The following is a 138481-nucleotide window of genomic DNA, read 5'->3' on the forward strand; positions in this document are numbered from 1 at the left end:
GACCCTCAGCTGTCACTCCCGTCTTGCTGGTGTCCTGCTGTCCCTCCTTCCCCCGGGCCTTTGAATCCCCCATCCCGATCCGGACAAACCCTAACCCCACTCCCACTGCAGGGCCCAGTGGGGGTGTTTCCTCCCCCAGGAAGCCTCCTGGCCTAGTCCCAGGAGAGACTGCCCTCCGGCCTTCCGCAGGTACTGTACCCCCGTCTCCTGGGTGCAAGCTTCTGTGAGGGGTGCAATGACCCTTTTGGTGCCCGCCGAGGCCCCCTGACCGTGGACTGCACCCGGGAGGGCTCCCAGCTTTATCTGCTCTGGGCCTCGGTTGCTGAAGGGGGCAATGCACTGAAACAAGCTCTCTTCATGGTGTCGGGGTGAAAGGACAGACCCTCTTGGGCTGACTTCTGGGGCTTTGTGTGGCAGGGGTTCTGACACTCAGAAGCCTCGCCCTGGACCACAGTCTCGGTGGGTGGAAGTGCCAGGATGGCTGCAGGTGGTTCCGTGAGAACCTGAGCCTCCTGCTTCCCCTTTTGGGCACCCCCGGCCCTGGAGCCACAAGACCCTGCTCCTGGGGCACAGTTTTGGCCCCTGTCCCCAATGCCTATACCAGGCTCTTGCCGGCCCCTGGGGTGCAGAGAGGAGACCGAGCAGGAGGGACCCTGTCCTCCATGGGCCCACAGGAGGTGGGGACAGACTCAGATACATTGGGGACCCCAGAGGGCTGAGATAAGAGACCTACCCCAGAGCTGTGCAGAAGCTTAGTGGGGCTGCCAGCGGGCTCTGGCGGTGGTGGCACGCCCTGCTCTTCCCGTCTCAGTCCCTTCCTTTCTCCCTTCCCCAGGGTGGTCCCTGGAGGGGTTAGGAGCCAGCCCCTGGGTGTGTGGCTTGGCCCCTCTGCGCCTCATTCTGAACTGAGTGGCGGGGCTCGTGCTCCCACACTTCCCTGTTGCCATCTCCCTGGCAACCTAGGTCACTGGGGCTGGGTGGAGGGCCAGGCAGGACCGGCTACGTAATTCCTGGGCTCAGTGTGAAATGAAATTGTGGGCCACCTGTTTCATAAGCGCTGCCCGATGGGGACACTAGAGCATCACACCCGTGGCTGAGCTCAGGCCTGTGGCCGCCCAGGTCTCGCTCCCGAGCAGCTGGCCCTTCTCACAGTCACCACGAGGGGGCGCTCGCGAGGCGTGCCCGATGCCTGTTCCGGGCTGGGGCCTGGAGGTGTCCACCTCAAGCCTTCTGGTCCTAACCATCCCAGGAGGTGTTGGGAATGCAGGCTGCGTCGGTGTCCAGGCCTCCTCACTGGTGGGAGCCCTAGTCGACTGGGTCCTCTGGCTGCTAGTTCTCTGCTGCAGCATCCCGGGTGGACGGCACAGCTTGTGCAAAGGCCAGGAGGTGGGCTTGATCTGGTGCCCTGGGGGCTCCAGGGATGGAGCTGGAGGTCGCCAAGAGCAGCAGTGGGTGTAGATGGATCCAGGGGTCAGCAGGGCTGGGTGGGGGACACAGCCGGCCATGGCTGTCCTCAGGGAGGCCTTGGCACACACTGGAGCACTCTTCCTGGCCTGCTTGCCTAATGGCTGCTTGGCCTGCAGGCCCCCCTCATGTGCTGATGCCTGGAACGCACCCTCCCAATTCCCAGGCCCAGCGGCCTCCCCAGGTGCTCCTGACCACCGTAACTGGGGAGCTGCCTGGGTGGGCTCCCCCACTCCAGTCTGAAGCATCCCCAGGACAGCCTGGCATAGCACTTAACATGTGGTTGTCAGAGCCAGAAATCGGTGAAAGGGCTGGAACTTCCAGGCTTAGCTGGGGACCCTGGTGGGTCCCTACCCACACCCTGGTGGTGTAGTGGTTAAGAATCTGCCTGCCAATGCAGGGGACACGGGTTCGAGCCCTGGTCCGGGAAGATCCCACATGCCGCGGAGCAGCTAAGCCCGTGCGCCACAACTACTGAGCCTGCGCTCTAGAGCCCGTGAAGCACAACTACTGAGCCCGCATGCCACAACTACTGAAGCCTGCGTGCCTAGAGCCCGTGCTCCACGACGAGAGAAGCCAATGCAATGAGAAGCCTGCGCACCACAACGAAGAGTAGCCCCTGCTCGCCACAACTAGAGAAAGCCCGCGCGCAGCAACAAAGACCCAATGCAGCCAAATATATAAATAAAATAAGTAAATAAATTAAAAAAAAAAAAAAAGAACTGCCCCTCCTCCACCCTGGCACTGGGAGGGAGGACTCCCGCCTCCCCTGCGGGGACCAGAGCTCATCCTGCTGCTGCCTTTGCCTCCTGATCAGATTGCAGGCCCATGAAGGGGCCCTGTCCTTCCCACACTGGCTGCAGGGCTGGCCTGTGACGGATGCACAACGGTGGGGAGGGGCATGAGCGACTCCTGAGGCTGGGTTACAAATGCATGGAAGCTTCTCTCTGCGGTCGCTGACTTGGGGGACACCAGCTGCTGTCTGGTGAGGACACCCCCCTGGGAGACCTGCTCTCAAGAGGAGGGATGGGCCGCAGCCAACAGCCTGCACAGCTGGCCAGCTGGGGCGGTGAGCCGGCTTGGAGCAGGTCCTCCCGCCCCAGGTGGGCCTTCAGATGATGCAGCCAGGCCACCACTGCAGCTGCCATGAGAGCCTGAGCCAGAACTGCCCAGCTGAGCATCGGAACTCCTGCCCCACAGGTGCCCAGAGAGGACAGACGGTCATTGCTGTTTCAAGCTACTAGTTGGAGGTGACTGTTTCGCAGCATAGCGAGCGCACATAGTCATCTTTTAAGCAACTTGACTGTGTTATTGGAAATTTGGGAATGAGAGTGATGAACCCCCAAGGCCTTGTTCTCCAAGTCCAGTTTCCTCCTCATATTTGGAACACAGTTGTGTGTTCGGCTCCCCTGACAGCAGAGCCTGAGGTCGGGACTTGGGTGCAGGGGGTTTACTTGGGTGATCCCAGGGGAGGGTGGGAAAGCCAACACACGGGGGCATTGTGGAGATCTCTCGATGCTTCCAGGGCCTCTGGAGGTGTTCCAGACACCCTCTGTCTGCAGGAGGGAGGCTGGGTGAGTACACAGGTGAGGGCTGTCCTGGTTCACACCTTCGGGGCCCGGTGCACCCTGTGGGTGGGGCACTGTCAGGGGGAGGAGGGTCCCACTGGGCTCAGGATGGGCCTTTGCTTCTGCGGCTGAAATGGGTGTGACGTGGCCACCAGGAGTCAGTCCCCAAGGTTCCTCTTCTCGTCCTGTACCTCGCACCCAGCTTTTGCGTTTACCTGACTTAACGTTCAACCAGAAGCTCTTTGGGAATTCACTGGTGGTCCAGTGGTTGGGACTCTGAACTTCCACTGCAGGGGGCACGGGTTTGACCCCTGGTCAGGGAACTAAGATCCCACATGCTGCGCGACACAGCCAAAAAAAAACCCCCCAAAAACCCAGAAGTTCTTTTTCCCTTTGCTCATGTTTGACGCTGGGACCTGAGGATGATTCTGGAAGGACAGTCCTAAGAACGTTTACTGGGCACCTGTTCAGCGACAGGTGGAACCAAGCCGGTGTCAAGTCTCATCCCCCAAGGCTGGAGCTGTCGCTCTGACCCCGTCATGGATGAGGAGACTGAGGCAGGGAGAGGTTAAGGCGTGCAGCCCGGTGTTGGGGGCTCAAAAGCAGCTGCCCGCTGCCCACGGCTGGCTCCGGGTCCCTCCTTGTGGCCCTGCCGCCGCTGGGGCCAGGCCTGCTGGGCCCAGGCCACTTTCTGGAAATCCACTTAGCACTGACCTCGCCTTTGTCCTTCTTGGAGCTAATCTGCTAATCCTGTCACCCCAGCAGGCCCTCCCCAGTCCGATCCTCCTAACCCACCTCCCCCTGCAGGCCCTCTTCCCCAGCTGCGGGCCTCCTCTCAGCCATGCTGGGGGGTGGTGGGCAGGTCCAGTGACTGGGGGTAGATGGGGTGGGGCCCTCAATCCCAGGGAGGATTTGGGCATCTGGAATTCAGGTCTGGATTCTGACTCTGTCCTTCCCTCACTCAGCCATCAGCTCTGTGGCCCCGTTTCCCGTGTAAAGGAGATCAGTTCTGAGCCAACCCTTCCTGCTATGAGATCACCACTCAGCCTGCGCGCAGTAACAAAGACCCAACAGGGCCAAAACTAACTAACTAAATAAATGTATATATATAAAAAAAAAGTAAAAAAAAAAACGGACCTGGAAATGGGCTGCCTCAGTGGGTGCCCAGCTCCCATTTCAGTGGAGGCGTCCTAGGCCCTCAAAGCTGGAATGCATGCCAGATGTTGCCTCTTCCAACAGCACAGCCTTCCCACTCTTCCCTGCTTGAAGGCACGAAGGACAAGGAAGCCCAGCTTTGTGGTTCAACGAGGGAGGCCTGGACCAGCTCTACTCCCGACTTGCTGTGTGATCTCTGGAAGTTGCTTAACCTCTCTGTGTCTTCATCTACAAGATAGAGAGAACAATTGTCCTTACGTCATGGGGCTGTGCAGGGATTAAATGAGCTGGTGAACTGAGATTTGAACCCAGATCGGCAAGGCTCTGCGCTCTGAGCCCCTGATGCCTCTCAGGGAGGAATCGGGGGCCTCTGGGGAGCATCCGACCATCCCCCCATCCATGACTGAGTGTACTTCTGGTGTGCCAGATGTAGTTCTGTGCGCCGGAGACACAGATGGGGATACGGGTGAGGTCCTCACCCAGACCACGATCAGTGTTATGTGTAACTGCCTGTGACTTTCTGGCAGAGCTTGGTGCACAGCTCTGGGGCTGAGTGAGGGGATGGTCAGCGGAGACTGAGTTCTCAGAGGAGACAACAGCTGAGAGGGACCACACGTGAAGGACGGCACCACAGGGATAGTCTGGGGCAAGACTTTCCAGGCAGAAGGAACAGTAAGTGCAAAGGCCCTTAGGTGGGACGGACCCTGACTATTGGAGGAACTGCACGCAGGTGCACGAGACTGTGGCAGTGAGGTGGCAGGTGGAGGGCACCTGGAGGAGCGAGCCTGGGCCTGCTCAGGTGGCCTGGGGACAGTGAGGTGGGGCCCTGCAGGATTCCGCACAGAGGAGGACGGGCTCACTCTTGCCTTCCAGGGGTCCAGGTGGGTGGGTGGTCGGAGGGCATCCTCTCCGAGAAATGGAAGCAGGACCAGCGTCTGGAAGGAGAGGCTGGGCACTTGGCTGGGCTGGGGGTCCATGGACTGGTGTGGGGGACAGGGTTGGGTGAGTGAGGCGCCCGGGAGGCCCCGGCCAGCCTCCATGCGCCCTCTGTCCTGGGTTTCCTCCATACGTCACCACTGGCCGAGCCATGAGCTCCCTAGGAACGGCTGATCCATAAGGGGACCTCCTCACCAGTCCCCAAGGGGGCACCTTAAGATCTCCCAGGGCCCCAGCACCGTCCCCCCCGAAAGCCACCTCCCGTCCCATGTATCATGGGCGGCCTGGGGGCCTCGAGGCCCAGTCTGACCCCAAGCCCCGGGACATGTGACTGCTTTCCGTAACCCATCCTCACGGCAACCCGCCGTGCGCGTGGGGCTCAGCCCCAGTCGACACAAGAGGAAGTCCAGGACTCCAGAAGTTTCGTGAAACCCCTGGACCCCGGACTCCATCCCTCAGCCTCGGCGCACCCTGCCCTCTTCACCCTCACTCGGGGTCAAGCCGCTCCCCAACCGCCCCGGCGTCCGGCAGCAGCCGCCTTGCGAGAGATACTGGACCACAGTCAGAGCCCACGGACACGCCCCTTCCCACCTGGGCGGGGCTCCGGGGCGCGCCCGCGCGCCCGCGTCTCCCCGGTGTGGGGAGAGCTCCCATTGGGCCGAGCCGCCCACGTGATGCGGCGGGCCCTGCCCGCGCGCCCGGAGCGGGGCCGCGCACGCGCCCCGGACCCGCGTGCACGCGCACGCGCCCCGAGCCCTCCGCCCGTGGAGCCGGCGCCCGGACCGCCAGGTCAGTTTCCTCGCGCCCGCTCGGGCGGGGGCGCGCGCGTGGTGCGGGCGCGTGGCGGGGCGCGCGCCGCCCGAGGGCGGGCCGACTCCCCAAGTCCAGGGACCCTGCTCCCGGCGGCCGCTGCGGCGCGAGCGCGGGCCTGGAGGCTGCCACGTGCAACTCTCAGCCCGGGGGCCGGCTCGGGACTCCGCCCGCCGCTTTCCCCCAGCGGCAACGGGACGCCCGAGCTGGGAGGCGTGACCCCCTTCCCCCGCCCCCGATTCTGGGGGCGGGAGACACCCCCACCCCGAGTACCTCTTCCCCAAGGGCCGGCAGGGTGTCGGGTGCTGCCCCCCATCCCCTGGCTCAGTTTCCTCCTCCGCACAGTTTGGGGGGACTTGGTCTCTAGCGCTCCTGCCCGCCACAACCCCACCGGATTCCCTGCGTCGTGACGGCGGGGGGTGCCGGCGAACGTCGCCGAGGCTGAGCTCCAGGTCCCCGTACAGGTCCGCGCCCCGGCTTTCAGGCCACTCTGGGGCTGGTAGCCCGGCGGTGCCTCATCTGTCCAAGCAGTCCTCCAGCTTAGAGCAGGTCTCAGCCTTGTCCCAGGCGGCTCGTGATGCGCTCCTGTGTTCTCCCGGGCAGCTAGCTGGTGGCCGGTTGAGTTGGGGTGGGTGGCGTGTCAGCTCCAGGCCAGTAGAGCAGCTGTCGCCCTGGTCTGGCCTTCCTGGGTGGAGCATGGTGACCCCACAGGCCGGACCCTGATAGCGGGTCTGAGGGTGGGTAGAGTCCAGGCCAGCTGGTCACAGTGTGCCGGGCACTCCGGCCCTGGCAGGTGGGCGTGCGCTGTGCCTCCTCTCCTGGCTGGCCGGCTCTGTGGTCAGCCCTGCATGTGATGGTGGGTGCCTGGGTGCTGGGCATCAGTGGTGTGTGGACTCCAGGGGGGCCTGCTCCTAGGCTGGAGCAGTGTGGGGCTGTGGACCAGAGAGGGTCAGCGGACACAGGGTGCCTGTGGCCTTGCCCAAATGGAGACCCCTTTGCAGCTCTGTGCAGGCGCCTTACCTCCCTGACCTCAAATCCTCCCATGAAGTTCTTAACCCCACTTCTCAGATGAGGAGACTGAGGCCCAGAGAGGTGGAGTCATGTCCAGCCCCTCAGCCTGCAGACCTCACCAGAGCCTTGGTTTTCCCACCTGTGAAGTGGGTGCTGGTTGACCTTCCCGGCAGGCTGCTGTGAGGAGTAAATGGGCCCTGAGGCAGGCGTGGGGGGTCTCGCCACGGCCACCCAGGCCTCCCTTGCTGCAGGTATTCAGGAGAACAGGCTGTCCCCCAAATGTCCCCCTGGGGAGCTGGCCACCCCCCAACACCCCCATAGTGCTTGCCACGCACTGTGTGCCAGGCCGGGTGCTGGACTGACGGGTGGACGATGGCAGGTCCCGCCTCAAGCCGTGGCGCTGTGCCTCCTCGTGTCCTTGTCGTCCGGGTGGTGGTCCTCCGTGGGGTCACAAGGTGGTTTGGAGTCTGGCTCTGAGCAGCCCGTCAGGCATTCCTTTCTCACTGAGTCACGAAAACTTGAGCACCTACTGTGTGCCAGGCCCCGGTAAGCTGTTATCAAGACTGACCTGGGCCCTGGCCCCGTGGAGCTGGCAGTCAAGTGGAGGCGCCCACACACACAGGTGGCTGTGCCGTCTTGGGCGTGTCCCCGCCGAACCTCACAATACCCTTCTCTCACTTGGGACAGTGACGCCGTGTGACGGGTGGGGCTGTGTGTGCCCACTGACGCATGTGGCCAGGGTCCACTCTGCCAGGTGGGGCTCCGGGCACTGAGGACCAGGGAACAGAACAGGTGTGACCCTGCTCTCCTGGACCCTGCCTTCAGTGCTGGGGGTTCTGGCGGGTGGGTGGGTGGGCTGCCGGGCTGGCTGGAGGGCCCAGGGCTTGGCCAATGCACCCTGCCATTTTCCTGGCCAGGAAGCCGGGCCTGGAGGGACTCTGAAGGCTGGAGGGAATGAAGGCAGGTCCGTTTGTGTGGAGCAGGGCTCTGTCCACGTCCCCAGGGTCACAGCGTCTCCTGCCGCCGGGAGTCTGGGAGAGGGGTGGTGGCTCCCCTTCCGGGTGGGGAAGCCGAAGCGCAGAGAAGGTAGTCACCAGGTGTGTTGGGTGCCTGCTGTGGGCCGGGCCCCTCCCCCATCCTGGTCTGTCCGCCAGCAACTGGAGTCGTTGTCTACCTGTCCTGCAGCGAGAGGCCAAAGTTCAGCGAGGCTCCTCACTTCCCGAGGTCACAGGGGCTCTGGGCGGTGATGGCTCAGGGAGGAGGCCCCTCTGTCTGACCCCACCTCTGGCCCAGTGCCCCGAGTCCCCCGGGCGGGCTGGGAATTGTTCCTGTCGGGACTCTGGAAGGCCGCCCAGGTCAGGGGTGTGTGGAAGCCCCAGCCAGGCCCAGTTCCCGCCACAGTGACCGTTCTGCTGCCTGGGGTCTGTCCCCTCCTCCGCCCAGGCCTCAGTTGGGAGTGTGTGTCCTCTGCGAGCCCTTGCAAGGCAGGTGGTGTGTACATTTGATTTTTTGTTTTTTTTTTGATATTTGTTTATTTATTTGGCTGTTCTGGGTCTTAGTTGTGGCATGCAGGATCTTCGTTGCTGCGTCCAGGATCTTTTAGTTGCGGCATGGGGGCTCTTAGTTGCGGCATGCGGGATCTAGTTCCCCCACCAGCGATTGAACCCGGGCCCCCTGCATTGGGAGTGTGGAGTCTTAACTGCTGGACCACCAGTGAAGTCCCTGGTGTGTACATTTGGATGTGAGGACCTAAGCCTCAGTGCCCGAGGGTCTCAGCGGGCAAGGAGGTGGCTTGAGCCTTGTGGAGACAAGCGTTCTCATCTCTAGAAGGTGACGATCCCCCAGGATGGCTGGAGTGGGGTTCCGCTGTCCTCGGCCATCGCAGCCAGAAGGGAGCTGAGGAGAAACTGGTCCGGCAATCAGACCTGAGCCCTGCGCGGCTCCTCCCGCTGCCCCAGCTTCTCAGGCCTCTGTGCCACGAACCCCTCTCTATCCTGGATCTTCCCGGCCACCACCTTTATTGTGCACCTACTGTGTGCCTGGCTGGAGCTTGGCTGAGTCCTGGATGAGTCCAGGGGAGGGTGTCACCACCCTGGGTCTCCATTCTGCACCAGCAAATGAGGGGCTGGATCAGATCCAAGGTTGTCAATGGGGGAGGTGCTCCCAGATGCTTGGTGCTCTCTGAGGTGCGCCCACACGTCCCCCAGGAGATTCTGATGCCCCCGGGAAGGAAGCACCCATGGCTGATGTGGGCAGGTGGAAGGCTGGGAGCCCCCGGACTGTGTCGTGCTGTGGTTCTATTTCCTGACTCAGATTCTGAGGGAAGGGGCGGGAGGAGCCATGGAGTGTTCTAGAGCAGGGTGGAGGGATGGTCTCTGGTGAGTGGCTGGGGGCTGATGTGCTGGAATAGGACTCAGCCAGGATGTCCATGGGTGCTGCTGTGGGTCTCCCCAGCATCCCGGCCTGGCTGCCCAGAGCCCCCTTAGTCAATGAAAGGTCATTAGCTGTCTGGCTTTGGGCCAACTTTTCTCCTCTGGGGTCTCAGTTTCCCCTTCTGCAGAAGGGGGGCTCTGACCTGCTGTCACCAGCTCCTCCATCCCCCCAGCTCCTCCTGGGAGCTGCAGGAGCCTGTTCCCATGGCCTCACTCGCCACAAAGACCCCGAAGCAAGAGCTGGCCCAGCTGGAGGAGGCGGGCGGGCAGGCAGCCCTGCCCTGTCCCCTTCCCATGGGATTGGTGCTCCCGGCCCCTCTCCTGGCCCCGGGGCCCCTCTTGTGACTCAGGCTTCCTGGAAGAGGCGCGGGAGAGCGACGAGGATTCCCCGCCACCCCACCCAGAGTTCCCGCAGTGACCGCCTGCATGTCCTGTCACCGCCCCACCGCTACCTACGGTGGGCTTCACCTGCTGTCTGCTCTGCGCCTGCCCCCAGCGGGCGCCCCTTCCTGCTGCTTCCGCTGCCACCCTCTGGGCATCGTCTGTTGGTGCTGGGACAGGCCCCTCCTCCTCCCTTGCCTGGACCAGGCCCTGCCAAGCCAAACATTTCCTCCCCTTTCATCTCCCCATGGGCTCAGCTGCTGAGCCTTCTCCTGGCCTTCACTTCTCTCTGGCTGGCTGCCCAGTGGCCCATCTGCTGGGAATTGCCATGCGGAGCTGAGGGGGTGCCCGAGGGTGCCCGGGGCTCCCCATGGTGACCTCGCAGTCCCCTCTGCATAGCCCTAGGGAACCCAGAGCCGTGGCCCCATCTCTGCCAGGCCTCTCTGGGTGACCCTGGGCCAGCCCCTGCTCTTCCTGGGCCTCAGTTTTCTTGTCTAGAGAATGGAGAGCTTGGAGCAGACCTTGGACGCCACAGCAGACTGGGTGGGGGGTCAGGACAAAGCTGGTAGTCTTGGCGGTTAAGCCCAAGCCACCTGGGCCAGGCGACCTGCTTGCAGCCCTGCGTCTGCCCTTTGTGACCGGCCCGGCAGACTTGCCGTTTACAGTCTCTGAAGCCTGCAACCTCGGGAAGGGCCGTCCGTGGGTGTCTCAGTTCCCCTGTCTGTCAAGTTGCGCTCTTGGGCCAGACCCTGTGCAGGGAGTGGGCAGAGAGGGCCTGGGGCCCTGCCGTGACGGTACCTCCTGGGCCCAGGAGCTCGTGTTGGGGGCGGGGACCATCCAAACAGCGCTCCATGTCGTTCCGTACAGATTCGGTGATGCTCCTTAGGAACAGCCACACAGCCCAGGAAAGTCACAGCTGCTCTGGGCTCTGGGCTGCGGGGCATATACTGCATCTCACAGGGACAGGCCGCCCACGTGCAGCGTGATGTATCTCACGTGAAATTTCCCTCCCCACTGACTGTGGGCCTCTCTCCTGATGGCACCTGGGGGCCCGGGTCCCGGGTCTGGATGGACCCTGTTTATGAATCAGTACCCTCGTGACGGCCTCTTCTAAACAGGGCCCTGCATCCCTCTTGCCCCCGTCACCACCAGCTTGGTTGCTGTGTAGTGGTGTTGGGGAGGCAGCCTACTGGCTTGGCCTGGCTCCTGCCTTCCTGTGCCTCTTGAGGGGCCGCCAGGCCTGCACTGGCCCCTGTGGGGGATGGGAGAGGGTGGAGAAAGGTGGTCCTGACCCCGGGTGGGACCATGGGTGAACAGGACCTGCAGGAGACGACTGTCACCTTCCTGGAGCGTGTGTCCCCAAGATTTTGAGGTCGTGTTGGCGCAGGAAGTCAAGGTAGCCTTCTGAGAGGAGGTGGTGTCTGTCTGGGGCTTGAAGGATGTGGGCATCACAGTCGCTGGTGGGAGGGGCTCCAGGAAGGGAGAGCTGGGCGAAGGCAGCTCCTGGGAGCTCGGGGCCTGAGTTAAGAGCACCCCTCAGGGGCCCTGTCGTGGTCTCGCTCTAGGCCGGAGTGGAGCTGGTCCAGGGCACGGCCTTCATCCTCACGGCCAGCTGTGTGGCAGTGGCTGTCACTGCCCCGTCTCCCAGGCCACGTACCCTGCCCAGGGTGGCAGGCGTGTCTGGCTGGTGCCCCTCAAGTCGGGGCTGTGCGGTCCTTGTAGAACGGCCTGGAGCCAGACTGTCGTCCCCTCGTTTACAGATGAGGGGCCTCCAGGTGTGTGTGGGACCAGTGGGGAGTGGACCTCACCCCAGTACAGCCACCAGCTCATCTGGCCCGGGAGACCCTCCCCTCTCTGGCCTCAGTTTTCCCTGTTTCTCAAATGGGGCTGGGAGGACCTGCCTCCACGGGTGGGTGACAGTCTGATAAGGGAGGGGCATCTGGTGAGCAGGAAGCCCTGCTTCTGGCCTCTGGTGTTAACGTGCCGGTCTGTGCCTCAGTTTCCCCCTCTGTAAATGGAGGTGTGCACCCCTTTTGTGGGCGTATTGGGAGGTGTAAAAGGGGGCCTCCCGGGGTGAGCAGAAGGTGCCCTGCTGAGGGTGCAGCCCTTCCCTGCTCCTGTCCCATCCGCCGTGGCCTCGAGGGCTGGGCCGTTCCCACGGTCGCCGGGCAGCCGCAGGAAGCCATCTGGAGGCCTTGTTTACCCCTCCTCCCAGCTTCCCTGGCAGGAAGTCACCGGAAGGGCCGTCCCGAGGGGCCCCCAGGCCTGTGAGGACAGCCAGAGGCTGGGGGTCCCTGGGTGGAGCGTGGGGGGCAGGGAACACGGAGGACAGAGCCAGGCAGAGGCCGCTGTGCGTGTGGGCTGGAGTGCAGATTGAACCATTCATCAAGGGTGTTCCTCTGTCCGTCCACCTCGTCAGCTGCCCCTGCCCCCCACAGGCTCCCGATGAGGCCCAGCATGGCCACAGCCCACGAAGTCACGGTCTGCAGACAGCAGTGAGGCCACCGCAGCCTCGGCCCTGGGTGGACTGTGTGACATTAGGGGAGGTGTGGGGTCCAGGGAGCCGGGGGAGGAGCCCCTAACGCCGGGGAGGGGTCAGAGGAAGGGACTTTGGTGCCTGCTGAGGGTCAAGGAGGCGGCGTCTAGGGGAAGGGCTGGGGGGAGAGAGCTGCAAGTGGAAGGGGGCAGCTTCTGGGGCGTTAGAGGTGGGCGGGGTCTGGGGGCATGGATGGTGACGGTAGGGATGGTCGTGCCCCACAGACCTCTTTCTTTCCTCCCCTCCCCCAGCCCTCCCGCCCCTCCCCCAGGACCCCCAGGAGACCCCCAGATCAGCCTGCAGGTCTGGACGTGGTTGGAGCAGGGTCGGGGCCTGGGCTTCCACCCCTCGGGACGTGCCCAGCTGCCCCGGCATTTGCTGCAGCCCCGATGCCCACTGACTGGCCTGAGTGTGGCCGGCCGGGCCTGGGGACTGTTCCCACAGACACTGCCAGCTGGGCCTGCCCGGCGCTAGGAGGGACGCTGACCCCTCAGGGCCTCACGTCCTGTCTGCTTGGCTGCCTTGTGCCTGCCTGGGCCTCCTGTCTTCAGAAGGAGACTGGTGGGCTCAGGGGTCAGACAGCCCTGCCCGGCCAGCCCTGGGGAGGCCAAGGAGCGCCCCACCTTGGTTTCCTCCCCTTCCTCCCCCCTCCCCCCTCCTCCCCTCCGTCCCCCTCCTCCCTCCTCCCTCCGTCCCCCTCCTCCCTCCTCCCCTCCGTCCCCCTCCCCCTCCTCCCCTCCCTCCCCCTCCCCCTCCTCCCCTCCCTCCCTTTGGAAGGCTCTGGCGCAGGTTCTTATGGGCAAAGCCTCCCAGAGAGTGTGCTGGGGTTTCGGGGCCAGGGTGAGTTTATGGTACCCCACCCCGGGGAAGTGAGCGTGAGAACCAGGGCTTCGGGCGGATCGGGGATTCAGGAGCATGCTGCCGGGAAGCGTGTCCACCGGCCAGTCCTGGGTGAGACTGGATGGTCCAGGGGCATCCATGGGCATCCATGGGCCGAGGACAGACACCCGTGAGCCTGTCCCAGGAGGGTCAGTGACCGTTCCCAAGCCTGCTGCTTGTGCTGCTTGCACTGACCCAGCCTCACGGCCGCCGTGGGGTGTGGGTACCCCATTTGTGGAGGATCAGCTACCTCCCGGCAGTAGAGGGCCGCTGACCCCAGGTCTGAGCAGTGTCGGCCTCGCTCCGCTGCCTTGTAATGAAATGCTACGTCCAGCGGAACGTGGAAGCAGAGGGAAGGGTGCTCTCTTAAGAGACGTTGGCTGCGTGCGTGAGCAGGAGTGGGGGAGGCAGCAGGAGGCTGAGGCTGGGCTCCCTGGCGCTTGTTGGGATGCTGCTGAAATGGGAGAAGCCTTGAGGGGTGTTGGGGGAGCCCTGCGCCGAGAGCCCGGAACCTGGGGAGGCTGGGGAGGAGGCTGGCCGAGGGACGGTGGCTAGCCTCAGCCCCCAGACCATTTCTTCCTGGGTGCCGTGTGCTCTGTTGATGGTACGTGACAAGATAGTGCTCTCCACGCCCCTCCCCTTCTGCCAGGGCGTCTGGGTAGAAAGTAGGTTGAGATGGGAGCTTCTCAGTGCGTCCGGAGTCCAGCTGGGGCAGGGGCTCCTCCTCAGCTGAGGGCCTCTCTTCTTCTCTTGCTGCTGCTGGGGCCATGGTCTGGGAGCGCCTGGCCCTCAGGGTCACCACCTGGTTGCCGTGGCCAAATTGTCTGTCATACTAGGAACTGAGCTTTTCTTCCGGAGAGCTCCTTTGGACCCAGAGCGTAGCCAGGGCATCCAGTAGGTGCTCAGTAAGTGTTTGTGAGCTGGTGAGCCGGCCTCCAAGGAGGTGGGGTCTGGACGGGCACAGGAGAGCCAGGAGGGAGTCCTGGGTAGGTGGCACCCATAGGCAAAGGCCTGGTGGCAGTGTGGGATGGTGCAGGGGCAGAGAGCTGGCAGAGGGCACAGTAAGTGCAAAGGGCCGGAGGCGGGATCTCAGAGGCAAGTTTCAGGAACAGTAGGAGGGCAGGTGAGGCTGGAGCCGAGGAAGGGAGTGGGGGGAGGAGGTCAGTGGGGTGGGGCCTTCTTTCAGGCCTAAGGACGAACATAGGCTTTCCTTCTTCGCGATGTGGGTGCCATGGGAGGGTTTCAGCTGAGGAGGAGAGGATTGACTCAGCTGTCACCACGTAGGGAGTGGGGGGCAGGGTTGGGGGGACCTGCGATGCCAGCGGGGGTCTGGTTCTGGGCAGATGCTCGTCAGATTCCTGGTCACCCCAGGTGGCTTCAGGCACCTGGGCCCAGGTGTTGCCATCTCACCACCCATGGCAGCCCTCTTGCCCCCGGCTGAGGATTCTGGGGAGTTTCCATTTCCTTACCTTGAGCTTGATTCTGTGACACGCCTGGATATGGGATTCTGAGGACCAGTGCCCACCGCAAGCCCGCCTGCCCTAGGGACCAGCTCCCTGTGGTTCCCCTGAAGGCTGGGTCACCTTTCTGCTCCCTGCCCTTTCCTGCCTCGTGGCCTTTGTTCAGGCCATGCCATCCGCCCAGACACCTACCCCATTCACCCAGTTGGATCTTTTAAGGCAAAAGGGGGATGGCGTGTCCTTCTGTGACTATTGGGTGCTGTCCAGCAGGCCGCCTGGGGCAGTCCAGCTCTCGAGGGATGTCCGTACCTGCTTCTGATTGAGTGGGGCCTGGATTCGGGGGAGTTGCATGAATGTGCAGTTTTGTCTGGTGGAGGAGGTTGCCTCCCTGGGGCCCCGTCGAACACCGCCGGTCTCTTCTCCCCTCTCCCATCTTAGCGCTCAGAATCCGCAGTCTGAAAGCACTCAGTGCCGTGAATTCTCGAACCAGCATTGCCCCCTGCCAGCTCCGTCACAGATGATTGACTAGATCTCAGACTCGTACTCACTTTATGTGTGATAGTTGTGTTTTTAACTTCTAAAAAGGCTGTGACAAACCTTTCCCATCCTTGAAGGCCAGCACTGTCCCGCCTGGAACCCTGGAGGGCCCCTCCCCATCCGTCTGGCTGCTGGGGCCTCTGTCCCTCCCAGACAGGCCCAGTGCCCTCGGCAGCCTGGTGCAGCCCTGACGAGCCGGGAAGGGGCTGACCAGGTGCCCCCAGGTGTGGACCTGGATCCTCTCTGCCCACCCACCCTGTGTCACCTGGATCCCCCTGTCCAGCATCGCTCCCCTGGTACGTGCTGCTGCCCAGTCCCTGTGGGTGAAATAAAGACAGACCTGGAAATGACCCAAATGTCTGTCAGCTGAAGAGCAGGTAACGCAAAACGTGGTCTCTCCACACAGTGGCCTAGTACTCAGCATCCTGATCTACCCTGCAGCCTGGGTGACGCTTGGAAGTATCATCCTGAATGAAGGGGGCCAGACGCAAAGGACCACACAGCAATGATTCCATTTGTGTAAAGTGTCCAGAACAGGCAAATCCAGAGAGAGAGAGAGCAGATTCCCGGTTGCCAGGGGCTGGGGCGGGGGGATGGGGAGTGACTGCTAACAGTTGTGGGTGTCTTTAGGGGGTGATGGAAGTGTTCTGGAATTGGTGGTGGTGGTGATTACACGACACTGTGAATGTACTAAAAAAACACCGAAGTGCACACTTTCAAATAGTAAAATGGCGAACGTCACGTTAGGTGAATTTTATCTCCATTTAAAAAAAATGTAAACGGCTCCCCTGCCCCACACAGCCTGGCTTGAGCAGGCTCACCGTTAGTCTGCAAAATAGGATTAACCCAGCTCTGTCCCAGGGTTCGAGCAGGCAGGGCTTGATTCGCTTGCAGGAGAAAGTGAAGCAGCCCCTGTTCGCTGCTTGGGACGTGGGCTGCTCAGCGGGTGCGGGAGAACAGGTGGGCCATCCTTCCTCCCTGGCCTGAGTTTTGTTGAGTGAATGGAGAAGTGAGGCTTAGGGGCAGGTAGACGTCTGTGTGCAAAGTCCCCGCCCTCCCCTGCCCTGTGACCCTCATCACCCTGATGCGTGGGGCCTGTCTTCTTCTTTGTCTGGGATCTGTCTCCGGTCTCTCCCCTGCTTCAGTCCCCTGAGCCCGGGCAGCAGGGTGCACCAGGGGGTGCGGGCACAGAGCAGCCCCTGCCCTGCTCTGCACCCCGGGTCCCTGCCCCGTGCGGAGCTCACAGAATCGCCGAGGGGTCAGATGGAGCCAAGAGGGCACCCGCTTGGTCACACTCTGAAGTGTGCCCCCCTACCCATTCTGTCCCTGCATACGTTTCTTTTTATGTTGGCCTTGCTGGGCCTGGCGAGTAGGGCTACCGGGCCCATGCACCCACCTGGCTCTGAGCATTTTTTTTTTTTTTTTCTATTGAAGTATAGTTGATTTACAGTGTTAATTTCTGCTGTACAGCAAAGTGATTCATATATATATGTGTGTGTGTATATATATATATGTGTATATATACACACAGACATTGCTTTTTATATTCTTTTCCATTATGGTTTATCACAGGATGTTGACTATGTCAGTAGTTCCCTGTGCTCTGCAGTAGGACCTTGTTGTTTGGCTCTGGGCGTTTCTGCCCAGTGTGAAGGTGCAGCCCAGGGGCCTCCTGGTCCCCAAGGGGCTGACCCGCGGCTGCCCCCCGGAGTCCTGGCCCGGCTCTGCTGGAGGAGGCCTGCGAGCCGCTGTGTCCTTCTGACCGTGGGAATGGCCTGCACGATGCTGCCAGGTGGAGCCTTTCCTGCGCCCTGGGGGCCACCCTCAGGCCAGCTCGTCCAGCCCTCAGCCCGCAGCCCCTCCCGGGAGGCTGTTGTGCTGTGCTGTGCAGCCCAGGGAAAGGGGCTGAAGTTGGCCCCTGGTCAGGGAGGGGTGGAGGGGCTGGAGCAGCCCGCGGTGCCTGGCGCAGGTCTGCCCTCTGGCCCGCAGCAATGCCCAGAGCCTCCCAGGGAGCCAGGGCCCAGTGCAGACCCCAGGCTGGAAGGCGCCTCAGCCCCTCAAAAAGCTCAGGCCCGGGAGAGGAGGGGGTTTCCCTCGGGTCATCCGTTATGATGGTTCCCTGCTTCCTCCCCTGGGAGCTGGGCAGGTGCTTAAGGCGGGTGGTGTAGGCAGCCCGGGTCCTGATGCCCAGCTCCCCAGGACGCGCTGTGCCCGGCCCTCTGCTGCCTTCTGTCTGGGAAGGCAGCTCTGCTGGCACCGGTGGGGCTGCCGAGGGGGCGGCAGGGGCCGCGGGGAGGGTGGCACGGCTGGGCGCTTGGCGGGCACTGTGCTCCCTGTGGCTGGGGTCTTCCCACTGCCCGCTTGGGCTGGGCATCCAGCCTCGGCCGTTCTCAGGGCAGGGGATGCCTGCATCCAGGAGCTAATCCTGCCACCCTCAGGTCATTGTCGCCACGGCATGGCCAAGGTGGGGACACAGGGGAAGCAGGGAGGGGTGTGTGCTCTGCCCCCACCCCTGCTGTGACGTTCACACAGTGACCGCCAGTGTGGCCCGCCTGCAACACTCCTCAGAGCCGCGAGTCTTCACGGTCCCTCTTCACAGATGGCGCCCAGGCTCAGAGAGATGGTCCCAGACACACAGACGAGCAGGAGTCGGGGGGCCAGGCCAGGAGGCTCTCCGACCCTCACAGCTGGGAGGCTGGGGCCCAGGGTGCCCTAGCCTGGCGTTGCCGAAGTGGGGTTCTGTGAGGTGCCTCATTGCTAGGGCCTGGCTTCAAAAACATTCTGGAGGGACTTCCCTGGCGGTCCAGTGGTTAGGACTCCGCGCTTCCACCGCAGGGGGCACGGGTTCGATCCCTGGTCAGGGAACTAAGATCCCACATGCCGTGTGGTGCAGCCAAAAAAAAAAAACCGCATTCTGGAAATGCGCCGCTGGCTGCCCTTCAGATCTTCAGGTCCCCATGTCTGTAGAGACATCCTGCGGGCAAGAGGTCCCCTTGAGTGTCCCAAGGAACCCACTGGGAGAATCATGAACCTGAACGTGGACCCTCCTGGGGGTCCCAGAGTCCTGTCAGAGCCCCCGTGGGTGTCCAGCGCGGTGGGAGCATTCGGGGGACGCAGGCAAGGCTGCTTGGGAGGGGAGTGTCCTTCTAGACCCGGGAGAAGAGCCAACGGCAGCTCCGTGAAGGATGAGCTTCCAGTGAACCTGTTCTACCGATGAGTAAACTGAGGCACAGGGAGGTTGAGGGGTGTTCCCAGGGTCACACGGCTTGCAGGGGGAGCCAGGACGGGAAGCACGCCAGGCTCCCGAGCTCAGGATCTGCTGGGAAGGGCAGACTCTGTGGGCAGGAGCAGCTTGAACAAGGCTGTGGGGCAGAAGCCTGGGCCTGGGGTGATAAGAGGGAACTGTCCCCTCCCCCTCGGCCCCCAGAGAACCTGCCTGGCCTGGCGGTTTGAGTGAGGCTGCACCTCAGGGTCTTCTGCCCTCTCTGGGCCTCAATGGCCCAGAGGCCAGAGGTTCCCATGGGCCAGATGGTCATTGGTGCCCACAAAGTTATGGGGGTGGTGGGGACCCACATGGGGCAGGTGGAGCCCCAGGCTGGAGGCTGTGTGTGGTAGGGTGCAGTGCTGGCATCTCCGGGGGTGTGGCCCGGCAGGGCACGGGGTGCCCGTGTGGGCACGGGGGAGTCCCTGCCACGGTCAAAGCCTCCTGCGGCCCTGTGCGCTTAGGGTCGGAGCCACTGGAGAGCGGAGAGCAGAGCCCCCGCTTGTTTCAGGGGTCGGATGTGGTTCTTTGTCCGGCCAAGGGCCCAGCACAGAGCTTGGTGGCCGAGAAGGCCCTTAACTGCCAATGGGACCAACGTGACCCTGACACACTAATGGTGCCGATGGGCTTTTTGAAAGGAAGCCAGCTCAGAGAGGACAGACAGCGGCGCGGGGTGCCCCAGCAGGCCCTCGGCCACAGGTAGAGACCCCGCGTCCTGGGGCTGGGGCCTGCCTCGACCGCCCCTCTTGCGCCGGCTCTTTGGGGGCGCTGGGGGGGCTGCGTCTTGCTGCCAGGCTGGCCCAGAAATAGCTGTGACCTTCCGCACCCAGCTTGGCAGTGTCTGGGGCTGAGAGTCCTACGTGCGCCCGGCTGAGTCCTTGCAGGGCGGTGGGGCTGGTTATTTTGGACGTGGCCTGCCGAGGCCAGGTCAGAGCTCTTTCCCGCGGCTCCTGCAGGCCCCTCTGACGTGCATCCACCGGGGCCTTGGCCAGCGGCCCCGGCCACCTCTGTGATCTCGTGCCCCCTTCCTGCCCGCCTGACCATCAGTGGCCCTGTGCTCCGGACGCAGCAGGGGAGGGGGGGCCCCGGGGACTGGGGCAGGCGCCGGGTGATAGGGCCGCCTCCTGGAGCCCTGACATCTGTTGGAGGCTGGGCCTCAGTTTCCCTCCAGGGGCTGTTTGAAGGAGAATGTACACAGAAAGTGCCCACCCTGGGCTGGCTGGGAATCCTGGCTTGGAGCCTCAGGCAAGTCACTGATTGCATGGTCTGAGCCTTGGTTTCCTCATCCGTAAAATGGGGTGGTGGGTGTCTTCCAGTGTGGCTTTGGGGACAGATGTGGGGAGCGGCCTGTGACGAGGGCACGGTGCGGGGCCGTTACATGGAGGGGTCCTTGGGCCTTCTCCCACTTCATGGGGCTGGACGCTGGGCCCAGGGACGGGACATACGTGGGAGGTGAGAGGAGGGCTGAGCTGGGTAGTGGCTGAGTGTGTCCTGAGGCTGCTGGGTGGCCCGTGGACCTGGGTTCAGCTGGGCTGCAGTCTCCTCTCTTGTGACCTGGGCAGAGTGTGCTTCTCTCCCGCTCCGGCCAGGCTCCTGGGTGTGGTGGTGAGCAGAAGTGGCCACCACATGCTGCCGCTCCAAGGTCCACTCACCCCTGGGGCCCACAAGCTCCCCGGGCACCGTGCTAACAGGGTCCAGCCGTGGAGGACAGGCCAGTTCTGCTCCCCACCTCCCTGGTGGGTGCAGAGTGTTTGGGTGGGCACAGGGGACTGGCTGCCCTGTCTGAGGGCAGAACCTCCCTGCCGAGGGTGCTGGGGTGGGAGCCGACCCTGCTCCCCGTTGGGATTGGGGTGCCCAGGAGCGGCGGGGAGGGGCCGCATCACTTGCGGGGTGCTGGCTGCAGCTCACAGCCCTTCTCCTCCTCTCAGTCCCTCCTCACCCTCGGGGAACCGTCCCTGCACTGTCCAGGGGCCCCAAGGAGTTAGCCATAGCCACTACTCCACGAAGAGGGGTTCGGGGCCGTGACCCAGTTTGATCAGGCTTCATTCTGCAGAGTGGGCTTCGCTGGAACCTGCGTGTGCACGCCACCTCCTGCCCTGCAGGCCACGTGAAAACTCCGCGGGCACCTACGGGGTACAGTTCTGTTTTCTTATCTTTCAATGGGCCTGTTACTCCCGCTTTGTGCTGGTGACTCAGAAGGCCCAGAGAGGTGAGGAGATGGGCCCAGGGCACACAGCAGCCAGGGGAGGACTTTCTCAGCCGCCGTGGGCATCCCAGTGGGTGCTCCTTGCGGGCCTTGTCCCCTTGCCAGCTGAGGACCCTGTGGGGTCTCCAGCCGATCCTGGTGGGTGAGGATTTGGTGGGCAGCCTCCTCCCGGCCAGTGAGAAGGCCTGTTAGGCCACATGGACCCTCTGTGAGGGCCCCGGCACCCACCCCTGTTCTCTGAGGCCCCAGCCCGGGAGCCCAGTTTAAGCCCGGGGTTCCCTCTGCTTGTTGAGGGTCCCGCGTATGCGCTCGTGGAACAGGACGGGTCGGGGCTCTGCCTGGGGAGCACTTAGCTCTCGGGGAGGCCAGGATCGGGGGCCTCCTCTGGGCCTCCTGGGGGCCTTCACTTGAGCAGGGGGGCCTGGGGGGTGCGAGCACCTCACAGGGGCCATTAGCTTCAAGTGGATCCGTGAAACTCCATGCCCTGCTGGGACGCCACGCCCGTTCTGGACAGCGGCCTTTAGGGGCCTTGGAGACGGGGTGGCATGGTGCCAGGAGTTGGTGCCAGCCCCACGGGGCCCAGGAGGAACACGCCAGGGACTGTGGGTGCAGGTCCAAGTCCGAGGGTGGGGCAGGCTTTGAAGCTCTGCTCCTCCTGGCTAAAATCCCAACCCAGCGCCCCATACTCCGGAGTGATGGGCGCTGCATCTCAGATAACCAGACCCCTGGGACTGGGGGCTCTACAAGCAGGGAGCCGGGGGCGCGGCAGGGCCTACAGAACACTGCTGCCAGCTGCCCGGGTCAGCCCAGCTGCGCGTGTGAATACAGATGCCGGGGCCCCGAAGGGGGTGGTGAGACCTGGGCCTCAGAAAGGTGGGCTACCCATCTGTGTGTGGAGGTCCCTGGCGGTGTGAGGCTGGAGGGCTGGGTGGCTGGGGAGGGCTTTGGGGACTGGCCGAGGCACCGGGTAGCCATGACGGGCTGAGCCTGGGTGACGGGCCCTTAGGAGGGGCCTCCGTCTGGGGGTGGCAGCCGGTGGGAACCAGTGGGGACTTGTGGATGTGGCAGGGGGTGGGGAGGTTATGGGGTAGCCGTCTGGGTGGCATGGGGTAGAGGCCCCTCCTACAGCTAGGAACTGACCCCATTGCTCACCTGGCAGGGAGCAGGCATAGCGTGGACTTCTTGGTGGCCTCCCTCTGCCCCCAAGAAGTACAGTCCTGGGGGCTGGGTGGGCCTGAGATACCCCCCCCCCCACCATGGGCTCCAGCCCTCCTGATGTCACCATGACTGGGGCAGCATCCTGGTGGGGGAGGGGCAAGTGACCCTGACTCTGGGAAGCAGGAACAGTCCCTCCCCCACGGTGGGGCTCCCACTTCCTCAGAGCTTTTGTAGGGCCGAGGATCCCAGGCCTGGGCCGGGTGGGCTAACCCGCCTCTTCGCTGGAGGAAACAGGAGGAATTGAGCGCCGGGCTCAGTGGGGCTCTGGGCAAACCTGGCTGCCCCCTGAGCAGGCTGGGGAGGGCACCAGGGGGCTGCTTAGGTTGGGGGCAGGCTGCAGAGGGCTGGGCTCTTTCTCTGGGGGTGGATGGGGGTGCGGTGGGCTCCCCACCCCAGCGAGGGAAGGGCCCTGGGACCCCCTTTCCAGCCCACAGCAGGCAGTGGGGAGACACGCCAGAGACCCGGGAAGCCTCCAGGCTGTCGCTCCGGTCCCCCACCCTCCCAGCTGCAGGGCCTGGGCTCTGGTGCCTCTGACCCCTCCCCGCTGTCTCTGAGCTGGCCCCGCCTGCCCCTCCTGCCCCCGTCAGCTCTGGCTGCCAGCAGTTACAGGGCTCTGGGGACTGTCCTGCCCCCTGCAGGCCCCAGAGCCCGGCCCAGCAAGGGAGGGGGGCTCTCCTGCCCTCTTCCCGGGACCAGGGTGCCCGCCGTGACCTCAGACTTGTGCCCCAGCCCCCCTGCTCGGCTGCCGGGGCTGCCCTGGGAGACGGGATCCTTCCGGGGCTGCCCCTGCCTGAGCCCCCGCCTCCCGCGCAGGCGGGTGGTTCCAGGGCCTTTGACGTGGGGAGGGCGGGAGGCCAGGAGGCTGGGAGGGAGGCCAGGCCGGGGATAAAGCTGGGCTGGGGGCCGGCCTCTGCGGACTCCAGGACTGAGGACGGAGGGTGAGTGTCTGCGGGCTCGTGGCAGGCTCAGGTGGGGTGGGGACCGGGAAGTGGGCAGACCGCAAGAGAGGGCGGGGCCCGGGGGTCCCCAGGCCTTTCTGTTCATGCTCGCAGCTCAGCTGGGAGCCTCAGTGGTTTCCTCCGTCAAATGGGGCGAGGGGTCCTTTTCCTTCCAGAGCCCAAACTGGACCACGTGGGAACGTACACCCTCCTCCCAGGCTCTGTGATGTTGTGCAGCCCGGGCCTCCGGGTTGTGGTACCCCCTGCCTCGGTGGTACAGGGGGAGGGTGACCAGCGGTCCTGGTCACACGGTCAGAGGTGGAACAGGGTCACAGTGCAGAGAAAGGACTCAGGGCACGCCGGGGTCCAGCCTGGTTCTTCTGCCCCTTGGGTAGTGACCGAGCCCCCTCTGCACCCGTGTCCTCGTGTTAAATGAGGATCACGATGCAGTGACCACACGGGTGATCACGTACCATCACGTTGGGGAGTGAAAGGAGGAGGTGCTGTGAATAACCACTCCTCGCCAGCTGGCGTGAAGGGAGCCGTCCGGGGCCACCTGGTCAGCAGGTGCCCTTGGAGGTGCTGCGGGGGCTGGAGAGAGCCCAGCCCCCATGCAGTCTGTGGTTGGTTTGGCCATCAATGCAGATTCAGAGTTTGAGCCTCATAGCAACCAGTTGGGCCGCGTTAAGTCCCCTCGTACAAAATGAATCAGTGGAGCTTTCATGGATGCAGAACCCCCAGCCGATAAACAGAGGACCTCACGATCTGTTTGACCCTAACAGTCTTTAGGCTCTGTCAGAAAGCAGGTTCTAGACAAGTGGTAACTGCCGTTATTAATATTTATTGTTAATAAGTGGTAGCTTAGATTGTCATCCATTGTTATCTTGGGTTTTAATAACCCCTGAGGGGGTTGGAAGTATCCCGCTTTCTAGGTCGGTCATAATTGTGTGCAAAGCGAGAGTTGCTGGGCTCTGAGTTGAGGACCGGGAGCTCGGTGGCTCATGCTTGTGGCTGGGCCTCTGGCATCTGTTCCAGCTGCTCTGAAGGCCTTGTCTGTATTAACACTCCCCCGGGCTGGGCTCTGAATGGATGACGTTTGCATTGACTCATTGGGGTGAAGAGGAGGAACCCTGGGCTTAGAACCAGAAAACCGGGTTTCGGGTGGCTCTGCTCCGCCTCTCTGTCTGGCCTCCGTGTGGAATGGGGCTCATAAGTCTTCGGCCTCTGATGGGGGTGCGTGTAGCAGTGAGGGTGACAGAGACAGCGGGGGTGGAAGGGGTCCTGCGCTGGCGAGCAGTGCTAGACGGGGCACGCTGTTCTCACGGAGCTCACGGGGAGTCTGATGTGTCCCCGCTCGGGGGCCCCTGCCATGGGTGTGGGTCCTGAGTCTCTGCCCAGAGGCCACCTCCTCAGAGAGGCCTCCATGTCTACCCCCTTACCCCCCAGTCAATGTCCTTTCTGTCGACCTCAATCCATCGCTTGGTTGTGTGTCCCCCCCACCGACCCCCGCCCTGCCCTGAGGGTAGGGCCGTGAGGGTTCGCTTACCCCTGACCCCCAGTGCCCACATGGATGCTGGGTAGGTACACATAGGAATGAAAACCCAGGCCTGGAGGGCACCGAGGGCTTCCTGGAGGAGGAGGGCACCTTCACCTGGTCTTGTGGGTGAGGAGTGTCTGGGGGCATTTTGGGCCCCAGAAAGAAAAGGGAGATTGGAGGCATGAATCCTACAGCCTCCTCCTTCCCTCCCCCTACTGAGGGTAGAGGGGCAGGGCTGAAAATTCAGAACTTAGTTTCCTAGGCTATAGGGAGCCATGGATGCTGTGTGGGCAGTAGCAGGGTGGGCGCCACCATACCATCTCCAGCCCCAGGCCAGGCCTCGCTGTGGTGACCACTCACTGGGGGGGGGGGGTGGGTGAATGACATGGGACCTTGATCCCGGGTCTAGTCTGGGGCTGGAGGTGGGATGAGCCCCATCAAACCTGTGTTGAGCCTGCCTCTGAGATAAGAACACACATGTCTCTTGCTACCCACCCTGGTGGGGAGGGTGGGCCAGCTGGTTGGGTGGAGGTGGAAGAGAGAGAAGGGAGGGGTGGGGGGCTGGAGGTCCCTGCGATTCCCCTCCCCTGATGGGGGCAGGGTGGGCGGGCCTCCTTTGAGGACAGCTCTGTGTCCCGAGTTTGGGTCTCGGGTGGGGTCCTGAGCTGCCTGGGGGGCTGGGGTGGAAGGGGCATAGCAGCACGGGGGAGGGACCCGGGGAGGCAAGGCCCCGACACGGGGGATGGGGGTCGAGGGCTCCGCGTCCAGCCTCGGAGGAGGCCGAGGCGGGTGGCCACGCTGAGACTGGAGGAGGGGGCGGCGTCTGCGCTCCGGGGTGAGGGTACCACAGGCAGTGCCGACGGCCGGGCTGTGGTGGTGCTCCGTGCCAGGCCTTGTCAGGCAGCTGCTGTCGTTTCCCTCTTTGCAGATGAGGAAACTGAGGCACAGAGAGTAACCGCGGAGGTCACCTGGTCAGTACAGATTCTTGGAGGAGATGGTGTTTGATCTGGAGCTGGGGAAGGTGGGCTCCAGGGGAACACGGGGTGGTCCCGGGGAAAGAGGCTCGCGGTCAAGTGCCTGGAATTCCATGGGGGCGATGCTCCCCTGGCAGGAGCCAGGGGAGGGGAGGCTGGGCCGGTGGCAGGTGTGGCCCAGGTGGGACCTGGGTAGCCCAGCGACAGGTGGCGCTGCGAAAATCCTACGTTCTAACCCTATAAGTGACAGCGCGGGAAGCTGAGGCACAGGGTGGAGGGAGGTCTCTGCGAGGAACCCAAGGGGCTTGGCTCCAGGGGCGAGGTGACCCCAGGCTCAGTAGTGCCTGAGGGGGGCACTGCCTGCATGGGGGGCACTTCCACCCCCTCCTGGGGCAGACGCAGTATTGTAATTAGCCGGCCCGCCCGTGCCCATGGGAGGTGGCTTCTCAGGGTAGGGGTGGGGTGGAAGGCGGTCAGCAGTCCCATTTGGGGGTGGGGCGGGAGAGGGTTGGGCAGGCTTTATGCCTATTCTGGTGACTTCTTCCCCTGTGTCCCCCAAGCTTAGCCCAGCACCCGGCACTGGAAGATGCTCGATGAACATTCGTAAGTTGGATGAATGAATGAATGAACGAACGGATGCTGGCTCCTCTGTCCCCCTTGGAGGGAGTCATGAGCTCTGGGCCGGGAGCAGGGGAGGCCGCGGGCAGGACCCTGGTGGCAGAATGAGCTCAGAGCCAGTGCTGAGGCCTCGGTAGGTGGGCAGCGTGGGAGTGGGGCGTCCTGGGCAATGATGGGTGAACAGTGGAGCTTCAAGCAGAGGCAGGCAGCCCCAGGGGTGCAGTCCCCCATGTACCTGGACACCTGCGTGAGCTGCGGCCAGTGTGTCCCCATGTGATGTCACAGGCGGCCTGGCCAGCAGTAGCCACACCTTCCAAGCTATCTGTGCCCCCAGCTGTAAGCCCCCAGCAGGAAGCTGGGTCTGGGAGGGAGGGGTGCTGTCTCTGGCACCCAGGCAGGGGACCTCCCCCCAGAGGGGTGGCGGAAGGGGCACCTGCAGGGCACCTGGCAGTCCTGCTTTCCCTGTTGCACCTCAGTTTCCTCGTCTGAGCTGCTGTATGGTGGCCACAGAGGCCCTGTTTTCCAGCCGTCAATGCCTGTCCCTTTGTCCCCTCGACACCCCGGCAAGGCAGGGCTTGTCATACCTTTTGGTGAGGAGCCGGGGCTCCGAGGGGCAGGTGGTCACAGGCAGCTTTGGGTTCAACCCCAGACCCGCGAGCCCCAAGCTCTGCAGGCAGATCGGCCCTTGTCCTCCTGTCACTCCTCTGCTCAGCCCCCTTCCTCCGGCCCTACTCCTTTCCTCTCGTGCCAGGTCCCTTCAGGGGAGTGTCCAGGCCCAGCAGGGTGTGGCCAGGCCAGCTGAGGCCAAGGCGGGGAGGGCCAGGGGCCTGGGAGCCCAGCTGTGGGGAGGCCCAAGCCCTTGCCAGGACTGGGGCAAGGGCAGCCTGCAGAGTGGTAGCAGGCACCCTTCACCACGTGGGTGCCTGCCAGGTGGGTGCCATCGAGGCCAGGGATATGCTTAGTGTGGGCCTGGCGGGCTTGGCGTGCCCATGGGGTTCAGGAGACCCAGGGTGCCTGGTCTGGCTCTGCTCTGTGCCTGCCACTGATGACAGCCAGGGTGGAGCACAGCGGCCTTGCCCACACTCACACCAGTGCCCACCTGCCTGACCACGGAGGTGGCAGTTATGGCTCCTGGGTCTGCAGTGGAGCTGCGGCCGGCCCGGGCAGTGCTGGCGGCTGATGGCATGTGAGGGCGGGCCACTTGGGTTGGCAAGTGGGTACCACGCCCCACGAGGCACCATTAAAGCCACGGTGTGGTGAGGGCGGCCCATGCAGCGCCCAGGGGCAGTGGTGGAGCTGCGGGGAGTGTGCTCGCAGCCCTCCTCCCCATCTCCAGATCCTGGAGGGTAGAACAGGTGCCTTCCCCAGCTGGAAACTCAAGCCTGCTCCCAACAGCTCTACTTCCAGGTCACAGCCTGGGCGCCCCATGACCGGCTTGGAGCCGGCCCCATTGGAAGGTGCCTTCCCTTCCTGGCAGTGTCACCATTTGTACAGGAGGCCTCAAGCCCCAGAGAGAGCAAGCATTGGCCCCGGGCTACACAGGGAGTCAGGGCAGCTGGTCAAGCCCTGATGATGAGGTTCCAGACACGAGGAGCATGCCTGTTCCCCTCGCCGGCCAGCTCCTCCAGGAAGCCTTCCCTGACCACCTGATCCTCCAGTTCTGCCCTTCACAGTGCCTGCTGTGCTGGCTTATTCTGCCCCAAAACTTTCCTGCCGCTGGTCCTCATCCCAGTAGGGGGCACTGAGGAGGCCCTAGAGGGAGGGATTCATAACTTGGGGAGCTGCCCGAGGGTGGAAGGTACTGCCCAGGAGCAGTGAGCCCCCTGTCACCGGAGGTGTGCAGGCTGGCGATCAGATGGCCTAGTGACCTTTGAGTTTCCTCTGGACTTCAGGGGCTGGGATCCTGTGATGGGTTCTGGATGGTTCCCGGATCTGGACCTCTGCCCAGAACGTTGGGTCACTTGTTCCTTCCACAACAAGTGGGGAGCCCTCCTGGTGCCAGGCCCTGTGCTGGAGGTGGGTGGAGTCGACAGCCTCTGAGCCCCTCCTTCAGGACACACCTACCCTGGGGCCAGGACTCTCTGCTCTGAAGGGCATGTGGCTGCAGGGAGGGGGGGGTGGTGGGAGGGGAGGCGGTGGAGCTTGGTCAGCGATCGGGGCTGGACCCTCGGTGCCACGGGTCCAGAGGCAGGAGGGTTCTGGGAAGGTTTCCTGGGGGATCAGCGTGGACTTGGCCTGTGGGGTCTCCCCTCCCGGCCCCCGAGCAGAGTGTGGACTTGGGCTCGTCTGGGAGGGTTCCAGGAACGGCTCCTGCCTTGATAAAAATAGACTTCTCTGAAGGGCTTGGGACTGTGCCAGCTGCAGCAGGTGCCCCCCAGGCCTGGCCAGAGCGGGTGCCCCAGGCGAGGGTGGACAGGGGTGCCAGGGCCCAGGTTTGCAGCCTCAGCAGCATGGTGGGCTCTGGGTCCTGGGTGCAGTGTCACAGAGCTTGATGGGACCTTTCACCTTGTACGGATGAGGATGCAATGTGGGGTGGTAGAAGCAGCTTGCCCAGGGCTCCTCTCTCCCAGAGGGCCAGGGTCAGGATGAGCAGGGTCTCTGGGGCCCAGTAAAACTCAGCCCAACTTTGGTTCTTCTGTTTCCTTGGGCAAGTCCCTCGACCCCTCTGAGCTGCTGTTTTATTAATACAGTGTGGCCGACGTGTCTTGTTCATGGGACACAGTGTCCAGCATGGTGTCTGAGGGGACAGACTCTCAGAAAGTGGTCAAGGTGGGAGAGTGGTGGGGCCCTGAGCGCCCAGAGCTGGCCTTTAGGAAGAGGCTGCCGGAAGTGGGGACCCAAGAGCACTGGAGTGGGAGTCCTGGCCCGAGCCCACCTTGGTTCTGGGTGGAGGAGCCCTTGCTGTGAGCCGGTGGGCAGGCCACCTGGCTTGGCTGGGAGGGGGCTCCGGCGGGCCTTTCTGCCCTGTGCACAGCTGTCCTGTCCTCACCTCCTCTGCCTGCTTGCCCAGCTGAGGGTGGGAAGAGTGCGGGTCCCGGCATGGCTGACACTCTGGGTATGTGTGTGGGGAGAGCCTGGGAGGGGGCCGTGCTCTGGGCTGGGCCCCTGGCCAGTTCCTCCCACCCCGCCCCTGCGGCGCTGACCGATGATTGCAGGGGCCAGGCTGGCTGTCTGGGAGCTGGGCTCAGAGCCGGGTTCCCAGCGAGGCAAGGCCTCTGGGGACCCTGTGTGCTGGGGGCTCTCCCCACCCTGCTCCACCCCCTTCCGAGGGCCTCCGCATGGGCCGGGGCAGGTACAGGGTTGACTGCGGCGCCAGGCTGCACTCTCGGGGCTCACAGGCTGGGGAACACTCGTGTTCCTGACATGGTGCTTCCAGGAGGTGAAGCCAGGACCCTGCTGGTGGGGGCAGGCCCGGACCCAGGGAGGGCTTCCCATCACAGAGGGCCTTGTGGGGAGAGGGCGTCTGCACTGAGCATTGGAGGATGAGCGGGATGTGGAGACCGCTCCCTGTGTGTCCGGGTGCTTCGGTTTCCTCACCTGCATGGGGCGGGGGGGGGGGGGGGGGGGAAGTGGAGGGAGGGGGGAGGGGCGGGATGACAGCACCGGCCCAGGGGTGTGGCGAGGATTCAGTGAGGGACAGCAGCGTCTGGCAAGAGCTGCCTGGGCCACGAAGGGGGCACACAGTGGAGGGGTCTGGAGAGCTGGGCGGGGCTCTGAGCAGGAGGGCTTCAGGGCCAGACCAGGTGGTCGGCCACCATCCTGTGGGTGTCACTCTCGGGAACCCACCTGGGCCACAGGCACCCTCCTTCCCATTTGCAACATAGGGAGCTCGCCCTCTGGGCCTTGGCTTGTGCTGAGGTCCCCGCCAGGAGCCTGGCTCCACGCTGAGCTCCTCGCGACCTGGCGCCGCCCCCTCTCCGCAGAGCGAATCCTTCCTTGGAGAAGGAAGGCCATGGGGAGCCCCAGAGGGTTCAAGAGGGCGCCGGAGCACGGCGGGAGGAAGGCGGGGTGCGCGAACAGCGCCCCCGCCCTTGCGTTTCCCCTTCCTCCGCGGCGTTTCCTCTCCCGGCTCGGCCCTCCGCCGCCCCTTTGTTTGCCCCTGCGCGCGGGCCGGGTCGTGGTTATATTTAGGCGGCAGGTGTGGGAGCCACTACAAGCCGGGTCGCTCGCCGGTCACCGGCCACGCCGCCCACGTGATGCCCGGGCGCTATAAATAGCCCCCGGCAGCCTGGCCGCGGAGCATCCGTGGGGAGGCCGGCGCGCCCCGCGCACTGGGTCTCGGCCGCCGCGTCCCGGCCCTGCCCGGCCCCGCGCGAATGGAGGCGGTGGAGGCGGGACGCCTGCGCGCCGGTGAGCCGGGCCGCGTGAGGGCGGGGGGCGTGCCGGGAGGACCCCAGCCCCGCCCCGGGGAGGGGGCCGCATCCCTCGGAACCAGCCCCCCACGCCCGTTCCCCCCCCCAACCCCCCCGCGCCCTGCTGCTCGAGCACCGCGGGGCAGGATGCCCGCGCCCACGGCGCCACCCGAGCCCACTGGTCCCAGCCCCGCCCACGGTGCTCCCATGCCCCCCCCCCATGAGCTCTCCTGGGACCCCACTGAGCCGTGGTCCTTCAGCCTCCCCCCATATCATACAGGGTCCCGGGTGCAGAGAGGCTGGCGCTCTCCGAAGCCCTCTGCAAGCTCCAGCTTCTCAACCAGCTGTGCCCAGGAGTGAGCCTCCTGGACTTGAGATTGAGAACGCCCGCGGGGAGCACTTCCCGGGGCCTGGCTTGGTCAGGGCCCAGAGAAGGCCCTCCAGCTCTCCCTGGCTGGTTTATTCATCGGCAAACGGGGGCCAGGATGGGGCCTCCCCTAACGGGTCTGGAAAGGAGGACTGTTCCGGACATAGAGGGCTCAGAGCCGGCCCGGGTGGAGGCCGCTGGGGTCCCAGCCCAGCAGTGACGTGGGGCCGGTGGTAGGAAGGCCAGAGGGAGGGGCCTTGGGCTCCCAGAAGGGCTCCCGCATCATGGGGGGTGGCGGCCAGAAGCAGTGGCTGGTGGACTTGGGTCAGCCCTGGCTGGGGGCCTGCTCAGTGACCTCACCGAGGGGGTGTGGTTAGGAGGGAGGGCCCCTCCCTGGGGCCCTCCCTGTGGTTGAGCCACAGGCCTGGCTGCCTGGGGCAGGAAAGGGGGCTTTCACTGCTTTGCTCTCACCTGGGGGTGTGGGCCCTAGACATCGAGGAGACAAGTGGGGTGTGTGGCTAGACCCCGACCCGGCCTGGGCAGTGATCTTGGTCCAACCTCGGCCCAGACCCTGACCCCATTCTATCTAGGGCCGGGCCCCCTGACCGCAGCCAGTCTGACCCCTGACCCCTGCCAACAGGTGACCCCTGAGGCTCACGTGGGCAGCAGTGTGGGGTGGCTCTGGGCCCTCAGCTCTGAGGGCCGTCCAGGGACACTGGCAGAAGAGCCAGGCCATATGCCCTTGCCCCCGGGGTCTCCCCAGGTGCCCAGCAGCTATGGGCGGTGAGGTGGCGGGTCAGGCCCTTGGAGAGGCCTGTAGTCCTGTGGCTTCCTTGGGCCTTTGCCCTCCTTTCCTTCTGGTAAACACACACGCACACAGGAACAGCCCTCAGCCCCAGGAGGGGCAGGTGTTCGTGTGCTGCTCAGGGCGCCCGCGGCTGGCTCTTTCCTTGCCTGCACTGGGAGCCGAAGCTCGCTCTGGGATGGTGCGGGATCCCTTCTCCCTGTCTTTTGCCCCCTCCCCGGGGACGCCCGCGTAACCCTCCTAGACAAGGCACGGAGCAGAGTGTGAGCCTGGGAGCAGCGCTGGAGGCCCTCCACCACGTCCGGGTCCCAGCTGCGGGTTGAGCTGTCTGCACCCAGGTTGAGGCTCCAGGGGCCCAGCCGGCCTGGTGGGCAGCTGGGGAAGGGGGTGCTGGGCGGGGCAGAGGTAAGAGTTGTCTGCCGCGGGGGATGGAGGACCTGCCGGGTGAGCAGGTGGGATTGGGCCAAGCCCCGTGGCCAGGGGGGGTCTGCTGACCACTGGGTTGTGCCGGAGGGACCTTGGCAGCATCTCGTTTGGCCCCTCACTGTACAGATGGGGAAACTGAGGCCGGTGACGTGTCCAAGTCCTCCCAGCCTGTCTGTGCGGGTGGGAGTGAGGCTGGCTGGGTGCTCCTGCTGGGGCCCCTGGCCCTGGCCCTTTGGGGCCTAGAGAGTGAGAGACAGGCATGAGGTGCTTGATGGCTGTCTCTGTGGCCCAGCAGCGTCCCTCCTTGAGGCCCTGTCACAGCGGGACCCCACTCCTGGCCACCTGCACTGTTACCATCTTGGCAAGCACCTGGTGGCCGGCCCTGGCCCTTTGGCCCCTGTGGTCTGTCCCCGCTTCTCCGAGCTACTGGAGGGCAGAGCCGCTTGTTTACCTCTGGTGCGTGGCCAGCCCTGTGGGCGAGTGGTGGACGGTGGCCCAGGGCAGAGGCTGACTAGAGCCGGAGGTTTCCCCGGGGAGCCCTTGAGAGATGCGTAAGGTGGCGCATGGCTGTGAGTGAGGCTGCCACACCCTCACCCCGCTGTGCTCTGGTGCCTTGGCCTCCGCGCCTGAGCCCCTTTCCCGGAGGACCGGCTGGCCCAGAGCAGTGTGGGCTTGGAAATGCCACAGAGGCCGGTGTTCTGCAGAGGAGGGGGTGACTGTCCCGGGGTGGGGGTGGGCATCCTGGGGTGCCCGGGCTCAGGGGATGGGGGCTGGGCCTCTGTTACCACAGACTGCCCTGAAATCCGTGTGTCGGGGTTCAGCACGCTCCCGGGGGAGGGGTGTGTCCCTCCCTCCGTCCCTCTCTGCCCTGTCCTGGTGGCTGTCCTGTCACCTCAGGGCTCTGGGTCAGCCCTGGCAGGAGCCGTCCTTCTTTGTGCTCCCAGATGGGGAAACCAAGGCCCAGGGAGGGTGGCTCGCTCAGCGTGGCCTTGCAGCAGGGCCCGGGAGAAGCATCGGCCGGGACCCCGGCCGGGACCCCTCCTGGGAGTTGGGGCGCCCAGGGACCCCTTTCCTTTTCATTTCTTTTTCTCCCCTCCTCCCCAGACGCTGCCTGCCGCTGACCAGCCCGGGATTTATGGAGAGGGCCTCAGAGGGCCACTCTGAGTGTTGCTGCGGCCAGCATCGCCGCCGCGCCTGCTGCTGAGGCACCGCGCCTCCGGCCCTCACCATTGCCCTCGCCCGCCCATGGCCCCCGCCGCCCGGCCCGGGGCCGGCTCTGCCGCCTGAGCCCCCTGCCCCCTTCCAGGACTCGCCGTACCCCGATGGGGTAACGTGACGGAGGCCCCGTGTCCCAGCCGCCTGTACCCACCCCAAGGCCGCCCCGTTGGTTCAGTTCGAGTTCATTCTTCCTTTGGTCCTTGGGGGTTTGGGGCCTTTGAGTGAAGGCGGCCGTTGACCTGTCCACGGATGCAGACGGGGCGTCCCCAGCGACAGGACAGCGCTGGCCACGGCCACAGCGGCCGGACTCACTTTGGGCTTTTTCGAGTTTTCTTTGCTGACTGTTTTTGGTTGTCATTATTTTTGCTTTTGCCCCCTTGTAATTATCCAGCTCCGAGAGACAGGAGCTTGGGCTGGTCCATTTTACTTCCAGGGGGCTCTTTCGTTCCTTTCGTTTTTTAAAGAGTTGGGTTTTCTTTTTTAATTATCCACCCGTTAATCCGGGCAGCATCCTCCCCCCTCCCAAGTATTTGCACAATATTTGTGCGCGGTGTGGGGGGCAGGTTTTTAAAGAAGCGTTTTCTCTCTCTTGGACGGGCACAGGGATCTCGTTGTCCTTGGGTTCTGGGGCGTTGCCGGGGCCTCCTCCCACCCGCGTCCCCGGCCCCGCCTGCAGCGCCTTCCCCGGCGCCGCCCCGCCTTTGGGGCGCAGCCATGGCGCGGATGAACCGGCCGGCCCCCGTGGAGGTCAGCTACAAGAACATGCGCTTCCTCATCACGCACAACCCCACCAACGCCACCCTCAGCAGCTTCATCGCGGTGAGTGTCCAGCACGTCCGGCCGCGCGGCCGGGGGCCTCCCGAGGGCCGCAAAGCTGTCGGCCCAAGGACCGCGCTCGGGAGCGGAGCTGCCAGCCTGGTCACAAGGTCCCCGGGGGGCACCCGAGGGTGTCCTTCCTGCAGAGCTGGTGTGAGGACTGCGGGGGCATCAGCTGGGCCCGCTGGGGCCTGCAGGGTGGGCAGCGGGAGTCCACGCTGCACGAACAGAGGCAGGTTCAGAGGTAGGAGGAGAAACGGGCCTCGCCTCCTCAGGACGTCACCTGTGGCCGGGGCAGTCCCGAGCCCTTTGCTGGCCGTTCGGCCTCTGTGCAGAGGCTGAGCGAAGGAGGAGGGAGGGTCCCCCAGGTGAGGAGTGGCTGCTTAAACAGCCTGGACACAGGCGGTTGCAGGCGGCTGGGGCACGAAGGCCAGCTCCATGGCCAGCCCAGGCGGCAGGAAGCCCACCGGCGGTGGGGGAATCCTTGGGTTGGAACAGGCCAGCTGGGGGCTTCAGGCCACAGATATCTGTGTGATGAGGGGCTGGGCGGGAGTCCGAGGCGGCCACGGGAGAGAGTGACCACTGTACCCTGAGAGCCAGCAGGTTGAGGTGTGTGCTGCTCATGGCCCAGCGGATGGGGCCAGATGTGTCTGCGGAGCCTGCGGTTCTCCACGTGGCCCCTGCAGGAGACTGGCCTCTGTAGTGCTCCTTGCTGTTTGCAGAGCCTGTGGCTGTGTGCAGGGCCATTTGTGGGCTCAGACCTCCAGCCATTCCCACTGCAACATGAGAAAAGCTCCCTTGAGCGCTTGTCATGGTTGAACAGGGGCCTGGGCACGAGAGGACTTCAGCAACTCCATAGAAAGAGGCAGTGCGCGCCCTGCCATTGGGGGACCTGGACCCTGGACATCGAGCTGGGACCCTGTAGGGGAGGGCTGGCCCCCTGTATAGCCTGTGATTAGGGTCAGGGCTGAGTGTGACCAGGATCAGTGCTCAGTGTGTGATGAGGGTCAGGACTCAGTGTGGGACCAGGGTCAGAGCTCAGTCTGTCACTAGGGGCAGGGCTGAGTGTGTGACCAGGGTCAAGGCTTAGAGTGTGACCAGGGTCAGGGCTCAGTGTGTGACCGGGGGCAGCGCTCAGTCTGTGATGAGGGTCAGGGCCCAGCCCTGGGCTGGGTGGAAGCACCCTCGGCTGCAGGCACAGAGGGATCTGAGGTACCCCTTCGGCCTCAGAGCCCTGCACCACCGCCCCCTGCTCCCCGCATTCTCAGAATAGCTCTGTGCTGTCCTCACTGTGTCCAGTGTCCCCGTCACATGATGAGCAAGGTCCAGCAGCTGATTCCTCACTGCTCCTAAAATAGCTGCTGGGAGCAGGTCGGGGTGGGTGCAGCCCCGGCACGTGGACCCCATGGAGTGGAGCCCTCCACCCCAGCGTATAAATATCCCTACGCCTGGCTGTGAACTGCCTTGACCTTCTCCCTGGTAGCCCGGGGCTTCCCCGCTGGTGTGCAGGGCCTGGCTCCCTCCTGGGTGCCATCTGGGCAGGTGCCTGCCCTCCCCGCCCCGAGGCCTGCCCCGCCGAGACTCTGAAGGCCCCTGATTGGGGTCTGGCTATGTCCCTTGACTGGACTTGTCCCTGCAACCTTGGCTGGGAGGGCTGCCCAGAGCAGGGACCATGCAGGGGCTCACGTGTGGGCTGATGGTGTCTTATCCCTGCCTGGGGAGCCAGGATCTTTGCCTGGAAATTGCTGATGTGATCTGGGGTCCTGAGCACCCGAGAGGAGGGAGGTCGTGCTAGGAAGCTGGCTCCCGGCTGAGTAGCCACGATGGCAAGGAGGGTCGGTGGGGACACCCTCCCTGCTGCTGGTTGGGCCCAGGGACAGTTGCCCCAGGAGCATCAGGAAAGACTGTCCCACCCTCGGCAAGTCACTGAGCCTGAAAGTCAGTGAGCCACTGGGGATTCACGCTGGGCATCAGCCTTTCTGTCTGGTCAAGGGGGGCATGGCCTGGTCAGGGGGTCCGCAGCCCTGAGCCCCGCAGCCCCGGCTCAGCCCTGCCTTCCTCCCCCTGCCAGGACCTGAAGAAGTACGGGGCCACCACCGTGGTGCGTGTGTGCGAAGTGACCTACGACAAGGCCCCGCTGGAGAAGGACGGCATCACCGTCGTGGTGAGGGCTGCGTGCTGCCGCGCGGGGTCGGGCGGTGGAGGTGGCTGGGGCCCCTCACTGGGAAGCAGGCACGCGTGGCCTGTCTGCGTGCCCCCTGCCGCGCCCCCCTCGCCGTGTTCGTGCCCAGGCCTCATCTCTAAGGGTCTGGGCTGCCTCAGGGGCGCATCTCTGTCTCCCTGCCTGGCGTTCGGGGCCCTGTCGCCGGGCAGCAGGTGCCTCCGGGAGGGTGGGCTGGGGGCACCTGGCGGGCCCCTGGGGAGGCTCTACCGAGGCCGTGGGGAGGGACCCTGGGGGCTGTTTCCTGGGTCCCCGGTGCTGGGGACCGATGTCTAGGCGGCAGGCCCTGTGGGATGGGCCACGGGTTTCCCGGTGCCTCGACCAGAGCCCTGGGGCCAGCCCTCTGGGGAGGACGCCGAGCCAGGCGACCGTGGTGAGAGTGGTGGAAGGGTCGGAGCCTCGGGGTCAGACGGGCCTGCCTGAGTCCCGCCTCTGCCCCTTCCCCGCTGAGTGACCCCACGTTCCTCACCTGTAGAGCGTGGGTGCTTGAAAGGCACCAGGTGAACGCTGTAAAGCGGCCCGTAGCACAGGGAGTCCGCAGCCTTTCCCACCCCTCCCACTGCAGCAGGAAGGATTTGGGTTAGACTTACAGCAGCCAGGCAGACCGGTTTCCTCCAGGGGTTGCTGAATCCGGAGTCCGGCAACAGGATTAGATGACCCGGGGGCCTAGCCTTGGTGGGCACATGTGGATGCACTAAACGGCACTAAGTCTGCTCCACTGGACTTAAGTGTCTCCATCCTCACTGGGCCCGGCCTGCTCTGTGCAGCTGTGCTGGGGGCTGGGGACACAGACAGGCACATGTCAGCCACGTTTGTGGGCCAGACCCCTTGGGCCTCCTGACCCAGAACCTCTGAGGCTGGGTGAGGGTCAGGCTTTGACCCCAGAATCGCAGTGTGGGCTCATGGGGAGGGGAGTAGGGCTCCCGGGGCTCCTCAAAGAAAAGAGCAGGGTGTTCCGGGGAGGCTTCCTGGAGGAGAGGACGGCTGAGGGAGCGGAGAGGATGAGGAGGAGCCTTGCAGCGGGGAGCTCCCTGGCCCTGTGCCCTGACCCTCACCCTCGTGGGCTCCCGACATCCTCTGCGCTTCTCAGAGTGCCCGTGGGCAGGCCGGCCTGTGCCCCTCACCCCACCTTCCGGTGTGGAGGGCCCTCACGGGCTGCTTCCTTCTGCAGGACTGGCCGTTTGACGACGGGGCGCCTCCACCCGGCAGAGTGGTGGAGGACTGGCTGAGCCTGCTGAAGACCAAGTTCTGTGACGACCCCGGCAGCTGCGTGGCTGTGCACTGCGTGGCCGGCCTGGGACGGTGAGCTGGCCGGGCAGGGCAGCTGGCTTGAATTTGGGGACCCTGTGGCCTGGCTCACTCTCGGATGTGGGTGCTGAACCCACATCACACATGACCTCCTTCCTTGGAAGTTCCCAGACCTGGGCGGGGAGGAAGTCCTTCCCAAAGTCTGACCCTGCTCCCTCCTGCTGTGGTTGGGACTGTGCACTTGAGCAGGAAGGAACTGCCAGCTCCGCCCCTCTCCAGGCACAAAGGCCCTGCCCCCAGCAAATAGCCTGGGTTTCACTGAAGGACCCAGGCGGTGGAATCCCCATTTGCAGAGGGACTGGCTGAGTGGGGTTGATAGCCAAGAGGCAATCTCTTATCCACAACCAGACCTAAGCCCAGCGCTTCGCTCTTCCTCCTTCAACCCTCCCACCAACATATTTACACACAAGGAGCCTGAGGCACAGAGAGGTTGCCTGGCTCACCTGAGGTCACACAGCAGGGTCGGGAGGAGCAGGGCACTGGGGGAGTCTGGGCAGCCCTCAGGCCCCGAGGGGGAAGGCATTGCTCTGTGTCTTCAGTAGGCGGCCTGTCAGGGGACGGGTTGGGAGCAGAGGCTCGGCTGATCTGGTTCTGCTGTCCGCTCTAGGGCTCCGGTCCTCGTGGCTCTGGCCCTCATCGAGAGCGGGATGAAGTACGAGGACGCCATCCAGTTCATCCGACAGTGAGTGGCCCGTGGGGGAGGGCGGTGGTGAGTGCTCAGGGGTCCGGGTTGAGGGAGCCCTTATCCTGTGCTCCCCACCCCGCAGGGGCCCAGTGCCCTGCCAGTGGGCACTCCTGACCCCTGGCCCTGGGGTGTCCTCTGAGGCATCCCCCAGTCCAGTGCAGCCTCCTATTGTGGTACCAACGCACCGCTCAGGCCGCCTGGCCCTGACTGAGGACTGGTCCCTGAGTGCGGCCTTCTCCCCTGGCTGGGAGGTATGAGTGAGGAGAGGCTACAGTGAGGGCCTGGCTGGTCCCATCTCTGTGGCCCGCGGCTCCTTCGGCCTGGGGCGCGGCAGTCAAGACAGGCTGGGCTGCGTTGAGTAACGAGCAGGCTCACGTAGGGAGGTGAGGCAAACAACTCTTTAAGCCTCCAGCACTCCTGATGTGGGGTGGCATTCTCCTTACCTGGGAGAGGAAGGACCCCCCAGAAGCCATCCAGCCCAGCCCCTCTGTGAAAGGAACCTCCTGTGGCACCCTGCCCACCTTCCCTAACACCCCAGGGACGACTGACACATGGGGGTCTTTCAGAGCCGCCCTTCCGAAGCCCTGGCCCCTGGGGCCTCTGCCCCAGCTTCTCAGCCCCCACGGGGGTCTCCCCCCCTCCCCCTCCTCGGGTGGGGGGCTCCTGTCTCTCCCACTGCTCCCGGGAAAAGAGCCCTGGTGGTGCAGGGTCCTGGGGTGTCAGCAGGGACAGTGGGGTGGATGGCAGAGGACCTGGGCCTGCGCTGGGCCCGAGCCCGCCCCCAGCCCAGCCACCGTGTGCGTGCATGCGTGCGTGTGTGTGCGTGTGTGTGTGTGCGTGTGTGTGTGAGAGAGAGACACGCACGCGCTCTGTGCCTGGGTGTGTTCTTGTGCTGCCTCCCCAGTGGCGGCTCCCAGGGCACAGCCGCCTCTTTCTCCCAGAGGCAGGCTTGTTTACCAGCCAGGCAGCCAGCCCTGCGTGCACCCATGGGAGCTCAGGCCTCCTCAGGAGCCCGGCACTCCTTCATACACGCGCACACACTTGCACACACAGACACACGCTGTTTCTCTCTGTGAGCCTGTGTGCAGCTCTGCGCCTTGGCGCAGATCCAAGGGGCACCAGGGCGAGGGCCAGGCCTTCACCAGAGCCCTTCTCGCACTCACCGCGGTGGCGGCTCCCCAGCTTGAGGCCCGAGGCCCGTGATGGGGGGCTGGGCCCAACCCGGCGACTCAGAGAAGCACAGGCTTGCTCCTCCCCCGCTCACGTTTCCTTGGCCAGAGCAAGTCTGGGGCCACGTCTGAGGTCACGGGCGGGTGGGGACAGATGACCTCCAGAAGCGCCCGGTGGGCAGCCCTAGGTGCCCTCACACCTGGGCACCTGAGGTCCACCTCCCCCCTCCTCTACTCCCCCTCCCAGCCAGCCGGGATGCCCAGGCTCCAGCCCTGCGGCCTCTGGGGTCCCAGGGCCTGGGGGTGAGGTGGTACCCAGGTAGACATGGGGGCCTTGGAGGGTGGGGGTCAGGGAGCCAGCCTTGGAGGAGGTGATAGCCAGGTGAGTCGAAGGCCAGCAGCGGTGACTGCAGGTGATGGGGGAAGGGTGATTCTGGCAGCAGGAGCAGCCTGGGCAAAGGCCTAGAGGTGGGACGGGCTCTGCTGGCTACGAGGACCCGCTCCAGCCCCACTGGAGTCTGGTGCCTCGAGGCCCTGCGGCAGGGCAGGCGGCCGAGCCGGGTCCCGCCTGATCCCCACCCCTGTTCCGTCTGCCCAGGAAGCGGCGTGGAGCCATCAACAGCAAACAGCTTACCTATCTGGAAAAATACCGGCCTAAGCAGAGACTGCGGTTCAAGGACCCACACGCGCACAAGACCAAGTGCTGTGTCATGTAGCTCAGGACCTTGGCGCCCTGGCCTCGGGCTCAGCGGTGCTCCATCTCCCTCCTCTCCAGACGCCTTGGCACACCCGCCACCAACGATCTGGCCCGCCCCACGCGCCCTTTGCTGTCTCCTGTCACCGTCCCCCTGCGTCTCTGTCCACACGCACGTGCAAGTGTGTGTGTGTGTGTGCTCGCACCACTGTCTGGTCCATCCTTCCTTTTGTCTACATGCCCCGCGTCTCTGTCTCTTCCTCAGTGCCCTATGTGTCTCCGTCTGCGCCCTCGGCTCCTTCTGTCCCTCTGAGGCTTAATTCCCCCCTAATCTCCCCCTCACCCCGCGTCCCTGGCTCTCCTGCCAGTGCCCTGCCCCTGGGCAGCTCTCCTCTTTGGCCCGTTTGTTTGGGGGCTGGTGTATTTTTTAACCACTGGGCCCGGCCCCTCCTCTGCAGCCCCTCACCCTGACCTGTTCTTGGCACCTTAAATTATTTGGTCTGGGGCGGTCAGATGTTCTGGACACTCGAAGGCAATAAAACCGGACCCTGTGGCTGTGTGTGCTTGGAGAGTGGGGTCGGGGGCCAGGCGGCCTCGAGGGGGCAGGCGGGGCCCTGGGAGGCCCCTGAGCAGGACGGGGCCGGCAGCCCCTCCGGCCGGCTGTGCTGGGGTGCCCCCTGGTGTCTACGCCGGGTCGCTGCGCTCCCTGGCTCAGGGGCAGGGGCCATCCCAGATAGAGCAAGGGCTGTGGCCTGAGCCGGCTCCGCCCAGTTGCCATGGTGCTGTTTCAGGGCCGGGTCACCAGCGTTGCTCCTATGCAGGACAGGGTGAGTCGCTTGGTAATTCCTTGGGGCTTGTGTCCAGTGGGGTGGCTGCCCTGCCCTGCCCCCACCAGGTGCCCTTAGAGGCCCAGAGCAGGGAGCGGGTGATGGTGGCCGACTGGGCCTGCCGTGATAGGTCAGAGTGTGTGTGGGAGGGGCAGGGTCTGCCTGGGGGCATGGGTTGCCCTGCTCCCAGCCTCCCCGTGTGCAGCTCTCAGCTCTGCACCTTCCCCAGGTGGGAGGGTGGCCCACCCACCAGCTCACAGGCCCTGTCTCCCCACCCCTGGTCTGCTGTGGCCGGCCTGGCAGTGAACTGTTGCCACTGGTACGGTTAATGGGGCACCTCCCGTGAGCCCGGGTCTAGAGCCCGCCGCCCTGCTGGCAAGGACTGGGCTCCCTCCACTTCAGACTTCTCCTGTCTCGGTTCCCCTGGGGGCTTGCCCAGTCACCCTCGGCTCCAGGAACCTGTTGGGTCCAGGCCCACCCAGCTCTAAGCTTTTACTAAACCAGACTTCCCAGAGGGAGGGTGAACTGGGGCCAGGTGGAGGGATGTGCGGGAGGCCTGCCTGCCCACTGCCTGGAGGTGGCCAGGGGGCAAGTGCTGGGTGAAACCAGGAAGACCCCCCCGTTTCAGGAGAGATGGCACTCCCACCCACCAGCTGGACTGAGGGGATCCTCCCCCTCAGGCCTCTTGGTCCTGAAGGAGTGCACCCCTCCCACCCAGGCAGGGGGTTGCAGCGGAGGAGAGATGGGGGGGGCACCCACGGAGGTCCGTGGACAAGATGGAGAGTCGTGAAAGGGCAAACCCACCCAGAGCTCCTCCTCAGGTGCCCTGTTCAGAGATGCACAGACGGGGAGACGGGGCTCCCAGGTGGAGAGGGGCCGCCAGCCCTACCGAGAGTTATTTCCTCCTTTCCCCAAACACACCCAAGAACACAAGTGAATCTGGGGCGTGTCCATGAAGTTGCTGTATTTTTTCAACCCACCATCCAAGTTTTGGGGTCTCCTGGGTGCCGGCCCTGTGCAGCCCCATCCCTGCCCCGAGGGGCTCACAGTCTAAGAGGGGTGGTGAGCCGGGTACGGGGGTGCCCGGCCTCAGGAGGGGCTGACGAGGGGCAGGGAGCCTTGTTTGGCAGGCCCTCGAGGGATGGGGCTTGTGGAGGTGCCGAGGCTGGGGATGTGGGCAAGGCACTCCGGGTGGAAGCTCTGCCTGGGCGGAGTGGGGAGGGTCAGGGAGGGCACGGGGCGGGGTGGGGGGGAAGGCGGGGGGCAGGCTGGGCTGGGCAGGACCTCCTGTTGGAGGGCGGCCGGCTGGGGTCCCGAGAGACACCCTGGGGGAGGCCCTAGGGAGGCCCTGTTTCACAGGCAGGGAAAGGGCCCACCTGCCCATAGCACAAGTGGAAAAACCAAGGCTGGGAGGGGAAGGACCTCCTGAAGGTCAGGTGGGTCTCCAGGGGCTCCCTGGGAGTCGGGGGACCCCTTCTACACTCAGCCCTCCAAGGGGTCTTGGAGGAAGGTCTTACTACCCATTTTACAGGTGGGACAGCTGAGGCTCAGAGAGCTGAGACCCTCGCCTCAGGCCACACAGCTCATCCAGGATGGGCCAGGCCCACAAGGAAGGTCTGACTCTGGGCCAGGCTGGTTCCACTGCCAACCCCAGTTGCCAGCCCTGACTGGACTCAGGAGGCTAGAGGTGGGGGTGGAGGGAGACATTGAGTCCCCTGGGCTGAGGGAGACCAGCCAAGGGGCCTCTTGCCCACCGTCAGCACCCCCGTGACTACGGAGCTCTAAGCTGGAGACAAACTGAATGCCGTCGGAGTGCCTTGGTGAATGGCTCCACTCAGCCGTGAGCCCCAAGGGCCAAGGCTGCCCTGGGAGTGCCCTCCCAGCGCCCAGGACACTGGCAGGCCATGGCTTGGGCTCTGGCCAAGGGGAGCCCACCTGATCTCCATGAGGGGAGGGGCTGTCATTTGCAGGGCGCTGCACAGACTTCCCAGTTTGTCTCGGGGGGGCATGGTCTCCCCGCCCTCCCCTAGGTCTGCCAGTGTCTCCTGGGGCTTGCCTGGTTCCCCTGGGGACCCACGGAATGGTGGGCAGGGAGCGTACAGGTGTGACGCATCTTTGTTGAATCTAGATCTTTCTTTCAAATGGAAAAATGTTATGCAACCAAGCTCTGTGTGGACAGGGCAGGGCTGCCTGACACGGTGAGCATGGGGCTGGGGGTGGGTGAGGAGGAAGGTGAGGGAGGACATCTGGAAGTCACCGCAGTCTGGCTGCCATCTGCTGAAGGAAGGAGGACTGCCTGGTGGCAAGTTCTTGGATGCCGGGCTCTGGGTCATTCTTAAGATCCTCAAAAGCTCCAGGAGAGGAGGGACAAGTCAGAGGTCCCCCCTGCGGTCCCGTCTGCCCACAGCCCCGCCCTGACAGGGCAGTGCCCTCATTCCCACCTGGGGTGCGGGGGGGGGCAGGTTGGCACCCAGACCCCACCTCCTGGACCTTCCAGGCCTGGGTCCTCCCCTTCCCCACTCCTACCCCCTCTCAGCCCCGCGTGTTTGGGGGTCCACCCTCCCTGCGACATGGGTGTGGGTGTGGACGGGCTGGGGCCACTTACTGCAGAACAGCAGCTTCGTGTCCATGTCCTTGACCATCTGGGACACGGCCTGGGGGTGGTGGCAGATGGTATAACCTGCGTGACAACGAGGAGCACGCTGGCCGGTGGATGAGGGCTCGGACCTGCTCCTGACCCTCCGAGGCGCCCCCCCCCCCGCCACCTTTCCTCTTGCCAGTGGCCCTCGAGCTCCAGCTGCAGTGGCGTGGCAGGCGCTGGGCGGGTGAGGCTCAGGGTGCTCAGGCGGGGCAGGCCCGGGGGTCCCTGAGCCCGGCCCCCACTCACCCATGAAGAGCGCTGCCCGGGTTTTGATGTGACGACGGTGGCTGTGCAGGTAGCTGAGGGCCTGTGCCAAGTGGATGCTGAGACCCTCCTGGCTGTGGCTCATCTGGGGAGCACGCCTGTCACTCGCCGGGCCCAGAGGGCTGGCCCCGCACAGAGCACGGACCGGAGCCCCAGCCCCGGGGATCCCGGCTCCTGGCCCCCCTCCCCTCCCGTCCCCCGCTGCGGCCCCTAACCAGGCAGCTCCAGAGGAAGTGGCGGGCGCTGAGGCTCGCCTCCCAGGTCGGCGTGCAGGAGAGGGTGTGCCGCAGCCGCCATCGGAGTAGCACTGAGCCGCGGTGGAAGGCGAGCTTGGCCTGCTGTGGGGACCGCAGGGGAGGGCCCGGGCTGGGGTGGGGTCTGAGGAAGCTGCAGCGCAGGCGCGGCCCCTCCTGGGCTCCTCGGCTCCTTCCCGCTGCCTGTGAGGCAGCGCTCAGTCCAACCACCTCCCTGGCCGCGGCACCAGGCCCCACTCGACCGAAGGCAGTACTCGACCCCCATCGGCTGGGAAACTGGCCGCTGGGAGCTCCAGGAAGGCTGAGCTGCGTCTTAATGGCCTGGCGTGGGGCACGGGCTGGCACACAGTAGGGCTCAGCCCATATCTCAGCAAGTTCAACAAGCAACCTGAGCCCCAACTACAGGCCAGGTGCTGGGGACACAGCAGTGAGCAGGACAGACAGTGTCCTGCCCACAGACGGCACGGCCACGTGTTTGCACGTGTGTGTGAGTGCACGTGTGTGAGTGCACGTGTGTGCACATGGGGAGGGGCAGGGAAACCAAGGAGGGGGCCAAACCTGCTGCCCCAGGGAGCACCCCCTGCCATCTGCAGACCCCCAGCCCCCCGCCCCCTGCCACCCGTGGGTCCCCAGCCCCGCCCGCCAAGGCGAAGGCCCATCGGGAGGCACTGACCGTGACGACGGCCCGGCAGCTGTCCTTCAGGTGCAGGAGCAGGGCCACCATGCTCTGGTGCACCTGGGTTCTCAGGCCACTGAGCTTTCTGCCTGTCACTGACGCCACCAGCTCCCCGGACAGTGCCATGGCCGCTGCCCGGATTCCATCCCGCTCCTGCAAGGCAGAGGCTCAGGGCCAGAGCCAAACCTGCCTGGGGGTCCTGACTCTCCACTTCGTGGTGGGGATGGGGCTCAGTCCCCTCAGCGGGACCCTTTCACCTGGGCTCAGGGCTCTCAGGGACAGGGCTCTGCCTTCCCCCTCAGACAGGGCTCCTGGGGAGGGTCACAGGCCATCCTCAAGGACCTGAAATCATTTCTCATGCTGACAATCACATCCTGACAACCCGAGTGTCATGAAAGCAGCTGGGGGGCGGGGCTTATCCCTCTAATTTCCCAGTGAAGGAAAATCTGCCGTTGCAAACGTGCTGACAGGTCAGGAAGGTGAGGACAGGTGGGGTTGGAGAGAATGGATGTCGGCGCTAGTTCAGCCCCAAGGAGAAGGGCGAGCGCCACCTGGTGGCCTCCCGGCTGGTCCACCAGCGCCGGTGCACACCCAGGGAGCTGCCCTGGACCTCCACCTCCCCGCCCCAGCTGGACCGTGGCCTGGGGTCCTCTCCGCCTTCGAGGAAGGGAGCGGGGGAGGCACGGGAGGGGCACGAGATGGGGGCGCTCGCCCCTCCCTGGGCGCACTCACGTCGTCGGAGAAGGAGCGGGCGTTGATGGCGATGCCAAGGCTCTGGGCCTCTGTGCTGTGTGCGCCCAGGCGGTGCAGCACGTCCGACACGGTGCCCATGACGCGCACCACCACCGGCTCGCCGCTGTGGAAGAAGCCGTCGAGGAAGGGCGCCGGCAGTCCACGGAACAGGCGTCCCCGGGGGAGGTGGGGCCGGTGGGCAGAGGGTGCTGGGACCCCTGCCTCTGCACCCCCCGCACCCCAGCCCTGCCGGGTAGACCCAGAACCAACTCAGACTCTGCCCTTCGCAGACCCCCATCCAGGCCTGGGCACCTGCACTGTCCCCCGCACCCTGCTGGATCCCGCCCTGGCTCTGCCCATGAGGGAAATGAGCTCCGAGCCCTGGTCTGTCCACTGGGAGCTGTCGACAGACTGCAGACAGGCTTCTCCTCCCTGAGCCACTGGGGGTCCTCCTGGGGTGAGGGGAGCATTAGCCCCGTGCTAGTTGGCTCCCAGGTCCTTCCTGTCTGTCCCCATGCTGGCCAGAGGGCCCTCAGCAAGTCCTGGAGACCACTCTTCCCTTCCTCTGCCCCACCCTGCCTTTACCCCCATTCCTGGCCTCCCCATGGGTGAGAGAGGGCCTGGGGGGCTGGAGGAGACAAATTTGGTCAGGTGGGCACACACTGAAGTCGCTGGCGAATCACATCATGGGGAGGTGGGTGCACCAGTGGTGGCTCCAGACCTTCTATGTCGCAATGACCATTTCCCATTTTTACATTACTTTAAAAGAAAAAACTAAGCTCATTTTCGGCCAATTCTTTCTGCTCCTCTTGTGTGCAGTGTGCTCATGAATTGTCTGGATGTACATGTCAGAAAGTGACATGTCAGCAAATGGATGTTTCCCACCATCAAGCCCCTTATCAATGGCTTGTGCAAACTAGGCTGACTTTACAACTTTTAAGCAAGTTTTAGGCAACTTCATTGGCTTCCTAAGCTGTATTTAGTTTTACAGTATTAAATTCATTTCAGTGACAAACACTTTCTGAGCACCAACTGGGGGCAGCCAGGGTGCTGGGACCCAGGTCTGGCAGTGGACTGGAGAAGGACCCAAAGTTAAACACACAACATGGCGTGTGTCAGTCAGTGACGAGTGGTATGAAACAGCAGGGCAGGGGTGGGACCGACTGGGGTGGAGGTACCAGCAGAGGTGGTGGTTATGAAGGTTTTAAAAAAATTATTTTATTTATTTATTTATTTATTGGCTGTGCTGCACAGCATGTGGGATCTTAGATCCCCGACCAGGGATCGAAGCCGTGCCCCCTGTATTGAAAGGCAGATTCTTAACCAGTGGACCACCAGGGAAGTCCCTAAAGTTTTAATTTTAAGTAGGATCAGAGCATTTGTTCCTGAGAAGGTGACAGCTGAGCAAATTCTTACGAAGAGGTGCTGGAAGAGCTTTCCAGCGGAAGGAGCAGCAAGTGCAAAGGCCCTGAGGCAGGAGCACGCCTGGGTGTTTGTGGGGTTTGTCGATCGGCTGAACAACCTTACTGTTTGGGGCTGGAGCAACTGGACGGGTGGAGCCCCCGTCACCTGAGGTGGGGGCTGCAGGAGGAGCTGTTTGGGGTGAGGGGTCCGCTGTGCACACGTTGGGTTTTAGATGCTGCTAGAATCCAAGCAGTTTGAGGGTCGAGGCTGGAGTTCAGGTCCACGTTTGGGATACAGGTTTGGGAGCAATTGGCCAACAGGTGGTACGTAAAGATTGGAGGAGACCACCAAGGGAGCAAGTGTAGACCAAGGAGAATGGCGGGAAAGGGTCCAAGAACAGGAGGAGGAACCAGTGAAGATGACAAGGCACCACCTTCGACGTGGGAGGAAAACCAAATGAGGGAGGGGTCCTGGGGCCAAGTGGACGGAAAGGTCACCCAGTCATGTGTGCTGACGGGTCCACTGCGGGGACGTCACAGGTGACCTGGACGGGAATGGTTTCAGGTCAGCTGTGGGTGGGAGGGATGCTAACTGGAGCGTGTCTGCCTTCCTTCGATGGCTACACTTGCAGCGTTTTCAGTTGAATTATTTCATTAATATGTAGGCATTACATTGGTAGCATCTTCTAAAAGCAAAATATAATTTCTAACAAGGACAAAAATGGCTGGGCGCCAGTCCTGAAAACAGCATCCAGATTTTCAATGTGATTGTCCCGTGACTGTCAGGTAGCTTTTAGCCTGGTTGTCTGGGTCCCCCCCCCCGCGAGGAGAGCAGTGGGATGGGTGGAGGGGGCCTTCCTTCTGCCTGCTGAGCTGGCCCCTTGTCCCCTGGTAAGAGGACCCCTTTGCGGCAGGGATGGACTTCCCCGGCCTCCTTGCGTGACCACTGGAGCAGAAGTGAGTGATCAACTTGCAGGTCGTGCCTCAAGGGGCAGGGTGTGCCTGCTGGCTGGAGTGGGCATGATGGTGGCCACCCAGGCCCTGCAGAGGAGGGCAGCACCCAGAATGGAGCACAGCAAACGAGGACCCCGCTCCCCTGGGGAGTGCAGAGCAGGACAGCCACAGCGGCGGGAGAGAGATGCACTTCTACCGTGTGTACGCGGTCGGTTTGGGTCTTTTGCATGTAGCTGCTCTCCGGTCTCCCAGTGCACACACCGGCACCCAGTTAGTGCGATTTGTGTTTGACGGTAGACAGAAGTGGACAGTCCTGCGGGGCCATTTGTTCTCATGGGCCCCAGCAGAGGGTGCCTCTCTGGCGTCTAGGGCAGCGACCGCGGCCCCTCCCTCAGTCCTGGGCCCCGCTCCATCCCTGCCCAGTTCAACGTGTCCCCACAGAAGCAGGCCTCCCTGGCTGGGGGGCTCACGGTGTGTTGTTTCCCCCAGCCCTGCTGTGGCTGCACCTCCCCTTGGGAACCATCCACCTTCCCTAGCTCTGGCCGTCCTGGTCTGGTAGCCCCTCTGCTCTGTCTTCTCTGTTCCTGCAGGTCCACACTCAGTGCGGGGCAGAGAGAAAGCACATGGACACTTCCTACTGATTGCCTGTCTGGGAGAACACCTGGGGACAGGTGTCTGGATGGCTGACCACTGACAGAATGAATGAACAAGTGAGAAAGCAAATGTGAATAACTGAGTGAAATGAATGAATGAAAGAAATAATAAAAGAATGACTCATAAATGAAGGACCCAAGGAACAAGAGGATGGGTGGATGGATGAGTGGGTGGATGGACGGATGGAGGGATGGAGGGATGAATGGCTGACTTTACGAATGGATGAGTGGGTAGGTAGGTGGATGAGCTGGGGGGCTGTAGATGGAACGGCCAGATCCCCCAAAGGCAGCATTGCGGGCCTTCCCTTCTGCCTCTTTGGCAATGCTCCAGATGTTCATTCATTACGGGATGTGGGTTGTCACGGTGACGGGTGGAATCGGGAGGGAGTGAAGCTGAGTCTGCAATGACTGGGGGGACCCGCCCATAAGATTCTCAGGGGAGGCTCCTGTCTGCAGGCCAGCCTTGGGGTGCCACCTGGTGGGCTCCTCCTGGGTGCCTGGAGGTCTGCAGGAGCGTCCGCCTATCCCCAGGCATGGTGGAGACAACGTCCTTCGGGAGTAGACACTGCACCCCTCCCGCAGCCCTGCCAAGAGGCCATCACCAGCGCCATTCTGCAAGTGAGGAAACCGAGCCCCAGAGAGGTGATTTTGTGTTCCTAGAGCCGGGATTCCAACCCAGTGGGCCTTGTCTGCACCCCGCACACCCGGCCGCTCTGGGGGTTGCTCCAGCCACGGCTCTCCTCACCCTCTTACCTTCTCTGGGTGGAAGAGGATGTTTCCCAGGCCCTGCAGGCTCAGCACGCGGACCTCGGGGCTGGGGTCCCTGAGGCTTCGGGCCAGCATGGTCAGGGCGGCCTGTTTGGGGAGCACCTCCAGCAGGGCAGGGCTGTAGAGGAACTGGGTGGCCCCCGGGGCAGGCGGGTCAGTCCTGGCACCCTCTCCTAGGGGCCCTCATCTGTGTCTGGGAGCAGGGCTGTAGGACCAGGGCCTGGCAGGCGGTTTGGGGAGGGTGGCTGACCTGCTCCCTCCGGGTATCTTGGTTAATGAGTATTTGAAACCCACCTCCAAGCTGGTTCGATCCTTCAGTGTATAGCTGGGGAGACTGAGGCCCAGAGGGGGAAAGGGCCTTGTCTGAGGTCACACAGCGAGGCTGGGAGCAACATACATCAACAGCCTGGCTCGTGGGGCACTTGGGGACAAAGCCTCATGGAAGGAGGCCCAGACATTCCTCTAGCAGGGTGGGGTGGGGAGAAGCACCAGGCTTTGATTGGGGTCTCTTTCTACTCTTTCACTGCCCTTTTGGCTTCACAGTCCCAGGGGTGGGACCTCGAGTCATCAGGGAGGGGGGTGGGTGGAAAGACAGTCCCCCCAGGCTGCAGGCTGAGGGGGGCCTGGGAGGTGCGGACCCAGCCAGAAGCCCCCGACCGCGGGCCCCAAGGAGCTGGAGGCGGGAAGGAGGGGTGTGAGGGGTTTGTTGGGCAAGTGAGGTCCTGGTGTGGTTCTGGCGGCGGCTGAGGCAGCCGGACGAGGGGGCTCAGGCTGTCTCTGAGGGGCCCCCCTCCCCGCACCCAGGCCCCCGTGAGGATGATGATGGCTGCCTTCCTCCCCCGCTCCTCCTGGCTCCGCAGGTGGGGTAGCCGCTGGATGATCAGTGCCTTGACTTGCTTGCAGCGGTTCTGCACCGTGGCCCTGGGCGCAGGCGAAGGGCAGGGGCAGGGCTTGGGCTTGCGGACGCAGCCCCGTGTCCCCCCACCCCACACAACCCAACCCAGGGGCCAGGCGGCCAGAGATGTTGCTGAGTGTGGGTGGGCACATCTCTCTTCGACCGTTTCCTGCTCCCTTTGCACCCACTGGCCGCCCACTGGCTGCCGGGCCCGGGCTGAGCATGGGATGGACAGGGGAGCAGACTTGGCCCTTGTCCCCTAGGAGGCCTCAGGCCGGGGGGAAGACGCCTGCATCCTAGGCTTCCAGGGTGTGCGCGTGAGATGGGGGCGGGGCGCCCGTGCTTTCCATGCTCTGCGTGCACACGCGTGAGTCCGTGGGGCTGTGCTTGCAGGCAGACCCTGGAGGTACGGCAGTCCACAGCCTAGCCTTCTGGGCAGCGGTGACCCGGGCAGTCCGTTCCCCTGGCCCAGCCCCGCCCCTACCTGGCGAGAAGGCCCACGCCCTGCGGGTCGGTGTGGGTGGTGGCGAAGAGGTCCCAGGCTCCCTGCAGCTCCAGGTGGGCAAAGTCCTGCCAGTGTCCGGTGGCGGGCAGCAGGCCCTGCAGTGCACCCAGCGACGTGCTGTGGCAGAGCAGAGGGGTCCCCAGCCAGCCGCGCCCCTGGGGAGGGTGCCCAGCTGCCGCGGGCGGAAAGGTGCCTTGTGGTTCCTGTGTGCACTCAGGTCCCGGCAGCACTGGGGCCTCCCGGGGGCAGCTCGTTCCCGGCCTCCTTCAACAGAGATGTCGGGGCGCAGGATGGGGGCGGGCCCGGTTGCGGAGCAGGAAACTGGAGGGGGCCTCCTGGGAGGCGTGGGTCCAGGGGGAAGCTCGAGACAGGTTTGGCACGTGGTCAGTGTGAGGTGCCCACGGCTGGCTTTCCAGGGCTGGAGAGAGAGAGCTAGGAGACACCGGGGACAGGTGGTTTCCCCAGTTGCAGGGTGGAGGGGGTCCCAGCGGAGCCTCGATGGGCGGTGCCGTTTAAACGTGGGGCTGAGAATGCAGAGGGGCCCCGGCAGGGGAGGAGGACGGCGGGGGTGTGTGTCATGGGGGCCCGGAGGAGGGTCCATCTGTAGCTCCTGAGGATGCGGGGAAACCAAGTCCACTGGCCGCGTGCTCGCGTGGACTCAAGAAAGAGAGCCGGCCCCGGAGCACGGCGGGACGGGGTGCGGGTCAGGGACCGCGCTGCCCATGCCCCATCCAGGTCACACAGCCTGGCCAGGGGCCGCAGAAGCGGGGTGCGGGTCAGGGACCGCGCTGCCCGTGCCCCATCCGGGTCACACAGCCTGGCCAGGGGCCGCAGAAGCAAAGTGCGGCCAGGCCGCGGGCTCCAAACCTGCACAGTGGTGTCGAGCCACGGGCTCTGGGCTGCCCCGGGCCCTGCAGGCAGCGCACGGGCGGAGGGCCCGGGAATAGCTCGGTGGCCTGTCTCCCTGCCCAGCCACCCCGCGCCTGCTGGCGTCACCTGGACGTGTGAGCGCCCCCAGAGTGAGGCTGTCAGCTTGGGCCAGGCACAACTCTGATCAGATTTGCAAAACCAAATGTGAAGGGATGAAATGCCACTCCGTGAAAGTCCCCAGTGGGGCCGACTCAAATGTCAGCTGGCCTGTCATCTTGCCCCCAAGCCGTGCCACTAAAAAGAGGCTGCGTTTTCCAGGTCGCTGGTCTCAGCCAGAGTGAGGCCGGTTTCAGGAGAAGGCGACTCTGGGCACAGTGGCATTTTGTTTGCTCTGTGATGAGTCTCAGAAGCTTCTGGTCCTGGGGCACGTTGGAAATCGCCTCTCACGGTTGCTGTGTCCCTGCACCACACCAGGGCTTCTGGAAAGATGGCGTTTGGCTGATTTGGGCATTCTTGGGACTCCCTTGCTGACTCTCGGGGTGAACAGCATCACTTGTGGGGCCCTAAAGCCTAAGACCACCCCCAGCCCAGGACCCCCGGCAATGCACAGTGATCCATGTTGCCTGAAATCCATGCCGCTCCTTGACCGACAGAAGACGGAGGCCCTCAGATCCGAGCCCGGCCATGCAGGAGTCCCCTCCCTTCCTCCTGGGGTGACGTCGTGCCCTCCTTCAGCCTCACCCCAGGGATGCCTGGGGCAGAGCGATTTTGAAGATGAGGGAGGGCTGGAGGGCAGGATGCAGAGGTGCAGGGAGCCTGCGGGGTTCACACAGAGCTAGGGCTTCCTATGCATCAGTGCCACGGGACACGGACCGCTGTTGTCCCAGGGGGATGAGGGAATGGAACGCGCTCCTTTCCTTTCCACCTGGTGTCCCCCCCGTCTGACGTGAGCTGCAGGAGGCGGCTCTGTCTCCTCATCTTTGTACGTCGCCCCAGTGCCGACCGGATACTGTCATTTCCGCGGCACGGAGCCCCCTGTGGCTCCCCACTGCTCTGGGGCTGAGCCGTGCAGTCACCTCCTTCCTGTCCCTTCTTCTTTGGGGTCCCCCTGCCTGGAAGGCTCTCTGCCCTCCTTTCCCCACCCAGTGAGCTCTAACCATCATTCAGGTCTGTGCTCAGAGGCCAGGTCCTCAGGGAACCACAAGCAGGGGGCGCCCCCCAAGGTCATCCTTTGCAGAGGCTGTGCCTCTCCTTCAGGGCACTCTCCAGGGTGTGTCATGCATCCCCGGCTGTCACTTGACCCCATCTGCGTTTTCATGGGGCTGAGCTCCTGAGTGCAGGGATGCCTCTCTGGTGACTGAGCATGGTCTGTGACACAGCAAGCGCCATCCGTATTCGTTAAATAATAAGAGCAGGACACACAGCACACTTAGCAGGTATCGACCAAATAAGAAATAATCCGTTAGTCCTTTCTCCCCTCTTTTCGACCAAGAGCTGTGGGGAGCACAGAGTGGAAGGCGGGCCGAGGCTGAGGCCAGGCGCCAGGGAAGGAGGCAGGTCCGAGCAGGGCCGTGGGGACTCCAGACTGGGGCAGAGCACCAACCTTCCCATCTGTCCCTTCCTGCTCAGGAATCCCTGCTCAACCCCTGGGAAGTCACAACCCCCGTGGGTCCGAGGGATCAGGAGGTCCTTGGGCCTGAGACCATGGCTCCCCAACTGGGCAAATCGAACAGAAGACGTTTGGGCTGGGGTCATGATCTAACCCTAACTGAGGCCCCAAGTGTTGGTCACTTGCACAGGGTCACCCTAGCATAGAGGCTACCCTCTGCGGCACCTGACCCGCACAACACCTGGGGAGGGACCAACCCCATCGCACAGAAGAAGAAACCAAGACCGTGAGATGGAGAGACCAGCTCAGAGTGCTCACAGTGGGGTTAGGAGGAGATCTTAGATCTCAGATCCGGGCCCCAAACAGCATATCATTATTAACTGCTTATTTGTTCCTTGTTGACTGCCAAAACCCAGGACCACGAACAGTGTTTTAAATAAAAGAGCTTTAAATTAAACTTAAAGCTTTAAGTTGAAAAGAGGACTAATCAGGAAGTGAGAAACAAAAGGAAGCACCCCCGTGCCACAGTGAGAGATTACTGAACATTAATTTTATATGTGAGCTTCCTGGCAGCCAGGGCAAGAAGGAAAATATGTTGGATTATACCTATAAGTGGATGAAGGGAGTGTCTTTGAAATGAAGAGAAATGAGATGTCCCATGAGAGTTAAAGAGATTCAGCCCATAATGGATGAAAGAAGAGGAATGAGAAGTCCGTTGTGGGGTAGGGTGGGCATTGCCTTGAGGAGGACCTGGCTGAGGACCAACCAAAGCAGGAAATGTCTCTAAAAGAAAGCGGTTTTGTTCATCAGAGATGCAAAGGAAAGGGAGAGTCCCACAGGCAGGGCCATCCACGCTTGCTCCTTCCCTGGCAGGAAGCCCTGCCAAACCCTCACTTGTTGGTTCCAGGGGCCGGCAAAGCTTAGTAGGACGTCACGAACCTCAGAGGCCCAGGACTAGTCTGACTCTGCCTTGAGCCTTGCGTGGCTGCCACAGGTGTCCCGTGCCATCCCCATGCTGCCGGGGGCACCCATGAGACAGTGGGCCTCTCGGTAGTGAGTGCCCAGATCGCTCTTTGGCCCCTGTCCCCCTTGATGGTACCACCACATCCACCTAGTGTCAGACCTGGGACCACAGTGATGTGCCTGGATGGTGCTGCCCTCTGAGGCCCGGGAGCAGCTGCTGACCTCCTCACTGTCCTTGATGTCTGGCGGACATCACTGCTGATTGGCCTGCTGTGCTCTCGGGCCCCTTGGGGTGGCATCAGCATCGCAGTTGCCCTCTGGGGAAGGGGCCCAGGTCCCATCCCAGCTCCAGGGAAGGTGTGGGAGACAGACCTGGTCAGTCAGAGCCCCACAGGCCCCTGTGGCCAAGGCAGTTGGTTCAGGGGTGGGCCTGTGAGCTAAGCTGGGCCAATTAGAGCCAATGGACATGCCCAGGGTGGGAGTCTGTCCTGTGGTTGCTGGGGCCCCGCCCTTCTTTTCCGGGAGGACCTGCCCAGAGAAAAGCCAGGACCTGCGAGGTGGGAGGGGGGAAGGCTGAGGCTGCTGGAGCATCTTGACACAGCTGAGCCTGAGCGGAAGGCCCCCCGGTGCTCCCAGTGAGGTGACAGCCATCCTGCTCTCTGGGGAGCCCTGTGTGAGACAGACATATGTCCCTGCTCCCCGGAGCCCCCATTATATGGGGCACAGATGACAGCTGTAGCTGGGATGGGCTGGGGGAGAACACAGCAGGGAGGGAGGAGGGCTGCTATTTTAGAGAAGATGGTTGGGAGACCACAGGAGGTGAGGCTACTGGGGGAAGAGCATCCCAGGAAGAGGGCACAGCAGCTGCAAAGGCCCTGAGGCAGGAGTGTGCTGGGTTTGAGAAACGGCAGGAAGATGCTGAGGCTGGAGCAGAGGGTGTGCATAGGTGGTGGGGGCGTGTGGCGGGAGCTGAGGTCCTAGAGGAGACAGGCACCCAGATGAGGAAGGACCAGTGGGCCACTGGAAGGGCTGGGCCCTTCTCAGAGCTAAAGGGGGAGGAAGCAGGCAGGGCTCTGAGCACAGGCGAGGCCTGATCTGACTGAGGGGTGGAGGGCAGTGGGGGGGTGGTAAGGGGAGCGGGGGAGGCTGGACCTCATGGGGCGGGGAGGGAAGCTGATGGGCCAGGCAGCTCATCACAGCTCTCTCCTAACCCTCCTGCTTCTGGGAGGAGAACGTTTTAACAGCTTATTAGGGAAGATTCATGCATTTTGCATGGTTGATTTGAATAAAAAAGGAACTTGGTGCACATTCGAATTCAGAAGCAATATGAGAGAAGTGACAGTTTTTTTCAGTGAGTGTCTTGCAGAGAGCTGTTAAAACTGACAGCTTGTGTGAAGCTCATCATAATACCAACAAATGAAAAGAGGTTGCCCCGAGGCTTTTAAAGACTCGCTTAATGGATTTCTCAAGATATGCCCCAGTGCAGAGGGAAGGCAAGCCTGCCAGCCCGGGCCACGGCCCGAGTGCAGCCAGCAGGGCGCGGACCCTCCCACGTGGGTCCTGTCCACACTGGTCAGGAGTGGGATGGGGGGAGGCTGACAGCTGTCCACCGCATCAGAGCGAAAACGTGCCAGGGTCTGGCGCCCTGTGCAAGGGAACCCGGAGGGTGTCTGCCTGCAGGGGCCGAGTGGTGGCTGGGCAGGCACCCCTGCCGTTCTATGGGCTCTAGCTCAGCAATGCACGGACATTCTGTGTGGCTCAGAGGAAGCCTCTGACCCTCTCTGAGTCTCAGTTTCCTCATCCGTCAAAGGGGGAAGACAACATTTGTCTCACAGACTCCCTGCAAGGACCACACTTGGGTAAGATATGGTGTCCCGTGTGGGCACCTGGAGACCCCGTGTGTCAGCTGTCATGGGGTGTCTCTGCTGCCAGGCACCTGCGGTCACAAGGAAGCGTGACGCACGCCCACCCTCCACGCTGACTGCTGTGCTGGCCACAGCTGGTGTTTGGAATCATGTCTGTTGCGGATTCAACTGTGTCCCCAGAAGCTGTCAAAGTCCTAACCCTGGGTACCTGAGAATGTGACCTCATTTGGAAGTTAGGTCTTTACAGATGGAATCAAGTTAAGACAAGGGCATTAGGGTGGCCCTAATTCATCATGACTGGTGTCCTTATAAGAAGAGGGAAGGACTTCCCCAGTGGCGCAGTGGTTAGTAATCCAACTGCCGATGCAGGGGACACGGGTTCGAGCCCTGGTCCGGGAAGATCCCACATGCCGCGGAGCAACTAAGCCCGTGCTCCACAACTACTGAGGCTGCCCTCTAGAGCCCGTGAGCCACAATTACTGAAGCCCGCTCACCTAGAGCCCGTGCTCCGCAACAAGAGAAGCCACCGCAATGAGAAGCCCGCGCACCGCAATGAAGAGTAGCCCCGCTCGCCGCAACTAGAGAAAGCCCGCGCACAGCAGCGAAGACCCAGCGCAGCCAAAAAAAACACAAAGAGCACTTGTTGTGTACAACACACTGCTCCCTCTTAAAAAAAAAAAAAAAAGGGAAATTTAGACACAGAAGCACACAGACGGAGGCAGAAATGGGAGTGATGCGTCTACAAGCCAAGGAACACAAACGAGGCGGGAAGGACCCTCCCCCGCAGGTTTCAGAGGAGCACAGCCCTGCCAACCCTGGATTTCAGATCCCCAGGCTCCGGCGCTGCGCGAGAATAAACGCCTGCTGCTCTAAGGTGCCCGGTGTGGAGCTCTGTCACTCAGCCCCGGGAAGCCAGTACACCGTCTCTGCCCAGGGCTCTGGGCCTTACCTCCGGGCGCTGGGCACAGCTGCCTCCTGGGCCTCCGGGCCGGGCTGGGGCTCCTTGGGCAGGTTCAGCTCCAAGATGCAGTGCATCTGGGTGAGGAGGGCCAGGAAGAGCTTGGGGCAGGCCTCCCGCACGGCCTTCTTGAACCCTCGGGCGAACTGCAGCTCATGCAGCGCGTTCATGGCCTGTCGGGGCAGCAGGGGACACTCAGGGGGTCTGGGGTCCAGGCCTGTGGATCAACCATCTGACAAAACCCACGTCCAACCTCGCCGCCCTGTGCCTGCCCACAGCCTCCAGGACCACAGCCAAGTCCTTGCCCGAGGTGTCCCTCGCTCAGGGCCCGCTCTCTCTCTGGACCCTCCATGCCTCCCCTCTCCCGCTGCTCTCCCTGCAGGCCTGGGTCCTCCATCCCACAAGCCCCGTCCACTCTGCCCTCTGCGCTGCCACTGCCTCGTGTCGGGCCCCTCAGCCCCGTGGCTTTGCTCCTCACAGTATCCCCAGCACAGAGCCTGGCACACAACAGGTACCCATGAATGAATGTTGAGGGGACACGTGGCCCAGAAGGCAGAGCTACCAGACAGCAGCCCCAGGGTCTCCCGTGCCCAGAGGGGCATTTGGTCCAGAACGTTCTCCGGGTCAGGGGCCAGCACTGCGGAGCAACGACAAGGGGAGGGCAGGGGCTTGGGGCACGGTGGGACCCAGGGAAGGCCACCCTGCTGACCCCACGCTGAGTGTGGTCTCCTACAGGGAGGGCCCGGGGGCTGGGGGCATCAAGGAGCAGGGCTGAAGGACGGCCAGGCCCGGAGACAGGGTGGGGCTTCCTGCCGCCGCGGGTTCAGCTGTCACACCCCTCTGCTGGGGGCGGCCGCTTGTCCAGGGTGCTCTGAGTGGGGAGGGGCGGCTGCATGCTCGCTTCTCAGGGGGCTTTTGGGGTGGAGGTGGGTTTTAGCCTGGAATAAAACAGGGTTGGGGCGCAGCTGCTGCCCCATCAGAGTGCAGCCCAGGGGCAGGTGTGGCGAGTTAGCAAGTGACCCCCTGCTCCTGGGGCTGTGCAAGCAGGGCCTGGGCTTGTGCAGAAAGCTGGGAGGTGGGCGGTTGGGGGGGTTCCTACAGGAGGGTGGGAGCTACCAGAGGCAGCCTCTAAGATTCTTCCAGAATGGACAACCTCCAGAACCCAAGTATGGGGGCAGGGGTTCACGAATCTCTCCATGCCCTTCCTTGTGCCTGAACCTGGCTGGCGTGGTCCAGAGCCCTCGACCAGGAAGTGGGGAGCCGGGCCTGGACCCAGGGCCTGTGTGGTCAGTCCCCGGCTAGGCAACATCGGAAGCCCCCTCTGCCAGGCCAGGCTGGGCAGGGTGGGTTTCTTCTGAAGCCTGGATATGGGGCTCCCCGTCCCCCGGGGCTGGGCACATGGTGGGCGCCCCACGCCCATGTCTGGCTGACGCACACAAGAAGGCAGCTGGGGACAGCGTCTGGGGGTGTTGGCAGAGACTCACGGCCATGGAGTGCAGGTAGGCCTTCTCCGTGGGCCGGGGGCTGCCGTCACTGGTCCTGGTGGGTAGGGGTCGCTCCAGCACCCAGGCCAGCAGCTCGGCCAGCACCAGGCAGCTCACGGCCGCTCGGCCCCCAGGGCCCTCCACAGACGGAAGGCATGGCTGTGGGCAAAGGGTGGCCGTGAGGGCAGCGCTGAAACTCTGGCCTGGCCAGGCTGGGTCCCAGCAGCGGGCCGCCAAGCGCAGGGCACAGGGGCCTGGAGTGGGGGCCAGGGGAGGAGGCCAGGCTGGGTTCTGAGATGAACCCTGGCAGGACAGGTGGGTGAGGGGTGGATAAGAGCATATTGAGGTTGGGGGAGGGGCACGAGGGGCGGGGCCTGGACAGCAGTGTGGCCCGGGGGATGTAGAGGTTGGGCCAGCAGCCCCGGTCCGTGTTTCTGGGTGTCCCCTCTATCAGGCCCCTCTTACCCCAGCTGCAGACTCTGTCTGTCACCCTCCATGGCTCCCAAGTACTGTCAGGACAAGTCCAGCTGGTGCCCAAAGCCATCGCCCTCTGACCCTTGCCCTCTGACCTCCAGTGCCTGCCTGCCTTCCCTCCTCTCCTGCCTCTGGCCTCCTCACCTGGCCTATTCCCGCTCAGCCTTTAGGGCTCGCCCTACAGTCACTTCCTCCTGGAAGCCTGCTGTGGCTGCTTCCTCCTAAGCCTGGGTTTGCTGGGGTCCAGCTCCCCTGGCACCAACCTGGGTCAACTTAGGGGCCATCACTGGCGTGTGCAGAGCTTTTCAGTGTCCTCGTGCCCATTTTGCACATGAGGAAACTGAGGACTGGAGACAGGATGTGCTCTGATCAGGGCCCTGCCTCGTAACCGGGAGATGGTGCAGGAGGTCAGGACTGCCTAGTCCCACGGCCTTTCTGCCTGGTGGGGGGAAGCATGGCCCTGCGAGACCGGGGGAGGCAGCGGGCACTGGGGCTCTCCAGTGTCAGTGGCCATGACGGCCCTCTTGTTTTCTGTGCTAGGTGTCTTTGGGCCTGAGTGCTGGGTGGAAGGGACTGGAGGGGCAGGAGGGACCCTGGAATGATGGGGTGTGGGCGGGGAGGGCATAGTTGGGAGGTTTGATGAGCTGCAACCCCCAGCTTTCAGAGAGACCCCAGGGGGGCTGCCCTTGAGCGCTGGGGAGTCTACCCCAGTCCCATCTGACCCTAGCTGAGTGGGCTCAGAGGACTCTGGGAGATTCCAGAGTGAGGTCACCACCCACCTAGAAGGAGTGGGGCCTTTGGAGTGAAAAGGGCCTGGACTCAAATCCCTGCTCTGCCCCGTGCTGGCTGGGTGACCTTGGCCAAGTCATTTCACCTCTCGAGGGCAAAGCTGCCTCGAGGGGCTTAGGCGAGATGGCTCCCCAGGAGCAAGGGTGCACAGAGGACCAAGGCTTCTATTCTTCTCCCTGTGGGTGTCTATCACTCAGTCGGCACCTCTGTGCTGGGCACCGTCACGGTCAGGCAACTGAGGGGTACTGAGGCCAGGGTACTGAGCAGAGACAGACCCAGTAAGAATCCTGGGCGTGACCCCCCTAGGGTTTGACTTGGGCAGCAAACAATGGTGCGTCAGACACTACCCCACGTGCGTAAAGCAGGGCGGGAGGGGGCACGGCAGGAGGATGCATCTGGGTGTCCTCGATTGTAAGTAGGGCAGTCGGGAGGCCTCCACTAAGAAGGGGGGTGCCTGCGGAGACCTGAGAGCAATGGGAGAGGCTGCAGCTCTGAGACGGTGGCCTGCGTGGTGTGTTCAGGGCCAGCGTGGGCGGCGTGGCATGAGCAGCGGAGGGCGGGAGGACAGTGAGGTCGTGGGGCAACGTCACGACTTGGGTGCCGTAAAGGTTTTGGCTTTGACTTTGAATGACATGGGGGCCACTGGAATGTTTGGAGTGGAGAAGAGACGTGATCCGACCTAGTTTTAAAGGACCACTCTGGCTGCTGGGACGGAGGGGCTGGAAACGGGCCAGGACGCGCAGTGAGAGCTCGTTATGTCCTAACTAGGGTGGTGGTGTCGGGGGCTGGGGGAGATGGAGGCAGGTGGACCGCAGGGCTTCCCAGAGGATGGGCTGCGGGGTGGAGAAGAGAGTCAAGGCGACACCGAGAGCTTTGGCCTGAAGCTGGAGGATGAATCGCCACGTCTGACACAGGAGCTGGCAAGACGAACGGGTGCAGGGCAGGGTCAGGGGGTGGCCTGGACGTGGCAAGTGGATGCCCATTAGACATCCCCGGGCATCTGGCCAGGGCGAACATTCGGGAGGCGCCTGGGCTTAGGTGATATTTAAACCAGGGGGATGGAAGTGGCCACCAGGGCAGGGAGTGTAAGTGAAGACGGGGCCTGAGGCTCAGCCCTGTGGCCCCTGCGTTAAGAAGCCAGGGCGACAGGAGGAAGCAGCCAGGAGGCTGAGCTGGAGCGCCTGGGGTTGGGGGGGAGGAGCCAGGCGAGGGTGGCTCCGGGAGCCAAGTCAGGAAAGTGTTCCCAGCCCAGAAATAAGCCCACGCAGACGTGGTCAATTAATTTACAACAAAGGAGCCAAGAACATGCAATGGGGAAAGGACAGTCTCTTCAACAAATGGTGCTGGGAAAACTGGGCAGCCACGTACGAAAGAATGCAACTGGACCTCTATCTTACAGCACACACAAAAATTAACTCGAAATGGATTAAAGACTTGAATATAAGACCTGAAACCATAAAACTCCTGGAAGAAAACCTAGGTGGTAAGCTCCTTGACGTCAGTCTTGGCAATCATTTTTTGGATCTGACACCAAAAGCAAAGGCAGCAAAAGCAAAAATCAACAAGCGGGACTACATCAAACTAAAAAGCTTCTGCACAGCAAAGGAAACCATCTACAAAATGAAAAGGCGACCTAGTGAATAGGAGAAAATATTTGCAAATCATATTTATGAAAAGAGGTTAATATTCAAAAGACTTGAAACACACACACAACTCAATAGCAAAAACAAGCATACAAAAGCTCCCCACACAATCCGATTAAAAAATGGGCAGAGGATCTGAATAGACATTTTTCTAAGGAAGACATACAGATGGCCAACAGGTACGTGAAAAGATGCTCAGCATCACTCACCATCAGGAAAATGCAAATCAAAATCACAATTAGGTATCATCTCACTCCTATTATCAAAACGACAAGAAATAACAAGTGTTGAGAAGGATGTGGAGAAAAGGGAACCCTTGTACACTGTTGGCGGGAATGTAAATTGGTGCAGCCATTATGGAAAACAGTATGAAGATTCATCAAAATACTAAAAAGTGAACCACCACGTGATCCAGCAATCCCTCTTCAGGGAATTTATCTGAAAAATACGAAAACACTAACTTGAAAAGATATATGCACCCCCATGTTCATAGCAGCATTATTTACAATTGCCAAGATATGGAAACAACCTAATTGCCCATCAGCAGATGAATGGATAAAGAAGATGTAGCATATATCTATATATATCTATATATATATATAAAATGAAATATTATTCAGCCATAAGAAAGAAGGAAATCTTGCCATTTGAGGCAACATCGATGGACTTTGAGGGCATTAGGTTTAGTGGAATAGGTCAGACAGAGGAAGATAAATACCGCATGATCTTGCTTACATGTGGAATCCAAAATGAAAACAAAACCCAGACCAAACAAAAACTCAGCTCATATCTACAGAGAACATGCTGGTGGTTGCTAGAGGTGAGGAGTCAGAGGTAAGCGAAATGGTGAAGAGGGTCAAAAGGTACAGACTTCCAGGTGTAAAATAAATAAGTCCCGGGGATGTAATGTACACACGGCGACCATAGCTGTTAATGCTGTATTGTATATTTGCAACTTGCTAAGAGAATAGCTCACCACAAGGACAAAAAATCTGTAACTATGAATGATGATGATTGTTAACTAGACTTACTGTGGTGATCATTTCACCCCACTGTCCCTCCCCAAAAAAAGAAATAAGAAAGAGAAAGAGTTCCTAGGAGTGAGAGTAGTTGCCATGAAGATATAGAGGAACCTGAAAGCATGTCAGAAAGTGACAGAAGCCAACCTGAAAAGGCTACATACGGTATGATTCCAGCTCTATGACATTCTGGAAAAGGGAAAACCATGGAGACAGTCAAAAGATCAGTGGTTGCCAGGGGTTTAGGGGGAGGGAGGGATGACTAGGCAGAGCACAGGGGGTTTGGGGGCAGTGAAACTATTCTGTATGATGCTATAATAGTGAATACTTGTCACTCACTGTACATTTGTCCAAATCCATAGAATGTACACCCCCAAGAGTGAACTGTAATGTAAACTATAGACTTTAGTTAATAATAATATATCAATATTGGCTCATCAATTGTAACAAACATACCACACTAAGGCAAGATGTTACCAAGAAAGGAGCCTGGCAGGGGAAGGAAGTAGATGGAACTTTTCACTTTCTGCTTAACTTTTCTGCAAACCTAAAACAGCTCCAAAAAAAGAAAAGTCTATTTAAAAAAATGGAAAGAGACATACAATGCAATACTAAAGAAAGGAAAACTGGTGTTACTAGATTTAGATTAGAATAGACAATCAAGATCTAAAAAAGTTCTCCAAAGACTACATGCAGCATGATACTCTTTAAATAAAATTATTGAAACTACAAATGAAATGTTTTTAAGAATATGTTTAGATGCAATCACACCATATAAAAAGACAGCAAAAGAATGAAGACCCTTGGGTGGATGAGCCAGGGGGATGGAGGCAGTGACGGTGGGCAGCCCTGTCCTTAGATGTAGTTCATAACTAGGGCCCTGGCTTTTGTACGGGTGACAGCTTCACAAGTGTGCATTCGATTACTGAGACGAATCCTTGCTCTAAGTAAAGAACTAAATTAAAGCAGGCCATGCATAGAGCCGTGATGGATGAGTGCCAAACCAAGGGTTATTCTTAGTCCAGCTTTGAGGGCCAATGCCGTAAAAGCAGTTGCCCAAGGGTGAAAGAGGAAAAAGAGAAGACGAAGAAGCTGGGCAATGATTCTAAAAGTTATGTTGAAATGCAAAGGGCCAAGAATGGCCAGGACAGTCTTGCGGAAGGAGGAGGGGGAAGCCTTTCTGGATCAGGGGAGGTGAATTAATATAAAGTTGTAGGAATGAGAACCTTGGGTGTTGGCCTAGGCACAGACAAGCAGAGCAGTGCCGAGCAGGGAGAGCCCAAAGGCAGGTCCCTAGCACACAGCCCTGTTTTTTTTTTAAAAAATTTATTTATTACTTTATATTTATTTTTGGTTGCGTTGGGTCTTCGTTGCTGCACGGGGGCTTTCTCTAGTTGTGGCGAGCGGGGGCTACTCTTCGTTGCGGTGCGCGGGCTTCTCATTGCAGTGGCTTCTCTTGTTGCGGAGCACGGGCTCTAGGCACGCGGGCTTCAGTAGTTGTGGTGTACAGCCTCAGTAGCTGTGGCATGCAGGTTCAGTAGTTGTGGTGCACGGGCTTAGTTGCTCCGCGGCATGTGGGATCTTCCCGGACCAGGGCTCGAACCCATGTCTCCTGCATTGGCAGGCGGATTCTTAACCACTGTGCCACCAGGGAAGTCCCTCAGCACACAACCCTTGACTGCAGGAAGCAAGTACCCAGAGCTGCAGGAACAGGGTGGGCACTCGATAAAGGATGCTGGACGTTTAGGAGAACTGGAGCCCGATTCACATCTCCATGATGTGGGTGGCTGGAGGGCTGAATGAGAAAGGCAAACTCTAGGATTTTTATAAGGTAACGTCTGAGAATGAATGATGGAACTTGGAACTCCTTTTCATCAAAGGACCTAGTAAGGGAGCGAAAGGAAAGCTGCGAAGTGGAAGAAGATATTTAACATAAAATCAACTGAGACCTTGTATCCAGATTACTGTACATAAAGAATTCCTAGAAATCGATAAGAAAAAGAGGGACAACCCAACAGAAAAATGTGCAGGATACTTGAACAGGCATCACCAAAGATGCCGTTCCAATGGCCAAAAAGGGCATGAAAAGATGTACAACCTCATTATTTAATCAGCAAAGTGAAAATTAACATGGAAATATGATTAATACTACCCACCAGATTGGCTAAAATTTTGATGGTTGACTAGAAAGTTGATGTTAAGTGTTCGTGAAGATGTGCAGCAACAGGAACTCTTAAAAAAATACTGTGGGAATGAGAGGTGGTTTAAGTACTTTGGAAACATTTTGCATCATATGTTAGTGTTGGTGCCATGCCTATACTATGGAAATTGAATGCAGATGTGCCTCAGAGCACATGTATGAGCAAATTCACAGCAGTGTTAACCACAGACCTAAACCCAAATGTCCATCCATAGTAAGAAGGGTAACTGGTGTTCATAGGATGGGATACTACACAGCAACCAAAATGAATGAACTCCAACTATATGCAACATATTGGGAGGAGTCTTAAGCACAAGATGTTGAAGGAAAAGCCAGATAACAAAAGAATACTGGAAGGGCTCATATCACACAATTCTGTTTATATTTTAGGACACGCCACCATTATTTCATGCACTACTAAGAAAGAAAAGTTATCCAAGATGGGAGTCTAATAGGGGCCCCACCAAAAAGGTTGGACCCCAAGGGCTGTGTGTACAGTGTAAATGTGATAAAGCAAAACAAAAGGAAATAAAACCCCTGCCTTGCAGAAAGAACAGCAAGAAAACCCATGCTCACTCAGCACACTATGGGGAAGGAGGATGGTGCTCTTGAGAATCCAAACCACAAAACCTACTTTGGGGTCTGAGTCACACCACCATTGTGCCCCCCACGAAACACCCTCCAGCAGAGACTTTTAAATTTGAAGTGGTCTTAGGCTGAGAGTGCCCCCAGGTGACTGAGAACCCTACCTCAATCCAGGTGTAAGGCACCATCAATGTAAACTGTGCTCCTACTTCATAGACGCTGACATGTGAAAAATGTGCTTCTTAGAACTGAAGAAATTAGCTATAAATTCCAATACAGATAAAACTGAACTATAGAACTGGGCAGCTGAGGACAACGGTGGCTGCCTGGGTCCCCCCCACCTCTCAAAATTTCCTTGAAAAACAACACAGCAAGAAGAAGAGAAAAGTAAAACCACCACAATGTGACCTCAGAGAACACCCAGACTTCAACAGACTATAAGCAGAAGAGAACTATGCCAGCCCCGGCCTGCAGTCTCTCACACTCCCACCCCACCCCTGCTCCACCACGAGGCTCTGTGGCAGATGAAAGGAGGACGAGAGAAACTATGTAGAAGAGAGGAGACAGGACCTGGCAACAGGGCTCAAAGTTGATCTAAATCACCTTCAGGAAGACAAGGTCCATCTTAAGTCTGAAAATATGAAACAATAAAGAAGAAAGACACCAAGTAAACCAGAGCACTGACCACAGGAAAGGGACGGAAAAGAATGCTCATTTGAAGGGCAGCCTTCAACACACCCAGCTTTGGGGAGAAAAAAAGGGCAAAAAAGAAAGAAGTACCCTTTGAAATTGGTTGGTGAAAGGTAAAGGCACAAAAAGGAAAAATTTAAGGTCCTAGAAGAGAAAAAGGACCTCCCAAACTGGAGGATACATAACCCTTTCACCTACCACCAAAACTAAAAATCTGCTAAGTTACCTGGACTTTGCTATACTGACAGAAGAGGGTGCCATTGAACTTGAAATTCTACAAAACACTCTAATAGTATTGTATATAAACAGGAGAAAAATTAATAGATCCATAGAGTTACTGCAAAAACCCCTGGAAAACAAAAGCACACATCCAATGAGAAAATTCCTCCCCTGAAAAACAATCATGATTCGGATAAAAGTGTAAGATAACACCCCACATGCAGGCCAATATACTCAAGCAAGCCTTTAAAGATATGAAAAACCACCTTGAATTATAAATTCAAAAAGGACCAAAAAAAAAAAAAAAGCCTCTAATAAGAAAGGAAAAGAGAGCTGATTGAATTCAGAAGTGCAAAAAAGAATTCAAAGGTGCTCAATAGAGAGAAGACTCAAATGAAAATTAGGAAGGGGCATTGAGGAAAAGTAGAAACACCACCAAGAGAATAAAGATGAATTTAAGAGAAGTAAAAAGGGTCACAGAGAAAGTAGGAGAAATGGAAGACAGGCAAGGAAAGACTAGCATTTGAATTACTGGAGTCTCTGAAGAAGAAAAACAATGGAACAGAACTAATATTTAAAACTATAACCAAGAGAGAAATAGGCGAGGGAGATTAAGAGGTACAAACGTCCAGTTACAAAATAAATAAATCACAGGGATGAAATATACAGTGTTGGGAATATAGTCAATAATAATGTAATATTTTTGTGTGGTGACAGATGGTAACTAGACTTATCATGGTGATCATTTTGAAATGTATAGAAATATAGAATCACTACATTGTGTACCAGGAACTAACACAGTGTTGCAGGTCAATTATACTTTAAAACAAACAAACAAACAAACAAACTCATAGAAAGAGAGACCAGATTTGTGGCTACCAGAGGTAGGGGTTGGGGGAGGGGGAATTAGATGGAGGTGCTCAAAAGGTACAAACTTTCAGTCATAAGATAAAGAAGTGCTAGGGATGTAATGTACACCATGATTAATAGAATGTACACCATGTAATGTACACCATGATTAATAGAATGAACACTGCTGCATGTTATATATGAAACTTGTTAAGAGAGTGAATCCTGAGTTCTCATCACAAGGAAAAAAAATTTTTTTTCCTTTTATTTTGTATCTATATGTGATGGTGAATGCTCACTAAACTTATTGTGGTAATCATTTCATGATCTATGTAAGTCAAATCGTTATGCTGTACACCTTAAACTTATCCAGTGCTGTATGTCCAATTATGTCTCAATAAAACTGGAAGAAAAAAATTACAACCTAGAGAACTTTCCAGAAACAATAGCAACAAAAGACTTAAATCTACATATTCAAAAGACTCACCAGGTACCTGGGAAAATTAACACAGAATGATCAACTCTGAGACATTTCTTAGTAAAATTGTTATATTTCAAAGATAAAGAAAAAAGTTCCAAGGTCTCCAGGCAAAAAGATCAAATAACTTACAAAGGCCAAAAAAAAAAAAATTTTTTTTTCATCAGACTTTTCAAAAACAAAGCAAGGCAACAATTGAGCAGCATTAAAAAAATACTTAGAGACTTCCCTGGCAGTCCAGTGGTTAACACTCTGTGCTCCCAATGCAGGGGACACGGGTTTAATCCCTGGTCTGGGAAGTAGGATCCCACACGCAGCATGGCATGGCCAAAAACAAAAACCAAACAAAAACCAAACAATACAAAAACTTAATAAAAGAAAGTGTGAACCAAGGATTTTATATCCAGCCTAGCTGCCCTTCATAAAAGAACCTAGGGTGTTCTGAATCCGTGAGCCTTCTTGAGGAATCCGTCAGAGGATGAGCTTTGTCAAGCTAAGAGATGACTAGAAATCTTTGGCAAAGGGACTTAGGGTGAGTGTGTGTACTCACTAAAAACAAATGTGAGGAGGAAGGTGGATGACATTGCAAATTTTGAAGTGTGCAAATGAAAACATAGAAGGAGAAGGGACGAATAATCTCACTGGTTGTTATATGGGCAATGGATGGGAGTTTAAGGATATCAATAAAAATGGGTAAACCAGATATTAAAAGGTTAAATAAGAAAACAAGGGACTAAGGGCATTAAAATAGGTTAGGAGTACAAATGTAGCAACTAGAACAGAAATACAACCCTTCCTAAATTAAAAAAACAACTAAAGCTCAAAGAATACACATCTCATAGAAAAAAAACAGCAAATAAAACACATGCAATTACAAAATATTATGACAGAGTTGAGATTCAGCATATCAGTCATATCAATAAATGTGAATGGACTTAACTCACCTATTAAAATAAAAAGATTTTCAATTTGGATTACAGATCAAGACCAAACTATATGCTGTATATAGAATGATACATAAAGCAAATGGATTCTGAAAGGTTAAAATAAAAGCATGGACAAATCCATACTGGGCAAATGGGAAAAAACAGGAAAGCAGAGGTAGTGAGGCTGATAAGAAAATTCAAGCCCTCAAAGCATTAAATGTGACAAGGCAGGGCACTTTTCAATGCTGAAAGTCACCATTCATAAAGAAGATATAACACTTATGAATATGTGTGCACCAAATAACATTATGAACCTTATGAAGTAAAAACTACAGGAGATGGAAGGATACATAGATAGAAACACATTAATAATAGGAGACTTTAACACACCATTCTCGGTACAAGACGGATCAAATGGACACAAATTAAGTAAAGGAGGCAGAAGACCTAAACAACGCAGTCAGGAAAGTAAATCTTACAGGTATATAGCAAGTCCTACACCTGGTAATAGAAAAAAACACCTTTTCAAGTGCCCATAGAATATTCACGACAACAGTTTAAAAGATCAGTAAATTCCATACAGTAGAAACATTAGATGACATTCTCTGATCACACAGTGCAATAAAACTAGACATTACTAACAAAAACAAAAAGGCCCTTCCGTATGGAAATTAGAAACCTTCCTGGAAACAGGTCTTGGGTGCTGGGAGCTTGTGAGAGTTCTGCTGGTTTCCAGGCAGCACTGAGGGCCCCGTGGAGATGTGTGGTTGGGAATTTAAAGGGTGGTGGTGTGCTTTTTCCCGCACTTGGCTGCACAGGTGCAGATGTGGAGTAGGTAGAGCCAGGTTTAACTGGAGTTGGGTTTTGCCAGCTGAGTGTGACAAAGGGGACAAGGGGCTTGGGGTGTGTTCAGGGAGTTACGTTGACACTGGAAGGTAGATTCTCTGCTGGCGAGGAGGGAGATGAGGACAGGCGAGGGACCATGAGAAGGTGGGCAAGGCAGTGAATGTGGAGGTCCTGGAGGGCAGAGGCTCACTGGGGTACCAGAGGGAGTGAGGTGGGAGGTGGTCAGGGCTAGGGAGAGATGCTTGAAACTGGAGGTGACCGAGCCGAGGGTATGACTGTGGGAGTGGGTGGCTGAGGGAGGGTGGGAGAGAGGAGATCCAGGCCTTGCGACGTCGGGGTGAGGGAAAGATGGTGAAATCCCCAAGATCAAGACAGAGGGAGTGAGCGAGAGGGTCCAAGGAGTGACCCAGGGCAGGCACGTGGTGGATGGGTAGCAGGTGGTATAGACTGGGGACCTGGGATTCAGAGCTGGGATTTTAGGGAGAAAGAGTACCACTTCCAGGCTCAGGGGGCTGGGGGCTACAGTGGCCATTGGGGGACAGGAAGGGGGGGTCTCTGGAGGAGCAGTAAGGATGGCAAGGGTTTGGTGTTGACTGGGGTCTTGCCAGGTGCACCCAGGATCCTGGGCCCCCTCTCCCATCAGGCGATGGGTGGTGGAGGCTGGAGTAGGGGTGTTTTATGGGACCACTGAGAGAATGAATGGTGAGCAGTACCTCCCCAGAGCCGGCCCCAGGAGGTGCACAAAATGAACAGGTAAGTGTTTCCCTCCTGGCACCCAGCCCTGTGGCTGTAAGTGGGCAGGTAGGAGGGCAGAGCGGGGTATGGAGGCCCTGTCCCCTACCTGGGGGAGGATGGAGGGTGGGCAGTGGGGCAGGGAGGGAAGGTGGGCTGGGCACCTGTCCAGGGGTATGGAGAAGTCCAGGAAGGCGGCCACCAGCTCGGGGGTGCGGTTCCGGGCCAGCAGGGTGATGGCCTGCAGGGCGTTTTCCTTGCCCTGGGGGATGCGGACAGAGCTGAGTTGCAGGTGGATGGCCCGGCCCAGGTTGGCCACCTGTGCAGGGAGGAAGAGTATGGGGAGAGGGCCGGTCTGAGGGGGGAGGCCAGGCCCTGCCCTGGTGGGCCTGAAGTGGGAGGGAGGACATGCCCTGATGAGTCTGGAGCCCCTTCAGATATGGTGCTCTCCTGCGGGGGACGTACAGCCCTGCCCTGGGAAGTCTGAGTGGGGAGGCATAGTCCTGCCCTTGGTGATTCTGAGGGGAGAGACACAGATCTAAGAGGGAAGTCTGAAGGGGGAGGCACTTCCCTGCCCTGGACGCCTGGTCAGAAGGGGAGTCCCAGGCTGATGGGGAGACAAGTTCCACTAGCTTTTGCATGGCATTTAGGGTTGTCCAACTTTGTCCAAACGTTGCCCAAGCATTGGAAGTTCAGACACACCCACCTCATCATGTCCTGATCACCCCTTTGGCACGTGCTGTTCTGTGTGCCTGAAAGGCCTCTCCCCCCTTCCACTTTTGGGTCTCCTCAATTAATGCCCAGCTCCGACAGCAACCCCCTGAGGCTTCCAGTCTGCAGTCTTGGCATTAGTCATCTTCTTTCTGGGGGTCCCACGCCCGTGGGTATACTCCTTTGCCTCTGCATTTACTATGCTGTTCCTCCTTATCTGTCTGGTGTCAGACTGTCTGGGTCCAGGCTGTGCCTTCTTCCCCCAGCTCCCATTCCCATCCGAGGGCATGGAACCGCCGCTCAATCCACGCACGTCTGCCCCAGACCCTGCAAACACCGCCTAGGGCCCCGGGACACCTGCTTGGGCCATTCCCTCATTCATTCATTCATTCACTCACTCACTCATGCATTCACTCATTGGAACCTATCAGAGTGGCTCTTGCTGAGGATGGGGTCTGTGTCTCCCCCATCAGGCCCAAGCTCAGGGACGCGGCTGGGGCCCAGAGGCTCTAGCCCCTGCGTGCTGATGCTGGGCCCTTCCCTCTACCCCCTGCCCCATCCTGGCAGGCCCTCAGCAGGGGCCCAACCCCCTCACGGTCTCCAGCTTGGCCCTGTGCTCCTGGATGGCAGTGAGCAGCATGTCGGCGGCCGCCTGCACGCGGAAGGGGCTGGTGGAGCCCAGGCTGTCCACAGCCGTCCAGATGAGGTCGGGCAGCTCTGCCATCGTGAGATGCTTCATGATCTCCTGTGGCAGCGGGATGGAGGCGGCTGTCACCATGGTCACCTGTGCTGGGCACCCACCTCCCCGCCTCCACTCGTAGCCCTTCTCACTTGCTCCAGGCTCCCCAAGTCTCTGAGCACTTCTAGTTGCCTGAGCCCCGCGCCTCTGGGTCCCCCAACATGTGCACCCATTTTGCAGTTTGCACATCTCCTGCACATCTCTCTGAGCCAACCGCAGCCCAGGGGCAGGAAGAGAGGGCGTGATGCCCAACAGGAGGTGGGGACACGGCTCCTTTCGTCACTCAGACCCCAGTGCTTGTCGCGAGACACACGTGGCCGGGCCAGCCTCCTCTCTGCCCCTCCTCTGCCCGGTCCTCACTTCGTGGGATCCCTCCCTGGCTGGCCTCAGCCCGGCTGGGTGCTCCTCACGTGCCAGGCCCCAGTCCTCCTGCTTACAGGGTTTTAACCAAGAGCAATTGAACTTCAGCGCTTCTAAGGATCTTCAAGGTCACCTTGGCCAACCCCCAGGCCTGGGAAGGCGTGTGGGCTGCCCTCATTCATGGCGCCTGGTAGGGCTGGGCAGGACCAGGCTGAGTCCAGAACCCAGGGCTCCTATCCCATAGCAGAGTCTGCCCAGGAGCCCCACCCTGCTCGCTGCCCATATTCTCCCAGGAGTGACCCTAAAGGTCCAGGGAGGTGGGTGTCACCTCCCACACCAAACCCTGAGCAGGATGCAGGGGTTCTCGGGAAATGCAAGGTCGGGGTGGGATCCCTGCTCCACAGCCTCAGACCACAGTCTCCTAGAGGGAGACTGCCCAGGCAGAACCTTCTGGAAAGACTTAGAGCAGTGTTTCCCAATATGGTAGCCACCAGTTATACCAAGTTATTTAACTCTAAGTTTAATTAAGTAAAATTTAAAATTCAGTTCTTCAGCTGCACTACCACATTTTTTTTTTTTTAATTTGGCTGTACCACGCAGCTTGTGGGATTTAGTTCCCCAACCACGGATCGAACCCGAGTTCTAACCACTGGACTGCCAGGGAACTCCCTGCACTACCCACATTTCAAGTGCTCAATAGCCACATAGGGACAGTGGCCACCTTGAAGAGTGCAGATACAGACACTTCCTCCTTCCAGAAAGTTCTGTTGGAAAGCTCTGACTCTGAGCATCTGATAACCAAAGGAAGACGGAATGCTGGTGATGGATATACTTGGGAAGCCTGATAGAAAATTATAATGCTTGCAAGGATGTTAAGAGGGTAAAATGTTCCCTTGCATGTTAGGATATTTGTTGAGATGTTTGAAAGTCTGTTAGGATGTTTGCATGTATATTAGATATAAAAATAAGTATTAAATAATGGATGTTAGAATATTTATTACAGTCTTATTGTTCTAAAATTTTGGGAAAATGTTTGTGAGAATGTTAGGTTATCAGTTATTGGTTAGAATGTTAAAATAATTTAAATGGCATATTTGTAGCTAAAAATAACTTCTTGTGTTAGAACATTAGGCTATTAAAAAATCTGGTTAGAACATTTGTTATAAGATTACATTTAAAATTGTTTGCTAAAATGTTAAATTTTGGTTAAAGTTCTAGTACTTAGAATGTTTTTGAAGAAATTCAACTTGAAATGGTGGTTAGACTCTCAGAATCCCAGAATACTACAATCTCAGGATTGGTAAATACATTTGAGGTAACTTATTTTAACCCAGAGCGTGAATAAATGTGAGATGGAAGTGGCAGTGATGGTGGTGATGGTGGTGGTGAGGTGGTGGTAATGGTGGTAGCGATGGTGGTTCTGTGGTGATGGTGGCTGGTAGTGACGGTGATGGTGGTGATGGTGAGGTGGTGGTGGTGGTCATGATGGTGGTGGTGATGGTAACAGTGGTGGTGATGACGATGGTGCTGGTGGTGATAGTGGTGGGGATGGCAATGGTGCTGGTGGTGATGGTGGTGGTGATGGTGTGGCGATGGTGATGATGATAGTGGTGGTGATGAAGGTGTAATGTATACAAGACCACATGGGGAACAAGACCAGGACAGACTTGGGACCAGAACCCAGGTCTGTTCTCCATCCAAACCTTCCCAGAACTACCATCCCTTGATTGGCAGACCCTCCCATCCTCTCCCCCTTCTGTGCTCTGTCCATCACTGCTTCCTGTCCAAGGAGAGCCAGGGCTGAACACCCACTCCCTGTGCGCAGGGACCATGCGGAATGGGGCAGACTGCCCTTCTCAGGTCCTGGACCCAATGTTCCTAGTCACTCAGCCCACCTGAGAGCCCAAGTGCTCCAGGGCCCCTTAACTGCTGGCCCCCACTGAGCTGGCCCGCAGGGGACCCTTCCCCCAGCCCTGTCTTTGCCCCCAGCCCAGGTCCTTTGGCATAAACTGAAGCCATACCACGTTTCCCCATTCTGGCCCTGGACAATTGACGTGTTGGCCCCAGGACTTTAGATTTTTCTGTACTAAACTTTTTCTGATTGACTTCAGCAGGCTGACAGCCCACTGCAGCCACAGAGAGCACGGGTTTGGGAGTCAAGCAGGGCTGGATTCAAAACCCACTGGGCACCTACTGGCCAAAAGTGCTGCCACTTTTTCATCATCTGGTTCAACTCGGTTCCACCTAATGGGTGTTTACTGAAGCCTGGCTCTACCACCAGGGCCTGTGCTGGGCCCAGACGAGACCCCACTTCTGGCCTGGGGAGACTGACAAGCACAACACATACAGGGGTCTTCATTAGTCATGGGTTCAACAGCAAGAAGGGGCCAGCTGAAGTCACCATAGCGGAGACATCGTGAACTGACCACTCAGAACATGAGGCTCCACGAAACACGGCCAGTCCAGCCAACGCCAGCATCAAGCCCATGCCCTGTGCCCCAGTCTCGCTCATCTTCAGAAAAGACACAATGCACATAGATACAGACGGTCACAGAGACATGGGGTTTCACTGGGATGATGAAAGGGATGCCGGGGAACTGCTGGACACCCCAAGCCACGGACCGAGGAGGGTCTGGCCACGGGAGATCAGATGACAGCAGAAAGGGTGAGACACGATATGCCTTCGAAGAAGGAGGGTTTGGCTTTCAGAGAATGATGAGAGGCCTCTGGGAAAATGAGGAAGGCAGGGCTATATCTGCAGATGGTCATCCTGCAAAATCAATCTCAATGGGAAGGACATCGTATGGTGCCTCAGAGGACACCTACCATGGGAGCCACCCTGCCAGTGCCGTTTATTAGGAGCTCCTGGTGGCTGGAACCTCATTGGCACCACTCTGCCCATTTCACAGAGGAAGACTGAGGCTCAGACAGAAGGGGTTTGCTCAAGGTCGCACAGCCACGAGAGACAGAGCTGGGACTCAAGCCTGACCCCAGAGTCTATCTCAAGCCCCTCCTCCAATTCCCCTCCCCCAACTCCCCCTTCCCAGGCCAGGGGCCACGGGTTCTCCAAAGCTCTCGGTTAATCCCCAGAGATGCAGGCGAGATCCCGGCCTCGGTTTTAATACTCACACCCTGGCCCCAGCGGGAGCCCCGTCAGAGGGGCGGTGGTGGGGCTTAGAGCAGTGCATGGCCACGCCCCCCCACCTGGACTTGCCCAGGATTCTAAGGGCTTTGACCTTGATGACTTGGGAGCTGCCGGGCTGGAAGACGCGGTCCTTCGAGAGCGCTTTCTCCCGGGGGCTGGGGGGGGGCGGCCTTCTGGTCCCTGCCGCTCCAGAGTGGGGCTCCATCCGCGCTGGCCTGGGAAAGCTGCTTGGGGGACGGTGCTTGCACCTGCGAGGCTTTCCCTGTTGGCCAGGGGCGGGATTGGGCAGGGTTGAGGGCGGGCAAGGGTGGGCTTGGGGTCTAGGTTGGGACCTGTAGGAGGTAGGGCAGTATCATCTGAAATCATGGTCATGCCTGTGTCCAAGTTTGGGGTTGGGAGTCAGTGGGTCTGGGGGTCAGGACAAGGCCATTACTGGGCTTATGGCTGAAGTTAGAGGGTGGGTCTGGGGGAGATTTGGGTTGAGTTGAGTTCAGGAGTGTTGGTGTGGGTTCGGCTGAGGCTGTGGTTAGGGGTGGGAGTGGGTCCACTGTGGTGGTCCTCAAAGGCTCACCTCTGTGGCGCATCAGGAGCTTGTAGAGATGGCCCACCCCTTCCAGGCTGGAGCACTGGGTGGCCTTGTCTGGGTCCTGGCACAGGATCCCCAGCATGCCCACCAGCTGCCCAATCCGTTTGAAGTCCTCTTTTGGCTGTGGTGAGAGTGCAGGGGAACCACTGATGCAGATCACCACCCTGCCACGTACTTACTCCAGCACGGCCAGTGTCAGCAAGGATCCCCTCAAATTGTGTGCCAGGGCTGGGATTCGGGTCTGGGCAAAATGTAAGGGGTGGCCGAAAAGCTCAGAAATCAAGAGAAATACTATTTTAATGTAATATTTATAAAAATCAAAATGAATGTAAAAGATCCATCAGGAACAAAGTTGCAAAATTGTAAATAAAGACAGGATCTGAGCCTGCACTCCCATGACCTTGCCTCGCTCACCTCACCCTAATCCCGGCCCTGGTTCCAATAAAACTTTATTCACAACAACAGGTGGCCAGCCCATGGGGCATAGTTTGCTGATTTAATGGTTTAAAACATCCCACTAAAATATTTATCTTGCTTGCAGAGTGTTTTGGCGCCTCCACAAATCTTGTGCCCGAGGCAAGTGCCTGACTTGCCTCTCCTAGACCCAGTCCTGTGTTGCAGAAGCTGATTTTGAGTAAATTGAAGACACTCTGAACCCCTGGAGAGGGATCCTCCTCATCAAAGGAATGCTGGAGGGAGGTCTGTGCATTGCGAGCTTTGCCTGTCCATCTTCATTAGAAAGGCACGCCCGCCAGGCGCCAGGCTGAGGAACTAATTTCCTCATCTCTCCTGTGAGTCTCCCGGAGGAATTGATGCTGATTTTGGTTGATAAACGTAGAACCACTCAGTACTTGAGCACGTGCTGATGTTCATTCAACCCAAGTGCGTCAGTGACAGATGGTGGTTAGGCTGTGATCCGTGAAACGATGGGGACCGTGATGGACGAGGGCGGAGGGATGCTGGCTGCTCCACGCAGAGCTGCCAACCCTAGTCTGGGGCAGGGCTGCACACTTTATGGGCCCTTTCATGGTCCCCCACCCCCATCTGATTCCCCCTGTATCCCTCTAAGGAGGACTCGTTTCCTCCCATTTCCCTGAGAAACAGGCTCGGGGTGGAGAACCTGCCTGAGGCTTCAAGGTGCTTTGGCAAGAGCCCAGTCTCCTGAGTCAGGGGTCAGGGCGCCTGGGTTCAGCTTCCAGCTGGGAGGCCTTGAGCAGGGGTCCCCAATCCCCAACCCAGCCTGTTTCCTTGTATGTAAAAAGGGAGATTACTTGGCCGGGCCACAGGGGACTCGGGGATCCAGCCTGTCCTGGTGGCAGGGACCCCGTGCGCCTTGGCAGGCTCTGGGAGAAGGGCGGCTTGGCTAGGGCAGCAGAGGGGGTGTGGATGTGGCGCCAGAGGGCCGGGTACTCACGTCCAGGTAGAGGTTGTGGCTCAGGAATTTGAGGAGGGCCATGCAGCTGTGTACAGCCCGCTGCCGCTCCTCTGCCCTCTCTGACGCCAGCCAGACGTACATGTGCTGCAGGTGGGCGGGGGCAGGGAGGGGTGCTGCCGCCTGGGACCCCCGGCTCCGGGCAGGCTCCGCCCCCAGCTCAGGCCACGCCCACCACCAGCCCAGACCACACCCCTGGGTTCAGGCCCCACCCACCCTTGGCCCAGGCTCCACCCATCAGCCCAGATCACACTTATCCTCAGCCTAGGCCACACCCCTCGGCTCAACCATTTCCTTGGCTCAGGCCCAGCCCACCCTGGTCCCAGGCTCCGCCCACCGGCCTAAGCCACACCCACTCAAGACCAGACCACATCCTCAGCTCAGGCCCCTCCCACTCCCAGCTGAAGCTCAGGCCCCAGGACGGCCACCACTCCCCCCTTCCAGCCTTCCTTGTCCCATTTCACAGCCTCAGCTAATCTCTCTGCTCCTGGCAGCCCCGCCCCAAGAAAAGGAGTCATTTCTTTCTTTTGTAGCTGACACGCCCCTCCTGCTCAAAGCCCTTTGAGGCTCTCGGTTCTTAACCTGTTTCCCCCGCAGTGCACCTCTTTCCAGAGCAATGCTTTTCTGTGCACACCATAAAGGCACAGAATTACAAAGGAATACAAAGGCATATTGAAACAGTTGTGCTGAACACTTTAAACCACATTTGAGCCTCTTCGTTAAGGGGATGTATGATTAGAGTTAGTGATTCTGACGTTGGATGAGGATAAAGTGTTGGGAGATTCTGTGACTCAGTCACGTCCTGTGACAGCCACCGTGCCTTCTGTTGGTGGCAGACAGCCACTGCTGGCACTGCTGCGGTCTGCTGCCAACACCCTCTGGGAGGGGCATGCTACTTTGAAGCTCGAGGTGAGGGAAAATGCAGACGGTGTTTCCTCCTGGCGGTGCTCATACACCCCGACTTCCTTCCGTGCACCCCAGGTCGGGAACCCCTGCTGCAGCGGCTCCCTTCACCTCCACAGGCTCCCCAAGCCTGAGGTGGCCTGGTCCCTGCTGACCTAACCTCACCCTGACCCACTGCCGCCTGCCTCCGCTCTGTCCCCAGGCTCCAGCCACGCAGACCCTCCCTCCATTCTGGCTCACTGTGCTCGCTGAGGCGGCTCAGCTTTGCCCCCGCGTGCCCTCTGCTCGAGGGCCCTCCCTGCCCCTCCTCTCCCCTCCCCTCCCACCCATCGGCCCTCTCAGTCCTCACTCAGGAGGAGGCCCGCTGGCCCCGACCTCCACCCTCCCAGCAGAGGCGGCCTCCCCTGACTGGGCCTCCCCCGACCCTGGACTGTCCCTTTCTGCTGGCTGGTCTCCCTCTTATCAGGGAGGGACTCCCAGAGGGCAGTGACAGAGTGGGTGCACTTGTGAGACCCCTCGCAGCTGGGGACCTGCTGCAGGTGAGGTTCTCTCAGGCGGAAGGAGAGCAGATCCCGCCAGGGCCGTGTTTCCTCATCAACTCCCTTTAGTGTGACATTCACGGCCCACTGGCCACCAGGCTGCACCTGCTGCACCCCGCCCCCCCCCAACTTGTCCCAAACTACTGTGATCCCTCACGACGGACAACCCTCGAGCCTCTGTGTTCCTGGACCACTCCCCACCCCCGGTTCAGGCCCTGCCTCCTCTGTCCACCCTCTGCCCCGCCTGTGCCAGACCCGCGCTGCTCCCACCGCCCTCAGCGACAGCAGGAAGTGCAGCTCGTCGGCCGTGGGGTTCTGCACGATGAAGCTCTGCAGCACCTGGTCCAGGGCCTCCGAGGTCTTGTTGCAGAGGGTCTGTGCAGGAACGTGGAGCAGCTCAGGTGGCGGCCAAGCCCCGGTGGGATGAAGGGAGGCCTGAGGCCTCCCGACGGGCCTGCGTGCATTGGCCTCTCAGGGCCAGTGGTGCCCACTTCCTGCACACTCCCCAGGCCGGGCTGCACACCAGCGAGCTCACACCATGCCCAGGAAGGGCCCCCCATGATCCCCATTGGGCAGCTGGGGAAAGTGGGCAGGGGTGGTCTGGACCTGCCCGAGGGCACAGGTTTCTCAGCGCCGAGGGAAGTTCATTTCCAAGTTCACGGGCGTGCAGCCCGCACAGGACCTGGCTCGGGAGGCTCCACGCACTCCACGCGTTTAATGCTCTGCTGTCGCCACCTTGAATTCTCAAAAAGGTTTAAACAAAGGCCCCACGTTTTCATTTTGCACTGGTCCCGATTCCTGGGTCTCATACAGGAGACCCCCCCCCCACCCCAAGTCTTTGCTGCTTGGCTAGCCAGGACTGTTCAGGGAAGGAGGGGCCACAGGGAGTACTCACTGGAGCAGAGCCCTGGGGCGCTGGCCATCAATTCCCTGCGGGCCCCGGGCAGCTCACTTCAGCTCTCTGAGCCCACCTTTGCCACCTCAGTTACCCTTGTCACTTGAGAACTGGGCTGGAGCCAGCCCCCTGCCAGGGTGGAGGTGGACACGGGATGCAAATGAACAGGTCCCACAGCCCAGTGCCTGGCTCCCGGCTACATTTCCTGGGGGAGCCAGCCGTGAGGTCATCATCTGGTAACTGGGGCGCCCTGGACTCCCGCAGGGCTGGGGTGTAGGCAGACGACACCCTTCTGGAGGGCAGCTGCAGTGGTGTTGCCCTGGGTCCGGGGGGCCCCTCACTCTTGCCCTACACCCAAGCTGCTTATCTGTCCAGTTCCAGCCTGGACTCAGCCTGGGGGTGTGGCATGAAGAGCAGGGCCCAGAGGGCAGGGGTGGGGTTCAACCCTGATTCTCCCTCCAGACACCTCCATTTCTCTGAGCTGGTTTCCTCGCTCTCTGGACGGGTTGCTGCTGGGAAGGTGAGCTAACGCACATGCTGGGCCTGGCACACAGCAGGTGCTCAGTTAACACCTGCTCCCTGCCCTTTGCAGGGGACTCAAAGTGGGCGCCGGGCGGGAGTGGGGCCGGGCGAGACGGCACGCGCCGCCTGGTGGCGGCTGCCCGCAATGGCAGGCGTCTCCCCGCAGTTCGGCTTCCCTTTAACAGAACTCGGGAGGGGATGGGCTTCTGGCCAGCGGGTAGAGCGCGTATCAGAGCTCCTTCCTCCCGCCACTAGGGCGGGCCGGACCAGACCAGCTGCAGTAGCTGCATAGGTGACACTGAGCTGCATGCTCTCAGTGCCGGTAGGGAGGAGGAGAGGCCACTTATACTCCTATTTACAGAGCGCCGCTCTGCCCCAGACACGGGTCACCCAGGGTCTCCTTTCACTCCGAGTGTTAAGACCGTTAGCTCTAGGATTATCATCTCCATTTTACAGGCGGACAAACGAAGGCTCAGAGCAGTTAAGAAACACACCCAGGGTCCCCCGAGCCCTTGCCTGAGGGGTGGTCAGGGGCCCTGCCCGTCCAGCCCGCCCCGTCCCAAGCCGAGAGCAGCGGGCGGAGCTGGATACCCTTCCCGAGGAGCCCCCTCCAAGGCGGGCAGGTTCCAGGTTCGCACCTGTGTGTTGGGTGGCTCCAGAACGAGGCAGGTGTGTTTCTCCAGGACTTCCAGCTGCGGCAGGGACAACACCCTGCGGAGGCTGATGGGCAGAAGCCGAGATCTCTTCTCCAAGGCCAGGGGCGGCCTCATCTTACCGTGTGGAGGACAAGGCGGAGAGGGCGGGGCCTGGGGGCGCCGCTGGTCAGAACGGACGGGAGTCGGCAGCCCTGAGCAGCCGCGGCCCCTCTTGGGAGCCAGTCCCAACTGTTTGCCCAGAGGCTCGTGTGCACACTTGTGCCTCCCGGCCTTTTGCCTCCAGGGCTGTGTTGACCTCGGGGCAGGATTTGTAAGGGACTCCGGGCCTGGCTGGGAGCAGGGGCTTGAGAAGCCCTCACCCCAGCTCTCTTTACTGGGCAGGCTGGTCTCGCCCGAGCCCTGCTTACACCTTTGGGACCTTAGCAGTTCTGTTTTGGCAAATGATGCCAAACTTTCACTCTGAGATCTGAATGAGTAATAATACCGTTTATTGAGTGCCTCCTGTGTGCCAGGGCACCTGTTTTACCAGGGGTAGGGCTGCAGGACCTTCCCACGGCTTCTTGAGACCCTCCCCTGACTCCACTTTCCCTCCAGGCAGCCTGCCTCTCTCCTCCCCCCTTATCCCCCAGCCCCTAGAAGGGTGGTCTGCACTGACCTCCCAGCTCTCTCCACCCCCCCCTCGAGTCCAGCCAATCAGATTGTCACCCTGAACACCCCCTAGTCTACCTAGTGGATGCGAGGCCTGGTCTTGTGTGGCCATCAGTATCTTTGATGAATTAATCAGCCCCTCCTCAGAACTCCTTCCCCTGCTCCCTGACTCATCTCTCCCCTTCCCCCTATGTCCCCTGTGCTTCAGCTCTGACCATTTTCTCACCCTCTCAGCCCCTGGGGCCCCAGCCCACGCCTTGGTCCACTTCTCCTTTCCATCCCTGGCCTTAAATGCCATCTGGATGCTGACGACCCCAACCCTGGGTCTGCAGTCTGGGCCTCACCTGAACTCCACACTCACTGCCCACTGCGTGGTGCCATCAACTCACCATCCACTCAAAGGACAGACCTCTTTCTCAAATGTAATCCCCACAAAGGCCCCACCTTGCTCAGCCAAGAGCCAATGTCCCTGCAGTGGCCTGTATGACCTTCCCTGTGACCCCTGGGACCTCACCTGTACCCGCCCCTCACTCACTCCACTCCAGCCACTCTGGCCCTTTGCTAGTCCTCCAGCACCCAGCTGTGCTCCAGCCTCAGGGCCTTTGCATTTGCCTTCCCTTTGGCCGGGTGCCTGAAGGGCTCACTCACCTTTCAGGTCTTTGTTCAGTCTCCTTCTTACAGAAGCCTCAGGGTGCTGGGTGCACCGGGGTCACTCAATCAATCAATCCTCAGTCAACCAACTTTCGACTCAGCGCTGAGCCTCATTTACTCCATGAGGGTTTTACATTCCCTCCCTGTCTCATCACCCCCACCGCATTTTTCTCCATTATTCTCATCCGTCCTTGATACGTGCGGTCTGCTCATCCTGTGCCCCCTCCCCAGATGTCAGCTCTCAGAGAACAGGGACCTTCCCTGCTGGCTCACAGCTGGGTCCCCAGAGCTCAGAACAGTGCCTAAACATTGTCGGCGCTCAGCAGTTATTCGTGGAGTGAATGGCAGAGGAATCTGGGGCTTGGAGAGGTGAAGTACCTGGGCTACCTGCTCTGGGGAAGGCCCACCCAGCTCCATTTGCCACCCTGCCCAGTGCAGTGTGGGGCCCTCTGCAGTCTGAGGACAGGCAGCTCTGAAATCCCTGGCCTCCACTTCCTTGTCAGATTCACCCTGTCCTGGCCAGGGTGGGGAGGCTGGTACAGCCTCACCCCACCTGTAGCTTCACCGCTAAATCAGGACCCACCTTTGGCCCTGGGATTCCCTCTGGACTCTAGCTTCCCTCCTTTCCCTGGGATGTTGGCTGGAGTCTAGACTCAGTTTCCCTTTGCAATTCCTTGCCCAACTGCTAGAGCCTGCTCTAGACTCTGCCTGTGGCTGGGGTCTTACCATGAATGACTGCTCTGACCTTGAGTGTCTGGGTGGGTCAGCTCACTCTGGAGAGTGGCTGTGCCCCAGTGGCTCTGGCCTCCATAAGCTGCCCACCCCCTACCCACTGTGGCCTGCATGGGCTCAGGTCCCTAGCCCTGCCCAGTAGGGTGTTGATGTCTGATCTCTCCCCTCTCACTGTCCTGCTGGTACCAAGCCTGAGCTGTGAGGCTGCTGTTTGATGCTGAGCAAGGTCCTGTGTGGGGTTGGGGAGCCTACCAGAGGCTGGAGATGATGTGGATGGCCTGTTGGCGAGTCGACATGCACAGCATGTCCTGGGGCTCCTTCTCCATCAGAAGCTGGAAATCCCAGGTGAAGGCTGAGTCACTCACACCTGGGCCTATCCCACTTCCAGCACCAAGTCTCATCCCTGCCTAAAGACCTTGGTGCCCAGCACCCCTGTAACCCACAGGATTATGCTCTAGATCCTCACCTACCCAGGGGGGTCTCTGTGGCCTGGCCCCCACTTAGACATCTAGAGCATAGACTTTAGAATCAGACAAGTCATGTCTGAATCCTGGCTACTCCCATACAAGTTGCATGACCTTGGGCGAGTCTCCAAACTGCTCTGAGCTTCTTTTATTCACAGATAACATGATGTTGTTGCCCTTGTGTTACACATGAAGCAAGGAATGAGAAGCAGAGTGTCTGAGTCACAGCAGGGGCTCAGTAAACGAGAACTGTTATTATTTTTATTATCACTATATAATTGTCCATCACTTGTGTGTTTCCTCCACTACCCCAGGGGTTCTGTGAGGCCAAAATCTCTAGTAACTAGTGGTGTGAACTAGGTCAGTATTAGCAGAATGGATGGTGCTGGCCTTTCTGGGTCTCAGCCACATCAGCTGTGCAGTGGATGTAACTGGCCAGCTCAGGGTCCCTGTAGGAACCAAGTCATGGGGGGGCCATGGATGTGCTTCCAGGTGTGAAAGCCTGTGAGGGGCTGTACACGCTCTAGAAATCCAATCGGCCCAACCTTTTCCAGTGGGTGCCTCTCATGAATGCTGCTGCTCTGAGGGAGGTGCCCCCTCTGTCCCGGGAAGCCCTTCCTCTGCCCCAGGACCTTGCACTCACCATCAGACACTCGAAGAGCTCAGAGACCTGGGAGAGCTCGTAGCTTTGGGCACCCTCGTTGCAGCTGAGAGCCCCCACCGGCATGAGGATGGCCGTGAGGAAGCTCTGCTTCAGGGTTTCATCCTGGCAAGGGGTCAGGTGGTGGAGCAAGGGGGCGGGGTCAGGGAGTGGGAACACCAGAGGGGCAGGAGAGCCGCAGTCACATGTGGCAGCAGGGCCTCCACTCAAGGGGGCTCAGCAGAGATCACCAGCTCTGGGGCCACGTAGCTGGAGTTTTTTTGATGGGGGTGATTTTGTTTAACGATGCGAATGCGTTGATGATACTTAAGCATCAGGAGATGCCTGTGAGAACCCTTCCTCTCGGGAACGGTGACAGGAAGTGCCCCAGACCCTAGCAGGGTCCTGGAGGCAGGGTGTTCTGAGGGGTGATGGGCCTGAGTTTATCTCACCAGGGAAAGAGGGGACATGGAATCGTCTCTCTAGGGCATTGGGATGGGCCTTGTGGGGTCACCTGGGGGTGTAGGTGGAGGTGCTTGGCTCTGCCAGAACTGGCTGGATTCCAAGCCCCTCGCCCTCCCAGCCCTGTGGTAGCCCCTTCCCCAGGAGCCCAGGGCCTGTCCCCACTTCCACCCTGCCTCAGGCTGTTGGGGGCCTGGGAGGGTCGTGTCTGGTACTAGAGAGATGGGGATGGGCCGCTCAGAGCTTTGGCTCCGGGTGAGACCCGGAGAGTGGGGGGCGCATCTGGGACTCTCCCGGCTGTCATCTGAGGACATCATGGTTCTGTTGCCCATCAGTGACTAGACCTTCTCTGAGGGTTTGAGACTCAGGTCTCAGACCCTGCTCTGCCACCTGCCAGCTGTGGAACCCCGAGGAGGAGGCTGGCCGGACCCTGGCCGTCCTCTTTAGTTATAACTCTTGCCCCCTTTGTCCTAACCAAGCTCCCCTCGTGTGGTCCCTGGCACTGCTTCCACCCTCGGGAGTTATCCGGATGCAGCAAGGGCCGGGTGGCCGCACTGTCCATTGGTGGGGCCCCGGGGCTGACCTCTGGCACTTGTCTCATGTTTCGGACAAGGCGCAGGATCATAGAGCCATTAACCAACGCACAGCAGACACCACAGCCAAGCCAGAGCTGTCACGCAAGTCCCTGTTGTGTTGGCCTCACAGCCAGGCTCGCTGCAATCCCAGCCTCGGGAGGGGGAGATTATTATCCAGGAGGAAGAAATTGAGGCACGGGGGCCACGCCGCAGGTGGGCGCAGAGGTGGGACCAGAGGTCAGGATGCAGAGTCCACAGACCGTTCCCCTAATCAGCCCCAGGATCCCCACCCTGGAGGCCCAGCCCTTCATGCAGGGCGGGTCCCAATGTCCCAGCCCCTGGTCGAGGCCTCTGACAGCCCGAGAGCCAGTACCTTCGGGGAGAAGCTGTGCAGGCTCCACTTGACGGGCGTGCTCCGGCCAAACTGCTCCAGGACGGCCCAGACGTGGTCCAGGTGGCGGGCTGCAGCAGCCCCACAGTGAGAGCGATGCCCTGCGGGGGCCGGGAACCGGGGTCACCGATGTGGGGTGGTAGGATCAGGCCTGCCTCTCACCTGGGTGTGTGGAAACTGAGGCCCAGGAAGGGAGGGGACTTGTCTGAGGTCACAGGGCATCTGCCTCCCATCCCTATGCTCTTTAGGGCATGCAACTCTGAGCCCAACCTGGTGGGGTGGCATTTCTTTATGGGGGCTGGAGGGGGGGTGGGGCAGGAGGGAGAGGTGACTCCTTGGAGGTCTGTTACCCCCTCCTCCCCCCCCACCCCCTCTGAGCAGCCCTGTCCCCGAGGTGGGAATGAGGGTCCAGGAAGCAGATGTGCAATAATGAAGAGGACACAGCTGTGATGGGCTCAACGTGGGACCAGGGTTAGGGCTCAGAGCGGGACCTGGGTCAGGGCTGAGGGTGTGACCAGGGTCAGGGCTGAGAGTGTGACCAGGGTCAGGGCTGAGGGTGTGACCAGGGTTGGGGCTCAGAGTGTGACCAAGGTCGGGTCTTAGTTTGTGACCAGGGTCGGGGTTCAGGCTGTGACCAGGGTCGGGGTTCAGGCTGTGACCAGGGTCGGGGTTCAGGCTGTGACCAGGGTCAGGGCTCAGGCTGTGACCAGCGGTCAGGCTATTTTACTCTGTTCAGGATCAGGCAGTTAGGGATCGGGTGATGGCTGGGTCCTCCCCTCTCTCTGCTTGGGCCACTGGTGGGACGTTTCCAGGAGGGTTCTCAGGTGTGTCCTGACCGTGGTGCTGTTCTCCTCGGCTTGAAGGATCAGCCCAGAGTAGATGAGCAGAAAGGCCTGGGGGAGGGTTCCGTTTCCTGTCCTGAGCCTGACCTATCTCTATCCATCCCTGTGCACCCCGGGCGGCCTGCCACTTCCCCTGTCCAGGCTCCCTGGGCCTCCCTGGGCTCCTGTAGCTGCCCTACCGCCCTGCTCTGGGACTAGCAATCCTCCACCTGGTGGTGAAGCTTCAAGGGTTTGGCTTCAAGTCCTGCTGCCTCGCCCCTGCCCCTCTGTTTCTTTCTGGGGCCCAGGCTTTGCTCTAGGTGTGTGTCCCATGGACAGAGCCCCTGGGCCTGTGCGGTGGGCAGCAGGGGTGCTTGGGGCCCACCTTCTCCAGGGGTTGCTCCTGATGTGTCCGGTCGGGCTTGCTGAGTACCCCCAGCAGCTCCTTGGACCACACTTCTGTGTTCAGAAGCTGGACTGACTTGACGGCCATCTGTGAGCAGATGGGGGCGGGCAGGGCTGGAGAGGCCTCTCCCTCCACCCTGTGAGCCTCTACCAGCCCGACCTACCCCCAACCACTCCCCACTGGAGCCTGACCATGTCCCCAGCACTGGGCAGGGGCTCGGCCGGCGTAGATGCCCAGTGAGTGTCCCCTGAAGGTGGCCCCACCAGCGTGTGTGTGCCTAGAGGGCAGGGTTTGTCTCGTTTTCCCACGGCTGTCTCCCTAGCACCTAGACCAGTGCCCGGCAAGTAGTTGACACTCTGTGAATATTTTTTTGAATGAAAAAATATTAATAAAAAATATTTTTTTGAATGAATGAACGAATGAACCAATGATCAAATAAATGAATGAAATGTTTCTTCTAAATATAAAGTCCTAAGATTTCTGCTGTAACATCGCATGATTTTATCATGATGTACTTCATGGTTTCTCTATTTCCAATGTTTCCACAATTCAACAAGTCTGAGATTTTTGATCCTAAGATTCTTTGAGGTAGAGATACTCCTGATTACGCCCCCAACCATAAAGTAGAAAAGAAGAAAAGACTGGTAAATGTGAATATACACATTTCAAGACCTTTGTTCAGCCAAACCACCATAAATTAAGTTGAAAGACACAGTAGGTTTTTTTTTGTGACCTACTGCCCAGAGTTAACATCATTGTTAAAGAGTACTTTATAAACCTGTAAGAAAAAGATGACAATCCGCTTAAAAATGGAGATATATAAACTCAACCTTGCTAATATTTAAGGAATGGAAATTAAGATTATGTATCATGTTGGCCAAGACTGGCAAATAGTAAAACCACCAAATTTTGGCAAGTAAGTGTCCTTTGGTGGGGAGGTGATTGGATTGCACTGAAGTGCAGGTTTGGGCAGTGTTAATTAAAATTTATAACATGTATCCATTTCCCCAAGCGATTCCGTTTCTGGGAATCTACCCTAAAGGATCACTAGCAATGCCATACTTGGAGCGCAAGGGCATCCCGCGGCCTTGTGGGACCCAACACCTGCCCAGAGCGCCCCCTGTAGGCAGGACCGTTTGCACCCCCTCTGGGGTTGCTCCCCTGGACCCTGAAACAGAAATTGCTCCGGCCTACATCAGAATTGAGAGGAGCTTGTCTGCCCTGGTTATGTCCCCCACCTGGTCCATTTGCAGGACGCTGGGGTGCAGCAGGACCCGGGTGGCTCTCTCACCCACCCACAGAACAGGTGTCTGCTTAATGCCCAGGGGACCCTGGCTTCCTGGAAGCTCCTAATTTCTCCAGAAGCACCAGGGGCCCCTGTCCCCTCTCCCAAACCTTTGTTGTCTTTTGTTCACTGCTGCATGTACCAGCGTTTGGTGGCCAAAGCGGACCCAAACTGATGTGGCACTATTTGTGGGAATTAGTGTGAATTTTGCATGTTTCTGTAGCAGATATATTCATATATTTAATTCTGCATCTTCCCCAGACCCTGCTAAGGGTCTAAGGGTGTTTATATAATATACAGGGTGGGCAACATATTCCTTTAAAAAAACCTGAAATTTTTTGAAATTTGAAGCACGTCTGTTTCCAAAGTTAAATTTTTTTGAAGTTTTAAATATTTTTAAAATCGAGGTACATTTAACTTACAGTGAAACACACATATCTTTAGTGTGTAGTGCAATGAATTTTGACAAATGTACAGACCCATATGTCTCATCCCATCAAGAGCTAGACCATTTCCCACCACCCGGGAAAGCTCTCACATGCTCCTTCCTAGTTAATCCCCATCCCTACAAAACTGATATAATTTAGTTCACCATAGGTTACTTTTGCTTCTTCTAGAATTTCATAACAATTGGAATCACGCTGTGTGTACTTTTCTGTGTCTGGTATTTTTTTCACTCAGTATGTTTTTGAAATTTGTCCGCATTTTTTTTTTAAAGGATTCATTTCTTTTTATTTTTCAATTAATTAATTAATCAATTTTATTTTTGGCTGCATTGGGTCTTCGTTGCTGTGCGCGGGCTTTCTCTAGTTACAGCGAGAGGGGGCTACTCTTCGTTGCGGTGTGTGGGCTTCTCATTGCAGTGGCTTCTCTTGTTGCAGAGCACGGGTCCTAGGCACGCAGGCTTCAGTAGCTGTGGCACACGGGTTCAGTAGTTGTGGCTCACGGGCTCTGGAGTGCAGGCTCAGTAGTTGTGGCGCACGGGCTTAGTTGCTCCGCGGCATGTGGGATCTTCCCGGACCAGGGCTCGAACCCGTGTCCCCTGCATTGGCAGGCGGATTCTTAACCACTGTGCCACCAGGGAAGTCCTTGTCCGCATTTTTGCATGCATTCTCAAGTTCACTTCTCTATTTCTGCTCTGAATTTTATTATTTCATTTCTGCTGCTTGGTTTCAGTTTGTTTTTCTTTAAATTAAATTAAATTAATTTATTTTTTATACCGCAGGTTCTTATTAGTTAGCTATTTTATACATATGTGTATATATGTCAATCCCAATCTCCCAATTCAGTTTACTCGCTGTTGGTTTCAGTTTAACTCGCTGTTGGTTTCAGTTTAACTCGCTCTTCTTTCTCTAGTTTCCTCAGGTGGATCTTTGGGAGGGAATGAGTCTGCCTAGTACAGGTTGTTTCCAGTTTGAGGCTGTTATGAATAAGGCTGCCGGGAACATGCTTGTATGTGTAATTTTGTGTACGAATGTTTCATGCCTCTGGGGTTAATACCTAAAAGTGGAACTGGTGAGTCATAACTGTATAAGACAATGTCGATTTTCCGAGGAGGTGTCACCATCCCACCAGCAGTGTGAGTTTCCCCGCCAGCATTTGGTGGAGTCTTTCTCTTTCCTTTGAGCTCTGTCCTGGGTGGGTAGTGGCAGCTCCCGGGCTTTAATTGACATTTCCCTGAGGATTCAAGATGTTGAATGTCGTTTCTTTGGCTTTTGGTCGTTCATATGCTTTCCTTTGTGACATACCTATTTAAATCTTTTGTTCACTTTTGCAGTTGGTCTGTTTGTCTTTTTCTCCCTGATTTTGTAAGAGTTCTTCATTTATTCTGGATACAGTCCCTTGTCAGATACATGTCTTGTGAATATTTTCTCCATGTCTGTGGTTTCCCTTTTTTCACTTTCCTCATAGTATTGTTTGATGAGCAGAAGCTTTAATTTAGATGAAATCCAATTAATCTATTTTTTTTTTCTTTTTATGATAAGTGCTTTCTGGGTCCTAAGAAATATTTACCTACCCCAAGGTTGGCAAGATTGTCTCCTGTGTTTTCTTCTAGAAGCGTTTTCGTTTTTTTATATTTAGGCCTTGGGTCCATCTCAAATTAATATTCGTGAATGGTTAGAGACAGGCATTAAAGTTCTTTTTTTCCCCCTAGATACGCAATTGTTGTAGAACCATTTGTTCAAAAGACTCCCCATTGAATTGCTCTGGTACCTTTGTAAAAAAAAAACTAATCGACCATATAAGTGTGGTTTTATATTGGAGTTTCTATTCTGTTCCATCGATTTATTTGTTTAATCTCTGTCAATTCTCACTGTCTTGTGGACTATAGCTATTTAGGAAATCTTGAAATCAGGTAGTGTAATTCTTCTAACTTTGTTCTTTTTCAAGATTGTTTTGGCTATTCTAGGTCCTTTGAAATTTCCATATAAATTTTTAACTTATAGATTATGTTTAATTCTATAATAAAGTTAGTTGGGATTTTGATTGGCATTGCATTGAATCTATAAATCAATTTTGGGAGAATTGACATCTTAACATTATTGACTCCTGTTATCCATGATCATATATCTCCATTTATTTAGGTTGTCTTTAATTTCTTTTTGCAATGTTTGTAAAGATCTTGCACATATTTTGTTAACTTTATCTGAGTCTTTTATGTTTTTCATGTGGCTGTGTCATTGTGCTTTTAAACCTTACTTTCCAGTTGTTTGTTGTTAGTATATAGAAATTCAACTGACATTTGCATATTGATTTTGTATCCTGAGATCTAGCTAAATTCAATTATTAGCAATTAATAGTTCTAGCATTTAAAAAAAAACTTTTGTGAGATTTTCTGTGTATGCAATTATGTTGTCTGCAAAGAAAGATGGTTTTACATTTTTCCATTGCAATCTGTGTCTGTGTTCGCCTTCCTCTTACCTTACTGCGCTGGTTAGGACTTCAGTGCAATGTTGACCAGAGGTGGAGAGAGTGGACATCTTTGCCTTATTCTGATCTTAGCGGGAAGGTGTTCATTTATTTGTCACTAGGTATGTTAGTTGTAGGGTTTTCATAGATGTCAGTTTCCTCCTATTCCTTCTTTGTTGAGAGCCTTTCTCTTTGTGATATTGTGATTTATAATAAAAATATATATTTGGTCTTCATCTCTATTTTCATCTGGCACAGAACTTCTAAAACCCTTTCCTAAGTGATTAGAGCAGTAAAGGTGTCTTTTGTTGTTCATAACAAGCCCGGTTCCACTTTTGGAAAGCCCTTAGGTAACCACAGGATGGGGGCAAGTTGCCAGGGGAACCAATCATGGTTAGAGGGTTGGAACTTTCATTCACTCCTCAACTTTCAGAGAGGGGAGACGGGCTAGAGATTGACTTTAATCACCAGTGGCCAGTGATTTCATTAATTGTGCCTATTAACGAAGCCTCCGTTAAAAGCCCCAAAGGACTGGGATCCGAGAAATTCCAGGTTGCTGAACATGTGTGGACTTTTTGTATATTGCCGGATTTATTTTGCTAATATTTTGTTAAAGACTTTTGAGTTCATCTTCATGAAGGATTTTGGTCTGTAGTTTTGTTGTAATGTCTTTGTCTGGCTTTGGTGTCAGAGTTGTGCTGGCCTTATAAAAAGGTTTTGGAAGTGTTTCTTCTTCCTCTATTTTCTGAGAGAATTTGGATAGAATTGGTATTACTTATGCCTTAACTTGTAATAGAAAATTAACCAGCAAGGTTTATAAAATATGATTCCAATTTCTTTGATGCAGGACTTCTCAGATTTTCTGTTTCTTCTTGCGTCAGTTTGGTAGTTTGTGTTTTCTAGGGAATTAGTCTATTCAATCTAAATTGCCTAATTTATTGGAATCATATTCTATTACCATTCCATGTTTAAAGGATATGTAGTGATATTCTTTCTTTTCTGATATTGAATATTTTTTATTTTCTTGATCAGCCTATCAAGGAGCTTATCATTTTATCAATCTTTTTGAATAACCTACTTTTGGTTTTATTCACTCTCTACTGCTTGTCTGTTTAAAAAACTTCTTTGAATTTTACTCTACTTTTTATTATTTTCTTCCCTCTACTTACTTTGGGCTTAATTTGCACTTTTGGGGATAGTTTCTTAAAATGGAGGTTTAGAAAATAGATTTTATACACTTTTTTATTTTCTAATATAGGCATTAAAAATATAAATTTCTTCTAAGCATTGTTTTTTGTTGAACCCCACAGATTTTCAAATTTTCATATTGTGTTTTACTTATCATTCAGTTCAAAGTATTTTCTAATTTCCTTTGTGATTTCTTCTTTGACCTATGGATTATTTAAAAGAGTGTTGTCTAACTTCCAAATATTTGGAATTTTTCCAGATGTATTTTTGCTATTGTTCTCTAATTGATGTTCTGGGCAGAGAATGTACTCTGTTTGATTTCAGTCCTTTTAAATTTATTGAAACTTGACATATGGTCCAGCAAATGATCTATCTTGGTGAATGTTCTATTTACATTTGAAAGGAACGTCAATTAGATCAATTTGGTTAATTACGTTGTTCAAGTCTTCTATGTCCTTGTGATTTTCTGTCTTATTTTTCTATTAATTACTTGTATTGCTGCTGCTGCTGGTGTAATTTCCACTAAATGCCATTTAATTACTACTATTCTGCTGCTACTATATGATACTAATAACTAATGTAGTGAGTGAGGGCTTCCTGTCAGGCACAGTGCCAAACACTACACAGATTATTTCCTGTCATCTCACAATGAACATTTGAGGTTGGTACTTTTACCCCCATTTGACAGACGAGGAAACTAAGGTACGGAGAGACAAAGTAGGTCACCCGACACGCAGCTGTGATTGGTTGAATCTGGACTTAAACCCAGGTCTGCCAGGGCCCCATGTCCCTTTTCCCTGCCCCACAAACCCTTCACGTGGTGTGTGGTCGGAGATGGACCAGCGTGACACCCGTCCTCAGCTGTGGCAACTTCAGTCCACGCCGACCTCTTCCTTCCTCCCTTGGTCTCAGATCTGGCCTCTGCATCCTCTCTGGGCCCCTCAGTCACAGATCCAGCCCCCAGGGTGGGTGGAAAGGACACTTACTCTGTGCCAGGTGCCTAGAGACCAAGGTTCAATTCCCAACTCCACAGGGACCAGTCCCATGACTGTGGTCAAGTCCCCTCCCCTCCAAGCCTGTTGCTCATCTGTAACAGCCTTGCCCTGCCTCCTCCTCTGTCCCCTCCCTCCCCCTCCCTCCCTGATCTCCTCCCTCCTCCCAGGGCTGAGCGGGTGCCCACCCACGTTGGTTTGCTGCCTGCTCCCCCGGTGTCTCCCATCCCCCATCATCCCGGCAGAAGGCCTCGTGGCAGAGCTCCCTCCCTACCTGGGCCAGCTGCTCTTCCCAGCAAGCCTTCTCTCCCTCCTTGAAGAGCTCCTCTGTGGGAGGGAGGGCGGGTCACTGGAGGCCAGACCCAATGTCCACGGCCAGGACCGGGTCTTGGGCTCCATCTCCCCCATCCCTTGGACACGACTGATGTCCTGCCTCTGCCCATTCTGGCTCCATTGGGGAGGTGAGCTCGGAGGATGGTGAGCCGGACTTGGGCTCAGGGTCCAGAAAGCTGGGCTGGAGCTGTGGCCCTGCCACCCTTGCTGTGTGACCTCAGGTAGGTCACGTTCCCTCTCTGGACCTCAGGCTCACCAATGGTAAATGGAGGGTTCCCTCTGGGCATGGTTGCTTAGGATGTACTTGGGTCTCCTCAAGGGTGGGAAAACGAGGCTCAGAGAGGGGCACATTGGGAGGCTGGAAAGCTTTTACGGAACTTTGGAAACCCAACTCAGAGGGAGCGGCTGCTTCAGGGATGGCCCTGGGGGTTTCAGACGTCACCCAAGGCAAAGGGGGACCTCCACCCAGCCTGCCAGTCCCAGGCATGGGTGCAAAGCTGAGCCAAGAGTCCACACTCCCAAGCACGGCCTCTGAGGCCTCCCCGCCAGGCTTCCTTGCAGAGAGCAGGGCCTGCCACCCCCCTTTCCTCCCCCTGACCTCAACCCCTCGCTGAGGCTGCTGACCAGCTCCTCCCTAAGGCCTTGAGGTGTACTCACACCATTCCCTCCTCAAACTCCTACTCATCCCTCAAGGCATGGCTCAGGCTTGGCTGCCTGCTCCGGGAAGCCCTCCCTTATGGCCACCAGGGCCGCCCGGTACCTCCCCCGCTGGGCAGAAGTGAGCTCAGCTCATGCTTGTGAATGGATGAATGAGTGAGGGATGAGAGTTGGCGCGTGCCTGCCTGGCGAGGCTGCGAGCTCCTGAGGGCGGAGCCGGGCACATGACAGGCGCTCAGCGTTTGCTGTCTTGCATTAGCTGAGCCTCATCCTGGCAAGACCCTTCCCTGTAAGTCCTCCCTGGGGGTTCTCAGAGACCCCGCTATCCAGGCGGTCCTTCCAGGGGCTCAGAGGCAGCGGCTGCTGAGGAGACACAGAAACCTGGACCCCGCAGGCCCAGGACGTGCGGCTGGGTGACCCAGGCCTGTCGCACAGCCTCTGTGAGCTTGGCCTCCCCATCTGCCGGTGATCCGGGGAGAGGACCACGTGGCAGGGCAGGCCTGCCTCCTGGGCCTCCTCGCTCCGTCCCGATTCTGTCCAGGCCTGTTGTCGAAATGCTGACAGCAGGAGCACGGGCTAGTGGGGATGGTCAGCACAGCTAGCCGCTGGTGCCCTATCCTGGGAGTCCCGAAGTGGCCCAGGCTGGCCGAGGGGAGGGGGGCTGTGGGAGTGCTCGGGCCAGAGCCCATGGCCCTCTGGCATGGGGATGCTTCACTGTCGCACAGCCTGAGTGTGTCCCGCGGATCAGCAGCCCTGCACGCCCCCTCCTGCTCTCTCCTCATGACCTCCCCCTCCCCCTGCTGGCCTGGGGACAGAGGGTGGCCAAGCCCAGGCCCTGAGCACGGGACATACCGTTAGAGGTCAGGACGCCCATCACGTAGAGGAGGCTGCGGGGCGGGAAGACTCCCGACAGGACCTCGGTCTCCAGGTGCTGGGCCACCAGCCGCCACAAGTGCCTGCAGATGGCCACCAGCACGTTGCTGGCCGCGTCCCGGTGGGCCTCCTCCAGCTCCTGGGTGCGGGCAGAAAGGAGGAGTGGTCTGGTTTGGTGGGCAGAACGGCTACCGTCAACCCAGGTTTTTGATAGAAAACTGAGACTGAGGAAGCCCGATATACACAGCTGGCAGGTGAAGATCAGGTCCAATCTCAGGGCTCAGAACTACATGTGACTGTCAACATCCCTGGTCCTCTTACTGGTCCAAGGACCCATCGTCATCCTTCCTGCTTCTGAGCCTTCGCTTGTGCTGTACCTGCTGCCTGGCGTACAGTTCCCACTTGCCCTGTCTATCCAAGCCCTAGCCCTGCATTTGGCGGCATCTGAAAGTGAGAGGTCTCTGGTCTCTCCCCACGTGCCGCTGGTCCCTGTGATGCTGTTTGATCATCCTATGAAATTGTTATATCATTTATAAATTTTTTAAAATTTATTTATTTACTTAATTTATTTATTTTTGGCTGCGTTGGGTCTTTGTTTCTGCGCGCGGGCTTTCTCTAGTTGAGGTGAGCTGGGCTACTCTTTGTCGTGGTGCGCAGGCTTTTCGTTGCGGTGGCTTCTCTTGTTGCGGAGCATGGGCTCTAGGGCACGCAGGCTTCAGTAGTTGTGGCACGCGGCCTCAGTAGTTGTGGCGCACAGACTTAGTTGTTCTGTGGCATGTGGGATCTTCCCGGACCAGGGCTCAAACCCGTGTCCCCTGCATTGGCAGGCGGATTCTTAACCACTGCGCCACCAGGGAAGCCCTATAATTTGTTGAAAGGGTGGATATGAGGGCTTCTCGTTAAGATAGTGGATTGAATGTGATTTTGCTCTTTCAAAAAAAGCTCTCAACTACACTACGTTTAGGAGATTTTTGGCAAGGGCAATAGCCACCACGTTCTGAAGCTGGAAAGGAGATGGGTGAGGCAACTGTGCTGAGCGCTAAGCTGCTGGGAGGGCAAGCTGAGAACCAGCCCCCCCCAACACCACACATTGTTTGATAGAAATCCTGAGGGTTGTGTCTCCCAGATGTTTACAGCTAGGGAGGCCGGGGAGAGGGCAAAGAGGTTTAAGGAGTAGTCAGGTGCCCAGATGCCGTCCCCACTCCGCACACCTGGAGGGTCTCTGGAGAGGCCAGGCAGAGGGACTCGGGGCGGGGAGGCCAGGCCTGCAAGCTCAAGGGACAGACACTGCCTGGGCCAGGTCCTCCACATCGCCGCCCGGGGCTGGGCCCCGGGTCACGGTCTTCCCTGGGAGATGTGGACAGCCCGGGAGGAACTACACAGAGGTGCTGATACAGGGGCGGGGGACATGGGGAGGCCAGCAGAGGGCTCACCTCATAACTCTACGGTGGACCTCCAATCCCATCTCCCACCTGTGTGCTCAGAGCGCCTTATCAACCCCTAAGCACAGGCAGACGGCCACGCAGAGAAGGCCATGGACGCGGGAGGCACTAAAACCACAGCCACAACTGCAAACCCGATGAAACCCAGAAAAAAGCTACTTGGAAGAAATAGAGGCCAGAGAGATGAAACTTCAAGCAAAACACTCCCTTTAATATCCTGAGAGGAGAGAAGATACTGTATCCGTGAAGGTATAAACAGGATGAAACGGGAACATTCTGAGAACAAAAATCGAGATCTCTTGAAAGTTAAAGGCTCATGGACATGAGTGGAAAACTCAGTAGAAGTTCTGGAAGATAACGGATCTTCAGAGAGGGGAACAAAGGACAGAAAGATGGAAAAGGAGAGGCAAGATGAGATTATTAGGAACCCTTGAAAGCTCTGCGTCTGAGTGTTAGACATTCCCCAACCCTAGAACAGAGAAACACAGGAGACAATATCATTAGTGAATTAAGTAAGCATTTTCCAGAAGCAAAGGACTCAAGTAGCCAGGCTGCAAGGATGCAGGACCACCAAGCACGGAGGCTAAAACAGACCCAGAGCCGAGCACACGCTGGGCACGGCAGAACGTGCAGCACAGAGATGCCACGAAGCAGGGAGGAAGGACCAGGGTTCAGAGTGGCTTGGAGTCTCTACAGCAGCACCCGGGGCCGGAGGACAACGCGACAATGGTCAACAACGCAAAGTCTGGGGGAAACGGAACAGAGCTATTTCCAGAAATTCATGGTCTCAAAACTGTACTTCCCTGGGGGGATGTAAATCCAGCACAAGAGTAAATCAGGATGGAGGAAGGCTTGGGTGTAGGAGAGGGTGGTCCTGGTGGCACTGGGTAACCGGAGTCCCAGACTCCGAGACGCCGGAAGACGAGTTCTGCTGGCCTTGACGTGCCCACTCTCCCCTGTGAGTCCTGGACCAGCTCGTGGCACCCGCAGAAGCGCCTGCCCCCACCTGCTGGAGAGCTGGAGGTGGGCTGAGCTGTATTTAGAAGCAGAGAGTGAAGAGCAGTCTGGCCTCGGGGCCCTGCTTGCCCTGGCCCTGCCTCAGGCTGCTCCAGAGAGGCTCTTGTCACCCGGACACCTGCGGGCTTTGCTTGTCCTGCAGCCCTGGTCCCTGCCGACCGCCTCTCCGCCCCAGCTCTGTATGACTACTGGGCTGTGAACGCTACATAGATGCTTTGCACTTTTTTTTTTTTTTTTTTAATTTTTTTTTTTCTTTTTATAAATTTATTTATTTATTTTTGGCTGTGTTGGGTCTTCGTTTCTGTGTGAGGGCTTTCTCTAGTTGTGGCGAGCAGGGGCCACTCTTCATCGCTGTGCGCGGGCCTCTCACTGTCGCGGCCTCTCTTGTTGCGGAGCACAGGCTCCAGACGCGCAGGCTCAGTAGTTGTGGCTCGCGGGCCTAGTTGCTCCGCGGCATGTGGGATCTTCCCAGACCAGGGCTCGAACCCGTGTCCCCTGCAATGGCAGGCAGATTCTCAACCACTGCACCACCAGGGAAGCCCGATGCTTTGCCCTTTTAAATTATCCCTGACATGTGTCACAATCATGAGTGAAAAGTTTTTTTTTAAAAAAAAAAAAAGAATTTTAGAAAGAAAATAGTTATAGTGGATATGGACTTTGTTTCCTGCTTTTCTCCGATATTCACAGTAAGATGGACCTACGACGTGTTTGTGGGGTGTGTGGGAGCTTGTCACCCCTGCTCTTTACCAGCTGCGTAACTCCTCCAGGCAAGTGTCTTAAACTCTCTGAGCCTCGGTCCCTCCACCTATAAATAGGTGTCATAAACCCGTGGTGGGAGGATTAAATTACGCCTGTTCTCACTTTGTGGGGCGCCAGGGCTTGGCCAGTGTGATGGGTCTTGGTGGCTGGTCACAGCTCTCCGACCACGATCACCACATGTTTATTGCCTAGTCTACCACGGGGCAACCCTGGGCTGGTCTGTCTAAATAAGAGCAGCTGGCCCCCAAGCCCCTGGAGCAGAAATCAGCCGAGACCTTTGCTGGGCCTGGGGCAGCCCTGACTGAGCGGGGGTGGGAGTGGGCGGGGAGGGTGGCAAGGGATGTGCGGTTCAGGTCCAAACTTGTGGTCACCATCAGGCAGAAACCCTGAGGCAGGCAGCCGAGGGCTGAGTTACAGCCTGGGGGGTGGGTGGGATGCACAGACCAGCAAAGAGCCTCGCCTTTCTCATCTGTAAAGTGGGTGCATGACATTGTCCCTCTGAGGGGGCTGGTGGTAAGAAAATAAGAAAATGGGCAGAATGGCCTGGTCAAGCACAAGGCTGGGCACTCCTGGCATTCTTTGGGTCCCCAGGGCAGCTGCCTGCATCCCAGAAGGCCTTGTGAAACGGCCTGTTTGCTGGCGGGGGCGGCAGTGGGAGGCCCACCGTGGACTTGGTCATGTTCTCCAGGGCCAGCTGCATGAAGGTCTTCTCCCAGGTCTCCTCCAGGGACTCACTGGCTCCAATGACAGCCTCCAGGACGTGGAAGAGCCAGAACTTGTGCCAGGCGGAGATCTGTGGGCAGCAGAGAGGATAGAGGCTCAGGACGAGTTGGGTCTGATCATGCGGGGAGTCATCAATGGGAGCATTGGTGGGGGGAGGGGGAGGAGGCCAGAGGGGAGAGAGCACAAGTGGACGCTTTTGGCCATCTGTCCAACAACCCCTTCATGAACAGGCCCTGGGCTAGGTTCTGCAGAGACAGATGAATAAAAATTTGTCCCCATCCTCAGGGAACTGCTAGGGGATTTTTAAAGCATTCCATCAGTTCCTCTAGTCATTCTTTTTTTTTTTAATAAATAAATTTACTTATTTATTTATTTATTTTATTTTTGGCTCTGTTGGGTCCTCGTTGCTGTGCGCAGGCTTTCTTTTAGTTGCGGCAAGCAGGGCTACTCTTCATTGCGGAGCACAGGCTCTAGAGTGCAGGCTTCAGTAGTTGTGGCGCATGGGCTTAGTTGCTCCATGGCATGTGGGATCTTCCCGGACCAGGGCTCGAACCCATGTCTCCTGCACTGGCAGGCAGATTCTTAACCACTGCCCCACCAGGGAAGCCCCTCCATTCATTCTTTTATTCACTCATTCATTAAAAAGCCAGACAGAGCTTTCCCCCAATCATCTACCCAACCATCCATCCCCTGTGACTTTAGGCAAATCATTTCCCTTCCCTAAGCCTCAGTTTCCTCATCTCTGGGGATCATAATAATCTTATCGAGAGACAGTTCAGAGGACGGTGTACACGTATTCATCCGCTTTCCTCCCTTCCCCCTTGGCTCACTGGACACATGAGATTGACTTACCCCAAATCATGGCGCTGCTGTCTGGAGGAACCAGGGTTTGATCCCCCTTTGGGATCCAGCCCTCCCCTCTGCTCCCCACGCCTGCCCTGAATGGCCTGAGCAGCTCCCACCTCCAGGTTGTCTACAAAGTAGTCATGGATGGTTTCCAGCACCAGGTTGGGGTCCCCGTGAGCCACGTACTTGATTTCCTTGATGATGTACTTCAGGTGGAGGGGGTCTGAACTATTCAGGTCCCGGAGCATCTTGAAGCAGATGGCTAAAGCAGATGGCAAGAAAGTGTGAGGATTGGTGTGCTGTGGGAATGATAAACTTCTAGCACTATTTATCTGAAGAATACAAGGCTGGTTGAACATTTGAAAATCAATCAATGTGGGGACTTCTCTGGTGGTCCAGTGGTTAAGACTCCGTGCTTCCACTGCAGGGGGCACAGGTTCAACCCCTGATCGGGGAACTAAGATCCCACACGCCACGTGGCATGGCCAAAAAAAAAAAAAAGAAAATCAATCAATGTAATTCACTGTATTGGCAGACTAAAGAAGAAAAGCACATAACCATCTCAATAGATGCAGAGAAAGTATCTGACAAAATTCAACATCCATTCACAATAAAAGCAGGAAATAAGAGAACTTCCTCAATCTAATAAAGAGTACTTACAAAAATCTTACAGCTAATATCATACTTAGTAGTGAAAGATATTGTTTCCCCCACATAATTGGACATGAGGCGAGGATGTCTGCTCTCACGACTCCTATTTGACATTGTACTGAGGGCTTAGTCAATAGAGAATGGTAAGAAAAGAAATTAAAGGCATGCAGACTGGAAAGGAAGTATCCATATTTGTAGAGGATGGTATTATCTAAATAGAAAATTCCAAAGAATCTAAAAAAAAACCCTACTAGAACTAAGAAGTGAATTCAGCAAATTTGCAAATATAAAGTCAGCATACAAAAATCAGTCATGTTTCTATATACCTAGCAATGAACAATTGGGAATTAAAATAAAAAAGGTACTATATACAATAGCACTAAAAATCATGAGATATTTAGGGATACATCTATCAAATAATTGCAAGATCTATATACTGTAAAATATAAAATATTGATGAAAGAAATCAAGACTTTAATAAGTAAAGAGGCATACCATGTTCACAGATTGGATGACTCAATATTGTTAAGATGTCTGTTTTCTCTAAATTTATCTAAATATTCAATGCAATTCCAATCAAAATCCCAGAAGAATTTTTTTGTAGTAACCAACAAGTTGTTTCGAAAATTTATATGGAAAAGTAAAGGAATGAAGATAGCCAAAACAATTTTGAGGAAGAACAAAATTGGAGGACCAACACTACTGATTTGAAGATTTATTATAAAGCTATAGTAATCAAGACAGTGTGGTACTGATGAAAGCACAGAAATATAAATAAATAGAACAAAGCATAGAGTCTAGAAAAAGACCCACACGTATTTTGATAAAGGCGCAAAAGCAATTCAATTAAGAAAGGATAGTCTAGTCAACAAATGGTGTTGCAATAATTGGATATACACATGTAAAAAAAAAATCCCAATTTATACTTCACTACATACATAAATTAACTCAAAATGGATCATAGACCTTAAAGTAAAATCTAAAATTCTAAAACTTCTAGAAGAAAATATAGGAGGAAATCTTTGTGACCTTGAGTTGGACAAAGATATGTTGTATATGACACCAAAAGCACTATCCATAAAATAAAAAATTGGTAAATAAATTCATCAAAATTAAGAACGTCTGCTTTTCAAAAGGCAGCTATAAAAAAATGAAACGATAAGCTTCGGACTTGGAGGAAGTATTTGCAAATCACATATCTGATAAAGGACTGTATCTGAAATATACAAATAACTCACAAAACAAAACACAAACAACCTAAGAAAATACAGGCAAAAAATTCAAATAGACATTCCACTAAAGGAAAAAGCAGATGGCAAATAAGCCCATAAAAACGGCTCAACATCATTCCCCATGAGGAAAACCAATTAAAACCACAGTAGGATATCAATACACATCTACTAGAATGGATAAAATAAGAAAAATCAGAAAATACCAAGTGCTGGTGAGGATGCAGAGTAACTGGAGTCTCCATCATCACCAGTGGAAATGCAAAATGGTATGGCCAGTGTGGAAAGTAGTTTGGTACTTTCTTAGAAAGTGATACCTACATTTACCATCCAGATCAGCTATTCTACTCCTAGGCATTTACTCAAGTGAAATGACAACTTCACACAAAAATCTGTACACGAATGTGTATAGTGGCTTTATAATAACCCCAAACAGAAAAAATCCAAGTGTCCTTCGACTGGTGAATGCATAAACAAACTGTGTTACATTCACAGAAATATACTTAGCAATAACAAGAAATGAATGTATGTAAATAAAAAAGAAATACTGTAAGTAAAAAAAAAACAAGAACAAAAGAATTAAGAACAGAAAGGATCCCCTCCACCTCATTTCCTTCTGCTCTTTCTCGCTAACCCCATCCACCCCAGGTACAGTGAGGTCTTGATGCTCCTCCACCCGCCAGGCACACTTCTGTCTCAGGACCTTTGCACTGGCTGTTCCTTTGGTCTGGGGAACATCCTTCCTTCAGAGAGCTGCTCGGCTCAGTCTCTCACCTCCTTCAAGTCTTTGCTCAATTGTTTCTTTCTTGATGAACTTCTTTAAAATCTGACCCTCACCCTGCACTCTCTACCCCCTAAACTTGTCAATTTCTTTCCATATCCCTTTTCACCTTGTAACATCATATAACTCACTGTACTATGTCTCTGGTGTATTGGCTGTCTCCCCCACTGGAATGTAAACCAGGAGGCAGGGCTCTTCATCTCTTGTTTCCAGCTGTGTCCCCAATGCCTGGAATAGTGCCTGGTATGCTTAGCAGGGGCTCAGCAAATGTTTGTGGAATGAATGGTAGAGCGATGTGTCCAAAGCAGCCATCAGCCCTACCTGGATCTTCTAGGTACAGCCCTGGGACAGCCCTCCCAGCTCGCTAGGTTCCTGGTGGTCTGTCCCCTGCAGCCTCCACACCAGGATTAGCTGTCCGAGCCCTTTCCAGCTGACCATGGGACTTTGCTCTTCCCTCTGCCCAGAGCATGTGTCCTTCCTCCTTGTCCCTTTGTGAGGCCCACATGAAGTCAGCCTTCAGCCTTCCTGACTTGGTAAGGGCATCCTAAGGTGTGTCCCCCGGCTCCCTGGCTGACTGATGGCCCTCCTTGGCTCTCCCTGAGCTCCTTGGAACCCTGGTGGCACCACTGACTAACCCCTGGTCCTTTGCCTTCTCAAGTTTCCCTGGGGATGTGCTGGCTGTCTCTGGGTCCCCAACGTGTCCCAGGGCAGGCCCTGAGTAAAGGTCGACTGAGTGAGTGAATGCTGCTGAGGGCGTGCTCCTGGGCGGACCTTCCTTGGACAGCGGGACTGTCCTCCTCCCATCCACCTGCAGCTGCTATCAGCAGCCCTGCCTCCTTCAGCTCCCTTCCCACGTGGTGTCCCTGCTTGGAGTGGGGGGCCCCTTCCCCATCCCTTGGCCATGCCCAGCCTGAGGACCTCTCCCCCTCCCCGCCATCTGCCTCTTTGGGGACCAGTGACCGTGCGGCCAGGCAGGAGACACTCCCAGGTTTGCCCGAGATGTTGCTTTCCTGCATGTCTGAGCTGGTGACACAGAGGACTCAGCCCTGACCAGGGGACTTGCTGGGATGAAAAGGTTTATAAACTGCAGGGAACAGAGACTGGGTCGGGGGGGCACTTGGCTTGAGGGTGGCTGACCGGCTCTGTAGTCCCCGAGCCTGCACAATGCCCTGAGCGGCATCCTTCCTGCCGCCTCCACTCACTCAGTGAGTATTTAGCAAATGCTTACAGTGTGGCGGGCACCACTCCAGGACCTGGGGGTTCATCAGGGGACAAAAGCACCCAGAAACTCCTTCCCTCGTGGCACTTACGTCCCGGGGACAGTGAGAAGGACGAAGGTCAAGCAGGACAGGGAGTGGGCAAGCTGTGGAGGTTATTTTAAGCAGCCAGGTCAGGGAGGCTTGGCTGGTAAAGTAAGTACCCAGAGTGGGTGCTGGATGACTGAGTAATTGAGTGGTGAATGAGTGAAGGCATTCTGGGAACAGGGCAGCTCGCCCCTGCCCGGGAGGGATGGGCACTTCCCTTCCCGTCACCTCTGCCCCGCCACCCATCTCACCAGCGCCTCCACCGCCACCAACGAGGATGGCCATGTGTTGGGGGCTTAATCATGTCCACACTGTCCTCACACCAACCCTGCGAGGTGCTGAGACACAGAGAGGTTCAGGGACCCGTCCCTGGACACACAGCCTCTGCAGGACAGTGCACGTTCAGATCTGCCCAAATCCAAAGCCTGCATCCCGGGGACGTGGCCACCGGGGCTCAGTACACACTCTACCCCTGCTGGAAGGCCCTTCTTCCTACGGCCTCTCAGAAAACCACTCACTCCCCTGCCGCTCCAGGCGGGCTCAGCCATTCACACAGAGCCTGGCCTCCCTCTGAGCCCAGGAGGGGCCTCGGGCTGGTCAGTGATGGCCACGGCCACAAGCGAGACCCCTGTCTCACCACAAACACGCATTCCAGCCCCACGGCGACCAGGACTGAATGTATTTTTAAAGATAGAAAAACAGTAGGAACGCAGTTAGCAAACAGCTGCAGGGGGAGCGTTTTCTCGCCATAGACGTGATGCAGGATGCGCCGGGGTGAGGGGGGGAGACAGGCCTGACAACACAGGCAGAAGCAACGGTGCAGAACAGAGGAGCTGCGTTCAGAGGCGGGTACGGGCTGCTCCCCTGGGGACAGCCGCAGGGATGGGAACACAGGCGGGAACCCGGCCCTGGAATCCTCCCCCCGAGGGACGGCCTGGAGAGCCATGCCTGAGTCCCCATAGAGGGCACCCTGGGCTGGGGGGCCGAGGAGGCCGGGGAGGGAGCCTGCAGGCCAGCCTCCGACCTGCGACTGGACACGGGAGGTGGAACTGCCCTCGTGCCTGCCTGGGGCGCTGGGGACACGAGACCGGAGTCCCCACAGGACCCTTCCTTGGTGTACGTTCCTTGAGTCTGTTAGGTCACGGGCTGCCGTATCCTCTCGATGAAGTCGAGGTTCAGGGAAGCAGTGGACAGTCTGTCTGTCGTCTATCCATCCGTCCACTCATTCTCATACCTCTGGTCCCCACAAGCAGTCAGCAGCCACATGGTGCGATGGCAAAGGCTGTATTGGAACTCGAGTACCCCCCTCTCCACATCACCCCCCAGCCTCCTCTCCACCAAGTCAAGGGGACCCCAGCTGCCGGACCCCTCTCTCCTCAGCTCAGGGCCTGGGGGTCGGCCCCCTGCTGCCCTGCAGGGGGTGCTCTCCTGGAAGACCACATGGGGGGGTCCCCTCCTGGGCTCCCACGTGCCCCTGCCTGGCGCTGGGCTGACCTGGGGTTCTGGGACCTGGCTGAGGAGGTCCTGTCGGCCATGGTGTGGCTGTGTGGCTTTTCTGAATGCTGCCCGTCCCTGTTGGGGTGCTGCCAGCTCTGTCCTCATGCCCAGCGGAGCAGTCCTATCTCTGGGCACGCCCTCTGCCACCCCAGCCAGCCCTGACCTCACCCCTGAGGTCACAAAGTTTCCAGCACCCAGCACACCTTTCCAGGAACAGTGCTGTGGAATCGAACACCGTGTTCTGGGCACAGCATGTGTGCGTGTGTGTGTGCATGTGTGTGTACACCTCTGTCCCCAGCGTGGCCTCGGGCCCAGCCTCTCCACCTCCATTCTCAGTTATCTCCTTCTGGACACCCGTGGAGCTGGCCCCAGCTGACACCTTGATGCACCTGTGAGACGCCCCAAGGCAGAAGGCCCAGCTAATCCCTGCCTGGATTCCCGACCCAAGCAATTGTGAGGCAGTAAATGTGTGTGGTCTGACGACCCTAAGTTTGGGGTCACTTGTTCCATAGCGATACATAAGTAATGCGTGCCCCGTGCCAGGGAAGAGGTGGCAGAGCTGGGACTCTGTATGGCCTCCCAGCAGAAGCTGTCTCTGGGCAGTTCTGGAGCGGAGTTCCTGCCTGTGGTCCCCTGGTCCAGTTCCATGGCTGGCGCCAGAACAGGCATTTGGTGGTGCCCCTTCTCTGAGAGCTGTGCCCCCATGCCTCCAGGGTGTGCCGCCCGCAGCCTCTCTGCGTGGTGGCCAACAGGCTTTCGTGACTGGGGCTTAAATTCTCAGCGATTTTGAGAGTTGGTTGTTAAATACTGCTGTAGAAGCTTACAATTCAATGGACTCTACTAGAAACAGAGGTAGTAAGTACCCCAAACTCATCACTTCCTGCTTATTGGACTATATTTTACTGTCACCTATGTCCTAGAGATTATTTATAGCTGTGTCTCTGTCTACATATGGTGAGGTACTGTGCATCTCTGCCAGACTCCGCGTGCTGTGCCATCACAGTGGCAGGGGGAGATCAGCCGTGGTGGGAGCATTTACACCATGGCCATGGGCAACACTGCAAGTCAGGGCCTTTGATTTCTTTCTTTCTTTTTTTTTTTGGCAAGTCATTGTTGGACATCGACCAGGCTGATTGGGCAAGGTGGGCCAACCAGTTCCTCCCCTTAGGAATTTGGAATTGGGGCCAAGAGTGAGGCGTGGAGGTTGGGGTCCTCTACGGCTGCCCCCCCTCCTCAGGGTTCCAGGCAGAAGGGAGGAGAAAGTGGGGTACAGAGAGAGGCTGGGCCCCAAGGGGGCTGAGCTCGAGGGACGAGCTCAGGGGATTTTGTGGGTCCTGGCCCCAGACCTTCCCCTTGGGCCTTCTGGGCTCTCGGAATGTACCTGGATTATGGTGAGGCAGGTTTTCTGCAATCTCATTTCCACAGGAGAACTTTCCAGCAAGCCCTGGCCGGGTAATGAATGAGCTGCCTTAGAGGGAGTACACTCCTATCCCTGCAGGGTCCCAGGGAGGCCGGCTGTTGGGGGGTGGGGGGGATTTGAGCATCACATGGGGGTGGGGGTGGGAGTGGGAGTGGATGAGCCTCCTCTGTGGACAGACAGCCCCAGGAGACACGGGGAGGGACACCTGTTGAGACCTGGGATCTGACCCGTGTCCGTCTCCCACTACCCCTCACCACGTTTGAAAATGGTAGATGTCAGGGTTGCAGGTCCCTGGCTGGGTCATGCCGCATGCCTGCTTCCCCCACGAACCTCTCAGGAATTGGGGAGCACCTTCAGCGCTGGGGGAACCACCTCTGCTGGATGTGGGCTCCCAGCCTGGCGGCCACTTTTCACAGCAACCTGGGAGCCAGATTGCTCACCACCCTGGGATTGGGATGATGCTCAGAGAGGGTCGGGAACTGAATGGAGGTCACACAGCAGTCGGTGGTAGAGCCAGGTTCAAATTCAGGCCCTCAAACCTCAGTTCAGGGTGAGCATGGTGCCCATGGACCATCTCACACCCGCCTCTCCAGGGTACCAGGCCCTCCCCAGAGCAGAGCTCGCAGGGGCCTCGAGGCTGCTCCCGCCCGCGCCTCCCTGTTCCGCCGGCAGATGGCGCTGCGGGCCCAGGCAGGACTCGAGGCGGAGGGACACGAGGGGAAGGCGGAAGAGACGTTCCTGCAGTGATGGGCTTTCCCCCTCCCCGCAGCCCTCCCGAGCCCAGACAGCAGGTCGTGGGGAGGGGGCCCTGGCATCCCACCGCCCAGGCACCTGGCACACCTGGGGTGTGACCCCGCTACCCCCTGGGAGGCAGCAGCTATGCGTAGAGTGCCGGCTCACTCCCACCTCGAGCCTTTGCACAGGCCCCTCCCCCTCCTGGGCTCCCTCCAGCTCCGGCTCCTGCTGGGAACCTGACAGGAGGCTGCCGTTATTGCCCCAGAGAGGAGGGGGCCTGACCCAGGGCCCAGCAGACCAGCCCCTGCCCTGCTCCCCGGACCCGGGTCTCTCTGCCCCCCTCCCCTCCACCGCAACTCAGTTCCCAGCTGCAGCCAGGTCAGCCCTCTGAGGCTTGTGCAGTGCCTTCCTCCTGGAATGCCCTTGACAAGGATTCTTCGTTTCCAGAACCTTCTCCTGGGCCCATCTGTGCACTTCCTCGTAAAATACTGTTCTAGCAAGGAACCCCCTCCCCGCTGCTGCCCCCTGCCCTCCCCCCTGCATCTGATCAGGTTCCTCATCCTCCCCCCTCCCCCAGGTGAGGTGAGAGCACGTGGCCTGCCTTCAGTGAGAATCCTGGTACATCGGTTTAGCTAGAATCGCCCTGCTCCTGATATTTCCTCTTAGTAATTTTCCATCTATTGGCCGCCCCCCCCCCAACCCACACCCCATCCTGCTCCTTGGCCATAAATCCCCACTGCCCCTGCCGTATTCAGAGCTGAGCCTGGTCTCTCCCCCGTACACCCCCATCACTGCGGTCCCTGCACCGGTAGTGATAACCACCCTTGAATAAGTCTGCCATACCATCTTCAACCAGTGTCAGCCCCGCCCCCCCACACCCCTGCTTTCCTAAAGAAACTCCTCGCACTTTCCTATTCACCCTTGGAGACCCCCAGCTCAGGTCACCTCCTCTGTGACGCCACCCCTGATTTCTCTGGGCTCCCATAGCATTTTCTGTCGCTGCTGAGGTTGGTTCAACATGAACTCTGAGCTCTGGGACACAGGGTGGTGGAGGCTGGGGTACCTACAGGAGGGCCCAGGCAGACAGACTCTCCCTCCTGGATGGTTCCCGGGAGCACAATGGCTCCATCAGACCACCTGGCATCCTCCCGCGATGTTTAAGGCCACTGGCACACTCAGCCCAGCCTCAAGGAGGAGAGCTGGGATTCCAGTCCTGGGCTCTAGGACGTCCTGGCTCAGGGAGTTCCTGCCCCGCTGCGTCTCCTGTGGGGTGGCAGTCAGAGCCCCCGCCTCACAGGCCCGCGTGGTCCCCGGGCCCTGGGGTCAGTCCGTGTCCTGCCAGCCTACCCAGGCCCACTTGGTTCTGCCCACGCGTGCCGTCCTCACCTGCCAGAACCCTCCCTGCCCCCTGCCTGGCCCTGCTCCAGGCAGCCTTTGCCCCTCCCCCAGTCTCCCAGCCTTGGGGATCCCCCATTGTCCCTTTCTCCCCACTAGACCCTGTGCCCCACGAAGGTGGAGACCCGGAGTCCCCTCCCTGCCGTGCTCTAGCATGTAGTAGGCACGCACAGAATGCCTGCTGGGTGAAAGCAGCAGATGCGCCCCTTTGAAGAGGCTGCCCAGGGAGGGGTCCTGCTTCGTGTCTCTGGGGCCCGTGGAATGGGGGGACAGAGTCAGCAGAGCCCCTGGGCCCCCATGCAGGCGCACTGCCGGGGGAGCCTCCTCATCTTCCAGGCTCCCTCCTCCCTCCACGCCCCTCTCCTAATCTTTCACAGAAAAAAAGAGGGGGAAAAAGGCCAAAGTAAGAGGTTTTCTCCTCCACTTTCTGAAAATGAGATTTTAAAAATAACCAGGAGGCGGTGGCATCGCCAGGAGGGGATTATGTGGGGAGCGGGGACTGCGCGGGCCTGCCTGCCCCTCCTCCTCGTGCGCCTCAGCCTGGACCTCCCACTCTGCCCCTCCCTCTCCTGATGGGGGAGGTGGGAGGGAAGCCCGCAGCGGGGGAGCTGCTGAGAAGGGAGATGACCGTGGTGGAGGAGGAAGGAATGCTTGGGTTGGGACCCCAGGCCCCCACTGGCCTCCCCACTCTCCCTTGGTGCCCCCTCTCTCGGCTCTCTGCTCAGCAGCCACCTGGCCTCCTGGGCTGTTTCTTGTTCCTTGGGGTACTGTGCTCCTTGCTGCCACAGGGCCATTGCACGTGCACGTCCTCAAGCTCTCTTTCCCTCCCTTCATGCGACATCCCATCTTTACCCTCAGCTTCAATGTCATTTTCCCGAGAGGCTGACCTTGACTACAGGATGGTCTATGGGTGTTCCCCCTGTCACTGCCAACCTCATGGTTCCCTGACAGTCTCCTCCCACATCCTCATCATGATTGGTGTTTATTTATTGACTTGACTTTTACTTCTCTCTCCCGCTGTGAGCCCCTTGAGGTGGGGGCTGAGGAGCAAATGATATAGGTCTCTCCCACCCCCATCACCTGGGCTCTTCCTATTTCTGTAGTTCAGGGCCAGCCCCTGTGTTTCTTTGTCTGAAGTGCTCTCTGGCTGCTGGTGGAAGATGCCAGGGAATCAACTCTCCTGGGAGCAGCACTTAACTCATGACTGATGGGGTGGGTGGGTGACAAGCCCCTCACCCCTCAGACAGGATGGCCCAATGAGACTGAGCCCCAGTGGCTCCCAGAGGTAACCACTTAGCTGATAACACCCTTGATCACTGGCCTCCTTCTGTCCCTACCACGTGCGCTGGGATCACTTCCCACATGACCTCCTGTCCTCAAATCATTCCTTAGGGCCTGGAGCTAGGCTGAATAATGACCTCCCAAAGAGATCTATGTTCCAATCCCTGGAACCTGTAATTGTTACCTTATATGGCAAAAAGGGGCTTTGTGGCTGTGATTAAGTTAAGAATCTTCAGATGGGGAGATTATCTGGATCATCTGGGTGGCCCCTTAAAGCAATCACATGCAGCCTTATGGAGGGAGGAAGGGGGAGTTTTGACACAGACGGAAGAGGAGGGGGCCATGTGACCACAGAGGCGGGGATGCCAAGGGATGCTGGCAGCCACCAGAAGCCAGGAAAGGGAAGAGCAGATTCTCCTGGGAGCCTCGGGGGGAGCACGGCCCTTGACTGCATCCCAGAGACACTGTCCTAAACCACCAAGGTCGTGGTGATTGTTACAGCAGCCCTAGGAAACAATACCACGTGCTTCAGGGGGAGCCCAAACTAACGCATACTGGGTCTGTCTTAATTACGGTGACAGGCTGGCAGTTGTCCCTCCAAATGCTGAGCACCTGGCCGCCCAGGTGTGGACTACATCCCCCAGCCTCTCTTACAGCCAAGAGCGACCACGTGACTTAGTTCTCACCCTGGCATTTGATTTGAGAAGTGAAGGGCACAGTTTCCCCTCACATTCTTGAAGGAAACTGCTGGCCTGTGACTGCCCCCGCCGTGAGAATGCGATGGGGGCATCAGTGGATAAGACCACACCCTTGAGGGGCGGAGCCACAGCTGGAAGGAGCCTGGGCCCTGGATGCGCTGGGGAGCAGGGCCGCCTCGGCCTGGACACCTGGACGGCTGGACAGCTGCAGGAGGGAGAGCAGGGCTCCACCTTATTGAAGCTGCTGTACTGGGGGCTCTGTTAGCACAGCTGAGCGATCACCCTACTACGCTGGGGTTGACCAGCCACTCACAGGCCTGTCCTGTCCACAGTGCTCAGTGACCATCTGTGGGATGAGAATGTCAGTATCGGGTTTTTCTCCCGCATCGGCCCCACCGTATGGATAGCGAGCCACCACCCGGGGCTCACCAGGCTGAACTGAGCTGGTACGACGCTTGCCCCCAGGGCCGGTGCTTGGTGGCCCACGTCGCTGGAGCACGGGACCGTGGAAAGCACAGCCGGTCCTGTGAAGCACAGGCATCGCTCGCCCACGGCTGCCTTTGAGGCCCGAGGGCTGGCTGTGCTCCTGCCCACCAGCGCCTTGAGGACCGGGTCCTCAGCCTCCTGGGCCTCCTCTGAGCCCCAGCCTGGGGCCTGGCTGGGCAGGGACTCCGGAAGTGCTGGTGGGGTGGGCGGCAGCGAGCGCCGGGCAGGGTATCAGCCCTGTATGGGGGCTGATGGGGCTCCGGGCCGTTGCTCCTCAGGATCCCCAATGGCACTCAGGACCCGGGCCTCCCTGGTGGACGTGGGCCCCAGAGCCGGTCCTCGGGGCTCGTGCTCGTGCCGGGGAGCATCCTGGCCATCGTGCAGCGGGCCCACACAGGAGGTTGAACAGGAGGGCACTGTGCCGTCCTCTCTTGCCAGCTTGGGGCATACAGGGGGATTCTCTTCATTCCCTGTGCTGCCTCTGTCGTTTTGTTAGTGAACGTAGAAGATACTCACAAGGGCTGTCAGAGGAGAGCTGGAGATCGTCCGGCCCCTCGTGGGGCTCTGAGGTTCAGAGCAAGCAGGGAGGGATTCTTGGCGCCGATTAACCTTGGCGGGTCGGTGGGGTGGGGACGGAGGTCTCTGAGTGCCGGGGTGGGGTCCCAATGGCTCCTGAGCAGGGTCAGCTAAGCTGTGGGAGTGCCGGGGAGGGGGCCCTGTGCCTGCTGACCCTCCCCCTCCCAGACCCAGCCCACTTCCAGGTGGGGCTCCTTTAAATGCAGGGTTCTCTCCTCCCCAGACGGCCCCGCCCCCAGTCTCCCGGGCAGCCAGGTAAACAAGCCTGACCCCAGGCTGCTGACATGGCTTCCCCCCGTTCCGGGGACCCCAGCCTGGCAGGTCTGCCCCCTCGTCCTGTAGCCACTCCAGGTGAGACGCGTGGTGGGGGGAGGGATGGAGGAGAAGGGGGTGCCCGCGGCAGCCGGGGCTCTGAGAAGGTGGGAAAGGTGGCAGTGGCTCCGCCCCCTCTTCCTGGGGAGCGGCTCCTCCAGGGTCGCTGACCAGGGCAGGGCCAGGGTGGGGGCAGAGACCTCACCCCCTGACGGTTCTTCCGGCTGTCCTGCAGCCCTTGGACCCTGAGCCTGGAGGTGGGCCAGGGTCCTCCTCACTCCTCAGGGTCCCTTCCTGTTCATTCTCTGGCCCCCTCCTCCACCCCCTCCCTGAAATCCCAGGGCTGGTCCCAGGTCCTCAGAGGCGCACAGCCACTGCGTGCTGGGGAGGGCAGTCATCCACGCCCACCCAAGGCCATCCTCCTCCACCCCTTGAATTTTGGACTCTGGCCACTGACCCTCTCTCCACCTCTGCTGTCATCTCATTGGTGATCTCCTCCTTCTCCTGGCCCTTCAGTCCCCCCACCCAGCCACCTACACCCTGGTCGTGTCATTGGCCTTGTCGGCATCCAGACTGCAGCCGGGTCCTGACCCCGATCTCAGGACCAGGACCCCAGCACTCTGTGGGCGGAACCGCAGTCCACTGTTTCTAGCCTGTTTCCTGCCTGTCCTGCTCCCCCAACCCTGCTCATCCAGCTCTGCCATGATCATCACACCCTCACACACACCCTCCTTCCCTGGGCCCTCTCTCGTTTGATTGTACCAGGCCCCCCCCCCCCGCCCCCCAGCTCTCCGCCTACTCCTCGCCTGCACCCATACAGCTGAGCGGAGCTGGGGATAAACTCAACCACGCTAACGCTCTCTTTAAATTCCTGACTGCAAGCTGCAGGGGGACCTCCGTGAAGAGCTGCGGGTCCCACTGCATCCCTCCTCCCGTCCAGTCCCTCCTCTCTCCTAGCAACCACCTTGCACCTCCCTCCACAGCCCCCATCCCTCTCTCCCTCCTCACATTCAGTTGCTGGCCTCGCTCACTCTTTCACAGAGAAAGAAGATTCCCACAGGTTCCCAGCACCTCGGGCGCACCCAACCGCACCTGTGCCCTGGGGCTCTGTGCTCCCTGCCCGCTTCCTGCACCACCCACCCCTCTCCCAGCCAAGGCCAGCTTTCCGCTTGTCCCAGCCTTGCCTCCTGCCCACGGCCATGACCCCAGCACCTCTCCACCCTCCTCTCCTGCCTCCTGACATTTTCTCTCTTCATGAGATCTTTCCCATGGACCTAAAAGCATGCGGTTATATATCCTGTCTCCTGACCCCACTTCCCTTTTAGCTACCGCCCTATTTCCCTGCTCCCCATTTGTAGCAAAACTCCTGGAAAAGGTTATTTATACTTGCTGTCTCCCAGTCTTTCCCTCCCATTTGCTCTGGAACCCACTGGATCCAGTCCCTCAGCTCCAGCACTTTGCTCCAGCAGCTCTGGTCGGGGTCAGGGATGACCTCCACGCTGCTGAACCCGAGGTCCGTTCTCTGGTCCCGCTGGACGTGACGCGTGGGCGGCGCGCGGCTCAGGACCTCCCCACCTCCTCGCTTGGCTCCCAGAACCCCACGCGCTCCCGGAGGTTCTCCTCTTGCGTTACTGCCGGCTCTACCTCCTCTCCCTGACCCGGTGAGGGTAGGGCCCAGGCTGACTTCTCAGGCCTTTTCTCTTTCTTCTCACGATCTCATCCAGTTCTGTGGCTTTTTTTTTTTTTTTTTTTTTTTTTTTTGCGCGGCTTGTGGGATCTTAGTTCCCTGACCAGGGACTGAACCCGGGCCCTCGGCAGTGAGAGCACAGAGTCCTAACCACTGGACCGCCAGGGAATTCCCTGTGCCTTTCAATACCATCTCCCCGGGGTCTGTCTGTCTCCAGCCTGGAGCCCTCTCCCGCCTCAACTCCAGACTCTAGCTGACTATCCTCCGCACCTCTTCCCCAGCCTGTCTGAAGGTATCACCTGTTCAAAATTAGACGCTTGACTCCCTGGCCCCAAGCTGCTCCTCTCTCAGTAAATGGGGCTTCCTTCCTCCAGTTGCTCAGGCCGGAAACCTCGGTGTCTTCCCTTTTCCCCACTCCCCCCCAGCACCAGCCCCTCCATCAGCAGATCCTGTGGGTTCCACCTTCAAGACACAGTCAGAATCTGAGCACTTCTCTCCGCCACTCTGGCTGGGCCCCCAGCCCCTCTGCCCTGGCTGCCTCACGGTCTCTATGCTGCTGCCCTTACCCCTCACCTGTCTGCCCCACAGCCACCGGACTCACCTGGCTAAGTGCAAGTCAGAGGGTGTCACTCCTCTCCTGTGCCCCGGGGCCCACTCCTCTCCTCTCCTGGAGGCCCATCCACAGTTCCCCCGCTTCTCCACAGCTTTTCTCACCCCCAGCCCACAGCAACACCCCATAACCCCTCCCGACAGCCCACCCACCTGCTGGTACTGAGTGTGAGGCCAGGCCAGTGCTTTGGACACCAGGGCAGTGCTGTGCCTCCAGTTGCTCACCCTGGAGGTCTTCAGGGAGGAGGTGTCCTGGTGGACAGGGCAGGCTGCCTGGGACGGGGGCACTGCCATTCTGCCCATCAGAATCTGAGGCTCCTGCAAGGCTGCCTTGGATCTGTCCAAGGTGCTGAGTGCTATGGGCCCCAAGCCAGCCCCTCTGGCCTCACACCCTGCTCAGAGCCAGTCCACCACCTCTCCCACCTGTGTCTGCGGCTCTGGGAGCAGCTGCTTTGGTGTTGCCTGCGGGACTGAGCCATGAAAGCACTTTCCAGTGACAAAGAGGTTCGTCATGGCCTCATCTGTGAGGGTGGTAGATCAGGCTTGATTGTTTCCATTTTTCAGAAGGGGAAACTGAGGCTCAAGGAAGTTATAAGACTAGTCCAGGCTCTCCCAGGTGGAAGGTAGGACCCCTGACCCAGGTCTGCCGGCTCCCGGCCCTGGCGCGGGAGAAGCTGAGTGTGCGTTGTTCGCAGCTGTGGTGGAGCCGGGCACACAGTAGGTGCCCCAGGGTACTTGTGTGAATGGGGGAGAATCACCGTCCAGAGGCTCCTGAGCCAGGTGGGGGTGGCACAGTGCAGCGTGATCACATCGCGCAGCTGGGGTTGCGAGTCAGTTCAGCGTGTGTCTTCTCTGGGTCTGTATCACCAGTAAAACAGCCTGAGTACTGTCACCCCCTCGCTGGGGTGCTGGGAGGAGGAGCTGAGAATTCATGGTCAGAGGTTCATTCATCGCCTCCTCCAAGGCCCCCCGGTCCTGCCTGTCCCTGGGGAGCTGCCCGGTCTGTCCTGTGTCCCCTGAGGCTTGTCTATGCCCAGAGAGGGCCCATGGCTGCTTCGTTCAGTTCAGTACCCCCAGAGCTAAGGCTTTGCTGAAGGGAGGAAGGAAGGAAAGGTCTCCTGAGCGAGGGGCCCAGAGCTGGCTCAGCAGCCCAGACAAGGTGTGGGCGTGGAACAGCAGCTTGGGCTGCTGCCTGGGGCCATGGATGGGCTTCAAGGGTGCAGGGACCACAAACCAGGGCACAGTGCTGTGTCTATACACACGTGATTCTCTGATAGCGGACCCCTAGATTTCACCAGACCCCCGCAGCCTGGGAATCCTCGTGTGAGTCACAGAGATCAGAGATGTCCCCATTTCTCTTGGGACGTGCTCCTGCGGTGGGGGTGGGTGCTGTCCAACAGGCACAGACCAGCCCAGCTTCCAACCTGACCCCTCTCCCGGGTGAAGCTGCTCTGCCCGCTGCGTCCCAGGGTCGCTGTGCCCAGGCAGGGCTCCTCCCCACCTCCATCGACAAGGCCCTGCACTGGCCCCTCAGTGTCCGCCCCGCTGAGCTCATCCTGTGCTTGTCCTGCTTCATCCTGGATCTGCCCCGACCTCCAGCTGGGCCGCCACGGTCCATCCTCTGCAGGGGCCCAGGATCAGCTTTCAACCAAGAGCCACCAGGTCACCCCTTCCCCAGTCCACTGTCTGGGGATGAACCCATGTCCACAGCAGGCCCTGTGTTGTCCCGCCAAACTATCCAGACTCCTCTCCTTCTGGAACTTTCCGCCCAAATAGTATTTAGTAGCCATACTCTACACCCTTAGGGCCTTTCTGCCCCTCCTAGCTCCTTGGTGCCGTCCCTGGGGATGCGCCTCCCCCGCCCCTTTCAGCCTCCACGTGGCCTCTCTTGGTCTTCACGGTTCAGCCAGGTGGCGGGTTCTCCCTTCTCCTTCCTCGACACCCCGACGGTTTCAGGTGGTCGCGTATCCCGGCCGCTCCATGACCCCTTCCCGCAGGTCCCGCCGCGACCCCGGAGCCCCCGTTCCCGGACATCTACTGCGGGGATGCACAGCTCTGGGAGGAGCACTTCCGCGGCATCGGGCGCGCCTACTGCGCGCTGGGCAAGGAGGACGACTTCGCCATCCGCGTGCTCACGGAGGACTTCACGCTGCCTTTTCCTTTCGCCTGGCCCCCGGGGCCCGACCCGGCCCGCGGGCCCCTCTTCTACGACCCGCACGACCGCACGGGCTTCGACTTCCTGCTGCGGGGCCCGGACGCGCCGCCCCCCGCGCTGCTGCGGCCCCTGCACAGCACGGCGCAGGCGGCGGTGCGCAGGCGGCGCCTGGAGCAGCTGGCGCTGAGCTACGTGCACGCGGGGGCCGGCCCCCGGCCCGGCCTCCGGCGGCTCCTGCCCGCGCCCACCGCCGCCGGCAGCGCCTTCCCGGGGCCCGTAGGGCCTGAGGCCGCCTCCCCCGGCGGGGGCGCCCCCAGGCTGGGTTAGCGAGGTCCCCGAGAAAATGAATAAAGAGTGCCTCTGCTTCTCCCGCCCCGAGGCTCTTTGCCGGACACACCCGGACGGGCATCTGGTGCCAGCTAGATCCCCGGGGCCGCCCCGGGGGGCCAGACAGCGTCAGCGGTGGTGCGGGAGGTCCACTTTGTCCCAAGGGGATAATGAGCGAGGGGGTAAGTGGGAAAAGCCGCGGGGGCGGGCTGGCCAGGCCAGGAGTGGATGTGGGAGGGAAAGGACCCGGGATAGCGGGGGGTGGTGGCCCTCTGGGGCCCGGCCACAGCCCTGTGGTGGGCATTAGCGCTCCCATCGTGCAGGTCAGGACCCCAGGTCTCAGCTCCTCCGGGATGCAGCTGGGATTTGGTTCCCGTGTGTCTGATTCCAAGTTCAGCAGGCTTCCTGTTTTCCATGACAGAGGGGCATCAGGATCTGGGGTGGGGGGTAGGTGGAGAGGCAGAGGGAAGGGCAACGGGTAGCAGAGCAGAGGGGAAGGGCCACCAGGAGTTGGAGCACAGGGTGGGTTGGGGAGGGGATGTGACAGGGAAAGGGATGCCGGGGTGGGAACACCACAGGCACAGTCCCCAGGCTGCTGCTTTCCTGCTGGCCATTCACGCTGGCTCTGTGGAGAAGGGCGTGCCTCCTGCCCCCGCTCCCCTTGTGGGGCTGAGAGAATTGGCTGGGCCGGAACGGCCATCAGTGACCTGGCTTCCATCCTGGGTGCATCTCCCTCTGTAGGTGACAAGCCCTGGCAGGGGCCTGTCTACTGTGGGAGGCCAGCGGCCAGGCAGAGCCGCTGCATGCAGGACCCCAGCGGTTTCCTCCTCTGACCTGTAGACCAAAGGCCCAGGTTTCCTCTTGTTGGGGGTTTGGATTCCAGGTGTGCAGGCGAGGTGGGGCGGGCTGGGAGGATGCATTCTCACTCGAGTGCAGATGGAATCAGAGTTTTTCTTCCTTTCTTCTAATCCAGGAGTTATTTATAGCTTTCTGGTCGTGGGCAGAAATGGTTTCTCCAAAGTCTTGCTTGGTTTGCAGGAGAACCGGTGACAGGAAATGCTTAGCTCTGGAGGAGAGGGGCTCAGGCTCTCCAAGAGGGGTCCTCAGCTTCCCTCTCCTCTGCCGGTGGCCCCATAAGAACCCCAGCCCTGCTCCTGATTCCTTTCCTCTTGTGGACTCCTCTCTCCAATTTTATAGAGACGCGCGATGGTTACACTGTAGTCCTTAAGCGTGTGAATCCTGATGGGGTAACAGCAATAACAGCAGTAGGGGTCATATATCCTATGTTGTGTATTAATTGTTTGGGTTGCCCCAGAAGCAGTCCCTAAACGTAGATTTGAGTGCAGTGGTTTATTTGGGAGGTGACACTTGGAAACACAGGTAGGGGACGGAGGAAGTGAGACAGAGAAGGGAAAGAAGCCAATAAAGGGCGTGACGTACAGCTAGTTAGGCCTGTGGGCGACTGGAGGTCCCTCTGGAGACCCCGGGAGACAGCGTGGGGCATGCCTCACTGCCATCCCACCCTGGGGACAGGGAAGCCAGTGTTTTTTTTTTTTTTTTAATTTATTTTTGGTTGCGTTGGGTCTTCGTTGCTGTGCGTGGGCTTTTTCTAATTGTGACGAGTGGGGGCTACTCTTCGTTGTGGTGCGTGGGCTTCTCATTGCGGTGGCTTCTCGTTGCAGAGCATAGGCTCTAGGCGCAGGCTTCAGTAGTTATGGTGCCCGGGCTCAGTAGTTGTGGCGCACGGGCTTAGTTGCTCCGCGGCATGTGGGATCTTCCTGGACCAGGGCTTGAACCCGTGTCCCCTGCATTGGCAGGTGGATTTGTAACCACGGTGCCACCAGGGAAGCCCCGGGAAGCCAGTGTTTAATCACTACCTCCCTTGTCCTGCGGGGACCAAGCACGCACCTCGCCCGAAAGCAGCAGAAATGGGGAGTAACCATTTAGAAACTTTTACAACAAGTTGTCAGAGTAGTTTTATGACTGTAAAGTGTAATAATAAGAATTTGGGGTTTATATTTAGTATATTCTTTAAGTAGAAATTTTTCTAGAAATGTAGTTTATGAAAGTATTGGTCTGTGACAGATTGGAAATAAAAAAGGCGGTCCTTTATCACCACTAGTTTGAGAAGCACTGACCTAGGGGAGAAAGACCCCAAATAAGTAACCTATTAAAGAAACAAATGTAATTTTAAAACAAAAGCAAAACAGCAGTAAGTACTATGAAGAAAATGAATAAGGACAACCGCATTTCAAACAGGGTGGTCATGAGGGCCTCTCGGAGGAGGTGGTGCTTGAGGTTGGAAGAGTGAGGAGCCAGTCATGTGAACTCTGGGGGAGGGTGCTCCAGGCAGAGGGGACAGCCTGGGCAAAGGCTGGGCAATAAAAAAAGCTTCAAGGGTCACAGGACTGGAAACAGGGGCTGTGAGGCCAGAGCACGGTGAGCAAGAAGGGAAGCTCACTATTCGGTGAACGGCCTCCCCGTTATGGGGGCACAAGCCTCTAGAATCCCAAAGCCCTTTCACATTCACTGCATCATTTCATCCTCCCTGCAGTTCCGTGAGGTCAGTGGATGGAAGAGGACCCTGGGGCCTAGAGAGGGGAAAGGACTTGCCCAAGACTATAAGCCAGCATGTTATTAGAACTCCACATTATAGCCACAGAAGGCCTGGCTTCAACAGGCTTAGACCACAGAAATTTCAAAAATGGTTCATGTAACTGGACGGTCCAGAAATAAAGTGAGCTTCAGGTAAGGTTTGATCCAGGGGCTCAAGGTTTGCTCTAGCCCTCAGACTAGTTACCTCAATGGTGGCAGCATGGCTGATGCACCTCCTGCCTTTTCAGTCTCCCTGGCCGCTGAGAAGGAGAGAGGCCACTGGTTTCCCAGAGCTCTCATGGAAGAATGAACCTGCCTCAAGCCCCAAGAAGCCTCCCTGAGTGGCCTGTTGGTCCAGTAAGGTCATGTGCCCACTTCTGAACCAGAGAGTACCCTGTATTGATTGGCCTAGGCATGTGTTTCCTGAACCAATCCCTGTGACCAGAGGGTGGGATTACCTTGACTGGATTCTAAGAACAAGGCCAGGAACACTATGGTGGACCAGCTTGAGGCGGACGGAAGGGACGGTGGGGAGATGACCGCCGTGTCCATCATAGCCAGGAGATGTGAACACTGGGATTTGGCCCCAGGGCTGACTTCTTCTGCCAAATCACGCATTTTCTCTTCCAATTAAATATGCTGTTCCCGGGGAGAAGCTTGGTCAGAAATGGCGACAGTAGGCCCTCTGCTGTTTCATGTGAAGCAGTGTTGATCATATAATTTGTCTGCTGACCACCCACTCAGTGCCGGGTCCAGTGCTAGGGCAGAGCATTTGGAGAGGGAAGACTTCCTGCATCAAGAAGCCCCTGGGTTGGGGGTTGGGAGACATCAGGACATCTGCTTGTTGCCCCTTAGACGCGTGTCTGGGCAGTCCCTTCTGGGACACAGGGTCTCTTGCTGCCCTCCACCACAGGGAGAGCCATGGAGCCCTCACCTTGCCCTTTTTGCTCTGGCTGCTGGGATGCTCAAAGCACATCTGTGCCCCGGTGCTCTAACCTTCCTCAGGCATGATCTCCCAGGCAACGTGCCTCTCCCTCTGGCTTCACTGTCTTATCCTGGGCTGGCTTTCAAGTCTTAGGCTGAGGGGTTAGATTTTAAGAATGATGCTTCCAATTATTTTTGGAAATTGGAGGGAAACACTTTCTTTTGAAAGTTGCAGACCCTGGATCTGGGTGGCAACCTTTCACCCACACTGTCCTCCCATTGACTTGCCAGAAGGTTCTGCTGTCTTCTCAGAACCACACCTGGTGGTCTGCACTGAATATTGTGGCTGTTGTGTCAGGGGCCGACTGCTGTGATGTTGGACCCTGGTACTCCCTGGGGTGGGCAGCGGCTGCAGTCCAGGCTCCGGGGGACGACGGACCTCTGCTAGGATACTGGGTCCTCCACCCACAGGCCTGGCAGCCTTTGGTCATCACTAATCTGGAGCTTCAGCAGTAGGTAGGAGCACACTCACGGTGCCTCCGGGCGGGTTGCTGGGGCGTGGAGGTGGGCGATCTCGTTGGTCTGGCCTCTGGGTCGGCCTGGCACACGGTGAGAGCCCACAGAGAGGCAGCTGATTCCACCGGGATCGTCCACTCTGCCAGCGGCTAGCACTTGTTCCCTTGTCTTCACCCAGGGTGGCCGCCCCTCCTCTGTCCAGGGTCCTGTTTCCCCACCCTGGAGCCCAGAACACACCTCCTCTCCACGCCCCCTGCTCAGGGCACCGGCAGCCTCGCCAGGTCATTCGCATCACCGCTGGCGCAGCAACACGCGGGGCGGGGATGTGACCTGTCAGCGTTCACTCGGGACCTCTGCTCCTAGAACCTGGTCGGCAGCAGTGAGAGCTCTGAACGTGCGAACGTGACCCGGGGCTGTGACCTTGCTGAGCAGAGGGGCTGGGCGTCTTGGGGGTCCCCAGGAGGAGGGCAGGAGTCAGGGTAGAGGGAAGGTTCCCTCTACCTCCCAGCCACCACGGCGCTCCCAGGGAGACAGGAGGCTTCACGGCCTTCTGAATCCAAAGGAGGCGGCTCCCTTTGATCCCTGGGCTGCTGGGAACAGGGGTCAGCGCCCCCCTCCCCCGCCTCTGCTCCAGTTTCCTGGGAACAGACTCTGAGAAGCAGTGAGGATGCTTAATTAATTGCAATTACAATCTTCAAAGGAAGCCGGGAGTTGAAAGTTGTTCCTAATTACTGTGTTATGATGTCGGCCGGCTCCCCGAATTGATCGTGTTAGAATTTCCGATGGAGGATTAATTGAGTTGCTGCGAGGACCACTTTGGGTCCCTCCCCCTTACATGCAGTCCGTGTTCAGCCTGGAATGACAGTGAGGGTGGAGGCCGGTGGCAGCTGCGCCTATGAAGAGCTCAAGGCCGAGGTCAGGGCCTCCCCCTCGGCTCTGGCTCAGGAGCAGGGCTGTGGGACCAGGGCCAGAGCGGCTCCCTGCGGTCACTCGTGTGCTTCACCAAACGTCTCCTGTCCTGCCTCTGGCACTTCCCCGGGTGGCGGCTGCTCTGCCAGGCCCCTGCGGCTGGGTGGGGTCGGTGACCAGTGCTGGCCAGCGAGTCGCGGTCACCATGCCATCTGTCCCTTCTGGGCCAGAGCGCTTCCTGCCAGGGCGAGACCCCCTGGAGTCCTTTTTCCCTCTGCCATGTGACCGGTGGCACTGGGGACCGTGCCTCCTCCACCACCCCGAGTCCCGGAAGCACCGGCAGCGTGAGTGAGAAATAGCCCATTGTTGCCCCAGCCCCTGAGACCTGGGGGGTTGTTTCCTCGTGCAGCGAAGCTAGCCTCTCCCGACGGACACAGGCAGGGGCACCTACAGAGCGTGCAGGCTCAGTGCAAAATGAGACGGGGGGCGGGGGGGGCCTTGTTCAAAATTGGTAAAGTTGCAGGAGGGCGACAGCAGAGCGTTAAACCAGGCTCATCCTGCCCCGAGGCACCTTCTACTTCTTTTTTTTTTTTTTTTTAATTTTTAATTAATTAATTAATTAATTTATGGCTGTGCTGGGTCTTCGTTTCTGTGCGAGGGCTTTCTCTAGTTGTGGCAAGCGGGGGCCACTCTTCATCGCGGTGCGCGGGCCTCTCATTATCGCGGCCTCTCCCATTGCGGAGCACAGGCTCCAGACGCGCAGGCTCAGTAGTTGTGGCTCACGGGCCCAGCTGCTCTGCGGCATGTGGGATCTTCCCAGACCAGGGCTCAAACCCATGTCCCCTGCATTGGCAGGCAGACTCTCAACCACTGCGCCACCAGGGAAGCCCACCTTCTACTTCTTTCCATGGCGTCACCGAGCACTTGACGGGCTCTCTGCTCTGGGACCTGGCAGGGAGTGAGGCCAGGAGCCCCTGCCCTGCGGGGTGGGTGGTGCAGGCCCACAGGAATGCTGCCGTCCAGGGGTGCTGAGAGGCTCGAGGGGCATCGGGCGGGCAGGCGGGGGATGGAGGCCATCAGAGAAGGGAGATTTGATCAGAGCCCCCAGGGAAGGGGGGGGAGGCAGACTGGGGGAGGGGAGCCCAGGTGGGCGGAAGTGGAGGGTGCCGGCTTCTCCTGTGGGGTCAGGACCTGATTAACGGGACTTTGGCTTGTCCCATGGGTGGGTTTGGAGCAGAGAAATGACACCATCTCATTAATGCTTTAAAACATGCACTCATAAGGGGGGTTGGTGATTTTGCCCCCAAGGGGAAAACCTGGTTCTTGGCGGGGGGTGAAGAAATTGTACTCTTTATGCCTGAAACACACATATGCGTACAGTACATGCAGAGGTGCACAGTTCGTCTGTGGTATGAAAATTTCATGGGGGGCAAATCAGGAAAACATGTCTAAAAAGACTCCTTAGGTGTTGGGGGAGATAACGGAAGAAAGGCTGAGAAACAGTGGTCTAGAAGGATCACTTTGCTGCCATGGGTTGAAATAGTTTCGGGGGCGGGCTCCACGGAGGAGGGGAGAACTAGAGTCTGTTGCAATAATCCAGCTGAGCCACGCACCTCCCGAGCGGAATGGGGGTGGCGCCAGTGGGGTTTCCTGAAGGTTAATGTGAACAGAGAGAGGGAGAGAAGTCAGGTAGCCCAAGGTTTGGGCTGGAGCAGCGGGAAGGATGGAGTTTCCGTCCCCTGGGATGGGGAGGCTGTGGAGGAGGCCGTCTGGGGAGCCTGGGGGACCCCAAGGCGGCGGCAGGCTCAGCACGGTGGAGGCCTGCAGGCAGATGGGTGTGCAGGACACAGGCTCAGCACGGAAGGAGGACCTGTCCGGCGCTGGCAGAGATGCTCGAACGGCCCAGGAGGGGTGCGCTCGGAGCCCCTCGGCTTGGCAGGCCCTCAGGCTTCTCATCTGTGAAATGGGAGCGCTGACACCCGACCCCGAGCCTGGTTCACCAGCAGGAGCTGCTGAGGCCCATCTGAGGCCCCAGTTCTGGGCTGTTGCCGGGGCGATGAGTGTTCCCATGGCCTTTAATTACTGAATGCTAACGAGCCCTGAAATTAAATTAAGAAGAGGAGCTGACGGCCCAGGCATCCCTTCTCTCCCACCACCATAGAGTTAATGGGAATCCTGGGGACGGGGGTGGGGGGGTCGGGGGAGCAGAGAGGGGGTGTGGTACGGCAGGTTTCACCCAGGAGGGTGCGGGCTGGAGGTTTACAGGGTATCCTGACATTCAAGGATCTGCTGGGCTCCTGTGGGCCCCAGGAGAGAGGGGCCCCAGAGCATCCCAGGCCCAGACCAGGCTGGTCCCATCGTTCCCCACTTTCCCAGTGGGGGAGATTAAGGTATGCCACCATGGCCGGGCAGAGTGACCAGCAGGTTTCTGGTTCCAAAGTCCATGCTTCCTGTGATGGCCCTGAGCCCTGGCCAAGCTCCCTGACCTCTCCGATCCCTGGTCTCCTCATCTGTGGGACAGAGTGAGGGGTGCACGGTGCGGGGTTAACTGTCGTGCTAATTGGAGGACAGGATGGAGGTGTCCGCACTCAGCCTGGCCCCAGCCGCAGGACTGCCGGCATCTCCCCTAGCCATCGAGGTCTTGGGCCTGGAGCCTTAGGCACCTGTGTCTGTGACGGGCGAGTGTCCCTGGGGTGGGCCTCAGTCCTCTGACCCCCACCCTGCCATCAGTCACCAGCCAGGCTGGCCTCAGCCGGTTCCCAGGCCGAGAGTGCTAGAAAAATTCCCCAGGAGCTCCCTCCCTCTTGTTCAACTCGCGTTTGTTCCAAATGCATGAATATGCGATCTTCGCCCACCCCCCCCAGGCAAACTTCCTGCACTTCTGCAGCCCAGTTCTACATTAATCACAGCTAATTGCTAGCGGGAGTCGTTTATGTCAAGAGCCATTATTCCTGGGAGTAAAGAGAAAAGAGGCTGCCTTTCAGGAAGCCTGGCGTTGCCCGTCGCCAGGGGAGGAACCACACCAGACCCTGAAGGGGTCCCCGGCCTGGCCTGCCCGGCCCACTCCCCGCGGCTCCAAACTGCGTGTGACAAATGTGGGGCCTCTGGCCTCTGCTGAATATTCAGGGAAACGAGCACCTCCTTCATGCTCACGCGGTTTTCTGAAGTTGTTGTGGGTTTCCTTGAAACAGAGGAGAGTTTTTTCTTTCTTTCCTTTTTGGGCAACAACACCTGGGAATAAGTTGACACTTTCTAAAAACTGCCACTTCTTGCTTGGGAAGGGAGCAGGAGGGGGAGCCCCCGCTCGCCGAGCCCCCAGGCCAGCCCCAACCTTGCACGCCAGGACGGGTCTGTGTTGGGGGGGGCCCAACCTTGCACGCCAGGACGGGTCTGTCCCAGCTTCGCTGCTGGGCGGGGTGTCGGGGAGGGAAGGGGTGGGCTCACCTCCCGGGACCCAGAGGACACTCGGAGGGCTTTCTGCACGTTTCAAGCGTTGAACGTTGTTTCTGTGTTTTCCTTTTTATCGGGTCTGAAATCAGTTTATTAACTGGAATATTTGGTCGGTGTTTTCTTATAATCGGGGTATAATCGGGGTAACGGTCTGATGTCTGTTAGTCCTGCCTGAGGCCACACCTCTGAAGACTGGGGCGCGAGAACAGGTGTGCGGAGCCCCGAGCGCGAGTGTGCGTGAGGGTCTGTGCACGTGGGTGGGTGTGCAGATGTGAGCCCGTGTGCGTGCTCGTGTGTATGCGTGTGCACATGCATCTGTGTATGTGTGCAGGCGTGTGCATGTGTGTGTGTGTCTGTGGTCACAAATAACACAAAGGCCTTCACAGTTCCTGAAGCCCTGCCCCCCTCGCCCCTGTCTGTCCCCCCAACTCTCTGAGCTCTGTGATTTTAGGCCCATTTTACTGATGAGGACACTGAGTCTGAGAGGGCTTAGGGACTCTCCTGAGGCCCCCAAGCTGAGAACCAGCCCAGCTGGGACATGTGTCCACAAGGCCCCTTCGAAGGCGCAGAAGTCGCTGCTCGGAGGGGCTGGGGGGCGGGGGGAGGGCAGGCTGCAGCGTTCTGCAGCCCCTCCTGCCTCCTTCTGCCTCTCCCTTCCCTCCTGGCTGGTCTCTGCCCTCTCACCAGCCCCACCCTGCCCAGTGGGGCCCGGCCCTGTCCTCCCTTTAAGCCTTCTCGTGGCTACCGCACCACTCCCGCACCTCCGCCCCCTGTGCCAGCACCGCATCTGTCTTCCCACCTCCGGGTCTGTGCTCCTGGTGAGCACCTCTAAGCCCACAAAAGCTCAAAGGTGAGGTGCAGGTGCTGTCCCCCTGGGCCCTGTGTGCCCATGGCCCCGGGGAGTCAGTGACTCTTCCCTCACCCCCACGCCACCACCGGGCGCCCGGGTACCTCCCCGCTCTCCGCTGTCCACCTCTCTGGCACGGGTAGTCTCCTGGTCACGCCCACCTGCTTTGCACACCTCCTCCAGGAAGCCTTCGTGGATGCTCCCACACCCCGGGTTGGGATCCCCCGGGGCTCTCCCCTGGGACTGTTGTCACTCTGAGTGATCCTCTCTGCTGTGTGCCATCTGCTCCTGGCAGGGCTGAGTCTTGCGTGTCTGTGTGCATGGGGCCAAAGCAAATGCTCTGTGGTCTCCTACGTTGGCGAGGTGACCCGTGGGCTGGAACCTCGGCCAGAGTCGGAGCCCCACCTCCAGCCCTCAGTGCCGATTCCTGCCCCGTGTCACTGGGGGCTTGGCAGGTAGGTTCTGCGCTGTGGCTCATGCTGCACCGTGGGTCCGGGCTTCCTCTGCTTCGGTGTTGAGAAGATCCTGAAGCGAGTTCTCAGCCCAGCCAGACATGCGCCCTGATTGATTGGTGATGTCTGCCGTGGGCGTGGGCGGGAAGGTGGCCGCCTGCATCCCGCTGAGGCCAGCCAGCTCTTGACCTTCCCTCCTGCTGCAGACCACCTGAGGGCAGGGTCCTGAGGCCAGGGTTCGGGCTCTCTCGTGTCTGTAAGTCTGTCCTGGCACGGGGATCTTGCCCAGTGGCTGAAGGAGGCCAGAGGAGTGGGGTGGGAGCGGACAGAGGCTGGGCCCCAAGGGTGAGGCGGGCGGGAGAATCGCACCTGCTCCTGCCTGGGGCTGGGTTTAGCCTGGGTCCCCGCTCCTCACGCTGAGGCACTGGGGCGGGGGCGGCACTGCGTGGGCCCTGCACTCTCAGCTCTCCTGGCAACGGTGCCCCAGCCCCAGCCATTCTGGAGCCGGAGAGTCAGCAGATAGGGAGGCGGCACAAAACCTCCTGTCCCACGCGCCCAGCAGAGCCCCGCCAGGCACGGCGCAGACCCCAGAGCCCCGACCCTGAGGGCCATTCAGGAGGCCCGACAGCCCCTCCCCATCCTGGGGCGCCCGGTGTGGGACAGTCAGCCCATGAGGGAGTGGACTCAGGCCCCAGGCAATGGTGCCCCTTTCTGAATGCCCAGCAGCCCGACAATGACAGCCCAGCTTCTCCCACTTCCGTCCTCCCCACGGCCCCTTGTCCATGGACGGGTGAGGCGGCCCAGCTCCTTCCTCACCACCTGCCTCCTGGAGAGAGCCCGGGCCTCCGAGTCAGAAAGACTCAGGCTCACACTCAGGCGTGTCCCTTATTAGCTGTGCCATCTGAGTGACGGTCTCCCGGCCTCTGAGTCCCTGTAAGATGGGGGTGCTCTGGGACCAAGCGAGGCGAGGCGTGTGAGATTGCAGACTGGGACCCCAGAGAAGTCGGGCAGCTGGGTGGGAAAACCGATCCTGCCGCCCTGCTGGGAGTCTCCAGGTCCCCAGGCATGCAGGGCCACCTTCTTAGCACTTCAGAGTCTCAGTGAAGGACCAGATGGTGTTTTGAGCATTTTAATAAGAGCTATTTGCAGTGTTGTCGCCATAAAAAAAATTCCTGCTTAATGAGCAAATGCATGTCAGTAACGAGTTAAAGGCACTTGGATGTTTTAAATATTATGTACATCGTGTTCGTGTTAACAAACCTGATTTTTAATTACACCTTCGCCTGCTGCCTGGCTGGGCTGAGTGTAGGGGAAGGGAGAAAAAAAATCAGGCAAAACAAGCGTGGTTTGCTGTCAGAAGCGGCAGCCAGGCTCTCTGGCTCTCCCCTTCGCAGACATGGCACTGACGGTGCCCAGACACCGGAGCCTGGCAGGGGTTCTGGGACGGCTCTGCCCTTGCTGACTTTCACTTCTCAGTCTCAGGCTGAGCCCTGATCCTGGTCACATGCTGAGCCCTGATCTTGGTCAGAGAATGAGTGCTGATCCCTGGCTAAACACTGAAGCTGAATCCTGGCCATATACCGAGACCTGATCCCTGACCACAGGCTGAGCCCTGATTGCAGTCACATGTTGAGCTCTGGCCATGACCTGAGCCCCGATCCTGGGCACTAATTGAGCCTTGACCCTGGTCATGGTCTGAGCCCCTATCCCAGCCATGGACGGAACACTGAGCCTGTTCACAGACTGAGCCCTTAGACACGTACCGACGACCTCACTCCTTTTGCTGGTGGAAACAGGAAGTCCCTTAAGGCTTCAGGAAGTCCCCTCCTTCTCCTTCTCCCTCCCCCACTGTGTCCTCAGTGCTGCGAGGCGGGGGTCCTTGTTCCCCTTTCAAAGATCTTGCCTCCTGGGGTCCATGAATCCCAACCTGAGCCCATCACCTCCTCACCTACGCCTGCCCCAAACCTCTCTCCTCCTGGGCCACCTCTCCGGCCAGGTTGGGAATCCAGGCCCTGGCTGCGTGCTGCCTTCTGTCCTCACGGGTCCCCGAGCCCCTGAAGGAGGGACAGCAGCTTACGTCTAGTTGTATCCCTGGCGCTGGCACTGAGCCTGGGAGGCAGGAGACTTTTATCACAGGTTTGCTGAATGCACGAGCGAGCTGGCCTGGGGTCTCAAGGGCTGCAAAGGAGCACGGCTGGGTCCACGCCCAGGTCAGCCAGGCCTGTGAAGAACTGTGCCTGAGAGCACTGGGGAGGCTGGCCCAGGGTCAAGCTGAAGTTCACGTCCAGGCATGCCAGAGTCTAATCTAGTGCACGGTGGTGGACTCAGGCCTTCTGTGGGCAGTCACTGAGCACCTGCTATGAGCCAGCCTGTTCTAGATCCTGGCGACGTGCCGTGGATGAGATGCCGTCCCTGCCCTCCGGGAGCTTGGGTCCCAGTGTGGGGAGACACATGGGCAGATGCTTCTGGATAGTGAGAAGTGGTGGCTGGGAGGTGGGATGGAGGCTATTAGGGTTGGTGGGGCAGCTCATATGCTTTGAAGACCCAGTGATGAGACATTACAACTGAGCCTGAATGGGGAGGAGAGGCGCTGGGGCCGTGGCATTTGGGCACAGGGACAAGCAGGGTGAGTGCCTAAGGGAGCCAGGGGACCTGCGTCCAGGCCAGTGTGTCGTGTTAGGCCCAGCACCATTGGTCTCCAGGCTTCATTTCCACATGTGTACGGTGGGATGATAATTCACTCAGCAAACCCCATCTGTGTGCCGGGCACTGTTCCAGGAGGAGGCCGAGCAAACGAGGATGCCTGCCCTCCTGGAGCTTATACCTTAGTTCATCAGTTCTCAAAGGGGGGGTCCGTGGAACCCCAAGCGGGGTCCCCACGATGCTCTCAGGGGACCCACAAGGTCAAAGCCACTTTCACAATAACACTCAGATGTTGTTTGCCTTTTTTGTGTTGGCATTTGCACAGATGGCACAAAAGCAGTGCCAGGTGAAGTGGCTGTTGCTTGGGCACAGATCAGAGTGGTGGCACCCAACCCTGCTCCCAGTCATGGGAGTCTTCAAGGCCACACACGTGCAAAACGGGCCGCACGAAGTCAGCCAAAGTCAGCTTCACTTAAGACTGCAGGGCAATCCTTTCACAGTTGTGAGTAACTGTCTGTGCAAACGCTCTGAGGGGTGGGATGTGCCCGCTGAGCACCTCTGCTGTGTCCACCACCGTTGTCTTGGAGAAGAGCCCTGGGGCCTCTGTTTTGAGTTACAAGCTCAACTAGCCATATTTTCCTGGGAGAATGCGGTCCTGGTGGTCATCCCCGAGTGTGGCCTCAGCACCAGGATGTCAGCGCTGGCTCTGCGACCCTCCAAGGGCCCTCCTGGGCCTGGGTCCTGGGGGCCACGGAGGATAGGCCAGCGGAGAATGGGAGAGAGCCGCCCACGCAGCCCAGTGTGCCTGGGGGGGTCGTCACCTCCTGGGACCTGTGCTGCCATTGGGAACACGGGGTAGTTACACCCTCCTTGAGGTCTTCTCTGAAGTCCAGAGTGTTTGTAAAGTGTTGGCATTTGTAGAGGTTCTAAAAATGGCCCAGTCATCGCTGGGAATAAGAACCTTCTCACAAACCTTACGAAATGGGCCCCAATAGTCTGTTTTCATGAGGAGGGGACCGAGGCTCAGAGCGGGGAGCTGACCTGTCTGGGGCTCCAGAGCGAGCGGGCGGGGGTGGCAGCCAGGCCTGCCTGGTGCCCAGGCTGGCCAGCCCCCTCCTTGGAGCCGCATGGTGCCCCTTCCCCGCCTGCTCTCTCAGACCCCGTGGGGTCCTCCCAGGCTGGTACCCCAGCCTGGTTTGTAGCTCAGGCCTTGCAGACCCGTTTCTCACGGTGGCTCTCCCATCCAGGGCTGGCTCTGTGGCCATTGTCGTGGGAACTGCCCTCTCATCCCCACGTGCTGCTGACTGCGGAGCTCAGGTCAGGTGGACAGAGGAAAGGCTGGCACTGAATGAGCAGGGGCGAGGGGCCGGTGGGGTGATGGCTTCCGGCTGGGCCTGGATGGCTGAGCACCTCTGTCCCATAGGTGGCTGTGAGTCTTTCCTGTGCCAGGCTAGAGTGGGGGAGCACGATGAGGGGCTGCAGGGCTGGCCTCGGGGGATTGGCAGGCACGAGGAATCAGCGTGGGGCTTAGGGGTTCTCGTGGCGCTCTTTGATTTCAGCCAGGGGCCCAGCAATGCCCAATGCTCCTGACAATTACTGACCCCCTCCCCACTCCCCGAACCTGGCATGGCACCAGGTAAGCTGGACACGAGGATGAAAGCAGGGTGAGGAATGAAGGGCCACTTGTTGACAGCTGCCCGAGTACCCTGTGGCCTGGGCAGGGTTCTAGTCAAGGCCGAGTCGGGGCAGGAGGCTGGGACGTGAGCCCACATGGTAAAGAGGCTGACCTGCGTGGGTCAGGAAGCCTGGGAGAACTGGGATGGAAGCTGTGGGATGGAGGGAGTGTGTGGGACAGTATTCCATCAGGGAACAGCCTGTGCAAAGGCCCTGAGGTGGGAATGAGTTGGTATGTTCAGGGGAGAGCAAGGAGTCTTAGGGCTGGAGCTGAGGAGCTAAGGGTTTGGGGGAAAATCACCAGGGGTCTTGGCCATGGCTGGGGATTTGCATTTTCCCGTGAGTGAGATGGGACCATGGAGGCTTTGGATGGATATTCTTAGAGGGTCTGGCTTCTCGTGGGTCACAGACCAGGGTGAGGGTAGGAGTGGGGACAAGGGGGCCCAAGCCTGGGACAGGACTCCACTGAGGGGGGGAGGCGGCCGGGCCGCCGTGGAGGGGCATGGGGGTTGCAGGGACAGATAGCAGCGGCTGGGGGCTCTTGAGGCAGGCATTTCGCAGTGCCATGCAAAGAGTTCTAGCCTCGCGCTGGGGCTCTGCAGGTATCTTTTGTCACGGAGGCCTCACCCCTCTCCCAGTAGCCCTGACGGTGGCCTGGGCCTAGGTGGGGGTCATTGGGATGGACGGACAAGAGGCAGGATGGATTCAGGACAGGGCTCCCAGGTGTCAGGACCTGTGGACGGGCAGACAGTTGAATGGGGGGCCGTGCTGGGAGAAGAGGGGGAGGCCTCAGGGTGGACACTGCAGCTGGCTCAGTGGGGCAGCAGGTGGGAAACACACCCGCACCCCTAGGGGAAACCTTGGATCCCACATTCCTCACATGCTGTCCCGTGGGCGGTCCCTTCCCAACCCCTCAGGAGCCACCTGATTCCCAGGCACGTTTGGCCAAACCAGGGGACTGGGCCGCTCTCTAAGCTTGGTGAGCCCACCTAACCCCAGGCTCATTGGAAGGTGGGGCTCCTCTTCCTCCCTCCCCTGGGTGCAGCACGCCCGGGGTTCTGCATGCCTGTGGAGTTAAGGCCGCTGGCCAGGACATGGGCTCGAAGGCAGCCTGCATGTCGTGAGGTCACTGGGTTCCCAGCCCGGCCCTGTCCTTGACCTTTGAGTGAACTTGGACCCTCACTGCCCTCTCCAAGTGGCCACCTGCTAGTGAAGGGCCAGAGGACCCTCCAGGCCCTCCAGCCACTGTCTCCTGGGATTCCAAGACTTTCATGGGGCCTGAAATGCAACTGCCCCTTTTTCCTGTGGTGATGGGGCAGGTCTGGCTCATCAGAGCTGCTGGAACGTTCACTCTCGGAAGGAACATGCTGCACAAAAATAGCAGCCTGGCGCTGATGAACATATGCTGCCTCCTGGGGGGCAGTGGGGAAGGGTGGAGGCCCCTGACGGGCTCAGGTCGCAGCTCCCGGGGCAGGGTGTCTGTGTCGCCGGCACCGATGTGGAGATGGCAGACGGGAGCTGCTGCTTACGAGACACCTACTGTGTGCCAGACGCTTCTGCGTATAGCCTGCTGCTTCTCAAGGACCTGCCAGGTGGGTGCTACTATCCCTTCCCCCAGGTAAGGAAACCGAAGGGAGAGGGGCCAAGTGATGGCCGGGTCACGCAGAGGAAGGGGCAGAACCAAGCTGGTTGGCCTGACCATAAGGGAGATGGTGCTGCTGTTGGCGTGGGCGGGACAGACTCACTCATCTATCCATCCATCCACCAATCCAGCCATCCACCCACTCACCTACCCACTCATCCATGCATCCGACCATCAACCCATCCATTCATCCATCCATCCATTCATTCATCCAACCACCCATCCATTCATTCATCTCCCTCCCTTCCTTCCTTCCTTCCTTCCTTCCTTCCTTCCTTCCTCTCTCCCTCCCTCCCCCCTCCCTCCTTTCTTTCTTTCTCTCTCTTTCTTTCTTTAATTGAAGTCTAGTTGATGTAGAATGTTGTGTTAGTTTCTGGTATATAGCAAAGTGATTCAGTTACATACATATTCTTTTTCATATACTTTTCCATTATGGTTTATTGGATATTGAATATAGTTCCCTGTGCTATATAGTAGGACCTTGTTGTTTATCTATTTTATTTTATTTATTTTTGTGAGATCATAGTTCCCTGACCAGGGATTGAACCTGGGGCCACAGCAGTGAAAGCGCCAAGTCCTAACCACTGGACGGCCTGGGAATTCCCTATCTATTTTATATATAGTAGTTTGTATTTGCTAATCCCAAACTCCTAATTTATGCCTCCCCCACCCCCATTCCCCTTCGGTAAACATAAGTTTGTTTTCTATGTCTGTTAATCTGTTTCGGGTTCGTAAATAAGTTCATTTGTGTCATATTTTTGATTCCACATATAAGTGATATTTGTCTTTCTGACTTACTTCACTTAGTATGATAATCTTTAGGTCCATCCATGTTGCTGCAAATGGCATTATTTCATTCTTTTTCATGGTGTAATAGTATTCCATTGTGTATATATACCCCATCTTCTTTATCCATTCATCTGTCCATCCATCCATCTTCCCATCCCTCAGTTACTGGCCTCAAATTGGTCTGGCTCATTTTTACCCTAGACCACACCAGGGAACTCTCTGTGCCTCAGTTTCCCCTTCTGTGAAACAGAAGGGCCCCATCGGGGGCCCACAACACTCAGGCTGAGAGTGAAATTCACCTCCTGAGCTCTGCCCCCCGTTAGGAGACACCCAACTCCTTAGTGTAAATCCAAACCCTACAGCCCAGCCAGCCTGCTTCTCCCCTCCTGTCTTGCCTGTATCTCCCTCCATCACTGCCCATTCAGACTCTTCCTCTGTGCTCCCACTCCTGGGGGCTGCCTGGAGGACTGACTGATGAAGTCTGTCTTCCTCCATCCCTCTCTCTGCTTCCCTAGCACAGGGGTGGATGGCATGGACTCCATGCCAGGCTCTTGACCTGCCTCTGGCTCACTGATCACCCTGTGCCTCAGTTTCCCCATCTGTGAAGTGGGGAGTCCCTACCTTAGCAGGTGGTTGGGAGGATTCAGTGAGACCATGAACCCAAAGCCCTAGAACAGGGCCTGGCCCTTTTGACTGTTACTATGATCCAACATCTCCTGGGCGCCTACCGAGGGCTGGGCCCAGTTCTGGGGTACAGGGGCCCAGAGGTGAGTGATCCTCATCAGGCCCCACTTTCAGGGTCTCAGGTCCAGCTGAGGGTCTGAAGCTGGGGGACACCAGCCATGCAGTGTCATCAATGACTGTACTTGAGGTGGGCAGCTCCCGGTGGGACGTCCAGCTCGGGCGGCTGTACTCCCGCCTGTGCCAGGCCCTGGCATCGGGCTGCTCCTCCTGCCGTCCCAGGGGTGGCTCTGAGGGAAAGGGCACACAGTTGGAGTAGAAGCAGGGACCATCCGTCCTCCCTTCCTAGCCCCCTCATGTGTGATGCGGGCCCTGATGGGGTAGGACCCTGTGTAGGGCTGGGTCCCCTCTCCATCTGGCCGGGCCTGGGCCACAGTGCTCAGTGGTCAGAGATGCGAATTTACATTGGCGAGGCCTGAGCAGGGCTGGAGACTCCTCTGGGCTAGGGGCTCTCCTGGAATCATGCTCCTGGGGTTCGGGAGTCCTTCCTCCCCTATGTCCCAGCTTCCACCTGCTGCAGCTCCAATCAGCCTCCTCTTTGGAGCCTAATGACAGCACTCAGGAGGGTCAGGGGAGTGCAGGGAAGGCTCCAAGCCCAGCTCAGGGGGGGGTTCTGCAAAGCTTCTTGCAGGTGCTCCCGGTGGCCGAGCTGTTGATGGAGAAGCTGGAAGTGGCCTGGCAGGGAGCGGAGATGAGAGCAGCTTCTGATGAGAGAAAGGAGCTATTATCTGAGCGCTGCCGGCCGGCTCTGTTGCTCCCTCATCCAGAGTGGGATTAAGAGGGAGGAAGTGGGGAGAATTTCCTCTTTACTTTCCATCACAGAAGGCTCTCGGTCAGACAGGGAGCTCAGAAAGGGCCACCCGGGCCACTGCCTTCCCCCAGAACCTCCTGTCTTCACCCGGGTGAGACGGGCGGTCCACGGTCCGGATTTGTGGGGTGAGGTGACTTCAGAAGCCCCAGAACGTCTTCCTCACTCAAGCATCCCCCAGACTGGCCTTCTAGGGCCTCGGAAGCTGCCTGAAAACACCACTTCCCCCTGGGAGATCAAGCAGCGTGTCAGGGCAGAAGCGGTTTCGGAATCGCTGGGAATAAGCCCCGACACCTGGGTCCCACCCCTTGTGCACCAGGGACTCTCATACCGCAGAGGACTGGAGGGTCCCCAGGGCCCACTCGCTACGTCCAGGTGCGGCTGGCAAGGTGCCTCTTAGTGAGCAGAGGTCTGAGGGTGTCCCCACTCCCCATGAAGGTGCTGTCAGGCCGGCCCAGCCTGCATGCCTTCTTCCCCACCGAGTTCATCACGGACAAATGCCCGGAGGGGCAGGGGCACTGTGGGTGGGGGCAGCACCACGTGACTCCCCACCTTGGGGTCTTCCCTCATTGCTTCACCTTTGCCCTCCCATCCCACCCAATGGCAGCTCCGGGGACCTGTCTGCTGGAGGTGGGAGGGGGGTGCCGCCCCACGGAGGAGCCGGCCCCGCACAGGACATTTCTCATCTGTCCCTTAGTTTGTTTTTTTTAAATAATAAATTTATTTATTTTATTTATTTATATTTGGCTGCATTGGGTCTTCGTTGCTGCGCGTGGGCTTTCCCTAGTTGCGGTGAGCGGGGGCCACTCCTCGTTGCCGTGAATGGGTTTCCCATTGCGGTGGCTTCTCTTGTTGCAGAGCACAGCCTCCAGGCACGCGGGCTTCAGTAGTTGTGGCACGTGGGCTCAGCAGTTGTGGCTCGCGGGCTCTAGAGCGCAGGCTCAGTAGTTGTGGCGCACGGGCTTAGTTGCTCCGCGGCATGTGGGATCTTCCCGGACCGGGGATGGAACCCGTGTCCCCTGCATTGGCAGGTGGATTCCCAACCACTGTGCCACCAGGAAAGTCCCCTGTCCCTTCATTTTGATCAGCCGGCTCCACGCCGGCTGCGGGGCTGAAGGGGGAGCCCGTTTGGAGGGCGGATATTCCCCATGCCCTTTCGGAAGCCAACACTTTTGAAGGAACCTGGAATCTGACAGTGGCACCGACGTTGTTCACTGCTGGAGGCCAAGCTGCCACAAATGTAAATTTCTAATTAAAACAGAAATTAATCCTCTCCCCCAACTACCTGTTATCTCCAGCTGGATGAGCAAAAGTTTTATGCTGCTAATTAATGTTATCACCCGTTAGCTTTATTTACATAAGCAGATATAATTCACACGGCTTTGCAGGAGCTGATGGGGAAACTTAAAAAAAATTTTTTTTGAGTTAAAAAATTAATTACCTTGATCCTCCCTCTTGTATTCTAATCACAAACTTGCAGGGTCCCTCTTTGGCGCTCCCCGAAATCCTGGGTTGGTGTCTTCTTTGATGAGTGGGAGCTTGTTCCAAATGGAAGGACAGAAAGTTGAAAATTGACGTGGAGCAGCTTGGAGGGAAAGACAGAACCGGCCTTCACATGAAAGGCCTAATGGATGTGATAATTATTTATGGTTTCTGGCGTTGGGTGTTTTTGCTACCCAGTTAAATAAACTCTAAATACCACATTAAAATCTTGCAAAGATCCTGGCAGATTAATAAAACCAACTGCTCTGGCATTTGGCATGGTTTTTGGGGAGGTCTGAGTCTGTTTGGTGACTGCACTTTCAGTTGCCTCCCTGGAGGGTCCACACCTGGGGGGTCCCCCCAGGGGAGAAGCAGATGAAATGAATGGGGCAGGAAGCCCTGCCCCCTGGGCCGGAGGTCCCGTCCCTCCAGCGTTGTGGCAAGGACCCCACTCAGCTGTCCCTTTACTCTGAGGAAATGGAAGCGCAGATGTTCTAACAGGCTGCCTGTTGCCTGGAGACTTGCATAAAACGTTATGAGTTGTCCTGGGTGAGAGCAGTGAAGTTGGTCTAACAGTCAATCGTCAGACACCTGGTGGGCTGTGCTCTCCATGGCCGGCCCTGTGGGTGTGAATGTGACCTGTTTTGGAAATAGGGTCTTTGCGGACGGAATCAAGTTAAGATGAGGTCGTAGTGGAGTGGGGTGGGCCACCCATTGATGTGACTATGTCCTCATAAGAAGAGGGAAGTTTGGACGCAGACGCAGAGGGAGGACAGTGCCACGTGAAGACACAGAGGCATGGGAGAAGCCACGACGATGGAGGCAGAGCCTCAAGCTCCGGAAAGTCAAGGGGGGCTGGAAAATCCAGACATCGGAAGAGGCAAGGAATGGACTCTCCCTCAGAGCCTCCAGAAGGACCCACCTTTCGACACCTTGATTCCAGACGTGTGCCTCCAACCTGGGAGAGGATGAATTTCTGTGGCATAAACCCACCCAGTCTGTGGCGCTTTTCCCCGCAGCCCTAGGCAAGCAATACAGCCCCATGGAGCGTCCTGTCTGGAGGGGGAGACAGACAGTCAGTGCTCACGGAAGCATATAAGCCTCCTGGGCCGAGCTCGGGGTGTCCCGGGTGTGTGGAGGAGTGCAGGCCACCTGCTTCAGCCCGGGGGTCAGGGAAGGCTTCCTGGAAGATGGGAGGCGGGGCTGAGGCTGGATGCTGGCAGCTGGGTGCTCGGGCCCCGTGCAGGTGGCCCGTGCCCAGGGCTCCGGCTCACGAGGCCTGAGGCCCCGTGTCTTCCCTTAACCTCACCCTGGACCTCCCCCCCTCCACACCTCTGCCACTGCCATCCCGTCCACCTGGTCGCCCTTCCACAGACTCCTGCCTTTGAGGTCCTAGCCCACCTGGTGGCCTCACCCAAATGCTGCCTCATCCAAGAAGCATCCCCAAGTGTGGTCCCGGAGGGGCCTCTCCTTCTGCACCCCCAGCTCTCCCTCCGTCCTTCAGTGACTGCCCACTCCAGCCACATGGCTGTTACTCCTGTTTTCTTCCGCTCCCAGACTTTAAGCTCCTCGGGGCCTCATTCCACACTGTGTCCCCAGTCTGTTCCCCCTCAGGGCACACCCAGGTGGTGGCACAGGTTGGCCAAACTCTCTCGTGTGGCCCCCTCCCCCTCCAGTGAGTGCAGGAGCACAGGGCACACTTGGGTGCCAGGCCGGCTCTGCCCAGCACTGAACATCAGACTTCGGGGACGCCACTTAACCCTCCGGGGCCTCAGTTTCCACACCCGTGACACGAAGGCGGTGCCTTCGTCCTGTGTGCCTCAGGGCTGGCGTGGCGGCGCTCACCGTGGGAAGGTGTTGACCACGCACCCCTCCCTCGCCCCAGACTCTCCATCTCCTGCCTGGGGAGGAGACCTGACCGCGACCGTCCCCTCCCACCGGCTGGCCTGCGAGCCTGGGATCAGACATCACACTGCGATCTGAGGCCGGGGCTTCTGAAGAGCCCCCGGTGGGTGAGAAAGGATGGGGTTTCTTTCAGGGGACGAAAGTCAGGGTAACTTTGAAGACCCGTCCTCCCCCCACCCGTGCAGAGAGCAGCTGTGCAGAGTCTGAAAGAATTTCCCACCCCTAGAGAGGTTCTGGTGTGTTTCTTCCCCTCCTTGAATGAAGGCAAGAAATGATGCTGAGTAGAGAGTAATTACCCAAATTGAGGCGGAAATCAGTCCTGAAAGGGAGAGGAATGAAGGGGATCAGCCAGGAAGCAGCACTCCCCCTCCTGCCCCACCTGCTGCTCTGCCTCCTCATCCCTCCCGCCGTCCGGCCACGGGATGCTGTCGTCAGAGTGCTTCTGGCTCTAGTGGCCTGGCCCCTCCCTGCCCCCCGCGAGGGTCCCGGACCCAGGGTCCGTCGAAAACAGAATTCTAAAATTTTGCATCCTAGCATCACAAAATGGTAAAGAATCGTACAGGGATGGAGCCATGTAATTCTTTTCCTTTCCTCTTTTTAAAATTATACTAGTTTTTTTACCTGTTTAACTGGGAAAGATTACATGACACTTGGGAGCAAAAGAAAGCAAAATGCAGATCGTGCACGTCGGGGCTGTCTGGAAAGTCTCCCTTTTCAGCGGAAGCTGCTGGCCGTGATGTGGCCCTTCACACGGCGGCCGTACAGCCCCACAGGCTCCGTGCTGCCTCCCCGCGGGGGCTGTGCTCAGGAGCAGATCCACCTGAGCTGTTCAAGGGGCCAAGAGCCCATTTCAGAGCCCGATTCTGAGCTTTGGGAAGCAGTTCTGTAGATGCCTGGGGGTGAG

At 58.4% G+C, this 138481-nt stretch overlaps 3 protein-coding genes across 8 annotated transcripts; 2 read left to right on the plus strand and 1 right to left on the minus strand.

The window, feature by feature from the left end:
* Positions 1–5889: 5889 nt before the first annotated feature.
* On the plus strand, positions 5890–40094 carry PTP4A3 (protein tyrosine phosphatase 4A3). 6 transcript variants are annotated; one of them, XM_061171918.1, is made up of 7 exons: positions 22719–22793; positions 32977–33259; positions 33694–33909; positions 35978–36070; positions 37299–37429; positions 38043–38117; positions 39888–40094. In XM_061171918.1, exons 3-7 carry the CDS (start codon positions 33805–33807, stop codon positions 40003–40005), a joined length of 522 nt encoding a protein of 173 aa, XP_061027901.1. In that variant the 5' UTR covers positions 22719–22793; positions 32977–33259; positions 33694–33804; the 3' UTR covers positions 40006–40094. The 6 variants fall into 6 exon arrangements, with proteins under 6 accessions (XP_061027900.1, XP_061027901.1, XP_061027898.1 ...); XM_061171917.1 differs by lacking the exon at positions 22719–22793 and adding an exon at positions 5890–5912 and having other exon boundaries at positions 32977–33909; XM_061171915.1 differs by lacking the exon at positions 22719–22793 and adding an exon at positions 25264–25301 and having other exon boundaries at positions 32977–33909.
* A 1805-nt stretch (positions 40095–41899) lies between these two features.
* Positions 41900–106243, minus strand: LOC133077066 (maestro heat-like repeat family member 5). The gene is given in 38 exon segments (XM_061171737.1): positions 41900–42014; positions 42746–42875; positions 43001–43020; positions 43068–43161; positions 43416–43490; positions 43698–43800; positions 43931–44053; positions 44643–44798; positions 45378–45558; positions 49145–49284; positions 49962–50076; positions 50535–50672; positions 55378–55383; positions 56812–56993; positions 58305–58420; positions 58423–58463; positions 69919–70073; positions 71061–71210; positions 74801–74854; positions 74856–74971; positions 75281–75416; positions 76710–76814; positions 78440–78623; positions 79859–79861; positions 80223–80356; positions 81335–81338; positions 82526–82605; positions 83381–83503; positions 84788–84890; positions 85565–85698; positions 86012–86119; positions 92682–92734; positions 94250–94409; positions 98153–98281; positions 99174–99319; positions 104491–104594; positions 104723–104908; positions 106194–106243. Coding segments are annotated over 38 exon segments (4152 nt in total).
* Positions 106244–111394: 5151 nt separating this feature from the next.
* Positions 111395–117033, plus strand: C17H8orf90 (chromosome 17 C8orf90 homolog). The gene is given in 4 exon segments (XM_061171738.1): positions 111395–111473; positions 115716–116062; positions 116064–116382; positions 116942–117033. Coding segments are annotated over 4 exon segments (837 nt in total).
* The last annotated feature ends 21448 nt before the right edge of the window (positions 117034–138481 follow it).

This window comes from Eubalaena glacialis, chromosome 17 (genome assembly GCF_028564815.1).
Source record: "Eubalaena glacialis isolate mEubGla1 chromosome 17, mEubGla1.1.hap2.+ XY, whole genome shotgun sequence".
Taxonomy (NCBI): domain Eukaryota; kingdom Metazoa; phylum Chordata; class Mammalia; order Artiodactyla; family Balaenidae; genus Eubalaena; species Eubalaena glacialis.

What these genes read in the sequence shown, in the direction of transcription:
- PTP4A3 (XM_061171917.1), top strand. Translation starts at nt 33,805, where the DNA reads ATGGCGCGGATGAACCGGCCGGCCCCCGTGGAGGTCAGCTACAAGAAC. An exon ending in AGGACGGCATCACCGTCGTG is followed by an intron (nt 36,071 to 37,298) that starts GTGAGGGCTGCG and finishes TTCCTTCTGCAG; the next exon opens with GACTGGCCGTTTGACGACGG. An exon ending in TGCGTGGCCGGCCTGGGACG is followed by an intron (nt 37,430 to 38,042) that starts GTGAGCTGGCCG and finishes TGTCCGCTCTAG; the next exon opens with GGCTCCGGTCCTCGTGGCTC.